This window comes from Triturus cristatus, chromosome 5_2, assembly GCF_964204655.1.
Source record: "Triturus cristatus chromosome 5_2, aTriCri1.1, whole genome shotgun sequence".
Taxonomy (NCBI): Eukaryota; Metazoa; Chordata; class Amphibia; order Caudata; family Salamandridae; genus Triturus; species Triturus cristatus.
The window spans coordinates 832,854,197-832,998,375 of NC_140588.1; positions in this window are offsets into that span (position 1 = coordinate 832,854,197).

Sequence of the window (144,179 nt, forward strand, 5' to 3'; positions counted from 1 at the left end):
TGGTGCCTTCTCCACTCAGGAGTAATGTGCCACATCACAGCCTTTCACACCTGTGCCCCACACATGTAGTACTGCCCAGACAATGCCTTGATGTCCATCCATGGACAAGTATGTCAGCCCTATTCCTTCCTGTGTGCTGCCTTTCACCACTGTGATGTGTGAAAGGCACCGTACATTCGCTCAGAGGGCCTGTGTACGTTCCCTATCACTATGGGAGTACTGCCGTATGTGTACCCATAGTGATAGTGAGCGTACACACGCGTGTACGGTCCATATCACTATGGGTACCCATACGGGAGAACACCCACAGTGATAGTGAGCGAACAGGCATGTGTACGGTCCGTATCACTATGGGTACGCATTCGCGAGAACACCCATAGTGATAGTGAGCGTAAGGCATGTGTACGGTCCGTATCACTATGGGTACGCATACGCGAGAACACCGATAGTGATACGGACCGTACACACGCCTGTACGCTCACTATCACTATGGGTGTTCTCGCGTATGCGTACCCATAGTGATACGGACCGTACACGCGTGCGTACGCTCACTATCACTATGGGTGTTCTCGCGTATGCGTACCCATAGTGATACGGACCGTACACACGCCTGTACGCTCACTATCACTATGGGTGTTCTCGCATATGCGTATCCATAGTGATACGGACTGTACACGCGTGTGTACGCTCACTATCACTATGGGTACGCATACGCGAGAACACCCATAGTGATACGGACTGTACACACGCCTGTACGGCCCGTTGCTATGCATTTGGGGTGTCCTAGGGCCCCGGTACGCACCGTACCTGTGTGTGAAAATCCAAATTACATAGGGGACACATGAGGGACAAGTATAAAGGCCTAGATGCATGCTGGTTTTCATGGAGACCAAGTTTAAAGTTTGAATTTTTTTCAGCAGGTGCACAGCAGTAGTCAGTTTGAATGAATCTACTTTGTTGCAATGTGGTTCTGGAGTTGACACCATGCTCAAGAAAAAAACACAATAAGAACCCACTGACTGTGCTAGGTTTGAAGGGATTGGAGGAAACATAGGATGCAAATGTGAGTGACCAATCACTCTGTACTCCTGTGCATGAAACAGGCCAGCAAGGCAGATATAAGGCAGCCAGGTCCCATGAGGGAGCACTTGCCTGCACATCTTTGGATTCTACGAGCCAGCTGCTGCTACTGATTCCCTGGAACCATGCCAAGGTCTGTGGAGAGGGCACAGCCTTTCACCCTGGAGGAGAACCTGGCTTTGCTGGATGTGATCCTCCCACAGTACCCCCTGCTGTATGGGCGACCAGGGTATCAGGTGAGTGCAGAGTCTACTAGCACAGACTGTGTCCCTTGTTTGTGACTGTGACTTCTGGCATTGTGTCCAGGTGTGACACACATGCTATGTACTGCAGGGGGGGTCCCAGGGGGGGAATGCCTGATGTCTCCCAGCCAGTGCATGCTGTGGTGCATGTCTGCCGTCCTCACTTGCATTGTGTTTACTGTGGCAATCACTGCATGGTGCATGCCACATTCTGCCTGTCTTGTCCTCCTGGGAATGTAGCCTCTACAGTCCTCATTTTATTATGTGGTCAGCCCAGTGTGACAGGTGACTGTACCCACAGATGTGTGTTAGTTCTGTGTACCTGTGCTGAGAGTGTCCACATGATGTGTTCGTACCCTGGACATCGGTGTGTGTGTAAGTCCCCTGTCATGTGGGTGGGTGCATATGTGGAGTGTGGCACCCGGGCTGCATGAGGGATGGATATACCCTGCCCATGTGATGTGAGCAGGGAGCAGTGCTGTGTGTCTGACGTGCAGAGCCAGCCCCACACCTGTGAGCCCCCCCGTCTAGTGGCACATGTGCAGAGTGAGGTTTGTCGCTGCATTTGGCAATGGCAGGTGAATGTCCTGTGCCTGTGTGTGTCTGTGTACTCTGCTGCGGTAGCGTCAGTGGCCTGTGGCATGTGACTGCTTAGAGGTGCTGCACATTATCCTGGTGTACCTTCTGATGCACAGTGTGAGCCTGGATCATTGATTGTGTCGTTGCCCTCATTCCACCTGTGTACTTTCAATGGCACGTACTGCTTTTGCCCTTCCCCAGAGGATCATGTCCCTATGACAAAGGTGCAATGCGTTGGATGCATACTATGCCTTGTTGTAAACAGCAAATTTGTTCTAATATGTGTCTCTGTGACATGTGCCAGGTGTATTGATGTAGTGTCACTTGTTCATCCTCACAGGTAGGTGCCTCTGCCAAGAAGCAGATATGGATGAACGCCGTCAGTGCCGTGAGGAGGACGGACAGTCGCAAGCGGCGCCTGGCCCAGGTGAGGAAACGCTGGCAGGATATCCGGTGCTGGACGCGGAGGATCGCACGGGTCCTGCTGGGGGACTCACCTGAGACCCATAAGAACCGCGGGCGCCACCGTCTGACCCACATCCACAAGAGTGTGCTGGCGGTGGTATTTCCAGACTTGGACAGGCGCTTAAAGGAGAAGCAGCAGCAGGAAGGGGGTAGGTACATGTGTGTATGTTGTGTGTCACCAGCATTTGTAAGTGCACAGTTGCATGGATACACTGCCAGGGTTTAAAGGTGCTGTGCAGATCCAGTTACCCACAGTATAGCGGTGCTCTCTTGCCTCCCTTCCCCTCCTTGCAATGTGTTCCCTGGTCTGTGTGTAGTCACTCCTTCACAAGGTTATGTAGGCTGGCACTATGCCTGTAGCATCATGTGTGGGGGTGGTGTGTAACAGGTTTTGGGACCTTGCCTGTGCCCTGTCCAGTTCAGTACTTGTGGGTTCCATGTCAGTTGGCACTGATGCTGAGTCCAGACATGGGAGTTAGTCTCTCAAGTGTCATGCCTTACAGCACGCATGTCCTATGTTGTGGCCTGTGACATGATGTGCATGAGTGTGCGATACGCATAGTGCAGGGATGGTGGCGTGTTTTGCAGTCATTCCCATTCAGGACCATGGAGTTGTGTGGCCACTACTGTCCCCTGGGGCATATTTTCCTAGGTGTCATGTGTGTCATCACAAAATGTGGACACTCTCAGTGTCTACAGCATAGGTTGTGCTCTGTGCCATTGTCCCCTGGCACCATGTATATTGACGTAAAATGTAGTACAAGTGTCCACTGTACAGCCTGACCTGATTTTCCTTGTTCATACTCACGGTGGCCAGTGCCTGTGTCTTGTTACAATCATCTGATGATGACCATTTGTACATGATTATTTGGACAGGCGCACCTTGGGTATTTGGTGTCCAATCTTGCATTCATCCAGCCCATGTGTATTTCACCCAGACTAAGAGATGTAAGTGCTTCCTGTGTCTCAACAAATTGTCTCATGTAGGGGGTGATTGGTGCGGGCAAAGCCTACATGTCAAAACCTGATATCTCCTTGCTAGGTCTGGCCAGTGTGTGATGTTTGTCTGCACATGCACTCAAGGTGCAGTGAGCCAGTCATGGTGGGCATGTTTTCTGTATTACCTATGCAGCATGTGCCTCAAGTTCATGGATATGGTCCCTGCTCATCCCTATTTTCGGCAACGCTGTGTGGTGCAGATGCAGTGCTGGATTGTCCCCAGGGCCTGGCTCCTCTGTCAAACTCCATTTCATGTCATTTGCTATTGTGTCATGCTCTCCATAGTTTTTCAGTGGCATGGTGGGTCAACCAACTGTGTGTTGCATGCCCTACATTTGTACCTTGTTTTGTAGATGTTACTGATCTTTCTTTTCAGGCTATGCACTGTAACCTATGTAGATTGGACTCATGTGACATATGTATACAGGTGTATGATTAATTGCTGTCTCTTCACCTTGCCCACAGCATCGTCGGGGGACACGGAGGGAGACATGAGCACAGACGGAGCGGAGGGACCGAGCACCAGTGCCAGCAGTGACATCGTGCCTGGCACATTGAGTGGAACTGAGGCGGAGGAGTGTGAGGCCGAGGAACTGTCCACTGGCACGACAGAATATGAAGCTGACGGGTCCGAGGATGATCTCTCTGAGTGGGCGAAGGCTGCACCAGCAGCTGACAGCAGCACAACATCTCTCCCCGCCCCCTCCATTGCCATCAGCCGCCTCCCACTTGCTCGTGTCCCTTCCCAGCGTGCCCAGTCACCACATGTCTCCTTCCTGCCAGGCACCGCACCCCCTGCCCCTGTCTCCACTGCTGCCGTCAATGCCGAGTCTGTGGACATCCAGCGGCAGTTGATGGTTGGTCAGGCTGCGATGCTTAATGTCCTCCATGGCCACAGCCAAGTGCTGCACAACATGGAGGCATACTTGGAGGGCATTTTCTCATCGCAGGCTGACCAACGCAACTTGCTGAGGTCCATTGACTCGACACTGACTGCAGCAGTGGGTCTCCTGCAGCGCTACGTCCAACCCCCTACCCCTGAACCATCCACACTTCCCACTCCCATGCCTGTCCCATGTACACCCAGACGTCAGCATGCACCCACCACAACAGACACAGGCACCACACCAGCAGGGAAGGTCAAACGCACACCTCCTGGCACGCACACACAGGGTGAAGTAGGCACACCCACTGGGTCGGGGGCAAACGTAAGACACGCAGCCAGAGTGGGAGTCCGCATTCCACCCAATCCACTCCCTCCAAATCCCCTCCCCTCAGCTCTCCTGGCCACATATCCGGCAAAGACTCCTTCATGGCCGCTCTGTCCCTGAGCCCCACAGTGACACCACCCCGCAAGCGATCAAGGGAGTCCCCGTCAGGGTGGTTGAGTCCCCCCCCCCTGTCCACACCCTCCCCCAGTGGCGCTGCGACTCATCCCTCCGCCCCCCCCCTCCTTGGGGCCTGTGGTTCCTTCGGGTGCAGGGGAGTCGCTGGAGGACCTTGCTAAGGTGTGCAGCGCCATCCTGGCCTCCGCCTTTGGCCCTGACCCACCCCCTGTGGTGGAGTCCTCCATCCCTGCAACCACGACGCCTACCCTTCGCCCTCATGTCCCTGCGGTGCCTGGTCCTTCCCCCCACATGATGCCCTCCCCGCTCTGCAAGACGAAGGACTCTGACTGTGCAGGCAAGCTAGGGGACACGCGTCCCACTGTGTCCCCCACCTGGATGTGAACTTTGGATTGCCCTATGGGCATTGTACATTTTGGACTTTCAAGGGACAAACACATTTTTTTGATGCTGAATAAAGCAATTTCTTTTTCGTTAGTACACTACTGTCTGTCTGGTATTGCTGTTGGTGGACCTGCCCCTTTATTTTGGGTGGTGATAATGTGTTGGGTGTGTGGGAATTGTAGTCTTGTGCTGGTCATAGGGTGGATCCTGGTATCTGTGTGCCATCACAAGCTGTTGGCTACATAACTTTGTTCATGTAAGCAGTTACTGCATGGTGTCATCGTCCCAAGGTGTGTTCCTTCCTCTGTGTAACCTGACATCTTCCCTGCAGGGTCTTTCCAATATGTGGTGCTGAGCTGTGTCTACATTGGCTGGGTGTGTGACGGACTCGTTAGACTTGGGCCATGCATGCTGAGCGATGTCTCCACCAGCATCATTCGTGGCGTCCTTGGTGGTCACTGTACTTGTGTATGTAGACTGTTGCCATGACTTCATGTGTACATGTTTTCTTTTTGGCGCTATGCATGTGTATACTCCCAGCCTCGCACACATGTGGTACATGTACTGCAGGATCTTTGTGCAACTGACTGACATTTGTGGGCATTGGATCTGTGGGTACTCCACCCTATTCTTTGCAGGGGCACTGCTGTGAGTGTTAGGCACCCACCCCTCCTATGTCTGGGCACTGCTGGGAGGACTCTGCACCCACCCCTCCTGTGTCTGGGCACTGCTGGGAGTGATAGGCACCCACCCCTCCTATGTCTGGGAACTGCTGGGAGGACTCAGCACCCACCCCTCCTGTGACTGGGCACTGCTGGGAGGACTCTGCACCCACCCCTCCTGTGTCTGGGCACTGCTGGGAGGACTCTGCACCCACCCCTCCTGTGTCTGGGCACTGCTGGGAGGACTCTGCACCCACCCCTCCTGTAACTAGGCACTGCTGGGAGGACTCTGCACCCACCCCTCCTGTGTCTGGGCACTGCTGGGAGTGATAGGCACCCACCCCTCCTATGTCTGGGCACTGCTGGGAGGACTCTGCACCCACCCCTCCTGTGTCTGGGCACTGCTGGGAGGACTCTGCACCCACCCCTCCTGTGTCTGGGCACTGCTGGGAGGACTCTGCACCCACCCCTCCTGTGTCTGGGCACTGCTGGGAGTGATAGGCACCCACCCCTCCTATTTCAGGATATGTGCGCTTAGAACATACACGGGTGTGGGTTCGCTCCATGCATACGAGGTGGGGGTACGGGTCGTACGTACACGGTTGGCATGGGGGGTACGCTCCATGCATACGCGGGTGAGGGTACGGGTCGTACTTACAATGTTGGGGTGGTGGGTACGCTCCATACGTACGCGGGTGAGGGTACGGGTCGTACTTACACTGTTGGAGTGGGACGTATACGTACGCGGGTGAGGGTACGGGTCGTACTTACACTGTTGGGGTGGGGGGTACACTCCATACGTACACGGGTGAGGGTACGGTCGTACTTACACTGTTGGGGGGTAAGTTCCATACGTACGCGGGTGAGGGTACGGGTCGTACATACACAGTTGGGGTGGGACGTATACGTACGCGGGTGAGGGTACGGGTTGTACTTACACTGTTGGGGTGGGGGGTACGCTCCATACATACGCGGGTGAGGGTACGGGTCGTACTTACACTGTTGGGGTGGGACGTATACGTACGCGGGTGAGGGTACGGGTCGTACTTACACTGTTGGGGTGGGGGGTACGCTCCATACGTACGCGGGTGAGGGTACGGGTCGTACTTACACTGTTGGGGTGGGGGGTACACTCCATACGTACGCGGGTGAGGGTACGGGTCGTACTTACACTGTTGGGGTGGGGGTACGCTCCATGCATACGCGGGTGAGGGTACCGGTTGTACTTACACTGTTGGGGTGGGGGGTACGCTCCATGCATATGCGGGTGAGGGTACGGGTCGTACTTACACTGTTGGGGTGGGACGTATACGTACGCGGGTGAAGGTACGGGTCGTACTTACACTGTTGGGGTGGGGGTACGCTCCATGCATACGCGGGTGAGGGTACGGGTCATACTTACACTGTTGGGGTGGGGGGTACGCTCCATGCATACGCGGTTGGGGTACAGTCCGTACATATCCGTACCCACGCTATGGAATGCTTGTGCGGGCTGTACCCAGGCCTTTGCCACGTGGGTACAGCCGTCCCGCCATTGTTGGGGTGACGTAGGTGTGGGCCTGGTACGACTCGTAACCACGCTCTTAAGGCGTGGGTACGGGACGTACCTGTATTGTTGTGTTGCCGGTTCGCGTCGTCAAGCACTTCCGTTGTGGCGGATGCTGGCTTTGCTGGACACGCCCCCACCCCCTCGTAGTGACCAGGGCCTGGGGGTCAGGTATGTCCAGGGCATGTGTGCTGGTTGACTTTGGTGGGGGTTTTGTGGCCTGCCCCTGCCCCCCCCCTTTCCCCCCTCTCTTTGTTGTTCTGACCTTCTGCGGCGTCTGTGTCGTAACCTGTAGAGGAGGTCGACTGCTATGAGGGCCGGGATGACACGTAGGTTCGGGTCCATGTCTGTCCGTCGCGTACAGGTACTCCTTGTTCGTGTCGTCCTGATTTCCCGGCAGTTTTTGGCTGCCGGAAAATATTGTCCGTGCAGGATGACGTCGGTGCGAATCGTACTTCCTGGTTCGTGAATGACAGGCTGTGTGCATCCCGACGTCACCTCGGCACTTTCCCGGATCACATTTGTATGTTTATTTTCGTCGGTCGGGGTTTTGTACGATTCGTACGGAAATTGTATTTCCGTGCGAATCGTACTTCCATGTTTGTAGATTGTTACGACCGGGTACGCGTCGGACGGAGAATATGCTCCGTCCGACGGTTCGTACCCGGTTTTTACAGGATCGTAATCGGCACCTATAGTTTGGTTTCTCTGAAGACTGTTTTACATTTTCTAATCTCTTCTTGAGAGTTATCAACAGTAACACGTGTCCTGTTTCAGTGCATGTACAGATGCAAAGGCTTCATTTTCCCTACACTCCTCTCAAGGGCCAAAGAAATGAAATTGAACATCATGACAAACTTTTTCAACCTCTGCAATTGTACCATGCAAAAGAGGTCTATTCATTTCCCATAAATGTAGGGCAGGGGTTTTGACATAGTAAAGCCTCCTAATTGACATTCACATTTGAGAGGGGTGTACAGCTAACATTCTGAAATAAAGAAAGGTTCTTTGGCACACTTTCTTTGATAGACATGCTTGTGAATGCCCCCAGTAAATTTGCATCCTTTTTTAGACTACTGCTTGGAAACGTATGAAAGAAAGACCTCAATATATCAATAGATTCCTGCCTAACAGTACAAATACTGCTCCAGCCCCATTTATATACTGGGGCATGTCTGTGCCTTCCCTGTACCTCATCAGCTATGACTTCCTCTACATTTCTAGGTACTATCACCTATTTTGGAATAGGACTACGATCCTTTGTCTCTAACATTGTACAGGTTCTTCAATTGCATGTAATATTGTGTTCTCTTGGAAGTAGCTTTCTTCATTATAGAAAGGCCCAGTAGTAGAAATATGTCTGCATTCACAATACTAACTTTGGAAAAGTTACTTCTATTGACAAACCTTTTTTTGACTTCTTTTCCTCTTAGATAAGACTATTGTATCCAGTATCCTCATTCTGATTAGAATCAAAATAAATAGATTCCTCTTGAGAGCAAAGGCCCTACAAACTACAGCCTCAACACATTTTTGCTATTCTTCTTTCATATTTTTTCATAGTACTTCTAAAACTCTGAATTACTATATTGCACAACATTCTAATTCTGATTTCCTTAAACTGCTTCTGCCTACTGTTTAAACTTTCCTTTTTCGTTAGTTTTTTAACTCTTCTTATCATTAACTTTTTCTCCTTTCTTAGTTGATTTCAAACTTTGTTTTTTATTTACTTGATTTAGTCATCTTTCCAGATATCCTCAAAATATTTTAAGAAATGTCTTTGTTCTCTTATTAGCAAGTATTTTCTCTTTGACTACTTTGTCTGTATTTTACCCTTTTTGTTTATCATTTGAGCGAAGATAGTATCCTTGCTTCTGACTTTTTCTTAAGTAGGAATTGATGCCTGAAAATAAATAACTACATTCATCTTTTCATTACGTACTATAAGATTATACATTTTGAGTATTCATCTACTAATATGAACAGTAGTACTATTATAATATAGCTCTTCGAAATGTATGTGTGTGTGGCTTGATGAATACCTCAGTGCCTGTGTTAGGGACTAGAGCAATATGTTTTAAAAAAAATATATTGAGCAGAACAAATGAGACATAGCAAGAACAATTGATAACAGGGAAATAAAGATAGCATTCTCCATTCAAAACCTGCATGTTATCCCTAAAACCAACATGGAATAGTTACAAAAAGAAAAGAAAAAAACTGCAGAAAATATTAAAATAGTCTGGCAGCATCCTCAGTTTTCTAAAGTACTTTGGTCAAGGTCCCTACTTTTAATGGATGCGCAAATCTAGCCTATTGAAGTGCCAAGCATACTGAAGTGCTAAAGTGCTAAAGTAGTAAAGTGCTATACATATTAAAGTGCTAACGTGCTGAAGTACTAACGTATAGTATCCGGAAAGACCCGGAATGAGTTGTCCTATACCCGAAATACACCCAGCACAGATTCAGTATAGTGTAGCAAAAAATGTTGCAACAATAGTCTAACAACATCCTCGATTTTTCAAAAGTACTTTGGTCAGAGTCCCTATTTTTTACTGAGTTGCAAATCTAGCATAATAAAGTGCAAACCGTTCTAAAGTGCTGTAATACTTGAAACGACCAAAAACAGGATATCTCCACAGCTTAAACTATCATGGTTTCAAGGTTTGCTAAATATTTCCAAACCGCGGTGAACTTTTTTGTAGTGCGTACTCTCCTAGCGTAAACTTCTTCAAACCTCAAAGTTTGTGTTTTATTTTATTTAACCACTACGAATATGAAGGTATTTCTGCCAACCTCCAGTTCTGGAGAGTTAAAGAGCGAGCAACGAGGGAACAAATCGCTCTAAAGGTCACCTCTGCTTTTGTCAAATCTTTCGTAACTCTAATAATGCCAAAAAAGGCTACCTCAGCCTCTGGATCTAGCCTCTTTTGGAATGCCTGGTTTATGTCCGAAAAAATCTCAACCCAGAATGGCTCAAGTTTTCGACACATGAAGAATATATGTAGCCAAGACCCTTCCTCTTCTGCCAAGCAGCGAGAGTATTTGTTGAGTATTTTAGGAATGTAGTATGCCACCCATCATGACAAGAAGGCCATTCTTTTAAAATTGTCAGCGCTTAAAGCTTTACTCCCTAACTGGGATATTAACTACCACTCCTAACTTGACAGTGCAATTAGTTTTCTGGGTTACTCTTTCTAAAAATTTCTCAACCAAAGGAAATTCATTTTAATTGCACAACTGAGAGTACCAATTACCCACACCTCTTAGTTTGGCTTGAAATAGAGCGGTCACCAACTTGGTTGGGGCGTCACTAGACGAAAGATTATATCTGTTTAAAAAATGTATAATCTGAAGATATTCAAAAGAGCCAGGCTTATTCCGTTCACTGCATCTATTCTGAACCTCTTGTCAGGTGATTAGTTTATTCTGCATAAAGAAGCACCCCCCTCTTCTAAACCACAATCCTTCCAATTCGTAAGGTGACTAGATTGGATTTGAAGACCCAAACATTTGCATTCCCCTAATTTTAAAAAGAAGAGCCGACTTGTTTATAAAAGGGCTGTAGTCTAGAGGCATAATCCCATAGAGTCTTATATATAGTCCTCTTTGGGAGTTTAGATGTTTTTAAAAATATCAGAATTCGTGAACCAGACACCTGCACCATTTTGTCCCCAAATTTTTTTCTAATAATCCATTTGGTTTCAGTAAATAAGCTGTTAGATCTAAGATATCCGCCTCATAATATGTTCGGATTTTCGGTAATGCTAGCCCACCCTGATTAATACTTAGTTGTAGTGCTGGAAGTTTGACCCTGGAAGCCTTCTTGCTCCAGACAAACTATCTAAACATAGATTCCAGCTCTTTAAAGTAACTAGTGTCAATCTTTAAGGGTACATTTGTAAAAAGAACAGAGTAGAGGGAGTATAGACATTTTAATGAGGGCTACACTATCAAAGTTAGGGGTAGAAGTGACCAGTTATCCAATAAAAGTTGAATTTTGTATCCCACATTGCTTGATAGTTCAATTTAAATAACTGCCCATATTGATTGGAAACAAATACCTCCAAATAGCGTATTGGTTTTAGTTTTAAAGCTTGGAGTTTAAGAATTGAGGGAAGCGATATCACAGTCAGTATTTAAAGTTAAAATCTCTGTTTTATTTTGATTTATTTTGTAGTCCCTGATCAATAAAAATTTACTGAATTCTGTTAATACCTGATTTAGATTCAGGTTCTCAGTACTCAAATAGAAAATAATGTCGTCCGCGAACAACTTCAATTTCGCCATACAAGGTATCGGCATTCTGATTTCCCAATTGTCACAGATTTTTATAACCAGGGGTTTAATAAAAAAGGTGAACAATAGGGGGGGACATCGGACACCCTTGTCTGGTCCCGCGATTGATATTTACTATTCCTGCCTGATTAGCATTTATCACCACTTGAGCTTGGGCACCCTGGTAAATACTCCTAAGCATTTCTATGACCTTGAAAGGGACACCAAACCTACTCAGCCCATAAAAAAGTGCCTCCCAATTAACCAGGTCGAACACTTTCTCGGCGTCTACCATCATAATGAGCGCTGGAATAGAATTATTGTTAAAAAAGTCAAGACCCTGAAATAAAAACCCAGTATCAGGGGACATCGACCTTCCAGCGACAAACCCGGACTGATCTCTATGAATCTATGATCCTGTGCTAAGGGAGTGAAACGTTGGGCCCAAATTTTCATAGGAATTTTGTAGCCGGCATTTAAAAGGCTAATCAGTCTGTAGGAATTCACATCCTTGGAACTTTTACCCTTTTTCACAAAGCTTACAATTATTGCCTCTTTGAAGCTTGAGGGAACGGTACTAAAATGATTAAAGATCTTCGCCAGGAAGGGAATAAATCCCTTAACAAATGTCTTATAAAATTCTATAGGCAGCCCATCATTTCCAGAGGCTTTCCCTCCCACAATAGAGTTCAGGGCTGTCAAAGTTTCCACGTCTGCTATATCAAATTGAATCTGTCCTATAAGGGAATTAGATAGACTCAGAAGATTTACTCTCTCAAAATATTCCTAACTTAAGTCCTGTCTGACAGCGTACTTGGTAGCGTAGAGCTGTTGATAATGCTCCATGAAAATGTGGGCAATTCTATCCCTATCTGTTACCGCAGCTCTAGTCTTGGGATCTATGACCTCGGTAATTAAGGCCGCTTCCTGTCTGGTCATGGTTAACCTGGCTAGCACTTTCCCAACCATTTGGCTTTCCTCATACACCCGTTGTTGGAAAGTATGGGAGCTATTCTCTTCCATGCTACCCCGTTTCCCTGTGAGAAGGCATTTCTCTGATTCAAGGCACTGTTGACAGTCTGCTGGAGTTCAACAATTTTGGTACACCGAATTTTGGACAGAGCGGCCGAAAAGGCAATCATTTACCCCTGGATAACAGCCTTGAAATCCCCAGACTGAAAAAGGTTCCGCCGTTCCTTCATTGATCTTAAAATAATCCATAATCCTCTCTCTCAAATTAGTTACCCATTGAAGATCTTTCACTCTTCAATTTCCAAATCTAGTTTCATAGGAGTGATCAGAAAAAGAGTTGTCCCCAATTTCTGCATCTACATAATTCAAACCAGTAGGATGTTAAAAAAAAGTCGATGCGAGAAGCTGTTTGTAATTGACGGGAGTGGCACGTATATTCCTATTTTGTTCACGCCAGGAAACTATCAACTGATACTCCTTTTTTATTGCATCTAAGACTTTTTTAGTCTTTGGTTTCAATTGCTTCTTATTTTTGTTGGAGGTGTCTTTTCTCAAATCTTGGCTAAAATTAAAATCCCCACAAAAATAATCTGCTCGGATGCCCCCCCTAATTTGCTCGCTAAGCTAAGGGATCGTCTATAAGTGGGCCATAGTAATTCACAAAATTAAAAATCGTCCACTTAATTTCAGCATGAACCATAGCCATCTCCCATAAGGGTCTCTCCTGACTTGAACAAACTCCCATGCCATACTTCCACAAAAGTAAATCTCTACTCCTCTCTTTGCCAGCCCGGCAGATGCAAAAAAGACATTTGAAAAGACTCTGGGGAGAAAAACCTTAGGAGCGTTTGTTTTAAGATGGGTCTCTTGAAGAAACAAAACCTGCAGCATAAAAGAGGCCAGCCACCTTATAAGCCCTCCATATTTTTGTTTGTTTAACATACCATTAACATTTACCAAAATAATATGACATTTACTAACCATTTCTAAAAATTTAAGATGCAACTAATCCTTTAAACCCACTTGTTACTGCTTTTTTTCCTTCTGTACACCCCCCATTACCACCCATCCCCCCAAAGAACCCCCCTCAGAAATGTGGAAAACCCAACTGGCCATGCTAGCCACCTCTCACCCGCCCCTACTTCCCTGATGGGTGTCATGGTGCTACACCCAGAGTGACCCTCCTCCCCCTGGCAATACAAAGCTTTTACATCGCACTGTCCCTAATTTCTATTTTAAGAAGAGATCTCTTTCAGCAAACCCTGAGTGTCCTCTGTATTTGAAAACATCTGACATTTTCCCCTCACAAGGTCACGGAGCTTGGATTGCTGAGCTATTGAAGCCTGCGCCCCCTGAGCTTTGAAGGGATGTAAAAGCTTAACAAACTCCTTGCGCCTGCGTGAGGCTACAGCTGACATATCAGAAAATATATGGAAGTTTGTAACTTCATTAATAGAAAATTGTCTTTGCTGTATTGCCTTGGCCAGAATCCTCTCCTTAATACTAAAGTCAGCAAAGGTAATCAAAATGGTGCGTGGTATTTTTGTGTTGGGCAGCAGGTGTGAGGGGACCCAATGTGCCCTTCAGGAGAGGGCTGCGCTGACTGGGTCTGTACCATTGATGGTATTGGGGTCAAAGATATAACCTAGCCCTCTGAGGGTTTACTGGACTCTTGTACTGCCAGAGCAACCGTGGAGGGAGCCTGCCTTATCGTCCGAGCTCTTGTTGATAATGATGAGGTCTGTAGAAAGCTAATTGGCGCATCTTCTGGCCCTACCTCAGTTAATAGATGAGGTTTTGTTGTGATTTTGGGGGGAGCCGATTGAGATGCTTTTTTAGAAAAGAAAGGAAAGTCCTTAAAGCTTTTCATCTCATTCTTGTTATTAACCCTTGTGGTAGACTCATCTACTTGTTCCTTCACCATGCAAGTTGGCCCATCTATTTGCTTCTGTTTAGCAAGCTCCCGCCCTTCCGAGTGCAGCTGCAACTCGGGCTGTTCTTCTTTAGAGCTCTCAAAACTAGAATTAAGGCCAGGTCAATTTGACGTATATTCAGCTCTTGCCGCTGATGATATTGCCTTTGCCTGGGCTAAGCGGGTTTGGCTTTCAGCCCGGCCGCGGAGTCAACCTTTGCGATAGCATTCGCCTGTTTTAAATGTTTTCCTATTTATTTTCTTCCCTTCCCTTTTTTTTACTTTTTCCTCTTTCCACTTTAAAACCTGGATCCTAATCTTAGTCATGTTAGTCCGATATTCGATGCCCCCAGTTAGTAGATGAATAACGAGCAGAAAAGTCAGCCCCTTTAATCTTATACTGAAAACTTCTAACACTTCTAATACAAAAGCCTTCATGCTGAGGAAATGAAAAGGAAAGTTCGAACCCCAGGCAGACAATGCGTGTTTCCCCACAGTTTGTTCTAATTACACCAAACAGCTGAAACATCTCCAGGCATCTCTAGGCATGCTCACCTCTTCGAAACAGCGCCTTCCCAGCCCGTCACCCGTTTTTGTTTCCCCAAGCTTAGCTCTATTTAGAAGCTCCGTTTTTATCCAGTCAATTAAACGTTTGAATGCTTACGAGGCTGTGCTACCTCAGTCTGGCTCCTGCCTCTGTCATTATCTCTGCATGAGCTCCAGACACCAACCACGTTGAGTATGCCAGAAACGCCAAAGATGCCAGCCAACGAGACCTCAGTCGCGCAAGAACCACACTCCACGCTGTTACTTGAAGTGTAAAAGGCCATTTTATTAGGACATGGTTGCAATCATTTAGACTTTATTTGACAGTACATAAATGCAATAAATATACTTTCCCCAACCCATAACGACTCATTCTCCTTTCATCCATTCTCAAAACCATCTCACCTGTTAGACTCTTCCCCCATTCACTCGGTGACCTCCTTCCTCTCCCCATCACTTGCCCTCCAAGCATCCTCAGTGTAATTTCCTTCATTGGTCATTGCTTCCCGCGCCCGCTATCAGTCACCTGTGTACCGTTCTCCCCCCCCGAGGAGTGGATCCGCCCGTATGTGACTACCCACCCCTCCAAAGTACCGTGACGCCTCTACTCTGCAACCTGCCCTAAACTGGCACGCTCAGCCCAAAATCTATCCCAACCCTTCGCTTAATGTCTGTAGGGTGGGCAAACTTTTTTCTCCCCCCGGTGGTGCTCAGGTGCCAGGAAGAGGCCGGATACTCCTCTCCTGACACCTATATACCCTCCCAACTCCCGCCCCTCTCCTTCCTACGACCCCACCCCCACCATGTCCTTCCGGTCGCTGCGCGAATTCCCCGGGGGAAGACTGGTCTGCGACCCTCACTTCCCCCGGGGCCCGCATCGCGCAAGAACCACACTCCACGCTGTTACTTGAAGTGTAAAAGGCAATTTTATTAGGACATGGTTGCAATCATTTAGACTTTATTTGACAGTACATAAATGCAATAAATATACTTTCCCCAACCCATAACGACTCATTCTCCTTTCATCCATTCTCAAAATCATCTCACCTGTTAGACTCTTCCCCCATTCACTCGGTGACCTCCTTCCTCTCCCCATCACTTGCCCTCCAAGCATCCTCAGTGTAATTTCCTTCATTGGTCATTGTTTCCCGCGCCCGCTATCAGTCACCTGTGTACCGTTCTCCCCCCCCGAGGAGTGGATCCGCCCGTATGTGACTACCCACCCCTCCAAAGTACTGCCAACCAGGGAAACCCCCGGAGGGCGGTTCCCTGCCCCACCCCCAGTTCTAGTGCACCTTTCGCCTCCATCCAGTCTACTGTGTGGCACCCTGTGGATGACCCCCCATCCCCTAAACCTGCGTCCCGTATAAAGTTCTATCTTGCCGGGACACCCCAGACTGCGAAAGGTGCACCTATTCTAAGTAGGACTACCTGTCCCCCCCATGTTGCCATCCGAACTCCTCCCCCACCTCTCCAAGCACCAGGTGGATGACCATCCACCCTTGAAACTATGTCCTGTGGCAATAAGCAGTTCTTACCAACCAAACCCCGTCCGTGACACAAATGTACCATCGCAAACAACCACCTGTCTGCCTTCCCTCTGTCTCCTTAACGTCAGACCGTCCCCCTGCAATCCTGGTCCCTCGCCCCCAAACTCCCTTCTTGGCAAGGCCCTGTCGGTGGATGACCATCCACCTGTACAGCCAGTATCCGTTGTCATCCAGTAACCTTCCAGGCCACTACCCCATCCCTGAAGAGCGTCCCAGCCCCAAACAAGACCACCTGTGCCTCTTCCAACAGTCCCATTACCTGCGGGCCATTCCCCTGTAAGCATGTCCGACAGCCCTCAAGGTCCATCCTCTGCAAGGCACCATCGGTGGACGACCATCCACCCATAAAGCCAATGTCCTTTTCCAACAAGGTACATTTCCAGGGCAATCACCCTCCATGAAAAGTGCTCCATCCCCAAACCAACCGTCCCCTCAAACAGTCCCCATTACCTGTGGGCTATTAGCTGTAAAGCACGCTCACCAGCCCCCAAAAATGTCCTCCTCTGCCAGGCACCATCGGTGGATGACCATCCACCCTTACTCCAGTGTCCCTTGTAAACCAAGAAACATGTAGAAACATGTCCAGGATCCTCCCCATCCATGAAAGCGCCCCATCCCCAACCAGGCCACCAGTCTCCCCCAAACCGTCTCATTCACTGCAGCCCGTCCCCTGTAAGCATGCTAGACGTCCCCCAGAGACCATTCATTGCAATGCGCAGCGCTGCCCCCTAACCCGCTGCCCAAGTTCCTCGTCATTGAAACCTATCCTTTGCCACGCCTCCTGGAGTAAACCAGACCTGCCCTGTTCCGGAGTACCTTCTCTCCAGCCCGTCCCCTGTAAGCATGCTAGACGTCCCCCAGAGACCATTCATTGCAATGCGCAGCGCTTCCCCCTAACCCGCTGCCCAAGTTCCTCGTCATTGAAACCTATCCTTTGCGGCGCCTCCTGGAGTAAACCAGACCTGCCCTGTTCCGGAGTACCTTCTCTCCAACGCCTTTGCTTGTAGTGGAGCCAGTTCCCATATCGTATGACACAGTCACTCCCACTGGCCGCAACGCTCACACTGAGTCAATGCTACTGTTCCCCCTTCAATCATCAAACATCCCAAATGACTGGGTTCCCCGCCTGATGACATCCGTACACCCGCTATGTCGCCTCAGTTGCTGCCCAACGTTCGGGAGAATGTCCGCCTGTCCAGGCGAAAACACTGGATCCCAGGCCACTCCCCCTACCTGCAGTAGAAAAAGAATGATTAGTCCCGTAAGTATTACGTCCCTTTCCTGTCCATCCCCAGTCTCTCCAAACCCCCCCCAAAACCCCTTCTGTTACCTATAACGGCACCACACACCCTCCTATACTGGCATCTCCCTAATCTCCGACTTGAGCCCCCCCACCCCCGAACAGCCCTCCTGGTGTCACCTCTGTGCCAGCCCTCAGACGCAAGAATCGTGCCTCTCCTTAAGGGAGCCACTTCCCGTCGGCCCCAGCCCTCGAACGAAACCTAAATAGTCTGTAGCGCCGTTAAACTACCTTCCCCATGCGGCAACCCCCATTCTCCAGCCATAGGCCTCCCTGCTCTTACCACCAATCACTGGCGCCTCATTCCCCCTCCCTGCTTTCCCCCGTCACCACCGCCACTGCGCCCATGTCTGCTGCCCCACCGGATACCATGTCATCACGTCTCCTGTGTCCTGCACTACCATACTCCCAGATGCCCCCGACGAAATCGCCACATTGTCAGTGGTGTTACGACAAGACCACCGTGTGCTGGCTCCTTGCCCCCGACACGCCACACATCTCCCCGATGTTTTAAAGAAGAGTGTGAAAATTTACCACCTTACGACACTGACAGCGTGTGCGGAACTCGAACCCTTGTCCTGTGAGATCCATCACAATTGGCACAAGACTTACCATTGAGCCATAGGTCCTGGCCCCTATAACTAAAACCGCGCACCGGAAGCCAGACTCCCAGTTTCCAAATTATTGCCAGCTACAACCCCGGTGACCATCCCCAAATGCATCGTGCAGTGCCCGAACGCCCCTAACCCTGTCCGGTTCCCCCACGCAGCGGCCCAAGCCTTCTCCGTCTCCTCCGCCACCCCTCCGGCGCACCCCCTCAGCCCCCTTTACTGCGATGCCTACCGAGAGGTGAATATCTTATCAAGTGGTCAACAAACTACCTCTACCAGTCCCACTCCCCAGGCAAGCCCCCACCTGCAGAACACTGCCCCCGTCACGCCTCGCGACGCCCGCGCTCCAGATACTGAGGCCGTGATGGCCAGCCACGACTCCCAGTGCGCCTGCTCGCCGCAGTCACTGCTTCCTCTTGTGAGTCAACTAGTGCCATGGACCCATGGCCTCCAGCTGACCGAGAAGGACCCCGAGGCCCCCGCCTACCCTACATGAATCACCACGAACTCCCCCACTGCCCAGCTGCGCGTCATTTGGGCCCTGGGTTCCCCAGGCCCCCAGCAGTGTCCCAACCTTACTGAAGGAATACCATTGCATACACCGAGAAATGAGCACCCGGTGACAACCAGGGCGTGAAAAGCTAGTCTTCAACGTACAACTCCCAAGACTTTAACCCCCCATTCATTTACCTGAGCGTCCGTCCAGGCCCTCCTCTTCCAGACCGGAGTTGTTATTCCCCGTGGAGCTCCTTGCCCCCCGCTCCGACTGAGGCCGCACTCGCCTGAAACAGACAACAAAATGGACTGGTTACCTGCACACCCCCGCCCCCCTCCAGGGCAATCCCCAACTCCAAGGCCCCATCGGAGATGTACGCCGCTCCTTGCATGTATCACCACCGAACTTCCCCGCTGACCAGCTGTGCGTCATTCGGGCCCTGGCTTCCCCAGGCCCCCAGCATTGTTCCAACCTTATTGAAGGAAATACCATTGCATACACTTAGAATTGAGCACCCGGTGACAACCAGGGCGTGGACACTTCATCGTCAAAATACGACACCAAGACTCAAACCCCCCCAATCATTTACCTGAGCGTCCGTCCAGGACCTCCTCTTCCAGACCGGAGCTCCTTGCCCCTGCTCCGTCTGAGGCCGTACTCGCCTGAAACAAACAACAAAATGGACTGGTTACCTGCACTCCCCCCCCCGCCCCTGGCAAACCCCCACTCCAAGGCCCCATCGGAGACGTACGCCGCTCCTTGCATGTAACACCACCGAACTCCCCCCGCTGACCAGCTGTGCGTCATTTGGGCCCTGGGTTCCCCAGGCCCCCAGCATTGTCCCAACCTTATTGGAGGAAATACTATTGCATACACTTAGAATTGAGCACCCGGTGCCAACCAGGGCGTGGACACTTTATCGTCAAAATACGACACCAAGACTCAAACCCCTCCAGTCATTTACCTGAGCGTCCGTCCAGGACCTCCTCTTCCAGACCGGAGCTCCTTGCCCCTGCTCCGTCTGAGGCCGCATTCGCCTGAAACAAACAACAAAATGGACTAGTTACCCACACTCCCCCCCCCCCGCCCCTAGCAATCCCCCACTCCAAGGCCCCATCGGAGACGCACGCCGCTCTTTGCGTGTATCACCACCTAACTTTCCCGCTGACCAGCTGTGCGTCATGTGGGCCCTGGGTTCCCCAGGCCCCCCCAGCATTGTCCCAACCTTACTAACGGAAATACCAGTGCATACACCTAGGAATGAGCACCCGGTGACAACCAGGGCGTGAACACCTAATCTCCAAAGTACGACGCCAAGACTTTAACCGCCCATTCAGTTACCTGAGCGTCCGTCCAGGACCTCCTCTTCCCGCCCGGAGCTCCTTGCCCCCGCTCCGTCTGAGGCCGCATTCGCCTGAAACAACAACAAAGTGGACTGGTTACCTACACCCCCCACCCCCCCGGCAACCCCCCATCGGACAGCCATCCTGCCTATCGCACTGTATCCGGCACGCCAACTTCTCCTCTGTCGCACACCGTCACAGTCTTCCATCACCATCCATACCACCCATCACACAGCCCATACTCGGAACTTGGTAGGATTTACAAGGTTGTACTGCTCAATGCGCGAATCCCTCGAAGGAGGGCAGGCCGCCGCGGACCCCCCTACTGCTTCTGGCCAGCGTCTCGGGGCCGTTGTGCGCCCCGCTGGCATCACCCCATATCTGCCGGCCTTCTCCGCCGGTCCTGGATCCCCCCCAACCCACTCGGTCGCGAAACTAAGTGGGTCCCCAGCACCACCGGGTCTCGTGCCGTGCTGGCAGTCCCTCACCCGACCTCCAATGACCTCAGCCACTACTGCCTGCAGCTCCCCGCCTCCCCCTAGGCCCACCCACTACACCTCCTTCCCGAGCAGCAGCACCTACGCCAAGCCCTGCCTCGCTGCTCCTACACTGCCACCTGCTCCAGTCCCCCCCCCAGAACCTATGCCGGCCCTGCCGAGCTGTGGGTAAAGCCGCTGAGGTGGGCCCTCTGTCCCCTACCAGGAGTAGGCTCCACAAATGCAGGGATAAGCCGAAATCAACCACCCGAGCCGCCCCCCACCCCAAACCTCGTCCCTCTGAACCCACGGGGGCAATGTGCAGAGCCCATTTCGCATATTTATATATCGCAGCTTGCCCTAAGGTAGTGGAGCGCTTTCCCTGGCCCCTATCCGCACGACACATTCCGGCACGGGGGGATGAAGCGATTTGCTCAGAATCACAGGGTGGGGGCGCGACCGCGAGGCACGAACCCAAGAGTACTGCACCCGAGTCGGCAGCGCAGCAGACCGTCGACAAAGCAGCTCCCCCTTCCGGGGGGCAGAAAGAGGAGGGGTCCCGCCTCTGCCCCCCCAGACCCCGATGTATACCCCGCGGGAAGAAACCAGGGCGCTCCCACCACGCCGAGCAACACTCGCATACCCCGCCTTCCCCCACCTCAGTCCCGCACTTGGCCGCCTGACAAGCTCGCGCCGCCATGAGTGCCGTCCCTGAGCCCGCCCCCCTCCCACATGACCCATGCCAGCACGCTCACGCCAACGACAGCCGTGCCCGCATCCAGTGACCCCCCCAGCCCCTGCGCAACCCGGACAACCGTGCTAGGGCAGCCCTCCGCCCCCTACCTGAAGCGGACGGTCGACTCCGCCATCCAGCGCAAGCGAGGCCATCCCGGCCCCCACGCCCGATGAGACCGCCCCAGGCCGTAGAATATCAACCCGGCCGGCCCCATCCAAGACCTCATGCCACTCCAACGTCCGCCGCATCGCCGGCACCATGCCTTCCAGCCAGTCGTGGCAAAATCACGTTCCTTGCCCTACCAACCAGTGCCAGACCCCCGCCGATCGACAGATCGGCAGATGGCCTAACCCTGTACAGCCTATCTACAAACTTTTTTCTCCCCCGGTGGTGCTCAGGTGTCAGGAAGAGGCCGGATACTCCTCTCCTGACACCTATATACCCTCCCAACTCCCGCCCCTCTCCTTCCTACGACCCCACCCCCACCATGTCCTTCCGGTCGTTGCGCGAAGTCCCTGGGGGAAGACTGGTCTGCGACCCTCACTTCCCCCGGGGCCCGCATTCCGCACTACTGCTCAGGTATGCCGATCCGCAAACTTCATTGCCGGGAGAGGAGCAGTGGTCACCTGTTGCTACGTGGGGAATTGGTTCTCTGCAGCCATTCCTCAAGCTGTGTCGAATAGAGCAATATGTTGCCACATACATAAGCAGCTTCTGCGTATGTGAGTAAATGTAGAAGTCCCTCTGTTGCTAAAAGTGGATGAGGGAGAGACTGTATGCTTTAGAAATATTGTATCAGTTGTACTATGGGAGGGACACTCTATGCGGTGCTTGTCATAGTAGCCTGCAAGTGCATGACTAACTTAATAAAACTCAAAAGTACATCTCAATCTTTTAAGCACACAGCACCGTACTTTAAAGCATACGTACAGTGTATGCAAGAGGTGAGTTATGTGTACTTAAGCATAGATTTAGGACTTGACAAATGGGTTTTACATGCCAAGTGAAATTGGCAGTGAGAGTGCACAGACAAGGTCTTCACTAGTAGGCCTCCCAGGTGTTTAAAGAACTATTTGTCTAGACTGATGACAAGGCTGTGTCACTATTTGCCTAGAAATCTGAGTGAGTGTACGAGTGTACCAGTACACGTGCTATCACATGTTTAAGTATGTGTGCCAGTATATGCCTCTATGTCTCAAAATAAGTATGTAAGTGGCTGAATGAATATCTTAATGCCTGTGATAGCAATTCGAGAGGTGTGTACTTGTGTGTGCAACTGCCTTTGACAGTACTGCATACATAAGCAGTTACTGTGTATGTAAGTGAATGTATAAATCCCTCTATCACTCTGTGACTGGGAGAGAGAGAGACTTTGTGCTTTCTACATGTATGTCAGTTGCATTACCTCTGGTATACTGTATGTAGTCCTTGTTAGAGTGGCCTGCAAGTGCCTAAATACCTTACTAAAACAAAAAAGTATATCATGCTTTATGGCCTACCTACAGCGTATCTCAGAGGTGAGTTATGTGTACAAAAACTTGGAATTAAGACTTGCTAAATGGATTTTATCGTCCCACTGGTCCTACTGACACCTTTCTCAAATCCTGTGGGACGCTATGGCTGAGCGAGCATTGCGTTTTTCCCGTTACCTGGTTTTGGGTGACGTGAATCTTCATCTTGATCAATCTGAGGCCGGTGACCCAGCTGATTTCCTTGACTCCCTCCAATTGGCCCATCTCTCCCAATGGGTCACCCACCCCACTCATCAAGGGGGCAATAAAGTGGTTCCCAAACTTTTTACTCCTGAGGATCCCCACTGAATCACTACTGGAGACCAGGGACCCCCAAGCAATTTTTACATTTTAAATTTCAAAAAATTAAAACGCTAATTTGCAAAATATACACAAACAAGGTCACCAAACAAATACTTGCATTACTAAAGCTTTTATTATTTTATATTGAAAAATTTGCAAAAATAAAAACATTTTAATGGGAAGGATGGTGCTGCATCTCAGCGACTAACTTTTCAATGTTTGTTTTTATTTCGGAAAGTTGAATCCTTAGGTCAGATTCTACATTTTGCAAGCAATTTCGGTTCTTATTTTTAAGGTACATAAGATTTGAGAAAGCCTTCTCACATAAATATGTCGTGGGGAAAGGAAGTAAAACCTTGAGTGCCTTGTACGATAATTCAGGATAATCTGTTCGTACTTGCAGCCAAAAAATTGTGATACTCAGAGACTTTTCCTTGAATTGAAGTTTAAGTGCACTATCTGTAGAGATTTCAATCAACCCGTTTTCTTCAGATGCTGTCAGCCACATTAAATTGTCTATATCTACATTAAAATTAGCTTTAATCCAGTGTTTGCTTTCATCCGGAAGTGGAAAGTACTGACAAACTACACCGCATACCTTGGAGATGCTGGATAAAAATTTCTAAGACTTTGTTTGATAATTCGTCATCAGCAAATTCCAAGAATGTCTTCAGGTTCTGAAAAGAATCAAAATTTCTTTGCGTTAAGTGACGAGCCCATTAGTCTAACTTTTTTATCATTGCCTCAATCTTGTCTTCAACATTAAAAATTGTGATACCTACTCCTTGCATACTCAAATTGAGTGCATTTAAATGGGTGAAGATGTCTGCCTTATATGCCAGCATAGCTAACCAAGTATAGTCATGTAAGCGCTCACCAAGTGCAAAAGGAGTTTCCAGTTCAATGACAAAAACTCTGATTTCATCACTTATTTCAAAAAGCCGAGACAAAACTCTACCACGTGACAGCCATCGGACTTCTGTATGCAGCAAAAGCTGATGATGATCACTATCCATGGACTGACAAAGCTGTTCAAAAAGCCTTGAATTTAGTGACCTAGCTTCGATAAAATGTTCCATTCTGACTGACTCATTCAAGACTGGTATCTTCTAAGTGGCTAATGCTTCTCGATGAATGCAACAATGATGCCATACAACTGAAGGGTTAATTTCCCTTATTCGTGCTACAAGTCCAGTTAGTCTCCCAGACATGGCACGTGCCCCATCTGTGCTGATTCCTATGCATTTGGACCACTGAATTCCATTTGATGTCAGAAAGTCATTGAAACTGCTGAAGACCTCTTCAGCAGTGGTATGTATTAATTAGCGGCAGAACAGTAAATCTTCACAAATGTGCCCCTCAAAATCATATCTAACGTAACACAGGAGATGAGATTTATTTGCTATGTCCGTGCTTTCATCTACTTGTAGGCTATAATGCAGACTTTTACAAATTCCATCGATCAACTGTTCCTTCATGTTGTCTGAAATTTTGTCAATTCTCTTTTTTACAGTGTTGTTAGAAAATGGCACCAAATTTAAATCTTTTGCTGCTTTTTCTCCACCCATTGCTGTCACCATGGCTTTAGCAGTAGGTACTATTAGTTCTTCAGCAATTGTATGCGGTTTTCCAGCTTTTGCTATGAGCATGGACACTTCATATGAAGCTTTCAGAGCATTTTCATTAACAGATCCTGTTGCAGTTTTTTAAATTATTTTTTTACTTTTTAGGAGCTCTTGCTCTTTATTCTTGAAGAATTCTATGGATTTACTCGCATGTTCTTTATGCTTAGATTCCAAGTGTCTTTGTAATTTTGAAGGTTTCAAGGCCTCATTTGACAAAATTTCATAGCATAGCACGCATTGTGGTTGCTGTTCATTTTCTGAACATGAACATGTGAAACCCAATGATAAATATTCACCATCGTATTTGCGAAACTTTCTTTTCTTTTCACTTAACTCCCTTTGTTTTGAGCATGATTGCCCATCATTGATGTCTTCAGTGGATTTTCGCTTAAGGTTAAGCCAGCGATCCATCATCGTTATGTTTTTTAGGATACCCACAGCTGACAAGTCTTTTGAATCACATTCAGTTGTGGAATAATTTTCTAGCAAAGCTATTTGGTAAAGCACGTATTTAGACCTTCACTACTTTACCTACTACAGGCTGCCCTAGTCAGATGTTTCCAGACTACATATGCTTTGATGTTGAGAGATGAAGCAGTGCCTGTAAGAAGATTTTAACACTGTATGAGCCCTGCTTTCGAGGAAAAGACAGAGGACACTAGAAAATCATATGCATGGATATGGCAATTATAAGTATTGTGGCTTCAAGATAATTCCATTTGCTCAGTTTAATTAAACATAGCTCATTCATTGTGGATGCAGTCCATTATTGATTGCACAGAGAGGTTCGCACGATAGTATGGGAAAATATGAGCAGGGATTGTAGTTAAGCGAGAACACTTCAGAAAGTCATTTTGTCTGCTACACACTGGCCGTAACTGTGTTGAGGTTGAGATTAAATTCAAACCAGGATGTCACAGACGTTTCCTACGTGGCTTGCTGGCAGCCATGGCACATGGCATGAGCAGCTGATGTGGCACCGAGAATAGTTAAATTAAATGCATACAAATACATGCCAACATTTTAGAAGAGGAAAGTGGGTTATTTAAAAAATATAATTGGGAGAAAGCATTTCCTCCATTTATATCTATTGAAGAAAAGGCAATTTCAGGCGGGAGACAGCCTGAATCAGATCTTTTGGAATGTATGGATACAGTGGTGTATTTAGCAGTACAAGGAGATGATGGACGTAGTGCTGAAACTTTTCAGACACTCCCCCCCCCAGTCAGAGATCTGGGTTCAATCCATCATCGTTCTTTTTAGCTCACTTTGCCATCCCAGTTTGGACCCATTTACATATGACTGGGTCCGAACTGGAATGGCATGGTGAGCAAAAAAACTATGGATTTAGGCCCAGATCTCTGTACTGGGGTGAATGTATGACATTGTTCTGCATTCTGTCCATCGATTGTTGTTTTGCGGCATTGCGTTGTTCTCTTTCATTTCCATGAGGCTGATAACATAAATAAAAAGATAACACTTTTTAAATGCGTGCACGTGCTTTTAAAGTATGCATAGTTCATCAAGGCAGGGTTGTGTGTCCTGGGGGGGGGGGGGGAAGTACTCAGTTTATGATGTGATATTGTGATGACAATCACGCTGCACCTGCTTCGGGTAAATACAGTTTTCAGAATGAGGATTACATCATTACACGTATTGAATGCATAATATGCCATGAATAAACCATTTTAAAATAAACCATTTTAAAATAAATTCAATAAATTGGACTACACTTGCAGCCACACTTTTCATGAAACCAACCCTGACGGTGGGAATAAACCATAATGTCACTGCCACTGCCATCAGCACACAAGCTGATCACTCGTTACACACAAGAAGAATCATAAAAAGGCTGCTGCTAATTCATAGCTGCCAAGGTTTCAGATTGCTATGTGTGACATTGTCCTAAATGCAGTGTAATTATGAGTGACATTTCAGCGACTATGAGTGACACTTGCTCACGAGCAAAATAAAGCAATGAAGAGGAGGGAAACATAAATTTCAGAAATTACACCAATTTGAGCAACAAGACAGGCTAAGTTAACTGCTTCAAAGCATAAGAAACAATTGTTAAACAACTCCTTTATCAGACTGTAGGCAAAATTGCGGAAAATAGATGAAGCAGTATGGAAGACGTTCATAATTTATTATAATCAGATGAGTGACTCGCAGACTCACTCGGTTGACACTGACCACATGAGCTGTAAGTAGGGCTGCATTAGAAAGCGGAGCGTGGGAGGCACTCTTTCACAGCTAGAGGCAATTACAGCAGCATCATTCTTACAATCAAACATCTTGCTCTCCATGTCTGAAACTTGCCAGAGCATAATACCATAGTTACCCAAAATGGTGGTTACCAGCTATCCTTCTCCACCATGCCAAACCCTTTTTCTAATCTTACCAGTGTAATCTGTATCGCTTTTAACCTCCCTTGAACCCGCCCCCAATCAAGAGTGGCGATGACATTCACTTATTTTTCAGGCCTCCTAAAATTCAGTTTTTTCACCTGAAAGTAAATTTACTCTTGAATGTTCAGCTCTCCACTAGCGTACAAAAACTCACCAAAACAACTGCCTCACCTCACTACTGTGCCTCCCCCAGAACACACACATCTCCTTTAAGCTCTTTCATCTCTTACAAAGACACACATCTCAAGGGAAGTGTGAAATATAGCGTCATGTGGGACGAGAGAGTTGCAGAATAATACAACAAACAACAAGGTGAAGGTGTGTGGCATTCTATAACCAGAAGTACGGAACTCCGCCCCAAAATAAAACTCCAGTATATCATAGTCACCATACAACTGCACTGCGGGTACATGGATTATTTCCAAGATACTTTCACATACACGTTCGGCACTAGCTAGAATAAAGACTTCACAGGAAAAAAACGTGTTTTCTATCAACACCTTTCGAAAGGCACTCAATGAACGATTGATTTAAATGCACATTTTTGCTACTACTAATACTCGCATCTACAAGCAAAATATTGTTTTAAACACATAAAAGCACTGTTAAAATCTACACCTGCATATTATTAAATTTTAAAGTACTCCCGTGCTAATCAGTTGAAGTGCCCTCCTTCTGGCCCGAGGTGCCGGAATGCTGCTTAGCCTTGAAACGAGAGGCACAGCAGTAGTGGTGACAGGACATTGGGCGGCAAAATACTCCGGGGCTGGACGTAAACACAAGGGAAAACGCACTGCCGTACGAGCGCGCGCACGACTATGAAATAAGCCAATCACGCTTCAGCTTGCACCTAAAGCTGAAATGGTGATTGGCCTGATTTTGTTGTGGTTCTGCCAACCCTGTGCTGTCATTCACAGGGCTTGTAGCACCTTGGCGCTTCAGTGGTTATGTCAGAAGTCACTCCAGTCTGGCGGACCCCCTGGGAATGTGTCGTGGACCCCTCGGGGTCCGCGGACCACAGTTTGGGAAATGCTGTTCTAGATCCTATTTGCTCCAATTTCCCTATTCAGGTGGATAAGCTTTCTCCGTTCCCTTGGTCGGACCATTTCCTCATATGCTTTTCCTGGGAACTCACTCAACCTGTTAGACGGGTCGGCAGTCATTGCCCCCCTACTTTTAACAAAACTGACCCTCACCAGTTCATCAGCTCTCTAAATGCTTCCCGGCCTTCGCCCCATCATAATCTGGAGGAAAAGGTGGCCAGCTTCACAAACTGGATTTCCGACTCAGTAGCTGCTCTCTCTGCACCGGCTCGGCCCAAGCTAGCAAGAGAGTCCCCCTCCAAACCATGCTTTTCTTCGGAGCTGAGATCATAGCAGTTATTCCTCAATGACTAAACATACACTTAGATTAAAACAAAAAAGCTATTATACATCTATTGCAGCAACAATAAGTTGCTATTATTCCTCCCACATTGATCAAGCCAACAACAATTCTAAAGAAATGTTCACGATTGTGCAAAGTTTTATGTCTGCCAGTGCCCAGACACGTGCTGCCCCAGTTTCGGAGCACTGGTGCAATACTCTTGCCATTTCTTTCAGGAAAACATCTGCACCATACAAGCCTCTTTTTCTGCTTGCACTATGGTGGACATAGCTCCCTTGTCTGTAGCTGATCCTGCTAATACGTTGTCAGCCTTTGCTCCCATAAATCTGCTGAGCACTGAGAGCCTTGAAGTTGGGATCTCCTACGGATACCTGTGCTGCCAGATTACTGGCCGCTGCAGCGGATACCATTAACCCTGAAGTGAACCAAATTGACAACATCTCACTGCAGGAAGCCACTGTCCCGGCTTCTTGGAAACTGGCACAAATTCTTTCTCTCCTTAAGAAACAGTACCTTGACCCGCTGATGCCAGGTAACTATCGTCCAATCCCACTTTTGCCAAGTCTAGCTAAGGTTTGTGAGAAGGTCGTTACTATTCAACTGACCAACTTTGTAGAGGCCTCGGGCTTGTTTCACCTGGCCCAGTCCGGATTCCGGGCCTCATATAGTACGGAAACAGCTCTGCTGGAGGTATCAGAGGCTGTTCACGGCTGTCTGGATGCCGGCGGGAGAGCTGCATTGGTTATGCTAGATCTCTCGGCGGCATTCAACACGGTGCCCCAATCTCTGCTCCTGAACCGCGTTTCAGAGATTGGTATAACAGGCTCTGTCTTGGACTGGATTGGGCCCTTCCTGGAAGGCCGCTCGCAGCAGATCTGGCTTCCATGTGCCTCTTTGCCCCAGCGGGTGACTACTGGGGTCCCTCAGGGGTCTTCCCTTAGTCCCCTTCTCTTTAACATCTATGTCACTCCGCTGATTTATCTAGCGGAGTCTTTAGGGGCTAAGGTGATGGCATACGCTGACAACACCCAGCTTTTATTCTCATGGAGTAGGGATGATGACTCTGTTCTATCGGCTCAACACTGTTTGTCCTCGGTCTTTTGTTGGCTCGCTCAGGCGCAGCTAAAATGCAACGAAGAGAAATCTGAATTCCTCTTATACGGCACTTTCCATGACAACTTTAGAGAGAGGTTATGGCCCCCCAGCTTCCCTTTGCCTAGTGCAATAGGTAATGCGGTAAAAAATCTGGGGGTCTGGTTCAATGAGAACCTGTCCTTTTCAACTCACGTCAAGAAGCTGGCCGGGACCTGCTTTGGCACTTTGAAAGCCTTGAGGAAATTTCTTCCTCTCCTTCCGAAACCTGCCAAAGAGACAGTTGTACGTGCCTTGATTCTGTCCCGCTTGGGCTATACCAACGCCCTTTATGTAGGCCTAACAGGCTACCTCCTGAACAAACTTCAGGTTGTCCAAAACTCGGCGGCCAGATTGTTGTTCGGCTTGTCTACCAAGTGTAGCGTGCAAGCTCATTTATGCTCCTTACACTGGCTCCCAGTGGAAACACGAAAAAAAAAAATTCTGGCCATCGCTCATAGGGCACTCTATGGCTCGGGTCCAGCCTATCTGCAGAAGAGGATTGTTTTTTATAACCCAATGAGACAGTTGTGGTCCTCTTCTCAACTTCTGGTACGGACCCCTAGGTTTAAACGTCAAAGGCTTGGTGGGAGTTCCTTTGTGCGAAAAGCCTCCCTAGCCTGGAATGCTTTGCCCTTAGTGCTGCGCAGCATCCAAGATCCTGCAACTTTTGAAAAAAAGCTCAAGACCTTCCTCTTTTAGCATTTCTGGTTTCTATCTGCTTCCTCCGAGCATGCGCCGGGACACTCTTGAGTATCCGTGCGTGGTATAAATTCATCTAACATAACATAACAAGTGAAGCACGCAGTTACAGTGCATAGACAAGGTGTGCAGTAGTAGGCCTGACCCATGTTTATAGGACTATTTGTATGGATGAATGACTAACTGTCAGTATTTACCTACATATCTTAGTGAGTGTAGCAGTTCACCTACGGCAGTGCCATGAGATGTTTGACAAAATGTACCGGTGTGTGACTGTCTATTTTAGTACTTTTAGTATGGCTTTCTAAATCTGTATGTACATACTGTACGAATATCTCCGTGCATGTGTTAGAGATTAGAGGGGTATGTAGTTGTGTATGCAACTGCCTTTCATACTCCTGCACACATAAGTAGTTTCTGTATATGAGAGTGAATGTAAAGTCTCTTTGTCGTTCTGTGAGTCGATGAGAGACAGGCTCAATGCTTTGGAAACATGTATGCCAGTTGCATTATGAGTGGCATACTCTATGTACTGCTTGACATAAGGTCTTCAAGAGAACAAGTAACTTGCTGAAACTCAATAGGACATCTCTCGGTCTAGGATGTATGTCGTTACAACGCACACTTTTACAACGCATGCACTTACAACGCATTTTTTACAACGCAACATCCACTACAACGCATTCCATTACATCGCAGGACACTACAACGCATTTTTAAAAACTACCTTTACAACGCATTCCATTACATCACATACTACCTTTACAACGCATACCATTACAACGCATAATATTACATTGCATTTAAGGTAAGTATTGGATAGTATAGGGGTAAAAATTACTAATCTTACTCCAGGGGGTGCAACGGTAGAGTAATTGTTGGATAATATAGGGGTAAAAATTACTATTCTTACACCAGGGGGTGCAACAGTAGGGTAAGTGTTGGATAGTATAGGGGTAAAAATTACTATTCTTACTCCAGGGGGTGCAACAGTAGGGTAAGTGTTGGATAGTATAGGGGTAAAAATTACTATTCTTACTCCAGGGGGTGCAACAGTAGGGTAAGTGTTGGATAGTATAGGGGTAAAAATTACTATTCTAACTCCAGGGGGTGCAACAGTAGGGCAAGTGTTGGATAGCATAGGGGTAAAAATTACTATTCTAACTCCAGGGGGTGCAACAGTAGGGTAAGTGTTGGATAGTATAGGGGTAAAAATTACTATTCTAACTCCAGGGGGTGCAACAGTAGGGTAAGTGTTGGATAGTGTAGGTGTATTAATGTAATATTATGCGTTGTAATGGTATGCGTTGTAAAGGTAGTATGCGATGTAATGGAATGCGTTGTAAAGGTAGTTTTTAAAAATGTGTTGTAGTGTCCTGCGATGTAATGGAATGCGTTGTAGTGGATGTTGCGTTGTAAAAAATGCGTTGTAAATGTAGTGCTTTGTAAAAGTTGTGTTGTAAAGGTTGTTCTCCCTCGGTCTATAAAGCACAACGCACTGTGCTTTATGTTGTACATACAGCATATCTCAGGAGTGAGTTATGTCTTCTAAAATGTGGATTTGACAAACAACTTTTATTATGACAAGTTCAGCTGTTAGTGAGAGTGCGGGGACAGGGTCTGCACTAGTAGGCCTGACCCATGTTTAAAGGACTATTTGTCTTGATGGATGACAATGCATACTTCAGTGAGTGTAGGAGTCCAACTAAAGTTCCAAGAGAAGTTTAAGTGAATGTTCCCAGAGGTCACAAGTTCACAGCACATTCTAGAAGGACCATTCTAGTTACAACATGAGCTGCAGCAAGTGTGGTTTACTGTACATAATTAAAAGCATATCCAAGTCTGTATTACACTTTTAATTTTTTACAAGAGCCAATAAGAGATCTACTTACATACCGTCTAAAGACACTACCTAATTTTATTAACCTGCATATTTACAGCGACCAATCAATTCTAATTTTTTTTAAATTAGCACCGTACATCAGTTTTAAATGCATTTCATTTTGAAACCTGCCTCATTCATCTCCAGCTTCTACTGTCTGCTATTGCTGCTTCAAAATAGTTAGAGTGTGGATTGTGGGCCACAGCTATGTTTTGGAGCCAAAGAGCCCGGCAGACAACTAGTAGTTGTATTTGTGGTCAGCGTACTATGGGTAATAAGTAACCCTGGGCGTAGTTCGCGTAGTCGCGCTTCGCGAAGCTTCGCGAAGATGTCATTGCACTACGCGACCTTCGCGAAGCTTCGCGAGCTTGCGTAGTTGCTTGTGGCAACCTGTTCGCGATGGCTTTTTCTTGTTCGCGAGCACGGTAAGCATGTTCGGGGAACTGTTTGCATGCTCGGGGGATATATCTCGCGATCTTACCCATGCGGTCGCCAATGGGCGCGGCCATCTTGTTTTTCTATAGTCCCGCCCGCTCGCGATGCCTTATTTCCTGTTCCGGGTCGCGGATAGCGTGTTCGCGATGTGCATTCACGTGTTCGGGAGCGCATTTTACTTGTTCGCGATAAATTGTACATGTTCGCGAGAAATATCGCGCGAACTTACCCACGCGGTCGCGAATGGGCGCGGCCATCTTGTTTTTCACTCTATGCCATGTTTCTGGGCCTACTTTTGTATCCTCCCTTTATCACAGCAATCCTTTGTCTTTAAAGCCTTTTTCCTGACTTTTTTTAGTTATTATCTATCTCTCTGTTTGCCTCAGTTTATATTTTGCATTTTATTTCTAATTTTACTGTGTTTTTGTTACTTTTATAAAGTTGTTTCTATCTTCTTCCCCCTAACTTTTTTTCCCCTTCGGACTTTTCTTTTCCGCCTCCCACCCACCTCAGAACCATGGCCAAGGGCACACCAAGTCCCAAGGGCAAGGGACCTGCAGGCGCAGAGAAGCGCCGCCTGCCTTGCGGCAGAATGCATCCTGCAGGGGTGCAGGCCCGGCAACTGTTTGGGGAGGAGGAGGTGGCGGCTCTTGTTTTTTTCATCCAGCGCCCCCTCCCCTTGACCTTGGCAGCAGGCGGCAGGCCCGGCTCCGGGTACGCTACCCAGGAGCGGCACCGTCGGTGGGCGAAGGTGCGCCGGGCCGTGTTCCGGTGCACTGGGATCCGGCGCACCCACAACCAGCTAGCTCACCGGTGGTCCGACATCCTGGACCGGGAGCAGGACCTGTTGGACCTGCTAGGTGTCGAGGTCACCGGGCTTGGTGAGTAACTGATTGTGTATATTAAATTAGATGAACAACAAGATTACTGCTGCGTGCCAAGCGTTGCTGGTATTACGTTCCAAAAAGCAAAATGTTCTTTGATTTAAGGACCCAGGTGCACGGTGGTATTCTTACTTGTTTGCAACGTAGTTTGCGCTAGCTTGTGCTGATGCTGATTATGTAAGAGTTTACTTTACAGAACTGAAGTTAGGTAATGCGATTTGCTAGAGAGACTCTAGTCCTTCCATTGTCCTACTGTGAAATAGTGGTGGATGGATATTGGATACTATGTTTAGTTTGTTAGTAGTAGTTACTAATTGTTTTATGCGGTCTGCGTGACGCATCCTCTGTCACTGAGTGCTGCTTACCCCAGTCCTCCGTCGAACCTTTTGTACTTTGTTTAGTGAGTGGTAGGCTTAGCATGGTCAGTCAGTAGCAGAACTAGATCAGCATTATGCAACCAACCCACAATTTGTTGTATGTATGCACTAATGTATGCAACTATGCATGTGTCCTCCATCTCATCATCTATGCATTTGATGGCTGAAAAAAATTGAAGTGCAGACTTAGTGAACAATTGGCCCGTCTGGAATAGGTGGTGTAGGTCAGGTGGTACTTACTAGGCTTTGTTAGTATTTGGAATCAGAATGATCAAGGAACACTGGAGTGTTCATAAATAAGTAGACGATCCGTAAATGCACTAGGAAGCAGCCAGTAGTCGATCCATCTGATTAGATAGGTCAATTTTATTGCACTTGTTGTTTCCTAAAATGTTCTTTGACTTATTGTTTTTCCAAATGATTTATTATTTTTCTCACAGCACTCCTTAATGTTGGTCTCTTTCTTTATTATATTTTACATGATCATCAGCACCACCCAGGGGCAAGAAGACGGGGTCGGAGTCGGCGGGGGAACCCCAGGACCTCTCCTCTACTGAGGCTCCTGCAGCTGGCCCCAGTAAGTCCTCCATTGGTTAGATTGACATTTATATTTCCCTAAATGTTATGTTACTGCATCTTTTTTTTCCCAAACTCTAAATTATGGTTCCACTTTCTGAATCTCTTTTTTACAAAAGCTTACTTCTTTGACCTTGACTATCTGTTTACTAATTCTGTTTATCCCTGCCTCGAAGTTGCTTCTAACTCCCTCTGCTATGACTCTCTGTGCTACTAATACTACTACTACTATTACTATTATTACTCTGTGTGTAGCGAAGCTTGCACAGTCGCCCACTCTTTAATAGAATGTTTTCTTTGCAACAATAAAACTCTGATTGACCAATAGCTCTAGCCACTGGGTCCTGTCCTTTGGGTTGTCCACTTCAAGTCTTCTCAATGTTGAGGCTTTGACAATTACCACAAACAAAATGCCCAACCAGATATTTGACTAGTATTTTTGATCGGATAGTACATGATACTACTATTGTCTAGGATTCTGCAGAGCCACATACAGAACTATGCACAACAAAATAGGATGGTGCTGATGGGAGGTCGGATCTTACTGATCACACCTCAGTCCGAAGAACCCAGGATCCCCTAACAGACTAGCTATAGTGTCTCACATTAGGGTCCCACTCCCGACCCCCCCACGAAGACGATACACAATGTTGATGATGACAGAGACAATCCAGAACATAATAACAAACACCATTTTGCTCACACACTTGTGTAAGTCCACTCCACCACACCAAATACCACAGAGTCTATGTGTAAGTTCAAAAGGTTTATTTGAAACAAGTATCAAACTCTGTACATCGTTAATATGAAATTTAATTTACGACAGCCATAGTCAATAAGCCAGCAAAAAGCCTAACATTAAAACAGTAAACATTTACAAGTGCATGATTGACAACAAGAACAAGAGCCAAGATCTTTATAATTCTGGAAGATCCCTCACCGTAGAACGTAGAAATACTGGTTACATCATCTTGCATCCACTATGCTCTGTAAATCTCTGGTTTGTAGAAGGGAATCTTCCGCCTATGATATATGAGAAAAACGCTGCGAGTTAGCCGTTAGATAGTATACTGGTGAATGATGCTAGCATTTTGCAGTCATGCCAAAAAGTGTAACATGTATGTGTGATGGCTAAGCAATATAAACTAAACAAAGTCAATATGTTGTTTTTTTTTCGACCTCTTCACTTGTACGCAACAGTCAAGCGGCCTTAAAGGCATCTACTGCACATGTCAATACGCTGGCAGGTATAATATGCACCAAAAGAGTAGTAGTCGACATGATGAATCTAACAGGGTTACTCATGGCTCAGGCTAACTTTCAAAAGAGTAGAGTAGGACTAGATGACCCTAGGAAGTGGAACCATATCCTACTAGTGTCTGTCTACTGACTGTACTTACTGTCTAGTGCTGATGTATGTTGCATCGCATTAACTTTTTGTTCAATGTTCCAAGTGAACACTTAAAATAGGGGGAGGTTTACAGGCATCTAAAACATTTTTGATGCTTTTTTCTAGGCACACTACCATCCACCAGTGCCGTCGGGGCCAGCGATGCGGCCATTCCGGAGGGGGCAGGCGAACTGGCGGCACCTGCAGGAGACACAGGGCCCAGGGGGGATCCAGCAGCAGTGGCCGGCGGCGGTAAGTTATATTCATTACTTCTTGACATTACAGCTAGATGGAACTGTGTTCACTATTTCACTGTACTGTGCGACATTATACAACGGTTGAAGAAGACACCCTTTACGTAGCATTACCAGCGTGAGTAGAGTAACCAATGGCCTCTTCTATTTGACTCCAAAATCAGCTGTGAATGTTTTATGGAGAAGACAAACTCAGATCAGATGACCTTCATGGATGTGTTGAACATAGAGGGAAAGCACTAAGGGTGGAAGGACGGGCGAGATAAACAATATGACTGACCGGCAGAGAAGGATATGTTGTTGGAAGCATGTATAGGAGTCTGATAGTAATAAGATCAGATGCATGGGTTGTTGAAGGATGGGTGGAAGGTGAAAGAATGCCTGCACGGTGGGCGACACAGTATGGGTGGATAGTACTAGATAGCAAGAGTCAGCGGTGTTTTTGGTTCAAACTCAAAGCCAAGGCAAGGAAGGAAGGAGCAGAAGCATGGGTGTTTGTTGGTGAAACCAACTAAGGTTTGTTAAGAGATATATACAAAAGGATAGACGTTTACTTTAATGGATGTATGCCTGGATGTACTATCACCAAGAGACAGTATAGGTGGAAAGTGTCACTGGAGATTCTTACTTTGAAGAAAATGTAACAGAAACTTCGCGACAGTAGCAAAGCCTAGAGGAATCAAGGTAGTATTATGAGCATACAGTACACTTGCAGTAGTTTGCAAGCACGTCATATATTATCAAGCGGAAACCCCTTCCTCCCACTCTGGGGACCACTCCCTACCTATTATTATTAATGTATTTTCGATTGGGGCAGCCAGCCTGCAAAGGGTGGCCTATCTGTTGTTTAATGTTTATGTATATTGGTTACACAAGCAATGAAAGCAAAGTACCCTCTGCAGTAGCGGTTGGTGGTGGGATTGTTGGCGGGCGGCGACATGGGGAGGGGACGGGTGGGTGGCACTGGCGAGTAAACTGTGTATTACTGTTACGGCCAAATACAGGTAATCAACATAAAAATAAATAAAACTATTTTCAAGGTGCGCACTGCACCGCCGAATGCGATGCAGTGTGTGCTACTGTGTGCAGCAATGTTTTTTTTTTTATGTATTCTTTAATTACCTGTGAATGTCCTTAATCCATCGTTTACTATCCCCACCCTGCACCTTCCCACGTCACCGACCGGCAGCACTCCCACCACCGACCGCTACCGACCTGATGTCGTATATCATATTAGCACTAGCAGCATCTATAATATGAATATAAGCAATGATCGTTGGATCCGATAAATAAATAATCAGCCTTTTTGTAGTACCCATGGCAGGGTGTAAGTGAAATTGTGCATGCCATTTGCCCTCATGTAACAGAGTATGACCAGTGCCAACGGCCGTAAGGCGTCAGACAAAAAGATGAGCTTCCCCACCTGCAGACAGTAGTAGTAAATAAAAGTAACGTGAGTCTGCATCATCATGTGGCTCATATCTGTTTCTCTTGGGTGCAAGCTTAGCTGATGGACCTGGCATGCCGCCTACAACAAGGTTATGTAATTGGGCTAAACTACAGATAAGAACAGCACGACTGGTGTACCGCAGTACATACATAGTACGATTATATTTATAAATAATGTCTGAAACGGTCACAAATGTTAGAGTCCAAGGAAGTAGGATTAGAGATACTTACCCCAGCACCAAATCCCAAATGTTATGAACTGTGCTTGCTAGTGATACTGTGACACTATGTGTTGAATGATTTTAGTGTTCCTGTTTTGCTAAGAGTATTGGCTCCAACATGTTCTTTTTCTTTTTTGATATAGATGATACTCCTTCCAATAAACCATCAAGGAAGGAGTTGGCCGCTAGGGCCCAGCGCCGGAAACTGGAGGCCATCTGCGAGCATTATCGCCGGCTGGTGGCTCAGGAGGAGGAGGAGGAGGAGGCGGCTGAAGCTGCAGCCTCCTCCAATGCCCCGGGCCCCAGTCAGGCCCAGCCTCCACTTTCACGGCGCCGTGGTCCGGCATTCGCCCGCCGCCGCGCCTCGATTTCCAGCACTGCTGCCCCCCACCCTGGAAGCAACTTTAGGGCATTTCGCCGCCAGCTGCTCCGCCGGATGGCCCGCTGGGAGGAGAACATGGAGGAGCGGGTCAAGATCCTGGTGGACAAACACCTTAAGGCCCGCCGACAATAGAGGACCTTGTCGTTTGCCCCTTTTTTAATTCCTTTTGTTGGTGGGTGGGTTTGTGGGCGTTGGGGATTTCAACGGACATTGGGACTTTGGACTTTCGTTTCGTTGGGGTTAGGGAGGGGGGTGGGTTAGGTCAGAGCGGGATAGTTTTTTTTGTTAGGGGATATTAAAAATATACTTACTATTTAGTTATATGATGTTAATGTTTTTTGTGGTGGGTTACAGTTTTCCGAATTCAATGTAAGTTACATGGTTGTTTACTTTGTTTCCGTGCTGCTGCATGCCCACAGCCAGTGTTTGATTTAAAAGATCTGCCGATTTTGTAACACACAAACCGATAGATGCAGTACCCCTCACTGAGTTATTTTTAATTGTCATAGTACTGTCAGTCTCTCCTCCTAGTCCATACCTCCCACCAAACTTATCTTACCTGTGATTGATGATGAAGTTCGGCACACTGATGGCTGCATGGTTGGTTTCCCAAATTGACGGAGTAGATGCCATTATAGTGGTGGTAGTAGTAGACACTGGCAATAGCGTTTGAAAAAAGAAAGAGAAAGTCACTTGACTGAGACTCAGGGAGGAGGAGTGGAACAGAACACAAAGTAAACTACAGCATGGGTGGTCAAGCAGAAGAAGATCCTTGCCCTGCCTTAGTTGAAATTCAATTAGTGTTGCTTTCACCACATCTGCCCCAGCAAGCGTGTGATCAATTGGTGTACATAGTCATCACATCACACCTCAATATAAATCACACAGCCCGGGGGAAGAGGGTTAGGGATTGATGATTGGATGGGAAGTGGGGTTTTGGGAAAGGTTTGAGAAAGAAAAACAGACAATATGCATGGACACAACAAAAGTAAAACACAATCTTGTAAGACGACTATGATCCATTATCAAAGAAATCAAAGTATGAAGTGAGAGAAAGCAAATGCATGCATGCTGAGGAGGATAACTTGATGGTTAATGAGATAATGAGTTGTACTATAACTACTATGACCCAATGAGACAGTACAGTCAGGGACGAAATTGAAATTTGCCTTGCCTGTCTGACGCCCTCAGAGCTCAGACCGAACCCAATTACATGCTCTACCGGGCTTACTTTCATTTTTCAAGCTAGCTAAGGAAACTAAAAAAAAGTTGGATCAATTAACAAACAAACCACAACACACAGTCGTAATGATTAAAGAGAAAAAAGCAAGCAAATAAATGTAAAGACGAATGATGATACTAAAGTTACTGTATTATCCTGGTCCAAATGAGGAGTTGCATCATTCTCGTCATTCTTCTTGGTCCTCCCTTCCATGGACACTCCGCACATCAATCTTGGGTATCACTGCCTGCCTGATGCGTATTGGTAAGGTACGTGTGAGTCGTTTCTCCCACTGTAGCACAGGGTAAAGGGCCGGCCAGCCTGTAAGTGTAGATGGAAAAACAAACTGGGTATTGAAAAATTACAGCCTTTACAACAATAAACTCAATTACAGTGGAGTGCAAGACAACACTCTGGAGAGAACACTTTCAGACTGAGGCAGCTTGGATAGGCTACATAGTGTGTCTACTCTACAGCAAGCATTAAGGTACAACAACAACGGGACAGGATTCAGGAGCCAGCACAGCCACAGAACAGGAGAACCGCGGCACAGGCCAGGCACTCTACCCCTTACTTACATTTTGACCGAGCCAGAGAAATGTCAAATGCACTGCAGCAACCTAGAATTTTCCCAATGAAGTGACTAAATCAATGCGCCACTGTCCGTCATACCACTACACTCTACTCCAGTCCACACCACTACACGGACATCTAGCCTAGGTCTGCTGTGGTTCTTGTTCAAACTTTTTACCTTTTATGTCAGCCCATGAAAAGCCTGATGCGTATTGGTAAGGTACGTGTGAGTCGTTTCTCCCACTGTAGCACAGGGTAAAGGCCGGCCTGTAAGTGTAGATGGAAAAACAAACGGGGTATTGAAAAATTACAGCCTTTACAACAATAAACTCAATTATAGTGGAGTGCAAGACAACACTCTGGAGAGAACACTTTCAGACTGAGGCAGCTTGGATAGGCTACATAGTGTGTCTACTCTACAGCAAGCATTAAGGTACAACAACAACGGGACAGGATTCAGGAGCCAGCACAGCCACAGAACAGGAGAACCGCGGCACAGGCCAGGCACCCTACCCCTTACCTACATTTTGACCGAGCCAGAGAAATGTCAAATGCACTGCAGCAACCTATAATTTTCCCAATGAAGTGACTAAATCAATGCGCCACTGTCCGTCATACCACTACACTCTACTCCAGTCCACACCACTACACGGACATCTAGCCTAGGTCTGCTGTGGTTCTTGTTCAAACTTTTTACCTTTTATGTCAGCCCATGAAACGCCGTTATTCCATAAATTTTCTCCAATCCAACTGACTGTGTGCAAAGATAGTATGCTCAGCATCCTCAATGATGGTGACCGTGTGGTACGTATTCTCCAACACCAACTCAGTCTGTAGTGACTGATTAAGTTTATAATATATTCCATATTACCAAATTGCAACGGATATTGGCCGGCACCTGCAGTGGTAGGAGTACAATGTGGTCATTATTAAACAACAAGGAAACATTAACTGTCACCACACCTGAGTCACTTGTACTTTGTCGATAAACTAGTATAGTTCTACTTCATGGCATGCACAATTCTTCGTAGTCAGCCAGCATCCAATGCAATGCATGCCACCATCATTCACAATAATCACTCATTACCTGTCTTGGTGTTCTCTTTGGCTGTCTGATCTGATGCCTGCCTAGCCTTCTGCCAGTCAGTGATGAGTTTCTTTCGGATTGGAAACAAAATGGAATATAGGTGGAGTCACGTTTCACTTCTTATGGAGGGACTGTTAGAGGCAACATGTATTGTACTATTCTCCATCTCCATCCAATGTCTGACTTGCTTGAAATGTACTTAGGGAGAGTAAGGAACATGGAGCAGGACCCTGAGGAGTGGAGTGGACAGTTATGCACAGACGTGCAACTCCAATAGGGAAATAAAAAAAGGAGACTGTTGATGGCTTTGTTGTGAATGTAGATTTTGAACCAGAAAAACAGATACACACAGTCACACACAAATAAAGGAAGGGAGAACAATTTGAAAGCCTAGTTGTCAGGGAAGAGGAGCTCGTCCTCAAACTCTGGTGGTTCGGACAGCAGTACGTCTAACAATCCACTACTTATGTCATCAAAGTCACTCTCCTCTTCCTCCTGTGATTCACGTATTTTGTACTCCGGTGGTATAAAGTGTTGATTCATTTTGATCATGGTTAACCTCTCAACACTTTTGGGCGATAGACTGGTCCTTTTGACAGTAACAATGGCACCAGCAGCACTGAAAACACGCTCTGAAGAGACACTTGCAACAGGGCAAGCCACATACTTTATCGCCAGCCTGCTGAGCACTGGCCATTGGCTTCTTTTCCCATACCAATACACCAATGGGCTTTGCTCCATGTAGACCTCTGTTGTGTCATCTAGATAGGCCTGAACCATCCGCTCAATGTTCAGGGGTGCTCTGATTTCCTGGGCCTCTTTTGCCTTTGCATCAGTCATTGATGTGCAATACCCTTTCTGTAGAAACCAATCACCTGCCGTTTTTGTAAATGTGCCTGATGATCCTGTTGGTGCTGTTGATGTTATTGCTGCTGGCAGTGTTGACTGCTGGGAGGCAAACGCACTGCTCTTGGCTTCTGAAGTAGAACTTCGTTCTGGGTGCCCTGCAGTACTTTTTCTGCCCTGGAGGGGCGGGCCTTTAATGAAGATCCTTTCGTTTTCAAACTCAGTGGCTTCCTCAGCTATCAAAGTTTTGTACTGGGCAACATTCACTTCTGAAAAAGGAATGACTTCATTACTGCGCAGCAATAATTTGTAACGTGGATCCAAAATTGAGGCAGTAATGTAATGTGGATCTGACAGAATGTTATTTTGAATCCTTGTATTGTGAGATAAGCGAGCGGATAAGGTGTCTGCCAAAGAATGTGCTTCTACTTTGTCATCCACATCTGCATACATTTCTGCCACCTCCTTCAGCTGTTGCTCTAGCATGTACAACAATGGGATAGCTTGGCCCATAGTACAGTCCTCCCGGCTCACTTCACGGGTGAAGACCTCAAAAGGAAGTAGCATCTCTGTCAGGCTTTTGACAAGGTCCCATTGGGTCATCTCAACTCTCATGCCTTTCACTGTAGGATCCCCTGACCTTTTCATGACATAAGCATTAAGTGGTATGTACTGCTCAAACAGACGCTCAAGCATGTAATACGTTGAGTTCCAACGTGTTGGCACCTCTTGGATGAGTGCTTTGACTGGCATTTTATGCTCACGTTGAATCACCCTCAGCTCCTTCCGGGCTTTAAAAGAATGGTTGAAATGTGTGCATATTCTTCTGCAGGTGGTCAGTAAGCTGCTGACTTTGCTTTCATTTTTCAGAAAGTCTTGCACAACAATGTTAATGCAGTGTGCCAAACATGGCACCCTGAAATACCCACCATCTTTCATGGCCCGAACTACATTACTGCCATTGTCCGTGGCAACAAAACCAATGGTAAGACCTCTTGGTCGCAGCCACTCAAACACCTTGCTGTTAAACTCATCCAAAATGTTAGCAGCAGTATGAGATTTCTCCATTGCAAACATGGCTACAGTTGCATGTTTGCGAGTGTCTTTAAAAATCTCAGCGGTGTCAACAACGCCGTCAGATATCTTATCTTTAACACCCGAAAAAGAGACCCAGTGTGCAGTGATGCACATGTAATCAGTGGCTTGGCAACTGGTCCACATGTCTGTTGTCAGGTGTATACTCTGAACAGCACTCTGTTTTAAGGCTTTTCCAAGCAATTCAAGCACGTCGTGATGTAGTGCTGGAACAGCAACTCTTGCAAAATAGTAGCGGCTGGGAACTTTCCATTTTGGGCAGATGGTGGTCACAAACTCAAGAAAACCCACCCCTTCAACAAAAGAAAAAGGGAGAAGGTCCAGTGCTAACATTTTTGCCAGCTTAGCATTGTACAAACGTGCTATTGGGTGATTGCGTTCGTACTGCCCCTCCGGCCTACTAAACATGCTAAGAATGGTAGGCTGCATGGTATTCCTTCCTGTGGTCGACGTCGCACTTTTTGGCCCAGCAGTACTCCTTGGTGTCTCAGGCTGGCTCTTACTCTTGTGCCAATGAGATGTGGCTGAGGATGTGGGCGTTACCACTGCAGTGCTGGGGACAGGGCTACTTTGTGTACCACTAGCACAGAGAATGTCTCCCTCTTCTTCCTGTTCCACCGTGAGCGGACTTTCTACTCGTTTATGCCCAACAGCAATGGTTCCAGTTTTGATGAGCCTAAGGTGCTCCTCCCACTGGATTGCGTGGTGTTTTTTCAGATGGGTCATTTGGCCTCCGGTACCATAGTTTGTACCAAGCTTTCCACGGCTAACAGAGGAATGACAAACAGAGCATACAGCAATGTTCTCCTCCTTTGGGCTAACCGTAAAGTAGTCCCACACTGGGGAGCTTAACTTTTGTCTCCTGCTGGAGGTGCCACTCCCACTTCCAATGCCGGATGAACTGGAGGGTGTGTGTTGAATTTGACTCTGTGCAGGACCACTACCTACTTCTGCTGAGGTGGTGCTTGTTGTGCTGGATGTAGGACGCTGCCGGCCCTTTGCTAATGTAAATATGGAAGCTGGAGGTCGTGTTGGTGTTACCTGTGTTGGAGGTATGCGTGCTACATCCCTCGCATCCATTTTGGATAATGTAAAAATGTTGCTCTCCATCTCCTCAGGCCCGGGAGTGATGTTTGTGATGACTGGCTCATCATCATCATCATCATCAACCTGCTCTTCTACATCAACATCCATAAGTGTAAGGCTTTCTGGAACCTTCCTTTTGCCATGCCTGCTCTTGTGATGTGTTTCCCTCTCAGACTCAGTTTGTGGCTTCCAAGTGACATCTAGATCATCAGAAGGGGGGCTTGGTGAAGAACTTGATGTACTAACCCTCCTTTTCCTTGCTGGGGATTTAAAAGCCAATGCAACTTCTAAAGGAGTGGCTTCCTCTTCTTCCTCTGCATGAGGCTCAATTTCCTGAACTGCCCCTACTTCAGGAGGAACAGCTACTATTGCGGGCGGTAGCTGCGGCTGTTGACCACTTATCTGCTGTGTTGATGATGTTCCCTCCTGCGTTGATTGTGTACTACTTTGAGATAGCGATAAGTTTAGTTCAGGCTCAGCATCACTGCTTTCTACCATAAGGCTGGCTACCTCTTCCACACTCATCTGCTTGGGCATGGGTTGGTGGGTTGGGCCCACTGATGTGGAGGTGCTGCCCCCAGCTTGCCCCCCCCGACACCGCTGCTGCAGGCCTCATTTTTAGTGAACCAAAAAAGGTTTTGGGAGGCACACCAGACTTAAGTGACATGTCCTTCTTCTTCTGTTCCTTCTTCTCCATGGCAACTTTCTTGGTACCGGAGGACCTGCTACCTGCTTTCTTTGGGGGCATCTTCAACAGATGTCAAAACAGCACTCAGTTGCACAAGTTGCAGAGATGCCTGGTCAGGTCACTGACACGTCACGTTGTGTACACTACAGCAGCAGGACGTCGGTCTGGCACCACAACAGTGGATGATGATGACACACCTCTGTCTTTTGTGCACCTAAAAGCAAAAAAGCCAGAAGAACATCAGTCAAAAGATCCATAATATAATATATAACTTATTAGTGTCTCGTGGGTGGTCATCACAATTATTAAATTTCATGAAGTCAGTGAACAACATCAACAGTATAGCCAGCCATTAAGAGACTGACAAGGCCAGGGATCCTGTTGTATTTGTACTGTGTAGTGTACACTTAGGAAGAAGAATAGCAAGGAAAAAAAACCCGCCGTGATTGCTGAGTTGTACCCCTGGGCCTACTGTACGACTAGGCCACAAGTTTGGACGCCTATGGCAAAGGCCCAATGCATGCCTTCCTAAAATAGCCGCCACACACATGCCCAGCCCACCCACCACAATAACACACAAAAAGTGATTGGAAAGGACAGGAAGAGGAAGTTGTAGTGTCTGTGGAACTTAATCCCTCTCATAAAAATGTTTTCCAGACAAATAACAGCTTCTCCCTGCTCCAAACCTACAGCTCAATGACAGCCTGAGGAGTTTTTTGTGCAGAAATGCCCAAAAAAGCGTTTTCGAGAAGGGTCTATGTTGCTCGCGAGATATTGTTTGCCAGATTGCAAAAGCTGCGTGTTCGGGATCGCGAACTGTACAAAAAGGCTTTCTCGCGTGCGCGAACACGCATATTGCGAGCGCAAAAATGACGAAAACTGTAAGTCCGCGTTGTCGCGCTGTGCAGAGTTACCTAAAGTTCGCGAGCTGAATCCCTTGCCTTACATGCAGGCCAAAATAGCCCAATTTGTTTAGCACACACCCAAAAAATGCTATTGCACCCCAAACACACCTTTTGCAATAAAATCCAAAGCCATCCATGGAGTAAAGGAAAATCACCAGACAACACCAACTGTACATGTAAAATCACGCACCACAGCTTGGAGGCTGACTACCTCTGGGCCTAGTGGAAGACTACTAGGCCACAAGCACACACATCCAACAAAGGCAAATCACACACACACACCAACAGTGAAATACACCACAGCCACGTTTAGCATTTCAATCCTATGCCATCCATGCCCTACATGATGTAGAAATTCTACAGACACCACAAAACATGGACCCATGGGTACCCTACTGGCTGAAATTGCAGAGAAAAACAACTAGGCCCATATTGAAAGTAGTACAGGCCACCCACCACAACAATAATTTTTAAAAACAATAAAAATCCCAGAAAAATGTAGGTACAAACAAGCCCCAATGAAACAAACACACCAATTCTCCAACTTACTTGTCATAAATTAAATCTCAAATCAAAAATTCCTCAAATAAATCCAAAAAAATGGTATGATGCAGCAGACAGACACAAAAAGTGATCCTTCCAGCTCCAAATCCAAATGAAAGTGAACAACACATGCACAAAGCACGTGGGAGGAGCCTGCTGGACAGGAACAGGAAGTTGTAGTGTCAGGGGCACTTCCTTCCTCTTGAAAAAAAAGTGTTAAAAAAATTAAAGGACTCTTTCTTACACAAAGACTACAGCAAGATCACAATCTGAGGAGTTTTCTGAGCAAAATGATCATTTTAGAGAAGGTTTTATGAAGCTCGCGAGATTCTTTGCCAGATTGCAGTTTTTCCATGTTCGGGATCGCGATCTTACCAAAACAGCCGCCGGAAGTCAGCTCGCGCGCACCAATGACGTGTTCGGGGTCACACACTCTCGCGGGCTTGGGCAGCCATAGTACAAATCTCGTGGCGCTCGCAAACAGACAGAAAAGCAAGTTGGCGATCGCAGAATCAAGGTAAGACGTTACCGCGCGCGCGAGAATGAATATTGAGCGCGCGAGGAAGCAAATTTACTACGCTACGCGCTAGATTGCGTAGCAATCTGCAACTTCGCGCTCTACGCGAAGCGCGAAGTTACCAAAACTTCGCAAGCTCCGCGAACGGAGCGTAGTTTAACGCCCAGGCTTAGTAATAAGGAAAACAGATGCATGCGGGTAGGAATATCATGGCTCACATACTCCTCCCTCCTGATATTACTCTGCACTCATGAGTTTTATGTTGGATATTATGATTTTGCCGACATGGGCGGGAGTAAAGCAGAATTCCAAAACTACAACTACTAGGGATGTAGCAGGCTGTGTTTACTGACAAACTTGACAGATAGATGAGAGGAGTGGTAAATTACAGAGTAATTGCTTATGGATAATTCTATATGTATGTTGGGGTGGATTAGCTATTTGTGTATGCTAGATTATTCTAAATATTGTATAGATGTTTAACAAGGGGGTTCCCGATGTCTGATGACCACGTACACACAGAACCACAGAGACATTGAAACGTATGACCTTGATGCATTTTACCTAAATTATATGACTGATGATTTTTGAAACTTGGCACTTTTGAATTATAATCATCTGAATAGTTCACGGACTATTACTTGCCATTACATTTTGACAAATACAAACAGAATACATTACATATGATTTAGGATGTACACATATGCGATAACAAACAATTGTAAATACCAAATGATGTACATTTCAAGATGGCTGCCACTCTTCTGTGTAACTGTTTCACTTTGCACAAAGCAGTCCTACCTTTATGACATGTGTTCGCCGGTAGGTAGTTGTAGCTATTCACTAGTTTCCATAGGAAAAGCATTTTTTGAATTGCCTATAACTTTGGTGTCATTTGACCAATCTTCATTAAATATTCCAAAAAAAAGTGTCAAAGTAGGATCTGTGTGTCATGGAAAGGTTGGGGTTGATCTGATCAGTGGGGACCGAGAAATAGGGGCATGAAAAAAGTGTGCGTTTGTTATGTTAATTCCTGTAGGAAAAATAAGTTGAACCTACAGCCCGAACTGTTGGATGGAATTGCACCAAATTTGGTGGAAAGGTAGATGTTATGCAGATTGCACTTCTTGTTATTTGGTGCAAATCCATCCAGTAGTTTTTGAGAAATGTAAGCTGAAAATTATAGATATATCTCTGGCTGACAATATTTAGCGACAAATTTGTGATTAATCGCGACAGCGGCGCCAACAGGAATGCTCTGATTGGCTGGATGCAACCTGAGCAGAAAGTTGCGGCCTCCATTTTATCGTCCTGGAACAGTTGCTATGGCTTAAAATGTGTGTGCAAGCTAACGTGAGGGGTCAGGGTGGAGTACTCTGACCCCGTGTTTGAGAAATGGTTGTGTTTGTGAAACACACCCGCATAAGAGACACCAAAACGGACCTTCATTAGAGACAAAGTCCAGACCAACGCGACCAATGCCAAGGAACTGTTCAACGTCATACAGCAGTTCACTAAACCCCCATCAAAACCACAGATGTCACACTTTCCCAGGAACTCTGCGACAAGCTCAGCTCATACTTCCATCTGAAGATCAAGACCCCAATTTCAGCGAACAGACTCCAGACACCACCGCTCCAACGCCGCCGATAAGCCGACCATCATGACCTGGAATCTCGCCACCTTCGAAGACATCACCGCTACCATGAAGAAAACCCACTCAGGAGCCCCAATGGACCTCCGGTCACCGCACCTTTTCCACAGGACCACAGCCGCCATCGCACCCGAACTAGGACTGACCATCAATCCCTCCTACAGGTCCGGCATCTTCCCAGACAACTGGAAGCGGGCGAAACCCCTCCTCAAGAAACCCACGGCCGACCCTACGGACCAGAAAAACTACCAGCCTATCTCTCTCCTTTCTTTCGCAGGCAATGTCACCGAGAGACTCGTGAACGCCCAGCTGACCACACTCATCGAAGAGAACTGCATTCTAGACACCTCCCAGTCGGGGTTCCGCAGCAACCACAGCACCGAGACCGCCCTGCTCGCCACCACTGACGACATCCGCATGCTACTTGACCAGGGATACACCGCGGCCCTCATCCTTCTAGACCTCTCTGCAGCCTTCAACACCGTCTCTCACTGCACGCTTGCAGCCAGACTTCACAATGCGGGGATACAGGGAACTGCCCTCGACTGGATCCAATCCTTTCTCTCCGGCAGAAACCAGAGGATCAACTCAGAGAAGACCAAGGTCCTCATCCTCGGACCCTGCACCTCTGCCTGGAATGACACCTGGTAGCCCTCTGCCCTTGAGAATCCACCCACTCTGACTGACCATGCACGAAAGCTCGGCATCATCCTCGACTCCTCCCTCTCCATGAACCGCCAGATGAATGCCGTCCCCTCCACCAGTTTCAACTGCCTGCGCATCCTCCACAAGACCTTCAAATGGATCTCCCCGACTTCAGAAAGACAGTCACCCACGCGCTCATAACCAACAGACTGGACTACGGCAATGGCCTTTCTCGCCAAAATCAACAGAGCTATACTTCACAAACTCTAAACCATCCAGAACGCTGCTGCCAGACTCGTCCTTGGGACTCCGCATCACGAACACATGACCCAAAACCTACGAGACCTCCACTGGCTCCCAGTCTAGAAGAGGGTCACCTTCAAACTCCTCACCCACACCTACAAATCCCTCAACAATATTAGACCCAAATACTTCAATGAGAGAGTATCCTTCCACGTACCCAAAAGGAACCTCTGCTCCACCGACCTCACCCTGGCAAAGGTCCCCCGCATCCACAGAAACAGAACAGGCAGGAGAGCCTTCTCCTACATCGCAGTCAAGACCTGGAACGAGCTCCTTGTGAACATAAGGTGCTTCCTGACCCTGCACACATTCAGGAAGAACCTCAAGACCTGGCTTTTCGTTTGATCCGGAACTGCCCCCCCACCAACGCCTTGAGACCCTCACGGATGAGTAGCGTGCTTTACAAACCCCCTGATTGTTTGATTGATTGTGTCAAATATTGATTTTTTAATCATGCATGATGTTTGCGATGACAATGCAACCACCTGCATGGCCCCCTATCTGCCATCGCAAGGTCATTGTGACTAACATGCAACACCCCGAATATTGGTGGAAATATCAAAAAATATATCAGTGAATCATTCATACGCATTGGTATAGAGATATTGAGATTCTGATAAATGTTTTTATAAAGTGATTTAAATAGTGAGTTATCTAGTGTGATGGTTAGAACCTGTTATGTCGTTATCATTTTTTTTTATGTGGTGGTGGCTGTTGGATCTCTGCTTTTGCTTTCTGCTTTTGCACCATATCTGCAAGGATCGCAAATACCGATGTCATCATGATCACTGGCCTCACCGCGAAAACTAAAAATAGTTTTTAGAGATTGTTGTTCTAGAAATACACCAGAAAAACATTAGTTTGAAGTGTACAGTAATAAACCCCTAGTGTATAAAATACTGTAATATGTATGCATATATGTATTTTTCGCTTCATGGAAAAGGCGCGATTGTTGAGGTTAACAGTGCCATCACAACTTCCAGAATAACCGTAAAAATGGAAAACAGGTCTTACCGATGGATTTTAAAGAAACTTAGCACCAAAACATGAGTTTAATCATGTTTTTAAAGAAGCATGTAAATAGTAATATTGTAGCGCAGTGTTTATGATGGATTTTTTTACTTATTATTTTTGATGTGCTGGTGGCCATTGAACGTCTGCTTTTGTTTTCCATATCTGCACCCATTGTGACGTCATCATGAAGATTTCCAAAAAGTAAAAAAAAAGAACTTTTTAAACAAAGTTAACAATATTTCAGGGTCTAGGGTGGCCGAACAAGCGCCTTTGTGTTGATTGAGTGCATAGGACCGCTACACTTAAGACTGGATGCAGAGTTTCAGGTTACTTAGAAACACCCTGTTGCCTTCATCTGTAAAGTGCACTCCATCGGTTTGTATAAATTCCATGCATGACAAAACGCAGATTGTTGTTATAGATACAGCCCATGCGCTGGTCTCTGAGGAATGCAGAAACAGTTTTATTAACATGATATGTGGCTATGTCAATTTGTGGACAGAATCGATTTGACCACTTCCATTTCTGTCTTTTTGGTATATATTAGAGTGCACCAAGACAGTGTGTGGGAAAAGCAACATCAGTTCTGCAAGGGTACCTTCTATTAGGATTTCCAGACCTACCCCAGTCAAGGTGCATATGTCATTGCCACCACAGTGCACAATCCTGAGAGAAGGAGCTCAGAAATCTCCAATGGATTTAACAAAAGCCGGCAACTGATGAAACTTTAACCCTCTCTGGCCAAACCATGTAATCTTCACATTTTGCAAACCCAAGTTCCTGTGAATACCTCTGTTGTTTGCAGTCTCTTTATCCCAATAGGCATTGCTGTGGCCCACAATCCTCACTCTAAGCATTTTGAAGTGAAGGAGCAATGGCAGTCAGGAGAAGGCTGGAGCTGAATAAGGTAGTTTTTCCAAATGAAATGCAGTTAAAATAGAGGTGCTTTTTAAAAACAAAATATTTAATTGGATAGTGTCAGCATGAAAGTGAAAAAAAATAGGTAGTAAGGTGGATGCCTTAGCAAGTCCTATCATTAACATTTAACAAAATAAGGAAAGTAATACAGATATGGATATGCTTTTGATTCTGTGGAGTAAACCACACCTGCTGCATCTCATTTGGAAGAGGCATGTTCCTTCTAGAATATGCTGTTTACTTGTGACCTACTGGTTTCACTGGGTTAATAGGTACACTAAACTATGAGTGCACACGGGGGAAGGATGTTAAAGAGACACAACATTTCTGTAAATGATGTGGAGTTATGACACAATTTAACTAATGGCAAACTTACATTTCCAAAACAGGACTTTGTAAAAAATAGTTGTACAGCATTTAAATAAAAAAAAACTGAAGCTAAATATCAGTTTGGACTCCCGTTTGTTTGGCAAATATTCTGCAATGATCACAAAAACATCATGAATATGTGGTGTTGAAAATTAAAACAGCGATATGATTAAGCATTCACGAAAGACATGAATTCTTCTCTCCCTAGAACATGTTTCTTGTCTTATGTTGACTAATGTCTGGACTCCATCTTGTATTGTCATGTCTCCACATGCTGTGCACGAGAAGAGTCCTACCTTTTCGCTAGTGGCTCTTGTAATCTGCCTAGTAACAGTCTATAAATAGCTCCTTTGTCCGTCTGGCGCATGCCCAGACTTGACCACATCTGTTATCAGTTAGTCCTTGTTTGACCATGTTTTCGCGGGCTCAGTAAAATGTTAACCCCGCCCATATATTGATCTTGTATCGAAAAATGCCCATAAATGGTAATGAATCTTGCTCTATGTTGTATCCGCCCACTTATGAGCCCCACTGTTGTGTATAAAAGGGGACCGTGTACGCAAGTTCTTTGTGCTACTCTATGCAATACTGAAGAGTGTTGTATAGGTTGTAGGACCACCCTTAAGGGTTAATAAACTTTGTCTTTGTATTTGCAGCTTCCGTGCCAACTTCCTTCTAGCTTTTGTTACAGGAGAGCGAACCCTTGTATTCTGTGGGCCTAGCTGGGGCCTGTATTCTTCAATTGGCGCCCGTCACGTAGGGCTCATCGGCGACTCGGATGCTCGAAGGACTGGTCGTGACGAAGGTGAGGAATTTGGCCGGGGATGTGATCACTGCCAGCGGCGGTTTTAGCCCTGGCATCCGGGGTTTCTTCCTTCCCTTCCGAACTGACCTTCTGGGTGGCGCCGGTCCTCGACTGAGACCTTTTCTGTCGGTTTGCCGCGACAGCCGTTTGGGCGAATTTTGGAACTTGGCAGTTGGAATCTGGACACTCTTGATTGGTAAGAACCGTTGTACGGTACTTGCTCCGAGTTTTGAAGCCTGGGTTGGCTATTTGAGTTTGATTTGTGATGACCGGTCATATTTTGCATTTGATTACTGTGAGAATATATGCGTTGCAACACATATAGGCAGGTAATGTGGAGATATTTCTCCGGAGTTGTGTAAATCTGAACGGCGCAAAGTTTAAGTGCCATTTGTTTGAAAATACTGCATATTTTGCATTATTTTTGAGCATGCCTGCTTTCAGCGCACTCCGTAAGTGGTGCTGCTGTTTTTGAAACCGGTTAGATCTTGAGGAAGCTGCTCCAGCCCCCCCAGAGGGGACTCCTAATAGGGATATGTATGTGAAGCATGGTCTTTCCTCTATATTGTACAGCACAGTGTGGAGGAAATACACTAAAAAGGATCCTGAGTTGCGATGGCCTTTGTATGGATCGTTTGATATGCGTAAGATTGAGTATGTGGAACAGTGTATGTGTAAACGACGTGCTCGACAAGATATGTTTGAATGTGTACGGTTATGGGTGAAGGAAGTGCGTGAGCGAGAGAAACGTGAGAAAGCGCTGTTTGATAAAGAGCAACGGAAAAATGATCATGTGAGAGCACAGGAAGCGAAGCGTCGGGAGGAAAGAGAGCTGGCGGAGAGACAAGAGAAAGAGCGTAGGTTGCAAGTCTCGGGTCAATATGCCGTCCGCCAGCCACTTTATCCTGTCCTTACTAATCTTGACGATGATTTTTATTTATTAGATCGTTCTCCGCCTCCGAGATCACAGGATTCTGGATCAGTTTCGGATAAGGTAGACACGCGGTCCATGTTATCAACTGAGCGTATGGGTGAGCTTCGGAAAATTTCTCTTCGTGCGCTTAAGGACAAGCTATCTCTTTCTGAATTATTGGAATCTTTGGAACATTGGCGGGATAAAGAGCAGCTGTATTTTCTTGAAACCTTTTCTCATGACGTGATTGCTGCCTTTCGGAAATATTCTGATGTTTTCGAGCCTGATGATGTAGTATCGGATTCTAAAGCATTACGTAACGGTGTTTTTTCTCCCTCTGAGGTACCCGATGCGGTCCGACGACTGTTTGCATTACGGGATGCGGCGAGTGAACTTAAAGAGAGAGCGCGCCTACAGGCAGCGGAGAAGGAGCAATCGGATTCACATATTGGCGGCGACCAATCATCTACCTCCCATTCAGATAAGAGTGAACCAGTGCATGCTAAACCGATGCGAGAGGCGGCACCTTTGTATGTTCCTCCTAAAGAAGCAGGAAATAGTTCAGATATATCTTCCCCCGATGCTAGGGGATATTTTGTGTATAATTGGGTTTATACTCCCTGGCATAGGGCTGATGTTATGGCATTAAAGAATGCATTGCCTGACCCCCGCAAGAATCCAGCGGCCTTTTACGAAGAGGTCGAAGGGGCCTTGAATTCTTGTACGATGACTTTAGCAGATATAGATTTGTTCTTTGGGCTTATCTTACCACCGGATATGTGGCGATCTGTGCAGAAGGTGGATGATCAAGCCGCTTTCACGGCCAAATGGTCTGAGATTGGGGATGTGGATAGGGAGAGAAAACCCGCGCAAAAACCACCCCAGCTTATTTTAGATCTTCCTGCTGCTATCTTGACTAAATTGAAAACAATTATCCCCCCTAAAAAGATTGATTGGAACATGTTAGCCTCGTGTAAACAGAAGGTTGACGAATCAGTTTCAGACTTCTTTACACGCTTTGAGGAGACATTTCATGATTTCAGTGGTCAGTCACTTACGGATGATACGGGTCGACATCTTTTTGTCGATAAATATGTGGCAAATTTATTACCGGGAATAGCAGCTCGATTGAAAGCGAGTGAAAGTTCTTGGTCCACTTCGTCTCCGGCATCCCTCCTGACTATGGCTCAGTATTATGAGCGTCAGGAACAAGAAGCGAAGGGGCATGAGGAGAAGAAATCGAAAGATCTGAAAACTAAGGTGACGTTAGCACAAGTGTATGGTCCGCCTCGTCGGGGTGTCGAAAGAGGTAGAGGAGGATTTTATGGTCCCCCTTCGGGTCGGTCAGATGTTAATAGAAATCAATGTGCGTATTGTAAACAGTCGGGCCATTGGGCTAGGGATTGTCCGGTATTATATGCATCTCGTCAGGGACGTGGTCAGGGACCACCGAGAGGTAGAGGGGGCATTTCGAATTTCAGAGGGAATTCCAATGATCGTGCTCGATTTGACTCTAATGTGCAGCAGCGAGATAGACATAATGTGTTTGATCTGCAACACCAGTATCAGATGTCTGGGAATGACCGCCCTGGGTACCATGATTCGCAGCATGCATAGGATTGCGTTGGATGGGGATTGGAATCAGTTGAAGTACCGGTTGATCAGAAGGGTCCTTATGTTGCAGCAAATGTTTTGGGTTCTACTGATCGGTTCCTAGTTGATACAGGAGGTACTCGCAGTGCGCTGTCCAAACAATTGGTTCCGAGGGCTCCCCCATCTGGCTTAATGGTTACATTGGTAGGGTTTGATGGTACACTCTCTCGAAGCCCTCTATCCCGACCCCTTGCATTTCATGTTGATCACTTTTCTGCACCCTGTCTGTTTTTGCTTGCTCCGAACACGCCCGACAACATTATGGGTCTTGACATGCTTAAGCACTTCAGAGCTACGATCCGCTGCTCCCCTACTGGAGTACCTGTGATCTTAAACGATAATCACCCCCTGACAGACCGGATGTGTGTGGTTGCGGAGGATACTGCATTAGCTTCCCTCCCTCATTCTTTGTGGGCCACTTCGGATACTGATGTGGGACAGATGGTGATTCCGCCGGTCCACATTAGTGTCCAGGAGGGTGCGGTGTTACCGCGCCTCCCTCAGTATCGTATTTCCCAGGAGGGGGAGGAGGCACTCATACAGATTGTGCAGGATTTGATTAAGGTGGGAGTAGTGGAGGAAGTTCCTTACAATGTTTTACCCATTTTGAAAAAAGATACCGATACCAGGGTTTATCGTTTTATCATCGACTTAAGGGAAGTGAATAAGATAGTGATACCTCAGTATCCAGTGGTTTCTGATATCACGACATTACTCACTCTGGTCCCGCCCACGGCGACTATGTTTTCAGTTATTGATTTGAAAAATGCTTTCTTTTCGATTCCTATCCATCCTGATAGCCGATACCTTTTCGGTTTTACTTTCAATAATAGGTCTTATAGATTTTGTAGAGTCCCTCAGGGTTATACAGAGAGCCCTAGTATTTATAGTCAAGCATTGAAAAGACAATTGGATTCCTTTGTTCTGCCTAATGGTGTCGCCCTTATACAATATGTCGATGACATCTTGTTGGCGGCCGACACTCCTGAGCTGTGTGAGAAGTGTACGTTATCCTTGCTTTCTTTTTTGGCATCTCACAATCACAAAGTGTCGAGGAAGAAATTGCAATTCTGTAGACCAAAGGTGACTTATTTGGGTCACCTTTTGTCTAAGGAGGGGCGTGCACTTACACCAGATCGTATTCAAGCAATTTTGGACACGCCAGTACCATCCACACAGAAGGATGTGCATGCATTTTTGGGTCTTGCTTCTTTCTGTAGGCAATGGATATTGGGGTTTTCACACATAGCTAAGCCATTGTTAGCACTTTTGACAAAAGACACTCCGATTCCTCTTCCCTGGTCAAATGAGTGTGAAATTGCTTTCCAGCAATTACGACAAGCCCTTTGTTCAGCACCAGTGTTAGGTACCCCTGATTATACGAAGCCCTTTTCACTGTATGTGCATGAGAAAGATGGATGTGCATTATCAGTTTTAGTGCAGATGCACGGCGACAAGCAGCGCCCTTGTGCATATTTTTCGGCTGTACTTGATCCTGTTGCCCGAGCATTACCAGGGTGTTTTCGCTCGGTTGCGGCGACAGCTGTGTCAATACGCCAAAGCGAGGGAATCGTGTTATCTCACAAACTGTTGGTATTAGTTCCCCATGCTGTGGATGCCCTGCTTAATCAGACAAAGACGCAGCATTAGACCAGTGCTCGTTTAACGGGATATGAGTTGACGCTTTTGGCTCCTCATATTACGTTAAAGAGGTGTGCAACGTTAAATCCAGCCACATTGTTTCCGTTTCCGGAAACTCAGTCTGAAGCACGAAAAACACATGACTGTATTCTTGTGACTGAGGAACAGACAAAGGGTCGTATTGATCTCCAGGATACGCCCTTTACAGATGTAGATGGAGAACTGTGGGTGGACGGATCATGCCTGAAGCTACCAGATGGTACGACTTCAGCAGCGTATGCAATTACCACATTACAAACAATAGTGGAGACAGCACGCATACCGCAGAAATCAGCTCAGGCAGCGGAACTGATAGCATTAACACGAGCATGTGAGCTCAGTACAGGATTGTGTGTGAATGTTTATACAGATAGCCGCTATGCCTTCGGAGTAGCGCACGATTTCGGCCTACTCTGGAGGGAGAGAGGGTTTCTAACGTCACATGGAGCACAGATAATGTATGGAGAGTTAGTTCACAACCTTTTGACTGCATTAACATATCCTAAGAAGATTGCTATAATTAAATGTAGTGCCCATAAAAAGGTGGTTGATAAAGTTGGAGAAGGGAATGCTTTGGCAGACCGGGTGGCACGAGAGACTGCGATGCAGCCTGGTGCTACTGCAATGTATGTTGTGAAGTCGCAGGCAGAAAGATGGCACGATGCTAGGAGAGAAGTGCTGGAGATACAGAGAACCGCTTCCGATAAGGAACGGGAACAGTGGTCCAATGATGGAGAATTAGATGATGAAGGGTGTTGGAGAAATAAGCAGATGGATAAATGGAAGTTACCCACAGCTTTCGTACAACCTATGGTTCAGATGGCACATGGACTAGCGCATGTCGGAGCTTCCGCAATTGTCAAATTACTCACACAAGTTTGGGAGCATACGGAGATCGCTAGTACGGCAAAGAGGGTAGTGCAGACCTGCATGATTTGAAGAGGTATAACCCAGGAAAGGGTACACAAACTCCAGCAGGAGGATTTGCGACACCCACTGCACCCTTTGAGGTTTTGCAGATGGATTACATCCAGCTTGAGCGCTGTAACAATCTGAAGTATGTTCTAGTAGTGGTTTGTGCCTTCAGTAAATGCGTTGAGGCGTACCCTACGAAAGACAATACTGCAATGACTACAGCCAAGATGCTATTGAAGGAGTTTTTCCCTCGATATGGTGTTTGTAGACTGTTGTGGAGTGATAACGGACCTCATTTTATAGCAGACGTTATCAAGTATGTCCTGAAAGGCCTGGGAATTACCCAAAAATTTCATGCAGTGTTTCACCCTCAGTCTGCGGGATTGGTTGAGAAGTATAACGGTACTTTGAAGCTTAAGATCGCGAAGATCCAAGCTTCAACTTCTTTGACTTGGCCAGATGCTTTACCGCTGGCATTATTGTCAATTAGATCTATACCGCATTCTCCGACCGGTCTCACACCCTACGAGATCGTATTTGGACGCCCAATGAATATTTGGGGTCCACCAAAACCGCAGTTAGTGTATGATGTACCTTGTGTAATGATGAGTGATTATCTGGCACAGTTAACGGATAATTTGGTTTCTATTCATCAACAGGTTCGAGAGGCGCTCCCTGATCGGTCCACCGGTGAAGGCCATAATCTCCAACCTGGCAATCAGGTTATGATAAAGGTGTTCGAAAGGACGAACAGTCTGGAGCCGAGATGGGTTGGTCCTGAGCAAGTTTTGCTCGCAACGAGGACAGCTGTGCGGGTTTCCAATCGGAAGAACTGGATCCACTCCTTGCACTGTCATCAAGAAATCCTGACTGTAGAGAGAGGCCGTGCTGTGGAACCGAACGACACTGAGGAGCTCTTTCCGGACCAAGCGATTCCTGGAGGAAGAAGATATCACCTCAGACCAAGGAAGTGATTGTTGTATCTAAAGTTGTCAGAACGGCCCTTAGGTTAGTGAAACGGAGAGCCAATGAGGCAAGGGGGGGGATCAGCCCTGCATTAGTGTAGTGACACCCGTCTTGGCCCGCTGGTGAAGAAATCAACGGCTGCCTAAGGGGAAGAGTTCTTACAACATTTTAGTTTCAGGAAGATATTGACTTTTTATTACAGGATGGAAAAGAAGAAGATTCTTTGTGCGACAAGCTTTATTTTCATTGTGGCTATTGTTGGTATAACCACATGGTTTGTTGAGGATGTGACTCCTGCCCGTGAGTTGCTTGTTTTGACCACTCCAGTGCCTGAGGAGCACTACTTTTATACCCTTCCGTATCAAGAATTGAAGCATCGTCAGTCTTATTTGAATAATACTTTCATCCAGATGTTGCATCATACCCATGTTGCTACAAATGCCACGAACTGTTGGATATGTGGTATGATGCCAGCTCATCAGAAGAAAGGAGGAACGCCATTCATACCTCTTCCTTTCTCTCATAATGGCTCTTGTAGAGCATGGTACACTTTGCTTTTTGCCACACGGAAACCCACAGTGGGACGATTACTTTTCAGACTTAATAGGGAATGTCATCAAGATAAAGATGGCTATCCACAAGCGAATGGGACAATATGGGAATGGGAAGAATATCGACCAGACAATGAATCGATCCCCTACATCTTCACAAACACCAGAGACACTATTGGGAATGAACAATTCGTGATTCAAGTGGCACAAGCGCAAGGGACCTGTGTGGCCAGAGTGTGGGTTATATTCCTGTTGGTGTTAGCGATTGCATTATTGTATTGAATATAGATGGGCTAAATAATAGTACTTTCTTAGCCTCCCATAATACATACTTCGTATGTGGGAATAAGGGTTATTATCGTTTACCAGCCGGCTGGTCTGGAGTATGTTATGTAGCGTTTTTATTACCTCCTGTATTCTTAGCACCTGCATCTTACCATAAAGATTTGAAGTTGTTGAATAATGTGACTGTAAATAGGTACAAACTTACTCTATCTATTGATGATGTTGATCAAACTGATACTAGCTTACAGCAGTATGTTGATTTTAATTTAGGATTGTTTTTCTTTGTTGGAGCTGCCCTCAATAGTAGGAAGGTTCGAAGGTTAACGAGAGTTGTAGAGGCTGTGACGAATCAAACCGCTGCTGCTCTTGGGAATCTTACGGAAGAATTACAAATTACTAGAATCGTTGCATTACAGAATCGTATGGTATTAGATGTTATGTTAGCTGATAGAGGCGGAGCATGTAAAATTATCGGAAGTAGTTGCTGTGTGTTTATTCCTGACCATACGCCATCAGTTTATAACGCTATTAATAAATTACATAAAATCGCAGCTGAGATTCATACAGAAAATGGCACTTGGACCTTTTCTGGATGGTTTTGGGCATTGATCACTACATGGGATGGAAGGTTTTAACTGGTCTCTGCATTATTGTAGCAGTTCTGTTTTCCTGTTGCATCTGTGTTCAGTGTGGTCCTTTACTCTGTTCTCTATGTGTGTCATTCTGTATTTCTGATAAGAAAGCTATTGCCAAAGTCACCCATCAGAAACATTTGAACAAGGAGGTGGAAGAGATGATGAAAATTGACATATATGATGATTATCCTAATAAGCCGAATGTCTTCAGTGAATGCTGAAAGGGTCGTCTGTTGAAAATTAAAACAGCGATATGATTAAGCATTCACTAAAGACATGAATTCTTCTCTCCCTAGAACATGTTTCTTGTCTTATGTTGATTAATGTCTGGACTCCATCTTGTATTGTCATGTCTCCACGTGCTGTGCACGAGAAGAGTCCTACCTTTTCGCCAGTTGCTCTTGTAATCTGCCTAGTAACAGTCTATAAATAGCTCCTTTGTCCGTCTGGCGCATGCCCAGACTTGACCACATCTGTTATCAGTTAGTCCTTGTTTGACCATGTTTTCGCGGGCTCAGTAAAATGTTAACCCCGCCCATATATTGATCTTGTATCAAAAAATGCCCATAAATGGTAATGAATCTTGCTCTATGTTGTATCCACCCACTTATGAGCCCCACTGTTGTGTATAAAAGGGGACCGTGTACGCAAGTTTTGTGCTACTCTATGCAATACTGAAGAGTGTTGTATAGGTTGTAGGACCACCCTTAATGGTTAATAAACGTTGTCTTTGTATTTGCAGCTTCCGTGCCAACTTCCTTCTAGCTTTTGTTACAGGAGAGCAAACCCTTGTATTCTGAGGGCCTAGCTGGGGCCTGTATTCTTCAGTGGAGACAGGATCCTTGTTTTGAAACAGAGGAAAAGGGTTAACAGATGCTAACCATGGAGATGCAGTAATCTAAAATGAAAGACATGATTTCATTTGCTCCCTTTCTCATGATCTTAGAGTGGAAATTTGAAGAGGTTGCCATTTTATAATTGCTTTCTATGAGAGTGGTGTACCATTCTTGTGCTTGGTTTTTACAAATCTTAACAGTGTTAAAACAATCTAGGAAGAGCTAAAACAGCAATATAATCTACAAACTCAATTCAGTGGTATGGATATAACTTTTTAATTAGTTAAAAAAATGCACATTAGAAATGAATATGTATATGGGAGTTTGTTTAAAAGAGTATCACAGAAAAAAAAATATCAGATGAAATGTATCTGGCAGCATGTATGGGTGTAAGATGGTAGTACTGTTGAAAATTACCATGAGCAATGCCTTTAAAATGACATTTAAAATGTCTAAGCATTATGTGCAGAATAGGTACATCTATATTTGCATTCTGGAAGTTGTGGTAGTTTAGTTACATTATTAAGCATGAGTAGTGTTGTCAGAAATAAAAGATAAGAAAATATGTTGCATCTTTATATGAATTATAAAATAGTAATACATTTTAAGTATGTATTAGGAAGTGTTTGTCAATGTGGTTTGAAATTATATGACTGGTTTGCATGTACCTAGATGGTGAGATGTGTTTTTTTTAGATGCAGATAGTTATATGTAAGATGAGACTCTTGAGTTTACGTAAAGATGCAGAGAACTATATATTTTTGGAAAGATGAGCTGAAGGTATATATATATATCTATTATGAAATCACATATATGTTTACATGGTGATCTATGTTCCTTAAGTCTGTTGAAAATGTCATGTATGTGGTTAAGGGTGGTGTATTTCTTTAAATATGCTTTGTTTAAAATTGAGGAGGGTTAATAGTGCAGCATATCTCTTGAGAGTTCTTGTGCTAGCTTCACTTGGCATATAACTTTTCTTTGAGAAATGCTGAATATGTGATTTAAAGACACAAACAACATGTATGTATTATGTAGTATGCCATTAAGAAAAGTTTTGTGCTTTGAGAAAAGTGAGATTTGTTTTCAGTTTTAGAAACTTACTGATGCATCTGCACTTTGAGCAGTAGAGCAATGTATGCTCTAGAGAGCTATGGATGCAAGTATATATCAAGTGTGATATCTAGACTTATTCAATCACCCAGGCACAACACATGCACTAAACATGCACTCTTTTAATCATGCAGGCAGTAATTACATACTCTTTGAACTCGCAGGCAACACCCATGCGTTCATCCAATCTCCCGGATAGTGGGAATCTTCAAGTCACTATCTAAGCACACTTCCAATCATCCAGGAAGTATTGTTGTCCTCAACCAGAAACACATGTATTTACAAGTTTTAGTGAAAAATATGTACTCTTTTAGAACCCTTTCATAAATTATATATTTAATCTGTCACACACTGGTTTCATGTACTCGAAGAATTAGTGAGCTATATGCTGTGAAAAAGATTAATGTGCAGATTTTTATAAGCAGTGTTTCTCAAAATTTTAATCTGACACATCTAAGTAGAAAAGCATTGAAGCACTAAATGTGCCAGTGACACAGTGGTACAGAAGCACATACAGCTCTTATGCTGTGTTTTTGGATTTACAGAATGGAGGCACTGTATGTACGTTTACACTTTCGTTGGTGTTTATTTTAAAATTGAGTATAAAAGGGATACAGTGGTCTTTTAGTGTATATAAGTGAGAACTGAGATATTGTGCAGCTGTGTTGCAGGGGAGGGTGCTATAACATTAAAAGGTCAGTAATACATTACGTTTTGTGTTTTGGTTTGGGTTTGGTACATTGAAGTAAGTGCTTGTAGTTATGTAGGTAGGCTGATTTGTACATTTGAAACTGCAACATAACATAAAAACTATTTTTGTATTATGTGTGTTAGAACTGGGGGTCTCTAATTGGCATAGGTAGGTACCTTTGTCCAGGTAGTGACTCTTGCTTCTAGTCAGGGTAAGGGGGATACACACTTTAGATAACCGCTGCTCATTCCCTTGATAGCCTAGCATGAGCAGAAAGCGTAAAGGCAATGAGTATTTGTTCTCACAAAACACAGTAATATGGTGAAAACACCACAGATGGACAACACACAGTAAAAGACAATTAAAGTGTCTTTGTCTAAACTCAACAAGACCAAAATGACAAAAATCCAACAAACATGTAGTAAAATATCACTTAAAAACAGTTATTTCCAAAATAAAGTTTGTAGAAAACAAATAGCTCCACCTGGGGCTCTTATGATGTTGTGACAGCAATTACGCCAATGTACAGTGCTGACCACCAGGTTTGGCGCATTAGGCACGGAGTCACAGGATACCCCAAACAAAACGAAGTCTATGACGATGCACGACATCATGGAGATGAGGCGTTGGGCCAAGGTTGAGGCCGGCTCTCTGCCAGCCATGGGGGAGGGGGGCGGGGGTGTGTCCGCAAGTAGGCATGGTGTCAAATGCAGGCAAGGGGAAGTCTGTTGTGTTCGCGGTGAAGCAGCTGTTCCAGTGAAAAGATGTGAAGTCGGCGAGTTTGTGGAGTTACCTGCGGTGGTTATCGACGCCACGTTAACTGGATGCAGGTACTGGCAGTGATGGAGTCGATGCGAACGCTGGCGTTTGAAAGGCCAATAACTGCAGGCAATGGCAGGCGTCAGAGCTGCAGTGCAGTCTGGGCGATACCTTGTCCAGTTCACTAGCGGTGCCCCTGGCCTTGGTGCAGGTCGCGGCATTATGGTGGTATTGCTGATTGCATCAGAGATCATTTTTCCTTGCTCCTTTTTGGTTTCTTCCAACTCCTAACAGCTGGAACAACCTCCAGAGGCCCAAAAATGGACCAGGGCCACCTGGCAGGACAAATACCCAGCAGTAGAGTTCAGGGGAGCTGGAAGTGAAGTATTTGTATCCCTGAGACCTCTGTACAGGAGGCCAGCACACACAGGCCCTTGGAGATTCTTCTTCAAGCGGGTTTCTGTGCAAAGTTCCAATCTTTGTCATTTCCTTGGCAGAAGCAGACTCTGCAGGCCAATCCCACACACCACACAACAAAGGAGCAGTACTCCTCCTAACAGCTCTGCAGCTCTTCTCCTTGGGAAAAGTTCCTCCTGAGTCCAGAAGTGATCTAAAGTTCTGGCGTTTAAGATCCACTACTTATGCTCCATCTTGTATCTGTTCTTCCTAGTGCAATTGTCTCTGAACTGGTGCACTATGACCACAGGGGATGGAGACAGCATTGTGAAAGGGGGGCAGGGACTATTCAGGTGCAAGGAAATCTCCTCCCATTACTCCAAATGCACCCAAGGCCTATTCAGCTCAGCTCTGAGTTATCCAGAAAGGACCAGGCACACCTCAACCCCGCCTGTCGTTGTCTACAGTGAATGCACATCCCCAGCCCCTGCCACTCCAAAACCAGACAGCCAATCCACAAACAGGCAGAGGCACACATAATGGCTAAACAAGAAAATACCTACTTTCTAAAAGTGGCATTTTAAAACACACAATTTAAAAACTATCTTTACTAAAAGATGTGTTATTAAATTCAGGGAGCCTAAACGTTATTCCTCGATTGTGTCCTAATGGGAAGTTATGCTTGTAGGATGTCACAAAGTATCTCTTATTTTAACCTAGGGGGCAGATAGCCTTTCAAAAGTAGAAAACAAAATTGACAGTATTTCGCTATCAGGACATGTCACACACACCAGTACATGTCCTACCTTTCACATATACTGCATCCTGTCCATGGAGTTACCTTAAGCCTACCTGAGGGATGTCTTATATGTCAAAAAAGGGAAGGTTAGGGCCTGATAAGTGGGTGCACTTGCCAGGTCGACATGGTAGTTTAAAACTGAGAACTTTTCATGGCTAGTCATTTCGGTGGCACAATCAGTGCTGTAGGCCCACTAGTAGCATTTGATTAACAGGCCCTAGCACACTCAGTGAGATTTACCAGAGGCTTACCAGTAAATTAAATATGCCAATCATGAATAACCAATTATGTTCACAATTTACACAGAGAGCATATGCACTTTAGCACTGATTAGCAGTGATAAAGTACCCAGAGTCCTAAAGCCGAAAAAACAGGTCAGGAAAAATAAGAGGAAGAAGTAAAAAGTTTGGGGATAACCCTGCAAAAAGGGCCATTTCCAACACAGTGTAAGCCAGTAGTAAAGTAGGTGGTGCATTGGCTAGAAGAAAATCAAATAGAATAGTTTTTTTACAGAACAATATCTGCATGCTTCCAGACAGATTGCATGCACAAGCTCGAAGGCAAAACGAACAAAAGGAAGTTCAGTATCAAATCTGAACTAGGACTCAAAAGGGGCAAAATGAAGAAAAAGTGGTGATCGAAAAAAGAGTTATTGGTAAAAGGACAAACTAATTTCCTAAAAATATATGTGGACATTATCAAAGATTATGAAATAATGAAAAAAAAAAATCAAACTATAAAAAAGAATAATAATGGACAAAATCTATGTAGCAAGAACAGGAAAGAATGTTATAAAGATGGGCACACCTTAACCAGGAGACAGAAGCAGTTTAAGGAAATCAGAGCTAGGCTGTTTCGAAGTACAGTAGTTATAAATATCCTGAGAAATATAAATAAGTATAAAAGAATGAGCCATGCACTGAAACAGAAAGAACGAGTTGAGAGAGTATTTCATTAGGCGTTTGCTTTGAAGGTGAAGGTTTTTAATTTGATTATAAACGGAATGACAACTCTTGACAAAATGGGGTTGTTCTTGAGACAAATCTAGAACAAAAGATTTGTGAATAGAAGTAACTTTTGTACAGTTTGTAGTGGAAAATGCATACATACCTCTGGGACAGAAACTTTCTTTAATGAAGAAAGCTATTTCCAGGAAAATATATTAGTTTATGCTATTTATTACAGAGGACAACATTACTATAGCGAAAGAGGTAATGGTACTGGAAAATGGTTATTGGGGAACAGTACGAAGAAAGCGGAGTCAAGCGCCTGTATATAAATGGAATTGTAGTAGTGTTTGAAGTATTTAACAGCAATTCATTGCTATATTATGGAAATTTCCACATATCTTTCCAAGGTGATGTTTCAAACCGAAAATAAGTAATTTACAAGGATTGGATCATTTCAGGATTAGAATGCATGCAAACTTGCAGGGACACTATCTAGCTTGTTTATCAAACAAAGTGTGCCAAAGCATTTTTCATTATTTCAGGATGTTAGTTGTACACCACTCAACAATGCAAATTTTAGTTAGGTGGCTGCACTATGTGAAAACTCCTGATTTATGTTTAAGAGAAATTAATAGGGCACATTTATATAGTACAGTAGCAGATGTAGAAAAGGTTTGTGATGATGTGCAGTTTTGTGTCTTTAGTCCTCCGCAGAGTGTGCATTGAACTAGTTTTAGAGCAGTTTTTAATTCCTTTTGAGTTTAGGTAAGAATAGGTAGTTTTATGGTGTTTTGTAGTTATGTTCTATTCATGAGTTTGGATGTTGAAAGTTATTTTTTTATTGTTTTTTTTCGAATGTGTTGTTAAAATAAAGTTAAATAATTATGATACCAAACAGATAGACTCAAACTTTGTGTAAAATATGTTTATTGCGACTCTCAGTGTTGCTGTGAAGAAGGAAAATGCTTGAGTAATCATCAAGGGCATCCTTTCACCACCACTCTACAGACATGCCTCTTGGAACAGTACTAGTTGGGGGATGAAGTCCCCTTGGCTATTGAAGATTGTTGGGGGCCAACTACTTTTACCTCCAGCAAGTTCCACACAGTCAGTTTGCTAAGAAGTTTTCGGAGGCCACACACCCTTTCTGCCCCACTATGCAAATGAATCTTCTGGCACACTACTGGTAGGGGAAATGAAGTTCTCTTGGATGCTAAAGGACTTTGGGGATCAAGAAGCACTCCTGGTACTTTCTGTAAGTCCTACACAGCAGGATTCCTGAGAGCTGGTCAGAGGCCCGCCCCCTATATCCACCACTCAGCAAACACCATCGCTACTTAAAAAAAACATAGAAATTCACTGAAAAAAACAAAGTTTACAAGGCCGTTCAAGTTAGTAAATAAAAAAAAAAATTAAACTTAGAAATTCACTGAAATAACCTAAGGTTATAGGGGCAATATAGTTAGGATTAGATTTCACACTCACAAAACCAGAGAAATTCAGCAGTTAAAAGTTAGCTGATCTAACTTTGACTTGTGCCCCTGCAATGCACTGCTTATGACCTCACATATTACATCACTCATGACATGGTCAATGACATCACTCATGACATCTCAAATGACATCACTGATGACATCACTGATTACATCAGCCAGTGATTGTGAGTGTTTTTAAAATGCTTATGAGTATTAAATATATATACCAAGATGTATTGATGAAACAGTGGGTGTATGAGGGCCTGTATGGATTATTCAGTGGGTCAGTGACTGGAATGTTTTCTCAATATTTTGCCGGGGTTGCTTTCCAGTCTCCGTCTTCTGACTGCAGCTTTATCCCTGCCCTTCAAACTCTTTTAACAGAGTCTTCCACCATGGCCTATGTCATGCATATTTTACTGGTGCTGTTTCTCATTAAGCATTGGTACCTGGAACTTTATAACTCCAAATCCTGGGCGCACTTTTTGAAGAGTTGATGCTGCTGCCATTCACCAGTATTAGTTACCCAAGGGTTTTATTTGGCTTTACATTTATACTTCATCTAAAATGTATCAAAGTGCATGATCATATAAACCTCCTTTCTCCACATCAGGGTGGGTCCAGTGCTCATTGACTACCTCATATGTGATATGTCCATGCATTTCTAACCAATACCGTATCATCAGGAGCTGTCATATTGAACTATGTCCTATAACATGAATTGTGATGATTCACTTTTTCGTTTTTATGAAAGTTATCTTATACACAATAGTTGGGTGGATTTAGAGTTTGGCATAGAAGGTACACCATTGCAACGACCAAACGCAATGTCTGCCAGCTCAAATTATAGGCAGGCAGACCATAACTATGTCAACAATAAAGCCTACTCTGGCTCCATCTCCGACATACTTGTAAAAGTTTTCACAGGTGGCCTAGACATACATTTCACAACCACTACTTTAACCTAACTACTACACTCTATGGTACAGCAAGTGTAGTCTAAGTGGATGTGAGCGTATAAATATTCATCTTTCTACAGTGAAATACCTCTGTCTCTGGCAGGTGCCATTCCAAGTTCTGGTGTAGTCTAATGGGAGAAGTTGTGGACCATCAGTTAATTTCCTCTTCTTCGTAGGGATGAATGAGTTATAAAAATAGTGTGTGGGTCAAGATGGATTTACCAGGTGTGAGTAAAATATTGGCAAGTATCAGAGATATATACAGAAAATTAAAGCAATGTTTAAGTATTACAAGCAAATTGTTGTGGATGACGATGGGAAGGGAAAATGCCCTCTGGCCAACTTTAACTTACTTTTCGGTACATTTACAACCCCTAGGTTGTAGACTTCTTCTATGGTGTTGTGCCAGCTAGTTAAGGCTCAGCAATGGTTTGCTTTATATAAGTGGGTTTTTGCATTCACCTTCACTATAACCACGGTTATAATGGGATTTGCTTGAAATAACACATCACTATTTTTACACCGTTGATTGATAAAATACTTCTCCGTGTTAGGTGGCTTTTGGTGTAGGACAATATTCCCCACATCCAGAATGTGGTAACTGGTCTAGTGTGTCATAATAAAAGATGACACCAATATTGAAGCTGTCATAGGGAGCATTATTATTTAATATCAGGTTCAGTGACAGAAATTGATACCACAGTACATATGCTAAAGCAGGCTTGCTTCAAACACATTGCCCTGAAGATACAATTAAGTTCGATTTTTTTGCATTATTACCGATCAAACATTTAATGCCCCATGTCAGGTAGGAAGAATTGATGAGGGTGAGTAAATTTTGTGTGCTCATTAAACTGAGCTAAATACTTGGGCAGACCCACTGTACATGTGACAGCTTCACATAGATTTGTGAAAATGTGAACTTAATTGTATCTTCAGGGCAATGTGTTTGAAGCAAACCTGCTTTAGCATATGTACTGCAAGTTGAATTGGCAGTTTTAAAACTGCACACCTTGTCAGCGGGGGCAGGCCTGGAGATATACTTTGCACTGTCACCTTCATGGTGGCACGATATGGTCTGCAGTCCACTAATATTTAACTTACAGGTCCTAGGAAAACTTTTGTCCCATATACTATAGGTAAGTTAAATATGTCAATCAAGAGTGTAATCATCCCCTGGGGCACGGCCTCTAGTGTGGGTACTTGGTAATAAAGGCCCCAGTGGTCCCTACCGGCTCCCCACCTCCTGCAGGATCCCGCATTGCTTTGACAGAGAAGGAGCTGCTAACATTCTTTCTTTGCCTGTGGATCAAACAGGAAATACATTTAGTATATACATACAAATACATATCTATCTATATATATATATATATATTCTGCTCCAAAGGTTGTCCACCAGGTGAGTAGCACTCGGTCAGCAGCTTTGTTTATGATAGGCAGGGACGAGGATCCACTTGTAGAAGCCGCTCCGTAATGGAATTGCCGGACGCGTTTCGAAGCTCCATATGCTTCTCTTCAGCGGCTTTAACGGAGACGGTGTGTGCAAACGCTGAACCACCTTCGCCATTTTCAAATTGCACACCCACCAATGGGAAGCTCGAATGAGACTATGCATTGTGGGAAATATGGTCCGGATAGCACACAAATTTTGTCCTGTATGGACCCTGCAAGTGGACTCGTCCTCAATCCTGTTTGCTGCTGCTGGCCCACATTGCTGACATGATAGTTACCATGTCAGGTGGCCCCCATAACATTATGGGGTGGTGCTCACTCCGCGACAGGACGGCCGCGTATTACATTCTGCTCCAAAGGTTGTCCACCAGGTGAGTAGCACTCGGTCAGCAGCTTTGTTTATGATAGGCAGGGACGAGGATCCACTTGTAGAAGCCGCTCCGTAATGGAATTGCCGGACGCGTTTCGAAGCTCCATATGCTTCTCTTCAGCGGCTTTAACGGAGACGGTGTGTGCAAACGCTGAACCACCTTCGCCATTTTCAAATTGCACACCCACCAATGGGAAGCTCGAATGAGACTATGCATTGTGGGAAATATGGTCCGGATAGCACACAAATTTTGTCCTGTATGGACCCTGCAAGTGGACTCGTCCTCAATCCTGTTTGCTGCTGCTGGCCCACATTGCTGACATGATAGTTACCATGTCAGGTGGCCCCCATAACATTATGGGGTGGTGCTCACTCCGCGACAGGACGGCCGCGTATTACATTCTGCTCCAAAGGTTGTCCACCAGGTGAGTAGCACTCGGTCAGCAGCTTTGTTTATGATAGGCAGGGACGAGGATCCACTTGTAGAAGCCGCTCCGTAATGGAATTGCCGGACGCGTTTCGAAGCTCCATATGCTTCTCTTCAGCGGCTTTAACGGAGACGGTGTGTGCAAACGCTGAACCACCTTCGCCATTTTCAAATTGCACACCCACCAATGGGAAGCTCGAATGAGACTATGCATTGTGGGAAATATGGTCCGGATAGCACACAAATTTTGTCCTGTATGGACCCTGCAAGTGGACTCGTCCTCAATCCTGTTTGCTGCTGCTGGCCCACATTGCTGACATGATAGTTACCATGTCAGGTGGCCCCCATAACATTATGGGGTGGTGCTCACTCCGCGACAGGACGGCCGCGTATTACATTCTGCTCCAAAGGTTGTCCACCAGGTGAGTAGCACTCGGTCAGCAGCTTTGTTTATGATAGGCAGGGACGAGGATCCACTTGTAGAAGCCGCTCCGTAATGGAATTGCCGGACGCGTTTCGAAGCTCCATATGCTTCTCTTCAGCGGCTTTAACGGAGACGGTGTGTGCAAACGCTGAACCACCTTCGCCATTTTCAAATTGCACACCCACCAATGGGAAGCTCGAATGAGACTATGCATTGTGGGAAATATGGTCCGGATAGCACACAAATTTTGTCCTGTATGGACCCTGCAAGTGGACTCGTCCTCAATCCTGTTTGCTGCTGCTGGCCCACATTGCTGACATGATAGTTACCATGTCAGGTGGCCCCCATAACATTATGGGGTGGTGCTCACTCCGCGACAGGACGGCCGCGTATTACATTCTGCTCCAAAGGTTGTCCACCAGGTGAGTAGCACTCGGTCAGCAGCTTTGTTTATGATAGGCAGGGACGAGGATCCACTTGTAGAAGCCGCTCCGTAATGGAATTGCCGGACGCGTTTCGAAGCTCCATATGCTTCTCTTCAGCGGCTTTAACGGAGACGGTGTGTGCAAACGCTGAACCACCTTCGCCATTTTCAAATTGCACACCCACCAATGGGAAGCTCGAATGAGACTATGCATTGTGGGAAATATGGTCCGGATAGCACACAAATTTTGTCCTGTATGGACCCTGCAAGTGGACTCGTCCTCAATCCTGTTTGCTGCTGCTGGCCCACATTGCTGACATGATAGTTACCATGTCAGGTGGCCCCCATAACATTATGGGGTGGTGCTCACTCCGCGACAGGACGGCCGCGTATTACATTCTGCTCCAAAGGTTGTCCACCAGGTGAGTAGCACTCGGTCAGCAGCTTTGTTTATGATAGGCAGGGACGAGGATCCACTTGTAGAAGCCGCTCCGTAATGGAATTGCCGGACGCGTTTCGAAGCTCCATATGCTTCTCTTCAGCGGCTTTAACGGAGACGGTGTGTGCAAACGCTGAACCACCTTCGCCATTTTCAAATTGCACACCCACCAATGGGAAGCTCGAATGAGACTATGCATTGTGGGAAATATGGTCCGGATAGCACACAAATTTTGTCCTGTATGGACCCTGCAAGTGGACTCGTCCTCAATCCTGTTTGCTGCTGCTGGCCCACATTGCTGACATGATAGTTACCATGTCAGGTGGCCCCCATAACATTATGGGGTGGTGCTCACTCCGCGACAGGACGGCCGCGTATTACATTCTGCTCCAAAGGTTGTCCACCAGGTGAGTAGCACTCGGTCAGCAGCTTTGTTTATGATAGGCAGGGACGAGGATCCACTTGTAGAAGCCGCTCCGTAATGGAATTGCCGGACGCGTTTCGAAGCTCCATATGCTTCTCTTCAGCGGCTTTAACGGAGACGGTGTGTGCAAACGCTGAACCACCTTCGCCATTTTCAAATTGCACACCCACCAATGGGAAGCTCGAATGAGACTATGCATTGTGGGAAATATGGTCCGGATAGCACACAAATTTTGTCCTGTATGGACCCTGCAAGTGGACTCGTCCTCAATCCTGTTTGCTGCTGCTGGCCCACATTGCTGACATGATAGTTACCATGTCAGGTGGCCCCCATAACATTATGGGGTGGTGCTCACTCCGCGACAGGACGGCCGCGTATTACATTCTGCTCCAAAGGTTGTCCACCAGGTGAGTAGCACTCGGTCAGCAGCTTTGTTTATGATAGGCAGGGACGAGGATCCACTTGTAGAAGCCGCTCCGTAATGGAATTGCCGGACGCGTTTCGAAGCTCCATATGCTTCTCTTCAGCGGCTTTAACGGAGACGGTGTGTGCAAACGCTGAACCACCTTCGCCATTTTCAAATTGCACACCCACCAATGGGAAGCTCGAATGAGACTATGCATTGTGGGAAATATGGTCCGGATAGCACACAAATTTTGTCCTGTGGGGGCCACGAAAGTGGAACAGCAGCCGTACATAGGATCGAGGACGGGCCCACTTGCAGGGTCCATACAGGACTTGATTATGTGCTTTCCGCACTACACTTCCCATAATGCACAGTCTCATTTGAGCCTCCCATTGGTGGGTGTGTCATATGTTAAATGGCGAAGTGGGTTAGCGGTTGTGCACACCGTTTCCGTTAAAGCCTCTGAAGAGAAGCATATGGAGCTTCGAAACGCGTCAGGCAAATCCACTACGGAGCGGCTCCTACAAGCGGATCCCCGTCCCTACCTACACATAAATCAAGCTGCTGGTCGAGTGCTACTTACAGGTGGACAACTTTGGAGCAGAATATATATATATATATATATATATATTACAGGGAATTCCTGAGACTTCACAGAATATGTATCAATGAGAGTTTGTTTGAGAACTGTGTACTAGAAAGCAGCAAAAGATTCAGAGAAAGAGGGTGTAGTTACAAAATCATTAGCCAAGCGTTAGCTAAAGTAAAGACTCAATCAAGTGATGATATGTTGAGTGATAAAAAGATTCCATTCAAAGTAACTAATTCCATTTCCAATGTATACTTGGTACCAACAGAAATGAGATTTATAACCACATATAAAAGTCAACATAAAAAGATCAGGGCCATAATTAATAAACACTTGCCAATCATACAAACACAGTATTGAATCAACTCTTTCCTAATTCAACACTTATAACATTCAGGAAATTAAAATCTATGCACAATGCATTAGTTAGGTCCAGCCCTGAGGTGGCCACTAACAAACCGAAAATGAGCCCCATGTGGTTAGCCCCAAGCAATGGATTCACTATGTGCAAAACATGTCGAGTATGTAAATTCGGGATCAACACATCTCAATACACTACTGTGTTTGGTCCCGATAAAAATAAGCTTCAGGATAGATATGACTGTCACACTGAGTTTGCTGTCTACGTGTTGAGCTGCACCTGCAGATTACAATATGTAGGCAACACCAAGCTGCAAGTACACATGCGTATCTTACAGCACCTAAGAGCAATAGTTATTTCAGATATGAATTATCCAGAGGCTAAACACTTCAAAACAACCCATCAAAACAACTTGAATGATTGAAATATTACTTCATTGCTGCTGTGCCCCCTATGAGAAGAGGTGGTAATAGGGAGAAACTTTTAAGACAATTGGAGGCGAAATACATACTAGAACTCTATACGAGAACCTCCAATGGATTGAACAACGGGGAAGAACTGTATATTTATTTATAATTTTTTATTTACATATGAATGTATATCTGATCATTTATTACTGTTCTTAAAGGATTATATCCATTTATGAGATTTTAGCCTTTTTCTAAGTTTTTAATTTTTAACCAGGAGTGAAATAACCTCTAAATTTTGAATTTATTCATCTGTATTATATTAACCTCCAAGTCGGAACATCCACACCATAACCATTATCGAGCTCTTACACACGCTGAATACTATGGATTTCAGCGCGCTGTATACCTACATATAATTTTAAAAATACCAGAAACCGTTTCAAGCTTGTTTTTAAATACACTTTATTAAACCATTTTTCACTTTCACTAGAAGCACCAGCACTTATTTAATGCTTTATTGCACTTTAAAATATGATATCCACTGTGACACATATCATATAGGCAGTCTATATAAAGGTCAGATTGCTTTAAGAAACAATAGCTTCAATATTTGGAAGTTGTGTATACTGGACCATACTAGAATCTGGGCCGCTAATGTTCCATTCAAAGTATGCATAATCCCGTGGGCACACATTGCCAACTAATAGAAACATTTAAGAATCCTTATTATAGGTTAAGACGAATATTCTGAAAGGACACTATTGGGATTATGTTAAATATTTTCGTATTTGAACTAGGAAGTGTTAGAGCAACTGCTTTATGTTTAAGATAAGCATAACTTTACATTACGTATTAGTTATCATACAGCACATAGCACTGTACATAGCACTTTATTTACCATGTCTAACAAATGTTCTCCCTAACAGAAAAATATTGTGCCAATTTGCACATGGAGCTGTGTATTTGTACAGCAATGTGAATTTAATATTACATTTATCCAATAACATTCTGATTGCACAATATATTTTAAACGTATATATGAACTTGTTTACGTTTTCAAAAACATCTATTTATTAGCAATTTTTACCTTGTAAAGGACCATGATGCCTGTTGCATTTTGAATCCCAGTGGAGTATTTTTTCCATTTTCACTTAGTGTCATGTGATGGTGTAATGTGTATAAAAACAATGACAAACTTTATGTTCGTCATGTGGTCAAGCCAAGCCATTGGGCGAAATGTGTCATCAGCCATGTCTGCACCAGCAAAACAAAATAAAATAAGGAAATAGCACCAAACTGGAGTCCATGTTCCGTCTGTTTGCGAGCAGCTGTGGGAGCCTTGGTGTTATATATATATATATATGTATATATATATATATTACCTACTAGCGGTCACCAGTAGGTAGTTATGGTTAGGACCAAGTTTCCATAGGAAGAGCATTTTTTGTTTTGCTTATGACTTTGGCGTCGTTTGAATCTTCATGAAATTTTCCAAACTAGTTCTTTGTTTATATCAGCTCCTATGTTGAAAGTTTGGGGAGTGATTCATCAAGGGGGGGCCAAGAAAAAAGGGGGTCCCAAAACATGTTTTCTTCATGCAATTTCCATAGGAAGCTTTAGACAAAGCTACAGGTTGAATGGGTGAACGGAATTACCCCAAATTTGGCAGGGAGAAGGGTCTTGGTCTACAAAGCACACTTTTTTTTATTTGGTGTAAATTTGTTCAGTAGTTTTAGAAAGAAATTGAAATTTACAGATATCGATATTTGGGAATTCTGCCATCTGATTGGCTGAGGCGTTACGAGCATGAGCTTGGTGCTTATTGGCTGCGAGCGGTGCGAGCGGTTGCAACTAGGAAGCGTTTTTGTTGAAGCGGGTAAGGGGAAAAAAGGGCAAATGATGCTGCTAAGATGAGCTGCTGCAGGACTCTGGGATTAAAGCGTGAGCCCAAACTGTGTGTCTTATGCTGTGAAGTCATGTGCCCTCTCCATTGCACCACACCCATGGAAGTAGTGTCAGCATGTGTTTATACCTACTCAGAGGAACTTTTGTTTCGAACATTGTAACTTGTGTATGGTGCTTAGGGGGTGTTATACAGGGAGTGTGAAGGTAAATTTGCGCATATCAAATCAATTTGGTATTTGGAAAGTGCAAACTACTCACTTGTACGGGTCTAATGGCACTGGAGGTGTAAGATGAGCTGCTGCCGAACTCAGGGATAAAGTCACTGAACTACTGACCCCTACCGGTCTGAAAGTGCCGGGTACAGAAATTAAGTGAGGTATTGCCTACAGTGTCATGCTGCTAAATTGAGCTGCTGCTGGACTCGGGGATGAAACCGTGAGCCCAAACTGTGTGTCCTATGGTGTGAAGTCATGTGCTCTGGGCACTGTGCCACACCTGTCCAAGTAGTGTCAGCAATATTTTATACGTAGTAGGAGGAAGTTTTGTTTGGAACACGGTAACTTGTATATGGTGCTGGTAAGTGATCCGCAGCACTGCCAAAGGCAGTGCACCCAGGACATGCAGCAGACGTGCAAGGTATAGGTGGACGTGAATGGAGTCGACCATGTGTTCGGGCTGCCCTGCTATGCGTCAGTGGCTCTGCTTGTAGGTGCACTGGCTTGTCATGTGAATGAAATGGCACAGCTTGGTGCAATGAGCTGCGTCTGTGTGCAATGGGTGCAGGGCAGGGTTGTGGTGGGAGTACGTGTGAAGGCCATTTCACACACGCTAACTACGACAAAGGACTTTTGAGTGTGGGATGTCCACTCGTTGTTCTCAAATCGGGCAGTGTATAGTGTGTGAGATGGATGCAAATATTATGGTATCAGCCAGGGGGGCTGGCCACTTGCAAGTTCCTTCTCAGAGCGGCAGATGTGTTAGCACAAGATAGCTCAGACAAAGAACCTTTCATCCTTACAGTAACTTCTCCAGATGCATTCATACAGGATGTGTAGAAAGGCCGATCGTGGGTGTTGTGGGATGTCTGCGACCCTGGTCATAATGGATGAGATGCCCAGCACGTGGCACATGGGTGGGTTCACTGTGTATTACATTGCCAAACAGCTGCTCCTCCCTCCCACGAGCCCCCACACTTTTGTGCGCTGCGCTGTTGTATCCTGTGCACTCCTATGGCACACCTTTGTAATGGCTATTCGCGCATGTCCTGCGGCATTCCAATCACACCGTGACACTGCCTTTTGGAGGTGGTGCATGCCACTTTACAACATGGACTGCTGCAGCCCTTGTGGCAGCCACACCAGAACACACAGACACACTTACCGCACTTCTTGCACAGGGACATGTGTGAGACACCCCGTTCCCTTTGCCGCTTGTGCATGCAGGAGGATGCGTGCGTAGCTACATCTCCAGGCTCACTGCCAACACTGAGGTGACATGGTAACGTCCGCTGAAGACAGCACACTGATGTTGCAGGGCCCGTGCCTATCATGCTAACACAATGACCACACGGACATACTTGCTCAGATGCGGGTTCGGGGGCATTGGCGGTCCTGGGGTTGTTGCGATGAGTGTTGTGGCCCTCATGGGTATCCGTGTATCATGCTCATTGCCTCTATGGCACCTGTGGGTGTTCAGGTGTGGCTCTTGGCTGTGTTCCCTTTCATGCTGCAGGTAGTGGTCCTGCTTAACATCAGCAGAAAGCAGGTGTAAAATCTCTGGTGCTAACGTGGCTTATCGCCGGAATTTGTTTCTCATCGCAGTTTTTGCCTTTTGTTGTGAATGTTGTGATGTGGTTTTTTCGTGTACAGAAAAATAAATGAACTGGGCAGTGTATCCCATCAAGATCCAGCACCTGACCCACTATTCCCAATCAATATAAATACAATGAGATTTCTTCATTGATTTTGTGTGTACACTGTAAATGCACCCACTACCACAGTGCAATTCAATAGAGGATTTTAGTATTTAGAATAAATAGCAAAGGTGCACCTTGTGTGTTTTTGCATGGGAACGCCTACTCTGCATCTCATTATCAGCACTTTAATGCAACTACAGTTGAGATACATCTAACACACTATTCAGAAGCTGGTGCAAACTGCAGACATCACCAGTATTCTCGCTATAACTGCCCCAAAATGTAACACCATGGTGGACACGACCAAATAACAGTAATAAGAATGTGAAAGAGTCACACAGCACTTAAGTAACAACCAAAAACTTTATTGATTTTTTTTTTTCTTCCAACTTTATTTTTTCGTAAAATATATATATAAAGTAAATTTAACAAAATGAACACAAAACAACAATGCGGAAGAATCCTGTCGGGACCATGAATGTCGACGATGCAGCCTGGAAAATAAAGCACAAAATAAGGATGTGTGTAATGCGCATATCAAAGGAGCGAGACACAGAGAAGGAAAAAAAAGCCAGAGAGAAAGAGAGAGGGAAGGAAAGAAAGGGAGTGAGAAAGGGAGAAGCGAGATAGAGAAAGAGAAAGAGGAGGAAAGGAAGGAAGAGAGTGAGAGAGAGTGAAGAGAGGGAAGTGAGAGAGAGAGAGAGAGAGAGAGAGAGAGAGAGAGAGAGAGAGAGCGAGCGAGATACTGCCGCCCCTGCGCATCCTTGACCAAATAATTACCTGCTGCCAGCGGAGTGTCTACCATTGGGCACTCCATGTGCCCCTCAAAGCTCCGCGGCCCAGCAGATGTCACAGATGTCGCTGAGTCCTTAGTCATGAATGGCAGAGACCACATCAGCTTCTCCGTGGCCCAGCAGATCCCACACATGTCGCTGAGTCCTGAGTCATCAATGGTGGAGACCACATAAGCTTTGGGTGCCGCTAACCCTGTGCAATGCAAGTCAGCGCCATGTGGTGGTAGTCCACTCACGGTCATACAACTTAGGGTGCGACTAACCCTGTGTAACTCAAGTCCATGCCACGGGGTGGTAGGCCCCTGATGGCCACATCAGCTTTGGGTGGCATTAACCCTGTGCAAGTCAGGTCTGTGTCACGTGGTAGTAGGCCTCTGACGGCCACACAGCTCAAGATGCGACTAACCCTCTGCGCAACTTTTCATTGACTCTTTATGATGGAGACCCGTTGAGTGTCCGCCATCCAGTCACCACCGGCAATAAAGGATGTGACATTGTTGATGTGGTCACATGGACTGTTATGCATGTGCCGGATGGGTGTGGTGTGTGTGCAAACCTGCCCTCAGGGAGTGGACGTGACATGTTGACAACTAGAGCACTGACCTGCACACCAACAGCGAGTACGCCTGCATCAGGTAGCTATGTGGGGGTGTGAAAACATTTTTTCTCAATGGATTTTCCATAGGAATATTTAGACAAGGCTACAGGTCAAACTGCTGAACGAAATTACGCCAAGTGTGGTAGGGAGAAAGCTAATGGTCAAGAAAGCGCGCTTTCTTGCATCGAGTTAAAATATTAAAGAAAGGTACCAGGGGCAATTTAATATACCGGAGCTCTGTCTGTGCGAGATAAGCCTTTCACGCTCCCTCTTCCCAACATCACCACTTCGCAGCATTAGCGTTAGAAGCCAGTCCGTCGGCTCGCAGCTCTCTACCTTTGTGAGCTAGTACGCTGCTGTGCCTGTACCTCTGCGAGCTACTACCCTGCTGATCCTTTGGGAGCAGATGGCTCGTAGTACTGCGTCTGTGAGTTGACCGGAAGGGCCGCAGTTGTCCCTCTGAAAGCCTGGGTGCGAACTGTTCATAAGTCACACTACATAAGCATTGAAAAGCCATTTTGTGATTCAGTCCGTCAGCTGGCATCTGTCCGAGGCATTTCTGGAAACATACCAGAGTTCTTTCTGTGAGAGATATCCCTTTCACGCTGCCTCTCCCCACATCAGCAGGTAACGCACCCATCCCCCACATTACCAACATAACCCCAACAACCTTCTTGGGCTCAGAATTATCCCTGTGCAGTTGGACAAACAAGAATCTTAGTCATGTATAGACTCACATATATTTTTTTTATTTAAACAAAACAACAACAAATAAAACTGAAGGGAGTCTGGTGCTGTGGTCGCTGTCACGAAGTTGGGTTTACTGTCATTCAGGACTCAGGACACAGTTCCACATGTGGGATCGGCTTGTATTGAACAGGGTTAGTGGCTCCATGTGTTGCGCCTTGTGTTGTACAGGGTTAGTGGCACCACATGTCACCGGCCGTGCATATGGAAATATGCCTGATTGATCAAAGGGAGTCTGGTGCTGTGGTCCCTGCCACGAAGTTGGGGTCACTGCCATTCAGGACTCAAGACACAGTTCCACATGTGGGATCGGCTTGTGTTGAACAGGGTTAGTGGCACCACGTGTCGTGGCTTGTGTTGAACAGGGTTAGTGGCACCGCATGTCAAAAATTAGATTTGCGACCTCTGTTGCCCGTAGTGTAGACTGTTATTGAGTGTTTGATGAATTTGTTGATTGTACTAAAGCTATAACTGAAAAAAGTTCTTGAAGCAAGGATTCTAAAAGGATATTATGTAGGTTTTAGGCCTGTGATAGTTACTTGCCTAGTGGACGCTGTAATTAATTAATCAAGATTTAATTTTAGTGAGCCCTACTGTCCGCAGTGTAGGCGTATCATGAAAAGATGAAATATGTATAGAATACACTGTCGAAGTGTATGGGCCTGTGATGCTGCTTGGTGCAGATAGGCCGCAGTGGGAGCTATGTCTTGACTACTGTATCATCTGCAATCGCAACTGTATCTGAATTGTGAGCCCTGCTGACCGCAGTGTTGGCCAGAGGTAGCGGTGAGCAAGGGCCACAGCCACATGCATAGGTTGGTGGCCCCAGCGGCCTGCGTAGCTTAGGTTCAGTGGCACCACGTGTCGCCGGCCTTCCATATGCAAATATGCATCACTAACCGAAGGGAGTCTGGTGCTGTGGTCGCTGCCAGGAAGTTGGGGTCACTGCCATTCAGGACCCAGGACACAGTTCCACATGTGGGATTGGCTTGTGTTGAACAGGGTTAGTGGCACGACGTGTCGCTGGCCTTGCATATAGAAATATGCCTAACTGATCAAAGGGAGTATGCTGCTGTCATCACTGCCACGGGCTTGTGGTCACTGCCATTCAGGACACAGTTCCACAAGTGGGATCGGCTTGTCCTGAACAGGGTTAGTAGCACCACATGCCGCCGGCCTTGCATATGGAAATATGCCTAACTGATCAAAGGGAGTATGCTGCTGTGGTCGCTGCCACGGAACAGGACTCAGGACACAGTTCCACATGTGGGATCGGATTGTGTTGAATAGGGTTAGTGGCACCACGTGTCGTGCCTTGTGTTTTGCAGGGTTAGTGGCAACACGTGTCGCTGGCCTTGCCTAAGGAAATATGCCTAACTGATCAAAGGGAGTCTGGTGCTGTGGTCGCTACCACGGACTTGGGGTCACTGCCATTCAAGACTTAGGACACAGTTCCACATGTGGGATCAGCTTGTGTTGAACAGGGCTAGTGGCACCGTGTCGCCAGCCTTGCATATTGAAATATGCCTAACTGATCAAAGGGAGTATGCTGCTGTGGTCACTGCCACAGACTTGGGGTCACTGCCAATCAGGACTCAGGACACAGTTCCACATGTGGGATCAGCTTGTGTTGAACAGGGTTAGTGGCACCACGTGTCGCCGGCCTTGCATATGGAAATATGCCTAACTGATCAAAGGGAGTATGCTGCTGTGGTCGCTGCCACGGACTTGGGGTCACTGCCATTCAGGACTTAGGACACAGTTCCACATGTGGGATCGGCTTGTGTTGAACAGGGTTAGTGGCACCATGTGTCGCGCCTTGTGTTGTACAGGGTTAGTGGCACCACGTGTCGCCGGCCTTGCATATGGAAATATGCCTAACTGATCAAAGAGAGTCTGGTGCTGTGGTCACTGCCATGGACTTGGGGTCACTGCCATTCAGGACTCAGAACACAGTTCCACATGTGGGATAATTCGGCTTGTGTTGAACAGGGTTAGTGGCACCATGTGTTGTAGCTTGCGTTGAATTCTGCCTCAATAATTCCATGTGGCGATGACTTGTGGTGCAGTGAGTTAGTGGCACCTGAAGCACTCAGTGTGTGCTCACCCTGCGATGATGCGTGGTCCAGGCGGACCTCATTGGTAGCAATGTCTTTACATGCTTTGAAAGAATCTTCATAGCAGTCAACATCTCCAAGTAATTCCATTTCAGTCCTCCAAGGATTGAAGAGTTGCAGAAGAGCTAAATAGAAAACCTCTCTCTTATCTGGAGTATCACAACTTAATTTCCTGTGATTAATCAAACTTCCTTTGGCATTCTTTAAGAAATATCCATCAGATCCAATTACAGCATATTTCCCTTCATTTATTTTTTCAGTAACATTTTTTCTAAAACTATAATGTTGCAGTATTTCATTTAGACATATGTTTTCCAGGTATGGACTTCTATTTGGATAGTATGCGAGGAACAGTAATTGAGTTATCTGCAACTTATTGTATGTCCATATTTGCATTCCACATCTTCAAAATTACTGGATTGTAATCATTAATGTACTTCGATTCTTCTGTTCTTTTTATATTATAAGTATTTTTGGGTGATTTTTGAGTGATCGTATGCCTCACTGCTGACATAAGACTGTTCACTCTTCCTTGCGATGATTTATGGTGCACTGAGTTAGTAGTACCTTTGGCACTCAGCGTGTACGTACCCTGCGATGATGCGTGGTCCAGGAGGGCCACACTCGAATCAATGTCTTTTGTCTATTGAATTCTGCCTCAGTAAGGCCACATGGCGATGACTTATGGTGCACTGAGTTGGTAGTACCTTTGGCGCTCAGCGTGTACGTACTCTGCGATGATGCATAGTCCGGGAGGCCGCACTCGGAGCAATGTCTATTGGATTCTGCCTCAATAAGGCCACGCGGCGATGACTTATGTTGCACTGAGTTAGTAGTACCTTTGGCGCTCAGTGTGTACGCATCTGCGATGATGCGTGGTCCGGGGGGCTGCACTCAGAGCAATGTCTTTTGTCTATTGAATTCTACCTCAGTAAGGCCACGTGTCAATGACTTGTGGTGCACTGAGTTAGTGGTACCTTTGGCGCACAGCATGTGTGCACCCTGGCATGATGCGTAGTCCGAGAGGGCCGCACTGGGAGGCATGTATCTTGTGTACTGGACTTCATCATCTGCAATCGCTACTCCATCTGAATTGTGATGCCTGCTGTCTGCAGTGTAAATCGAAGGCAGAAGTCTGTACAGACATAAGTCTGCGGTGCTGTGCCGCTGGATACGCAGGGGGCCTGTGTTGAGGAGACCCGCGGTCATGGCGGCAGCCTCGTGGCAGGGTGAGGCCTGCTGCTCTGGCACAGTCGTTGGTCTTCACAGTTCACAAGTGAGCCACGCCCAGAGCCCTGGCCTATTTATTCACACTGATACGCTGAAGTGGCATACGCCGGAACAGCCCACTCCGGTTATGCTTACAGGGGGAAACGATACAGCTACATGACTGAGATCGTCCTTAGTGTTTGACGTAACATGGTTGGGTCCACTGTCCACAACTCTACAAGCACCAGTAGTATTTGTGCACATGGAGAGGTGTGTGTTCTACATAATGAGTTGTTTCCAGCACATCATCGCTACACTTTGCATTGTGTGCATTGTTATTCATGGGTGAATTGCTTCCTTCACATATAGTTTGTTCGGCTGTCCCAATATTCAGCTATTGTGTAGCTGAGGGGCCATGCCGTTTTCAGAAAGATCGCTGTCTTGTTCTGCGCTGCCTCGGTGGTAGAGGGGGGTCATGGGGGTGGTGGTGGGTGTTGTGGCGTTCTTGGGTGTCGGAGCTGCTTGATCAGTAGGTCTAGGACATGTGTTGGTCTTCAGATGTGGCTCTGGGCTGGGCTCCCTTTCATACTGTATGTAGTTGTTTAAAATTTAAAAAACAAGAAGACATTAAATAATAAATAAAATATACAAAAACAATTTTTAGGATATTAAAGTTACAAAATATTTTAAAAAAATCAAAATGACTGAGAAAAACATAGTTTTTATGAACATTATAATTAGAAATTAGTATTTAAATAACCTTTGAAATTCACACAAGAAATAGGTCTCAGGAAGATTAAAGTTAGAAATTAGTATTTTTAAAAAAATTAAAATTTACTGAAAAAACGATTGCTACATTTCCCAACATTGAGCTAATATATGGCTAAGGGACCATGCTGTTTTAGGAGGTTTCACTGTCCTGTTCTGCATTGCCTTGGTGGTAGTAGGGAGAGGGGTTGTACGGGGGGAGTTCCTGAGGGTTTTGGCAGTGGGTGTTGTGTCCTTCTTGGGTGTCGGAAAAAAATATAGGTTAAATGAACATTATAATTAGAAGATACCATTAAAAAAACATTGAAATTCAGTGAAAAAAAATAGGTTTCAGGCACGTTATAGATAGAAATTAGCATTTAAAAAACCTTTGAAATTCACTGAAAAAAACATAGGTTTTACAGACGTTATAATTAGGAATTAGCATTTAAAAAGCCTTTGAAATTCACAAAAAAACCATAGGTTTCAGTGACGTTATAGTTAGTTGGACATTTGACTCCATAAAACCAGAGAAATTCGCCCGTTTTAGTTAGTTGAGCTAACTATAACTCGCGCGCTCGCAATGCACTGGTGATAACGTCACATATTACATCACTCATGACATCACTTTGACATCCCAAATGACATCACTGATGACATCACTGATGACATCATCCACGTGATTGTCTGACACCCCTCCTCACACTCTAATACAACCTTTGATACACGTACTCTAAAATACAGACTACCATTTTCGAAACCATAGACACACCAATACCAGATACTAGATACCATTCACTGATTCCTTTCTATATATTGTGAGCTAAACATACACTCATACAGTCACTCATACATGCTGTCACTCATCATTACATCAGTATAATATCCACTCATACACCTATACATATATTCACACAGTGCTACTGATCCATAGTTACTCACACATCTACTCAGTCATGCAAAAAATCAACCACACCCATGTACTCACCTATAGAGATATATACACACCACCTGACTTATTTATACACACACTACCTCCCATATTTATATAGATACTAACACATACCTACTCTCTTATACAATCACGAATACAAGTACACATTCATGTGTGTAGACACTCTTGCAATCACTGTCTCTCACATATAGTCAATTATACACCCCAACACTCACATATACTGTCTAAAAACATATCTAGTCACTCACATATATACCATTGAGACATCAATTCACTAATCAACACACCAGTACACACAGTCAGCTACCCATACAGCCCTTCCGAGATGCACTTTTGAATCTATAAAACCATTAAATCAGCCATTCAGACATGTATGCACAGAGTCAGACACCCCCCACCCACCCACATAGACATTCAGACACCCATACAGATACTCATACAACCAATCAATAACCCATATAGACACTGATGTAGCTACTCACCAACCCATGCACCTGCCTACACACCAACTGAGAGCCTAATATAGACATTTACACGGTTTAGTCACTAACCCATGCATTCAGTAACATACGTTCAATCAGTGACTTATACAGTCAGTCATGCATCTACTAAAGAATCCATTCAGGCACTTCTACATGCACTCATTCTTTAATAGACCATGGCATAGATATATATAAAAATATTTAAACTTTGCAGAAACACACATTCACTGGATGATGTCATCAGTGATGTCATCTCTGATGTCATTTGAGATGTCATGAGTGATGTCACTGACCATGTCATGAGTGATGTAATATGTGATGTCATCACCAGTGCATTGCGGGCGCGCGAGTTGTAGTTAGCTCAACTAACTATAACGGGTGAATTTCTCTGGTTTTATATGAACCAAATCGCCAACTAACTATAACGTCCCTGAAACCTATGGTTTTTTAGTGAATTTCAAATGTTTTTTACATTTTATTCCTAAATATAACATCTGTAAAACCTATGGTTTTTTCAGTGTATATATATATATATATATATATATATATATGTTTTCAATAATTACCCCTTCAGGTGAAGGGCACACTCGGGATCGCTCCTCATTACAGGTAGGTTTTTCAGCCACAACCTCTTAACTTTGGCCAACGCGTTTCGGGCAGATACGCCCTTCTTCATGGGCCGTAGGTGAAGATGATGACAAGAAAGCACTGCCAGTGAAATCCCTCTTTTATTTTACCAATCAGCATGTTAGATATCACCCAATGCATTCTGGGACTGGTAGTGCGAAAAATAGCTACCCATGTGGGCGTCGTCAAAGTCACTCCTTAAAATAATCAAAATGGGATAACAATGTGCTGTCCGCCTCACTGTAAAATATATTTGGCATCTCCCGCTCCACTCAAAATGTGCAATCCAAACAGCAAGCAGACCCACGTCGTCTCGGGGGTGGAACTCCGATGTAGCAGCGGCCACACAGGAATTGCTTCTTCCGTGTAGCTGATCAATCCAACAGCACACGGACCCACGAGGCACAGGCGGTGGTGCTCCTCTGTGACCAAGGGCTGGTCACTAATTTGTTTTCAATAGTTACCCCTTCAGGTGAAGGGCACACTCGGGATCGCTCCTCATTACAGGTAGGTTTTTCAGCCACAACCTCTTAACTTTGGCCAACGCGTTTCGGGCAGATACGCCCTTCTTCATAGGCCGTAGGTGAAGATGACGACAAGAAAGCACTGCCAGTGAAATCCCTCTTTTATTTTACCAATCAGCATGTTAGATATCACCCAATGCATTCTGGGACTGGTAGTGCGAAAAATAGCTACCCATGTGGGCGTCGTCAAAGTCACTCCTTAAAATAATAAAAGTGGGATAACAATGTGCTGTCCGCCTCACTGTAAAATATATTTGGCATCTCCCGCTCCACTCAAAATGTGCAATCCAAACAGCAAGCAGACCCGCGTCGTCTCGGGGGTGGAACTCCGATGTAGCGGCGGCCACACAGGAATTGCCTCTTCCGTGTAGCTGATCAATCCAACAGCACACGGACCCACGAGGCACAGGCGGTGGTGCTCCTCCGTGACCAAGGGCTGGTCACTAATTTGTGTTCAATAGTTACCCCTTCAGGTGAAGGGCACACTCGGGATCGCTCCTCATTACAGGTAGGTTTTTCAGCCACAACCTCTTAACTTTGGCCAACGCGTTTCGGGCAGATACGCCCTTCTTCATGGGCCGTAGGTGAAGATGACGACAAGAAAGCACTGCATTCTGGGACTGGTAGTGCGAAAAATAGCTACCCATGTGGGCATCGTCAGAGATTGTGGCTGAAAAACCTACCTGTAATGAGGAGCGATCCCGAGTGTGCCCTTCACCTGAAGGGGTAACTATTGAAAACAAATTAGTGACCAGCCCTTGGTCACGGAGAAGCACCACCGCCTATGCCTCGTGGGTCCGTGTGCTGTTGGATTGATCAGCTACACGGAAGAGGCAATTCCTATGTGGCCGCTGCTACATCGGAGTTCCACCCCCGAGACCACGCGGGTCTGCTTGCTGTTTGGATTGCACAGTTTGAGTGGAGCGGGAGATGCCAAATATATTTTACAGTGAGGCGGACAGCACATTGTTATCCCACTTTGATTGTTGTAAGGAGTGACTTTGACGACGCCCACATGGGTAGCTATTTTTCGCACTACCAGTCCCAGAATGCATTGGGTGATATCTAACATGCTGATTGGTAAAATAAAAGAGGGATTTCACTGGCAGTGCTTTCTTGTCGTCCTCTTCACCTATGGCCCATGAAGAAGGGCGTATCTGCCCGAAACGCATTGGCCAAAGTTAAGAGGTTGTGGCTGAAAAACCTACCTGTAATGAGGAGCGATCCCGAGTGTGCCCTTCACCTGAAGGGGTAACTATTGAAAACAAATTAGTGACCAGCCCTTGGTCACGGAGGAGCACCACCGCCTGTGCCTCGTGGGTCCGTGTGCTGTTGGATTGATCAGCTACACGGAAGAGGCAATTCCTATGTGGCCGCTGCTACATCGGAGTTCCACCCCCGAGACCACGCGGGTCTGCTTGCTGTTTGGATTGCACAGTTTGAGTGGAGCGGGAGATGCCAAATATATTTTACAGTGAGGCGGACAGCACATTGTTATCCCACTTTGATTGTTGTAAGGAGTGACTTTGACGACGCCCACATGGGTAGCTATTTTTCGCACTACCAGTCCCAGAATGCATTGGGTGATATCTAACATGCTGATTGGTAAAATAAAAGAGGGATTTCACTGGCAGTGCTTTCTTGTCGTCCTCTTCACCTACGGCCCATGAAGAAGGGCGTATATGCCCGAAACGCGTTGGCCAAAGTTAAGAGGTTGTGGCTGAAAAACCTACCTGTAATGAGGAGCGATCCCGAGTGTGCCCTTCACCTGAAGGGGTAACTATTGAAAACATATATATATGCCAAATTTCTAGTAATTCTGTTCAGCCGTTCGGGCTGTAGCCCTGTCTAAAGGTCCTATGGAAAAATGCATGGGAAAAATGCGTTTTGGGACCCCCCTTTTATCTCAGCCCCCGCTTGACGAATCCCCCCGAGACTTTCAGGGAAGGAGCGGAGCGTAGCGCCCCACCTAGTTTGAAAAATTCGCGAGGATTCGTCGACCGGCGCCAAAGTTATTCAAAATAGAATGTTGCGGATTTCCTATGGAAACGTGGTCCTAACTATAACTACCTACTGGCGACCGCCAGTAGGTAATATATATATATATATATATATATATATATATATATATATACATACCCATAGGTTTCAGGGATGTTATAGTTAGAAAGTAGCTTTTAAAAAACCTTAAAAATTGACTGAAAAAACCCACAGGTTTCGGCGACGTTATAGTCAGTTGGAAATTACACTCGTACAAAACCAGAAAAATTTGGCCGTAATAGTTAGTTGAGCTAACTATAACTCACGCCCCTGCAATGCACTGCTGATGAGGTCACATATTACATCACTCATGACATGGTCAGTGACATCTCAAATAACATCACTGATGACATCACTCATGACATCGTCCAGAGACTGGGTGATTTTTAAAAGTGTAAGAATGTTAATTATATATACGCAAAGGTGTATTGAATAATGAGTAGGTGTATCAATCAATCAATCAGCAGTTTATGAGCGCGCTACTCACCCGTGAGGGTCTCAAGGCGCTGGGGTGGGGCAGATCTGGGTCAGTCGAAGAGCCAGGTCTTGAAGTCCTTTCTGAAAGTATGAAGGGTTGAGGAGGGTCTGATGTTGACCGGGAGCTTGTTCCAGGTTTTGGCTGCGATGTAGAAGAAAGCTCTCCCGCCTTTTCTGTTTCTGCTGATGCGGGGTACCTCTGCCAGGGCGTGGTCGGCGGAGCAGAGGTTTCTCCACCAGGTGCTGTCCCAGGCGGAGCAGCAGGGTCCAAGGATGAGGAATTCAGTCTTCTCAGAGTTGAGCTTTAGGCAGCTGTCCTTCATCCAGGCTGCTACGTTTCTCATTCCTTCCTGGAAGCAGAGCCTGGTGCCTTCTGGGTTCCCGGTGAGGGAGAGGATGAGATGGGTGTCGTCGGCATAGGATACGATGTTAAGCCTGTGCTGTCTGACGATGGCGGCGATGGGGGCCCTGTATATGTTGAAGAGCATCGGGCTTAGTGATGATCCTTGGGGTTCTCCGCAGATGATATCGGTGGGATCGGAGAGGAAGCGGGGAGCCTGATCCTCTGGGTTCTGCCAGAGAGGAAGGATTGGATCCAGTTTAGGACACGTCCCCGTATTCCTGAGTAGTGGAGTCTGGCGGCTAGCGTGGGATGTGAGATGGTGTTGAACGCTGCGGCGAGGTCTAGGAGGATGAGGGTTGCGGTGTGTCCCTGGTCTAGCAGCATGCGGATGTCGTCGGTGGCGGCGAGGAGGGCAGTCTCGGTGCTGTGGTTGCTGCAGAATGCAGACTGGGATACGTCTAGGATGGAGTTTCCTTCGATGAAGGTGGTCAGCTGGGTGTTCACGAGTCTTTCGGTGACTTTGGCTGTGAAGGGGAGGAGAGAGATGGGCCTGTAGTTCTTTAGGTCATTTGGGTCGGCGGTGGGCTTCTTCAGGGGATTCACCTCTGCCCGCTCCCAGTCATCTGGGCAGATGCCGGATGTGAGGGAACAGTTAATTGTCCGTCCTAGTTAGGGTACGATGACATGGAAGATATGGGGGGCAGGGGTCCGTAGGGGCTCCTGAGTATGTCTTCTTCATGGTTGAGGAGATGCGCTCAACAGACGCGGGGCTCCAGGAGGTGATGGTCGGCTTTTTGGCTGTAGTGGGAGGTGCGGTGCTGTCTTCTGCTGGTTTGCTGAAGTTGTCGTAGAGGGCCATGATCTTAAGGTGGAAGTAGGAGCTGAGTTTGTCGCGGAGTTCCTGGGAGGGTGTGATGTCCAAGGCTTTGCAGGTGGGTTTTGCAAACTGCTGAATGACGTTGAACAGTTCCTTGACGTTGGCTGCATTGGTCTTGACTGTATCTCTGATGAAGGTTCTTTTGGTGTCCCTTATATGCTGGCGGTAGTCCTTCAGGGCGCTTTTGTGGTTGTTCTGTGATTCTGTGGTCTTCTGGTTCCGCCAGGTTTTCTCCAAGCGTCTGCAGGTGTGTCTGGCTTTTTGGAGTTCGGAGGTGAACCAGGCAGCCATCAGAGGGCGTTCATTGGCAGTGCGGCAGAGAGGTGCCAGCTTGTCAGTGCAGCAGGATACCCAGTGGTGGAATTCCCTGGCTGTGGAGTTGGTGTCAGTCGTGGCATTGGGGAGGTCTTGGATGAGGGTGTTCCTCGGTGATCTTACTCCTGTTCCATTGCGGCAGGCGCGGGGCGGGCTTGGATGCGGTGGTGGTGTTGAAGGTGAAATGGATGCAGGGGTGGTCCATCCAGAAGGGCTGGGTGGTGTGGATGAAGTGGATGTTTGATCCTCCCGCGAATATGGTGTCGAGGCTGTGACCCGCTCTGTGGGTGGGAGTGCTGACAAGCTGTTTCAGTCCTAGGTTGGCGAGGTTCTCGAGGAGTGTGGTGGAGTCGGGGTCCTGGCTGTTTTCTAGGTGGAAATTCAGGTCCCCGAGCAGAATGTAGTTTGTGGAGGTGATGGCGTGGGGTATGACGAGCTCAGCGATGGTGGTTGAAGGCTGGGTGCGGGGTCCTGGCAGTCTGTAGATGAGGGTGCCGTGTAGTGTGGTCCTGGGGCTGGTCTGGATCAGGAAATGGAGGTGTTCCGTGTTGGAGTGGGGGTCCTTTGTGCTGGCTGTGGAGGGTCAGAGGGGTTTTTTTGTTGCGAAGGCATCCTCCCGGGTGGTGTGGGCGGTCCTTTCTCTGGATTTTGTAGCTATCGGGGATTGCTGTGGCGACGTCGGGGCCTGAGGTGGCCTTGGTCCAAGTTTCCCTGAAGAAAGCGACATCGGGTGAGAGGGTGTCAATCAGGTCCCAGATCTCTACGGCGTGACGATGTAGAGAGCACACGCTGAGAAGGATGCAAGTCAGGGTTTCAATTGGTCGTTCGGTAGGTGGTCCTTTGGCGGTTGCGGGCGCCATGTCAATGGTGAAAGATCTTCAGCAGTGTCTGCACTAGAATGCATGGGTCGTGGTGGGCGAGGATCTTACGCAGTCGGCGTGGCCTCTGGTGTTGAGAGCATGGAGGGTGGCTGCATCGTAGCGGTGGGGCCCGGAAGAACCAGCGTTCCTGGTGCTGGTCGTGGTCGTGTTGCAGACGGGCTTGCCTTAGGCGCGTGCGGTTGCCATTAGTAGGGGAGGGGGTGGGAGCAGAGGAGTGGGAGGCAGGAGTGGGGCTGAAGCCAGAGCGGGGCCACTGGGGCAGCAGCGGCGGTAAAAAATGTGCGGAGGGGATGCGAGTGTAAAGGGACTGCAATACAGTGATAGTCACAATAAAACACAAATAACAATGAGCAACAGTCAGGCACAAATAACGAAGAGCAGGGGAACAATACCACAGAGCACAATGGAGCAGCCTCGAACCCTGGAGAGAGAGGCTCAGACTCGGGCAATCTGGCTGATGTGCGGAGCTGCTGGGGAGAGTGCTACCTTGGAACGAAGGTCAAGGAATCACGCGTGCTCCCCGCAGTGGTCGCCATTAGTAGGGGAGGGGGACGGGAGCAGAGGAGTGGGAGGCGGGAGCAGGGCTGAAGCAGTGGGCGGGGCCGCAGGGGCAGTAGCGGTAGGACAAAATACACACAGCGGACGCGGGTGTAAAGGGACTGCAATACAGTGATAGTATGAGTGTCTGGATGGATGATTTAGTAGGTGAGTGACTGACTATATAAGGGAGTGATTAAACATGTCTTAGTGAATGCATGGGTGAATTACTAATCTGTGTGAATGTCTATATCAGTCTGTTAGTTGGTGTGTAAGTGGTTACATGGGTTGGTGAGTAGCTACATGAATGTCTATATGAGTTAATTATTGGTTGTCTGATTACCTGTATTGGTGCCTGTGTATCTGTGTGGGTGGGTGGGGGGTGTGTGACTTCCTCGACGGTTATGTGAGTGGGTGATTCAGTGGGTGTATGGCTTCATGAGTGTGTCTGCGAGGGGCATTACGGGTGAGTGCGTGTGTGTATGGCTGTGTTGGTGAGTGAATGGATGTCTCCGTGGCATATGTGTGAGTAACTACATATGTGAAAGGTAGTATATGTGAATGTTGGAGTATATAAGTGACTATATGTGAGAGTGAGTGATTGTGAGAGTGGCAGTGTGGATGAGTGTGTACTTGTGTCAGTGATTGTATAAGAGAGTAAGTATGTGTTAGTATCTGTATGAATAAGTGAGGTGGTATGTGTATAGACTGTATTGGTGCGTAAATGGCAGTGTGATTGAGTCTTTGGGTGACTGACTAGGTGTGTAAATACCTCTGAGGATGAGTGGCAGTATGTGAGTGTCTGTGTGGGTGTATGAGTGCATGTATCAGAGGCTATATTGATGAGTGACTGTGTGTATGAGTGACTGTATCGGTGAGTGAGTGGATGTGTGTAGACTTATGAATCAGTGAGTGGGTATGTACTAACTGGGATTGGTGTGTCTATGGTTTCAAGAATGGTAGTCTATTTTAGAGTGGCTGTATCAAAGGTTATATTAGGGTGTGAGGAGGTGCGTCAGATATTAAGTGGATGATGTCATCAGTGAGGTCATCAATGATGTCATTTGAGATGTCAGCGGTGATGCCATCAGTGATGTCACTGACCTGTCATGAGTGATGTAATATGTGACATCATCAGCAGTGCATTGTGGGGTTGTGAGATGTAGTTAGCTCAACTAACTATAATGGCTGAATTTCACAGGTTTTGTACGAGTGAAATATCCAACTAACTATAATGTCCTTGAAACCTATGGTTTTTTCAGTGAATTGCTAAGATTCTTTAATTGCTATTGCCTTGCTATACCGTCCCTGAAACCTCTGTTTTCTACAGTGAATTTCTAAGGTTTTTTAAATGCTAATTTCAAAATATGCCTACATAGGTAAGACGTGCAGAAAGATGAAGAAAGGCGCACAAAGACACAAGAGAAGTGCAGAAAGAGGCAACAGAAGTCCATAAAGAGAAGGAAAGGTGCAGAAAGAAGCAAGAGAAGGGCAGGGAGAACCAACAAAGGTGCAATAAGAGGCCTACTTTGACTGTACCTTACAACAGACTCATACAAATGAGCCTAATCACTAATCCTTCTCCCAAAATGTCCTAAACCTCACTTTACTCTGAAGGTTCACTATTAATCGACTGTTCAGAATGTTAGGCCTATCTACCAAATATAAAACAGCATTCCTAAGCATATCACTGTTGTAAGTCTGACCAAGTTTGTGAAGGTATGCATGACAGAGCAAAACTGTGCATAGTCCAGCTCAATCCATTCCAGGGGCTTCCAGCCCCTGCTCTGGTGTGATACTGGACAAAGGAAATGGGTGTAGCCCCCCTCTTTCCAAACCCTCCCATAGGTGGGTCCCCAGAGCTAGTCCAACACCTTCCTTAGGTATAAGTAAGGAACCTCTGTAACCAGAACTTTAGATATCCCTGGACAAAACTCTGAAGCTGAATCCTGGAACTTCGACGCTCTAGTCAAGACTAGAGGACTGAGGAAATCTCCCTTGGGGTCAAGGAGTGACTCCCCTGCTTGGCAGGCACCAACAAAGCAATTTGCCGGTCTGCATTATCAAAGATCCCGCCAGATTCCAAAGTATTTGCAGCCCAGGATGAGCATTTCCATACATCTCAGAGGCTGACCCAAGTCCCCAGCAAAGCTGAGACCTGCAGCCCTCGTGAGTAGTGTGGAACTGGAACTCCTGGTCACTATGCATTTCTGCAAGTGCATTGACTTCTCAACGTCTATTGAACTCGTGCTAATTTGTAGCCCCCACATCGTGCACTGAATCCACTGAAGATTGTCGGTCTAGTCACCCCGAGTGACCCGTAGGCCGCCATTTTGTGTTTCATCTCGAGGTCCCTTAGCGATCCCTGGTTTGTTGACTGGTGGGTCCCTGAAGGGTAACTTTGTATTTCCTTGGGCTTTACCTGGTTGCTCCAGATGTGCCCTGACTCCCAACCAAGTGGTGAGTCCCTCAGACCTTGCTGGTCTGCACCGAAGCATCTTTCTCATTTCTGCGTGGGTTGCTGTTGCCAAGACTTGTTGTGTCCAATCCGGGCACCGACACTGCGGCACTCGACATCCTTTGTGGGACAGCTCGAATCCAGTTCCTGGTTGTCCTCGACACCTACTGGTCCTCGTGGTTGAAGAGTCAAGCTTCACCTTCTTCACCTGAAATCACCCGACATCGGTGGGCATCTGCCTATCTCCTTCCTGGTCACTGGCTAGTGACCCAGATTCTGTTCCCTACGCTTTCAGGTTCTTCTCATCTTTGATCCAAGCTTGGATCTCTCTGGACACTTCGCATCTTCCCGGCAGCAGCACTTCATCACCAGCTCCCATTGAAATCGACGACGCAACCTGACACCAAAAGACACCTATGCACCTGGCTTCCCTGGGTGAGGTAACCCGAGTACTCCAGTGCTCTCGTGGGTGCTAAGTCCAAAAGTGTTTGGTCCTGACTCAATTCTAAGTGTCCCTAATCTTTAAAAATCTAACCATGACTTTTCTCATAGAAGCTAACGGGAGCTCGCAGCTGTGTTCTCACACTGAACATGGCCCCCGTGGGTCCCCTGTGTCCCTACCTTGAGTGGTTCCTTGGGGTCCCAGCGATTCTACAGGCTCTAGGCCATGTGTCTAGTTAAGTCGTGGTTCTTATACCACTATTTTAGTATATGGTTTGGCTCGCCCCTAGGACCTGACGTGTATTTGTGCTATTTTACTGTAATATATGAAGTGTAACTTATGCGTTTTGACCTCTAGTCTCATAAAGAGACTAGGAGGGTGTGTTTAGTAATAAATACATATATTTTATATATATACCTGGTGTGAATATCTTTCATTTAGGAATTCATGAGATTATAGACTGGTAAAACAAGCTGCTTTACATTCCTTCAAGACTTAGCCTGAAGGCTGCTCTCCGTAGCTACCACTAGGATAGCTTTCAATAAAGGTTGTCTTTAACCTATAACCAATAAGTGGTTGTTTGGACTGGTAAATGGTGCCCACTATAACTTGTGGACAGCATATACCAGGCCAACTTCTCAAAGGGAGCATGAAGCCTAGACAAAGTTTCCTTTTAGATAACATCAGTAAGAGTGAGACAGACCAGAAATTCAGACTCATTACCAGTTTTTCAAAAGATGCAGGTATACTGACCAAAATATTCCGCCAAAACTGCCATATTTTAAAAACTGATCTAAAATTGGGACAGAGATACAGTATCACTGCAGTATAACGTACAGAAAAGGCAGATTTATCAGAGATAAAATAGTACATGGTCATCTGACAATTTAAAATTTAGATGTCTCAGTCATTTTTGGATGTCATTGAAGATAAAGGAGTTAGAACATGAACTATTCATCATAAAATGAATTGAGCACATAAAGTACTATGGATTTTTAATTCAATTTATATTTAAAATAGGTCCCACTGGTCATGACTGGAAATCAAGTGAAAATCAAATTGTGATATGTAGTTAAACAGTTATGAATTGTGTCTCTTCATTTTAAGATGGCAGCCACATCAAATGAGATTTGTATTTATGTTTTGTTTGTTCCTCCTCTGTTTCTATCAAAATGCAATGATATATGATGATTATCCAATCAGATGGGCTTTATAATGCATAGTATGGCACACGTTAGCCAAACATTAAGAATGTTGTTTACCAGAATGTGTTCGCTTCACTAGTGCTAAATAAACAAAAGTTTGTCCCCACTCCTGTGAATGCTGACCCTTCTTGGAAGTTGTGGAGCAGAATATATATATATATATTTAATCAGGGCCAAAGTTTCTAAAGGAAAAATGTTTTCTGTTCTGCCAATAACCGCGAGGCTCCCCTGCATATAATTAACTTACTGCCCCAGGGAGGTGGCGGTACCCGGGGCTTTGAATAGCCATAGGAGGGTGGCCCTGGGACCAACTCCTATTTTTACCATATGCCCCCAGGACCTGGCCCACTCAGGGGGTATCATAATGCAAGCCCAGGAGCCCGTGATTGCTTTTTAAAAATGATGAGGCGGATTTGCATATCAACCCACGAGTCCGCATCAAAATCTTTAAAAAAAATAGTTTTAACTCCCAGTGGGGTCCCTAAGGGACCTCCACCATATCTGGGGGGTCAGAGTATTCCTACCCTGCCCCCATTACTTTATTTTTACTTTTATTCTGGGGCTCAGCTTAAAACCAAGCCCACAACAAATTTTTGTGGGATTTGTGAGTCCACTCCAAGGACTTTCATCCCAGATATCTGTATTTTTTTAACTTAGATATCTGAAAAACTCCTGAATGGATTTACACCAAATCCCAAGGAGCACACTTTGTAGACCAACATCTAGCTTTCCTGCTAAATTTGGTGTAATTCTGTTCAGCAGTTCGGCTGTAGTCGTGTTCAAAAAATGGAAAATCCCCAAAGATATAAGATGGGGGAAAAACATTTTGGGACTCCTCTTTTCTCTTGGCCCCAGCTTGAAAGATCACCCTGAAACTTTCAACACACGCAGCTGAACTGAAATGGGGAAGTTTTTTGAAAATATTGTGGAAATTCGTCAAGCAGCACTAAAGGTATTGGGAAAAAGAAAAAACTTTTTTCCTATGGAAACTTTGGTCCTAACGATAACTACCTACTGGCTACTGCCAGGAAAACTTGTCGTTGAATTCGGGGATTCAGGTAAGGCGATCGCGTGCGCACGAGAATGTATTATTTTACAGCGCGAGCAAGAAACAAATTATCGCTAAGCTGCGGAATGCGGAAATTTTGACATTTTCGCGCTCTCCGCGGAACGCGAAAACGTCAAATTATCGCAATTTCCGCGAGTGGAACAGAAATTTAGCCCAGGCCTAGTGCTAACATTCAGAATTTATGGCAAATGTGTGACATATCTGAATACCTTCTTGGTGGAATCAAAGTAAAAAACTGAAAGCATTTCCTACTGAGGAGACTGCAGTAAATGAGGAAATTAGGAAACTTCATAACAAATAAATCTCCCAAGATGGCCACCAGACACAAAAGAGCCTAAATGCAGCACAAATATCACCCAGATGTAGCCCACATGTAGCCCAATGACAGAAGTGTGCAAAACACTTATTTTTTGTGTATTTGCAGTTTTATATAGTGCAGACTTGTCAGGTATTGGAATGCTTTACATGAGCATTGGTTACATCACACAAGATCAAATTCATTTTGGTTGTAGACATGGGGAGATTAAGTGATTTTACCACAATCACAGAATGTTGAGCTGAAGCAGAAACTCCAACCTGGTTCCCCAGTTGCAAAGTCTGCAGCTCTGGAAGTAACACCACATCCTCTCGCCAAGGTGCAACATTTAATCAAGTGGTCAACTGGATAAAAAAACAAAGATTACAAATAATTTAAAAGTTCTTTGTCGCTATTTGAAAACTCAGAAAATATGTCCTCATTTTAGTTTTTTAGAGCACTAACTATAATTTTGATGCAAATAAGACCCTCTCATATTTGTAATTTCTAAAGGAAATACTCTAGGTATTACAGTTTTGATTACATCAAGATGACGTCAGGCGTTCCACACTTTTGTAATAAATATAGAATGTTAGCAATCTAGTTGTTCATTGGGATACTGTTGAGAGGCAGAGGCCAGGGGCACGGACTCTGAAAATTGAAGGCAGGTAGGAGAGTGCAGAGGCAACAATTTGACCATCCAGGGCAGTGGCAGCACAACAGACTATGGAGGGCAGTGGAAAGGGGGGCAGGGGCAACAAACCTACAATACAGGACTGGCAAGAGAGGCTGTGGCAATATAATAGACCATTGTGGGCAGAAGGAAGAGGCAGTGGTAGTACAACCATACATGCCAACAGACCCGTTTCAGCCAGGAAACGTCCAATGTTTTTAAGCTCAAATGGGCTTTATTTGATCTGTCTCCTGTCTACAATCTCCTCTTTTTCAATGTAACTCAAAGGGGAAAATCAATACCCCAGTTTTTTTTCAAAATCTCCCTCTTACCAAGTTCAAAATGTTCACAAGTATGGTACATTGAATCATGGTAGGCAGGAGGAATTGGGGTAGGGACATGGACTCGGATAACAGAGGACAGGAGGGACATGGAGAGGTGCACCAAACTGACCCTACAGGGCAGGCATCAGGGTTTGCAGCAGCACAATACACCACACAGCGCATGCGGGACGGGAGTGCAGCACAACAATCCATAGAAAGCAATAGGGAAGGGACAGGACCATGCACATGGACAACAGAGAACAGATGGGAAAGAGGCAATGGTAACTAGCTGACCATAATGGACAGACAGGAGAGAAAGCTGCAGCATAACAGACCATAAATGGCAGGAGGGACGGATCAGGGGCATTACAATGGAACAGACAAGCCAGGAGGGAGGGAATAGGGGGTCTGCACATGGAAACAGAGGGCTGGGGGCAAGGTGGCAGGGCAGGAGCAGCAAGATGACCATGGAGGTCAGGCAGGATGGGCACTAGAAACAATACACACCATGGAGAGCAACAATGAGACTATGGTGGCATACACACAGACCATGGAGGGAAGGTGGGAGTGGGTCAGGGGCAGCTAGATGACCACACAGGGAAGGTGGTAGGGGCCATGACAGCACAGAAGACCATGCATGGCAAGCGTTAGGGTTAGTGGCAGCACAATGGCTATGATGGGCAAGAAGGAGGGTGCAGGGGCATGCACAAAGGACCATGGAGGATAGAAGGGAGGGTCAGGACCTGGGCACAGACAAGAGAGTTCAGGGGATTGGGACTCACAACAGACCGCGCGGGGCAGGCAGGAGGAGCAGTTGCAGCACAACAGATCAGGGAGGGCAGAAGGGTGTGGCAGTAAAATGGACCATGGAGGACAGGAGGAAGGGGATAGGGGCATGGCATGTGGACAGGCAGGGTGGAGGTGGCAGGGACAGGTTACAGTCATTTGACAATGCTAGGCAGGTGGGAGGGGAGCGGCAGCTCAACAGAACACTCAGAGTAGATAGGAGTGGCAGGTCCATGGAACATAGTGGGAAAAAAGGATGGAGCAGGGACATGCACAAAGATATCGGAGGGCAGGGGGAAGGAGAATAGGGGCAGCAAGCTAAGCACAGAGGCTAAGCAGGAGGTCAATGATGGGCCACAGAATTGGCCAAAGGAGGGCAGGAGAAGTGGACTGGTACATCATGCTAAATGGAGGGCAGTGGCAGCACATCAGACCATGCATGGCAGGAGGGAGGAGACTAGTCCATGGATTCAGACAACAGAGGATAGGGAGGAGGTGGATGGGGCAGCAAGCTAACTGTTCAAAGAAGGTGGGTATTAGGAACGTTATTGTTTTTAAAATGTGTGTCTGTGCGAACAAGTATGCAGCATAATCTCACTTTTATTCAGGAAGAAGAGGACGTTTGTGACTGTCACTCCGGGCTCACTTGGCAGAAACACCCCCTGACCCTCCACCGCATCGCAAAATGTAATACCAGTGAAAAGGGTAGGTGGACACAGTGTTATATAGAACATAGTCCTGAGAGCACGAATGAAAATGAAAACTAGATGTAGTATATGGTATATACTAAGCACCAAAAGTGTGATATAAGTTGAACCGGGGCATGAAATATAATATGCAATACATTGTGCGCAATGACAGATTCATTGGAGAGCACGAGATAGCACAGGCACTAGCGCGTGCTATGCGATATGCACCTTGGAGTGTAATATGCACAGGGCATTGTTGTGTAACATAACTAGTCTCTAAAGTTGTAATATAAAATGTGCTGGGGAGTGTAACGTTGCATATGCACTGTGACAAAGATATGGATCCCAGATTGTAATATGTATGGCATAGCGCTGTGTGTTATAACATACACAACTAGGAAGGCACGTTAGATGGGGCAATATAACCCGTGCGAAGGCAAGTGTGGCATGACATATTCACGGGATGGTGTTACAGTGTACATGGGCTAGAGAGTGTCATAGCATACGCACTAGCTGGTTTAATACAACACAGAGGTGTCGGCGGGCACTGGTGGGTGTAACACAGCATTGGGCTCAGCCAGGAGCACGCTGTGACTCTCAAGTGAGGTTCGTCTCCTTTCCAGAGAGTAAAATAAAAAGTATTACACATCCGGCGGTGGATGTGTTTTTTATTAACCGTGAGGGGGGTTTCTTGCATAGTTTGGTCGAATTTTTATCGAATCCCCTTTGAATGGCTTGGTGTGCGTGTATATTAAATGTGCCAGTCAATAGCTACCCATGTTTGCATAAATAAACGACAAGGGTGTCTACTTGGAGAGTACCCACTGGCGGGGGCGCCGGGATTAGGCACGGTAGGGCGTCAGAAACGTCAGAGCTTCACTAGCGGTGTAAATACATTCCATGTGGATTCATTCTATGCATAGTTGCCTTTTAATGAATATCATGCAAATCGTCATGGTGATAGGTACATACGGTTTGTCCAGCATGTCCTAGGTGTTTCTATAAATAGGTATATTTTTAAAATAATAAAAAACAAAGGCCGGCCCCGGGAGATGGGGTCCCCAGAGCCATAAGTGGCCTGTGGAGGGGGGCAACGCAGCCCCCTCCTAAAGAATTTAAATAAAAAAAAGAAGGCCATGACCCAGGGGTTGGGATCCCCGGGGTCAATTAAGGCCTTGGGAGGGCCAAATTTTTTTTTTTCAACAAAAAAAATGAGGGTGCAGGCCCTGGGGGATGGGGTCCCCAGGGCCAGTAAATTAGAAAAAGAAGGGGGGCCACACAGCCCTCCTTCTTAAAAAAATAAAATAAATAAAAGACCGGCATCGCACTGGAGGCCACGCCCCCTCCTTGCAGCACTCTGCAAACGCGTCCCCTGGCCAGTTGTAAGTTGGGGAATTAATTCCCCTTCAATACTGAGGGTCCCTGAGGGCCAACTAGCCCAACAGGTATCTCCAGTGTGCGCCAGGGAGCTGCGTTGTAGACAGGTGTTCTGAGGCCACTCCCCTTTTTACACCTCTATGCAATGCAGCTCTGTGGCGCTTACTGGAGGTACCTAGTGGGCTAGTTTGACCCTAGGGACCCTTAGGATTCAAGGAGACTTAATCTCTCAACTTAGAACGGCCACAGGGCGCGTTTACACAGTGGTGAAGGGAGGGGACGGGGCCTGAGGTGACGTGTGCAAACACGCCCTGTGGCGCGTTTTAAGTTGGGGAAATAATTCCCTTTCAATCCTGAGGGACCCTGGGGGCCAACTAGCCCACCAGTTGCTTCCAGTAAGTGCCACTGCTCTGCGTTGCAGAGTGGTGGTGCAGGCCGTGCCCTTTTTTACACCTCTATGCAATGGCACTTACTGGACATACCTAGTGGGCTATTTTGCCCCAGGGATCCTCAGGATTCAAGGAGACTTAATCTCCCAACTTAAAAAACGGCCACAGGGCATGTTTACACAGTGGGGAAGGAAGGGGACGGGGCCTGAGGTGACGTGTGCAAACACGCCCTATGGCGTGTTTTAAGTTGGGGAAATAATTCCCCTTCAATCCTGAGGGCCCCTGTGGGCTAAATAGCCCACCAGGTGCTTCCAGTAAGCGCCACTGATCTGCGTTGCAGAGAGGTGGTCCAGGCCGTGCCACTTTTCACACCTCTCTGCAACGCAGCTCTGTGGCGCTTACTGGAGGTACCTAGTGGTCTAGTTGGACCCTAGGGACCCTCAGGATTCAAATGAACGTAATCTCCCAACTAAAAACTGCCACAGGGCGTGTTTACACAGTGGTGAAGGGAGGGGACGGGGCCTGAGGTGACGTGTGCAAACAAGCCCTGTGGCGCGTTTAAAGAGGTAGTTTTAATCCCCTGCCCTATTATATACTAGGGGCTTACAGAGGAGGTCATGCTGATCACAGTGGGACCCCAACCCATAGTGTTCCCTAGTGTGTGTAGGTGTTTTCACTGTATTCTGAGTGTCTTTTAACATAGCACTGGCTCTAGGACTGGTTAGTCAGACTCAGTTACCACCAGTATCCGTCTGAAAAAGTTGAGGCTACAGGATGATTTTGCAACAAGGCTTCTTTCTGCTCTTCTGTTTGTTCTTTCTGCACGTTATCCTTCTTCCTGCACTTTTCTTCGTCTTTGAGGACTTCTGTTGCTTCTTTCTGCATTTCTTTTTTTTCTTTTTGTGCGTTTTTTCTTCTTTCTTCACATGTCCTATCTCTGCAGGCATATTTAGAAATTAGCATTTAAAAAACCTTTGAAATTCACTGAAAAAAACCATAGGTTTCAGGCATGTTATAGTTAGGAATTAGCATTTAAAAAACCTTAGAAATTCACTGAAAACCATAGGTTTCAGTGGCGTTATAGTTAGCTGGACTTTTCACTCGTACAAAACCATTGAAATTCCCCCGTTATAGTTAGTTCAGCTAACTATAACTTGCGCGCCCGCAATGCACTGCTGATGACGTCACATATTACATCACTCATGACATGGTCACTGACATCACTCATGACATCACTGATGACATCTCAAATGACATCTCTAATGACATCACTGATGACATCACTGATGACATCATCCTTGTGATAGAGTGTCAGACCTCCTCTTCCCCTAATATAACCTTTGATACACACATTCAAAAATAGAAACTACAATGTTCAAAACAATGGACATACCAATACCAGTTACAACAACCTATTCAGTAATTCTAAGATCCATATACACATCCACTCATTCACCAACAGTCCTATACAGTCACTCATACATGTACTCACTCATCATATGTACTCACACACCTATATATCCTGTTACACAACGCCACTCATCCATAGAGTTACTCACACACATAGTCACTCATGCTAATAAAGAATCAAACATCCATTTACTTGCATACAGTTATACACACACCACCACACTTACTTCTACAGAAACTTCCACATACTTAGTCTTTTAAACAATCACTTATAGAAACACATACTTCTTCATACAGGAAGTCTTTCAATCTCTCACTCTCACATATACTCACTTATATACACCAATAGTCACATATACTAGTTTAAAACATATGTAGTTACTCCTAAAGACACTATTGAGACAGTCTATCACTCACTAACACACCCATGCACACACTCATCCACCCATTCATTCCTGCACACATGCTGTCTTCAACACATACAAACAGTGAGTCACTCATTCATTCACCTATGCACTACGTAATACCCCCCACCGAACCATACAGACACTCAGACACTCATACTGATACTCAAAAAACCAACTAATAACCTATATAGACACTCATGTAGCTACTCACCAACCCATGCAGCCACTTATAATAGTAGAGCTTTTTCTCTGGCAACTACACTATTCATCAACTGCTAAGAATGTTGGGCCTTGCCAAACATAAATCAGCAACCCTTCCAATGTCTCTGTTGTCAGTCTCACCATGTTTCCAAAGGCTTCAATGCATGTGTCCGTGCCTTTTCCTAGTGACATGATACATAACAAAATCTAGAAATAGTAAACTAATTGTGTTTCAGACCGCATGCTCCCTAAGTTTCTAGAAGAAGGTGTATATATTACTTTCTGCTCATAATACATTGAACATGTGTATTCAACAGTCTATTCGAGACATTCTCCCTCTGTGACTGAATGATGAAGCAAAACTAAGATGATTTGTACACCTGTATGAGAAGCTACAAGGTTTTTAAGCTAGCATCTTTAGAAGCACAGCACATGTTCGAATTCATGTACAAGTAGACACATACCTGAGTCACGAGAGCATGCAGGCCTTTAAACTTGACAGAGGCACTTCCCATTGCAATCAGACACCTAAATGTATATCGCCTACTTCAAGTGTACCTTTCCAGAGACTCATATGAAGTAGCCTAATCCCTAATCCCTCTGTCAGCATAGTTTAAACCTCACTTTTCTCTGGCTGCTTCATAATTCACTGACTGCTCAGAATATTGAGCCAAGCAAAATATAAAACAGCAACTTTTCCCATGTCACTGTTGTAAGTAGTACCATGTTTCTGCACCTCTCTTGCTTCTTTCTGCACCTATCTTGCTTTTTTCTGCACCTTTCTTGCCTCTTCCTTCAACTCTGTATTCCTATCTCTGTATCTCTCTTACTTTTTCTGCACCTCTCTTGCTCCTTATTGCACCTCTCCTGCCTCTATCTACAACTCTCTTGCTTCTGTTAGCACCTCCCTTGCTTCTTTTTATACTTCTCTCGCCTCTTTCTACACCTCTCTTCCTCTTTATGCAACTGTCTTCCTCTTTCTGTACCTCTCTTTTGCTTTTTTCTGTACCTCTCTTGCTTCTTTTTGCACCTTTCTTTTTTTTCTGCACTTGTCTTGCCTCTTTCTGTACTTGTGCTGCTGCTTACTGTACCTTTCTTTCTCATTCTGCACTTCTCTTACCTCTTTCTGCACCTCTCTTGCCACTTGCTGCATATCTCTTGCCTCTTTCTGCACGATATCTTGCCTTTCGCTGTACCTCACTTGCTTCTTTCTGCACCTCTCTTGCATCTTTCTGCACCTTGCTTGCTTCTTTCTGTACCTCTCTTGTCTTTTTCTGCACCTCGCTTGCCTCTTTCTGCAGCTCTCTTGCTTCTTTCGGCCCTTTTCTTGCTTCTTTCTGCACCTTTCTTTCTCTTTCAGCACCTTTCTTCTTCTTTTTGCACTTCTCTTGCTTCTTTCTTCACCACTCTTGCCTCTTTCTTCACTTCTCTTGCATCTTTCTGCACCTCTCTTGCTTCTTTCTGCACCTCTCTTCCATCTATCTATACCTCTCTTGCTTCTTTCTGCAGCTCTCGTGCCTCTTTCTTTACTTCTCTTGCTTCCTTCTGTACCTATCTTGCTTCTTTCTGCACCTTTCTTTCTCTTTCAGCACCTTTCTTCCTCTTTTTGCACTTCTCTTGCTTCTTTCTTCACCACTCTTGCCTCTTTCTTCACTTCTCTTGCATTTTTCTGCACCTCTCTTGCTTCTTTCTGCACCTCTCTTGCCTCTTTCTTTACCTCTCTTGCTTCTTTCTGTACCTCTCTTGCTTCTTTCTGCTTCTCTCTTGCTAGTTTATGTACCTCTCTTGCCTCTCTTTCACAACTGAGCCCAGTCCTTGTTCACACCGTTATGTGCACATCTGCCATCTGAGAAAGAGGTCTCAGCAGAAAGGCCAGTCTCTCCATTCACACCCTTCTATGCACACCCATCATCTGAGTGAGAGGTCTGACAGGAGAGGACAGTCCTTGTACACACCCTAATATGCACATCTGTTATCTGAGAGAGAGGTCTCTAATGAGAGGCCAGTTCATTTACACAACCTGCTACGCACACCCATCATCTGAGAGAGGCCTCAAAGGAGAGGGTAGTCTATGTATACATCCTGGTACACACACTTGTCATCTGCGAGAGGTCTGTCAGTAGAGGCCAATTCATATACACACCTTAATATGCACATTGCACACCCGTCATCTTAGAGAGAGGTCTGACAGGAGATGGCAGTTCTTCTTCACTCACTACTACGCACACTGGTCATCTGAGAAAGAGGTGTGAAATTAGAGGTCTGTCATGCTCCAAACCTTACTACAGTAATCTGTTATCTGAGAGAGAGGTTTAATAGGAGATGCCAGTGCATCTCCATACCCTACTATTCACACCTGTCACCTAAGGGAGAGGTCTGACAGGAAAGGACAGTCCCTCTCCACTCATTATTATGCATAACCGTCATTGGAAAGAGGTCTCAGTGAGAGGCCAGTCTGCACACACCCTCCTACGCACACCCTTCATCTGAGAGAGAGGTCTAGAAGGAGAGGTCTGTTATTCCCCACACCTTACTACGGTATTCATCATCTGAGAAAGAGGTCTGACAGGAGAGGCAAGTCCATCTACACACCCTACAACACACAGCAGCCTTCCTTCCTGGAAGGAGATAGCAGCCCCTCCCCATACAGTACAACACATACTCAATATATGAGATAGAGATCTGAACATAAAGGCCAGACTATCCCATACATTCTACTGCGCATACCCATCATTTGAGGGAGGGGTCTGACAGGAGAACGCATACCTCCCCACACATTACTGTACATACTTGTAATTCAAAGAGAGCTGTGAAATGATAGGGTAATCCCACTTCACTCCCTAGTATGCAAAACACATATCCAAGGAAGGGTTCTCAGTGGAGTACCTAGTCCCTCACTTATACTACTATTGTCCTTCAATTGTGTTGCTATCCCGTGACAGACTCGCAAGAGCAGCGTGCAAGGTTCAAGGAATAAAACTTACTCCATGGAGTTCATTCGATCTCACAAGCATCTCGGAGACTCACATGGAAAATGATTGTGCCTGCCACAAGGTGTTTTGCAATATCCTATGGGGAGAAGTAAAATAAAATGGGCCAAGGCTCAACCAAGAGTTACCATTCTTATGACATGGTTGATGAAATGCTGTGTTGTAATTAGTTGCAGACCCAGAGATAACTCAATAAATACTTGACCCTTTAGAGGAGAATAAAGTCTGTTTGAGTTGTGCTTAGCAGAAATGAATTTATTTGGAGCTGAAAGAGACTGGTGCCTTCATCTGATTTTAAGAAAGAACTCCAAGTTGAAGTTATTAATACTATATTTTATTAGCTTTGTTGTGAATTATCAGTAAGAGTGCTAATGTTGGTAAACCTATTCTATAGCCTGTTGACAGAGTGCAAAGCTGTTTGAAAGGGGATAGATCTCTCAACATAGCTTTTAATTGGTAGACATTAGAATATAGAGAGATTTCAGAAAGTATTGCGGATTATGGTGAAAAATGTGTTCCAACTGTATGTACTTGTAAGTTAAGTACGCAGATGTTTTTTAAGTTATAACACAACGAATGTGGAATGTGTTAATACAATCCCTAGTGTTTTTAGGAACCTCACTGTACATATACTTCAGCAATATGAGACGTTTGAGTGGTGATATTGCTATTTCTAGAGTGAAGCTCCATACTCAGTGTTACCAAAGTTGTCTCAAGAGGAATGTGTTACTTTCTAAAGTTTTATGAAGTCAGGTTTGTTGGCACATTATAATCTATTTTTGAAAAAATACACTAGTTGAGGGTGTGGAATTTTTGGGGAGAAAGGAATAACAAGATAGTGGTACACAAGATATAAATATGTGATTGTGGGTGAAAGATGTAGAAAACTTCACAAAATGTATTGAAGAATGACTGTTATTAATTATTGACTAGTATGTCTAGTGTGACTTAACCTACATCGGGAGCACAAAATTGCAGCTTAAGACCAGAATCTTACAGCACATGCGAGCAGTCACTGATCTTGATTTTATCTATCCCGTGGCTTGGCATTTTAACGAAAAACACCAGAATAAGTCCAAACTGATTCAATTCTTTGGGATTGATAGGATCAAGCCTCATCCTAGGGGTGGAGACAGAGAAAGACAGCTACAAATAGCAGAATCAAAATATATAATTGAGCTCAATATGAAAATCCCACATGGGCTCAATAGCGGGGAGGAACTGGCAACACACATCGGCCCATATTAACTGTATCCATCATTCATGACTTCTGAATTGCTTTGATGAGCAGTTTTTTATTCAAGAAAAAAACCTTCGGACCTTGTCCGTTCTTCTTCCCTCTCTGATGCATGTACGTTTTTTCACTAACAGCTATGACTGTTAGATTATTCACTATTTTTAAATTGGGGACATGTAGTTGGCCTATAATAGGGATCACACCAGTTTATAATTGTAATGCTATTTGCTTGAAGACGTTTTGTCTACAGTAAGGTGCATATCGTATCTCGATATCGATCCTGGGTGGGTAGCTTATCCATACCTTCCCATTCGGGCCTAGAGTGGGTTGTAATCATCCCTCTACCTTGTGTACATGTATTTTTTCACTTGTCTGGGATGGGACGCACACTCACACTGGAACTGCCCACTCCTTTTCTTGCCTCACCATTAGCCTATTGATGGTCCTTTCAATTGGATATGGCTGCTCTCTTTGTTAGGTACATGAACTTATATTGTCTCGAGCTGGAAAACAGAACAAATCAGGGTACATTACCCTGCAACAATACTGGCTTTGTTCTGTGAAATATGAAATATTAGGTACATTACCTTATATTGTTTCGAGCTGAAACACAGAACAAATCAGGGTACCCTACCCTGCAATAACATTGGATTTGTTCTGTAAAATATGGACTATTGGGATCATGTCAATATATATAAATTGTTTATTACATGGAACTACAGTTATATTAGAAAATATCCCATGCTCTCATTATGCCACTAATTTCAGTGGATGCAGGAATTGATTTCCGTATACAAATTGATAATGAACGTTGTATTACTTTCAAACTGTTCCTGACTGTGCTGCCTAATTATGATTGCCTTTCATGTATTCTGCAATTTAAATTTTTAGACTATCAAATTTAAATTCAGCAATGGCTTCAGCACGTCTAGGTACTTTAGAGTATTTCTTCTATGTTGATCATTGGCCGATGGAATTATCGCACTGGCGATTTGTATTTATTTTCATCGCTTAATTGTTCCGTATTTCATTGTGTTTTATTCTACATACATGAAGGGCTTAACATGTCTTATTTGCAATTTCACAGTTTGTTGTGGTAATGGCTTTGACATGACAGTATTATGTTCACCAATCATGAGTTGTATTCCTATAGGAGCTTGAGCACAATTCCTCAACTTGAGAAAGGCATCGCCGAAATGCGTTGTTGTTTGTGTGCACAATAAATCTGTGTACTGTCCTCTGGTGTGCCGCTGGACTTCTTGGTGGGATTTCCTGCTGTGTTCCTGCATTCTAATATATATATATATATATTCACTGCAAAAACAAAAGTTAAATTACCTACTGGCGGTCGCCAGTAGGTAGTTATAGTTAGGACCGCGTTTCCATAGGAAAACCTCAACATTCTATTTTGAATAACTTTGGCGCCGGTCGACGAATCCTCGCGAATTTCTCAAAATAGGTGGGGCGCTCCGCTCCGCTCCTACCCTGAAAGTCTCGGGGGGATTCGTCAAGCGGGGGCTGAGATAAAAGGGGGGTCCCAAAACGCGTTTTTCCCATGCATTTTTCCATAGGACCTTTAGAACGAGCTACAGCCCGAACGGCTGAACAGAATTACTAGAAATTTGGCAGAGAGGTAGTCCCTAGGTCAAGGAAGTGCCTTTTGTAGGTTTGGTGTAAATCTGTTCAGTAGATTCTGAGAAAATAGCCTTTAAATCAATATATATATCTGAGCCCGCTTACGGTACGCTTACCGTAGGCTTACCGTACGCTTACCGTAAGCTTACGGTGGCGTGCGCGAGCGCGATTCTGATTGGCTCTTAGATCTTAGTAAACATTCGAATCGGCCGAAACCAGGAAGCGGCGTCCGCCATTTTGTCTCTCGCACTGAGTGTTGTTTATCAAACATGATGGCCAAAAACATGTTACGGGGCTGTTTGGACAACTCCCTCCCACATAGTCATGTTGAGGGAGTCCCCAAACATCCCCCAAGAGCAAAAACGGTTTTATTTTTTTTTCGGCAATTTCGCGGGGTACGCTTACCGTACGCTTACCGTACGCTTACCGTAAGCTTACCGTACGCTTACGGTAAAAAAATAAAAATAAAAAAAACACTATCCACACTTACCCCACCCCCTGTGCTTTTGGTGGCCGCAGGCCACCAAATGTGCAGGGCTTATTAATAGAGAAAAAAAACGTAATTTTGGCAACATGAAATTATAAAATCGAAATAAAAAAAACACTATCCACATTGACCTCACCCCCTGTTCGGCCACCAAATGTACAGGGCTTATTAAAGTTGATAAAAACCGTGCACGGAACGAACTGCGTTAAGTGGGCGCGCACGCCACAAATGGCGTAAAGTAACTTAGCATTTAAAAAACCGTACAAATTCACTGAAAAAACCATAGGTTTCACACACGTTATAGTTAGGAAATAGCATTTAAAAAACCTTGCTAATTCACTGAAAAAACCATAGGTTTCACACATGTTATAGTTAGCTGGACATTTTACTGATAAAAAACCAATGAAATTCCCCCGTTATAGTTACTGTAGGCAACTATAACTCACGCGACCGTAATCCTCTGCTGATGACATATGTGTCTTTATGAAAAAAAAATATTTGTAATATATGTATAGCTAAAATTTAATGGAAGAAGATATGGGCAAATAAGTGTCTAAATACAGTATTAGCATCAGCAGAGGATTGCGGTCGCGTGAGTTATAGTTGCCTACAGTAACTATAACGGGGGAATTTCATTGGTTTTTTATCAGTAAAATGTCCAGCTAACTATAACATGTGTGAAACCTATGGTTTTTTCAGTGAATATATATATATATTATATTTTCGGTCTGCTCCCAGACCTTGAGCATCCCTGGTCAAGGCCTGGGAGCAGACATTAAATGCGTTGGGTGGTTGAACTCATGACAATTTGCCAGCGTGGCCCCAGCACCAGAAAAACGGGACCACACTCACTACAAGATTCACCTGCTTGAAATTGCTATTTGTGAATGCAAAACCCAACACATTTCAGTCTCTAAACAGACCTTGATCACGGATAGCTCTCCAATAACCCTGTGTAACATTTATTTCCCTTTGTTAGGTGACATCATTTCCCATTTCACAATGCATCATAGTTCCTGTAGTTTTGTGACCATCAGGGAAATTAATGTTAAAGTGACTGTCTGCTTTGGTGCAAATTATGCAACAAATAGCAAGTTGAAGTTTGTACAAATACGCTATAGTGAATTATAAAATAAACAGGATTAAAAAAAGGAAGGGAAAGTTGTTGTCATTTTTCAGAGGCATTAGTGCAATTCTCATTATTAAACAAGTCCCATTGTTTTTTTTGTAAGCAGCAATCCCAAAGGATATAGAACAAGTCACATTATTAGTGTCCACTTTATGACTTTATGTCCCTCTTTCTGTTTGAACCATCTCTTCTGCCCTCCAGTGGGGTATGTTCTTGTGGTATTTTGCTGTCTCTCTACCCAGCTTCTGGAATATTATTCTTCCTAATTCAATGAACTTTCTTAATTTTCATTTTTCATTTCTTGTTTTTTTTTATTTATTTGAGTTATCCATCCTTTAGTGGATATTCACATTTAATTTTAACTTGCTTCTCTACATTCAAGTATATGGTGGTTTGTCAGTCAAAGCACTTTATTCGATTAATTAAAAATCATAAAAGCAGAGGACAAACACACAAAAAGAAAACCTAACAATTTACAATCCTGAGTATACAACTTATAAAAAAGGTTCAATAAAACATATATGGTGGTTATTTCCTCTATGCATCAGTTAAGGATGTTATATCTTTATCTCCATTTCAATTATATCCAACATCCAATAATCTGATTCATCTCTTCCTTTAGTTGTTATTTTTTCTCTCTTCATTGGACCATATGGTGATTGTTCTCTCCCTGTTGGTTCACCAAACTTTAATTGAATTTTTTCAGTTGAGGCTGTTTTTTTATCCTAATTTCAATATCATTTTCAGTTGAACAAAACAGTATCCAAGTATTCTGATTTGTCTCTCATATTCGATCTCCTTAAGTTGTTATTCCTGAGTTTATTAAATATGTAAATACAGTTCCTCATTTTGATTGAGGCCTTTCATATTCAAGGTCTGCAGCGATAAAATATATATTGATCCTTTTTGTCTTAAAATGTTTTCATTGTTACCTCCCCTTTCTGACACTGAAATTTGTTTGACTGCATAATATTTAAGTTTGCTGTAATGATTTTCTTCCATATGTTTTGCAACTGCATTGCTGTGGTCCTTATTTGATGTGGCTCTAATGTGTTCCAGAATTCTTTTTTCAATTCACATGTAGTACTTCCCGCATATTTCTTTTCACACGAACATTCTAATATGTGTACTACAATCTTACTCTTAGTATTAATATGTTGTTTTATGTTCCATATCGTACCATTATCCATCCTAATTGGTTTCTTGTTTACTGTAGTTTTGCACACTTCACTTTTATTACAGGAAAAAAAGCCTTCAGATTTTAGCCATATTTTTTTGTGAGTAATTGTTTCTGAGTACATTGTTCATATTTCATGCTAATTTTGAGGTAAGTAGATTGAAAAAAACAGTTTTCATCAAGGTACATCTAGCAAGAGCCACTGTTTGAGATCAGTATTTGAATGTTCAAATTTTGTTTAATTTTCCTGAATAATTTGGGAATTAAAAAGGAAAAGGATGATGACTTGTTTATGCAATTCTGTGAATGTAGATTTCATTGCATATCTATGAATTTACTGAATGTGTTACATAGTTTGTCACATAATTAGCATACTTTTACATTTATAACACATTGTTTCTAGCTCAGATGGATTAAAATAATCCTGTCTGAGAATGTGTTACACAGTTTAAAGTTTTGTGCTGCATAACTTTGATAAACTTGCTGGGCAATTAGATTTTTGATGTTAAAGGTCAATATAAGGGATTGGGCGGTGTCATGATGAAGAAACCCATATTTCACAGAGGATCATGCCATATTTTCCATATTACATGGTTCCTGTGAAATATGGACTTAATAATCAATCAATCAATCAATCAATCAATCAATCAATCAGGGGTTTAAAAGTGCCCTACTCACCCATGAGGGTCTCAAGGCACTGGGGGGTGAGGGCAGCTCCGGTTCAGTCAGAGAGCCAGGTATTGAGGATCTTCCTGAAGGTGTGCAAAGTAGGGGAGCATCTTATGTTGACTGGGAGCTCGTTCAAGGCTTTGGCCACAATGTAGGACACTGCCCTTCCACTTGCTCTGGTTCTGCAGGAAGCGCAGGGTTTCTGCCAGGGCAAGGTCGGCGGAGCGGAGGTTCCTTTTGGGTACATGGAAGGACACGTTTTCGTTGAGGTATTTGGGTCCGATGGTGTGGAGGGATTTGTAGGCATTGGTGAGTAGCTTGAAGGTTACTCTCTTCTCGACAGGGAGCCAGTGTAAGTCTCACAGGTGTTGGGTGATGTGTTAATGTCGTGGGGTGCCGAGGACGAGTTTGGCCACGGTGTTCTGGATGGTCTGGAGTTTGTGTAGCAGGGATTTGTTGATTCCAGCTTAGAGGGCATTTCCATAGTCCCCAGTCTGCTAGTTATGAGTGCATGGGTGATGGTATTTCTGGCTTCAGTGGGATATACTTGAAGGTCCTACAGAGGATGCTGAGGGTGTTGAAGCAGGTGGAGGTGACAGCGTAGGGCTGTCGGGGCATGGTGAGGGAGGAGTCGAGTATGATGCTGAAGTTCCGGACACCGTCTTTGGGAGTGGGTGGGGTGCAGAGAGTGAAAGGTCACCAGTAGTTGTTCTATGCAGAGGGGGAGGGTCCGAGTACTAGGACTTCTGTCTTCTCCAAGTTGAGTTTCAGACAGCTGCTGCTCATGCAACGTCTTTAATTCCTTCTTGGAAGCTGAGTCTGGTGGTTTTGGGGTCCTTGGTGAGGGTGAGGATGAGCTGGGTGTCGTCAGCATAGGGTACAATGCTCAGTCCATGTTGTCTGGCAATTGCGGCGAGGGGGGCCATGTAGATGTTGAAGAGCGTGGGACTGAGCGATGATCCTTGTGGTACTCCGCAGTTCATCTCTGTGGGTTCGGAGAGGAAAGGCGGGAGTCTGATCCTTTGGGGTCTGCCAGGGAGAAAGGAGCTAGTCGAGGGAAGTTCCCTGTATTCTGGCGTCATGGAGTCTGGCTGCGAGGGTGTAGTGGGAGACGGTGTCGAAGGCTGCAGAGAGGTTGGGTAGGATGAGGGCTGTGGTGTGGCTTTGGTCGAGGAGCATGCAGATTTCGTCTGTGGTGGCATGGAGGGTGGTCTCGGTACTGTGGTCGCTGCAAAATCCAGATTAGGAGGGGTCTAGGATGGAGTTCTGTTCGATGAAGTTTGTCAGCTGGGTGATGATGATCTTTTTTGTGACTTTGGCTGTGAATTGAAGGAGAGAGATGGGTCTTTAGTTTTTCAGGTCCGTCTGGTCTGCGGAGGGATTCTTGAGGAGGGGCTTGACTTCCGCGCATTTCCTGTCATCGGGGAAAGTGCTGGATTCGAAGGTGGCATTGATTGTGCATTGTAGCTGGGGTGCTATGGTGGTGGCGGCTCTGTGAAAGATATGCAGAGGGCAGGGGTCCATGGTGGCTCCTTAGTGAGTGCTCTTCATGGCCATGGTGGCATGTTCGGTGGTAACTGGGGTCCAGGCGGTGATGGCGGGCCGGCTGTCGTCGCTGGAGGGAAAGGTGGGTTCTGGAGTCTGCTAGCTGAAGTTGTCATAGAGGGCCTTGATTTTCAGGTGGAAGTAGGAGCTGAGCTTGTTGCAGAGGTCTTGGGAGGGAGTGACATCCGTGGCTTTGCTGAGGGGGTTTGGTGAGTTTCTGGATGATGTTGAAGAGTTCCTTCGAGTTTCTGCAGTTGGTGAGGATTTTGTTCCGGATGAAGGTCTTCCATGGTTTTGCTGTTTCTCAATTTATACCACTGCATTTTGTGCAATTAAAGCACCTAAACATGCGTGCACTTAGGAGAATGGTCGGTAGATGCCTGTACCAGTGAAGTCTTGTGATATATTTTAACCTTGTTTCCCACTCACATTATTTATATTGTACACTACGGACTTTGATGCAAGCTCTCCTTTGCTCTCCCTTGAATGTTAGTTTAGTTTGTGTTCTTGTGATGCGTTTGTTATTTTGCTTTGTATGAGCTATTTGATTCGTTTCTTTAGATAATCCTAGCAGCCTCTACATAGATTGGTTCCGAAGGTAGCTGGCTACCTATTTAAGTCATTCTCTGCTTGCTTTGTAGCTCCCTGTACGGCACAGGACATGCCTGAAAAACCTAAGAGGGAATAAATGTATGCAAATTGTAAAAAGTAAGGAACAGACCCAGCTGCTGTTAAAAGTATAAAAGCAACAGCAATGCTCTAGGATGCATCTGACAGCTCCATGCAGTATTTTGCCCCTGAGGCCTGTGTGTCTGAAGTAGTTATTTCCCCATCCTACCATGAAGGTGCACGTGTATTTGTCATTTCCCAAACATCAATAGGTCGTGCGCAATCAGCTCAAGTGCATGCAGCTATCATTTACCAAGGTAAACATGAACAACACTTTCTTGAAAAGCAAGGTTGAATGACTGATGTGTTATGTCTTATTGATGGTGGCACAAAATCAATAAAACAATGATTGACTTGCACTGCATCAGCATGAAGGTGATTCACTAATTCCCAGCGTTCTTCTGCAATGGCATCGAACATTTTAGTGATCTCTCCTAAGTGCAAACTTGGCCATTGTCCCCCTAGTAAATTATTATGAAGAAATGACAAGGAATGGATTGGATGACTAGCTGCAGCAACTTAATCCAAACCTATCGCATCCTGTACTAGGAAATGACATTCACAAATCACAAGCCAACCTTGGAAAGGGGATGTGGCTTTCTGGCCAGTGCTGCCGACTTTGAAACAAGAGGATCAGGTTCGAGCCCTGGGTTTTGGGCAAATAGCTTCATCTCCCGGTGCCTACGATGAGAATGAGTCTGACCTTGTATATTTGTAATTGGTTCTCATGTTAAGTGCTCCAGTGATATTTGGGACACGTTCACGCAATGAAAAACTGCAAAAAAAATAAACGAAATACCTTAATTAATAATCTATTGCTTTGCAGCAACCCAGAGAAGCCTGGCTGTTTTAAGTCATTGCATTCCTGAAACGCTGCGCAGGTCTGCATATTATCTCATTATGAAATAGTGAGAAAAACATTATTGTGTAATAAAGAGCGAGGCTGGTTCACAACACGGGTAAACGAGGATGTGGAATTGTTGAAGATTTTAGGTTTCTTCTTCATTTCGCATAGATTCGTGCGTTTTATGAGTTCACTCACAAATCTAGGCATGTTAGAATTTTCCAGGCATGCTTACTCATGTCTATTATGTTTTAATATCAGAAAACTGTGAAATCATGATTGATTCTGCTGTTTGGAATGTTGACTGCAAATCGATTGCTGTTGCTTATAGGTGAAGGAATGTTATCAGTCTGGCTCTGAATGCCAATTTTGCACAAACATTTAGAAGAAGGTTTTGGTTTCATGGATGGGCTTGTAAATTATCTCACATGCCATTTTTGGCCCATCCTGGGCCTTGCCGGCATGTCAAATGAAATTATTTCCATTGAGGTACCCAAAATTAAAATTACTTTTTCATCGTGCTATAAGAAAATTAGGCACCAAAAATGCATAGTTTAGTTAGCACTTTGATAACATTTTCCCTCCTAGTTTCTTTGTGTGAATGATGTACATCCAGCAAACATATCATTAAATCCTTTGGAAAATATTAGAGCATATACCAAGATATGGGAGAATGCTCAGCTCTCTATCGATGATAAACAGTACAGCTCACAACTAACACAACATTAATGTACGGTGACAGTGATTCAAAAAACCGTGTACTTAGCACCCCAAACTTATTGGCTCTGACACATATGTGGACTGTGCAAGATTTAAACCTTAGGTCCCTATCTGTAGAAAGTCATCCTTAATGGAAGAGAAACCTCACACACTTTTTAGTGTCATGCTTCTTCATAGGAGTCCTCTCCCCACCCTGGTAGGACAATACCACCAGGGCGGACTGAACCTCCTCGATGACGATAGGAGGGAAGGCTTTCATAAATCTTACTAGACAACACCATATAACAGGGAATCCTGCTGAATATTTAAAAATACCTTATTGTGCATGGGGAAATATACCTTTATTTAGTGGATCATTAGTTATGGTTAAAAATCAAAATAGATTTGGTAATAGAGTACAATGACTCACACCCAACTACTTGCCAACATGTTTCTGCCCATCATTAATAGTCTGTAAGGTCTGGGGCATTCGTCAGGGCGTGTGGATCTCGATGTGTGAAATATTCCTACATACTCTTCTGTTCAGATTAGTTAGGTTCAGCCGCGGTCGGTAGTAGGAGTAACTGCAGGGCGGTAATGTGGGGAGGGGGAGGGGCAGGGTGGGGGGTAGTAAACTATGGATTACGGAGGTTTACAAGTAAGTTAACATATAAATTAATAAAACAAATTTCGTTGCGTGCACTGCATCCCCAAATGCGATGCAGTGCACGCAACAAAATTCATTTTATTAATTTATATGTTAATTTACCTGTAAACCTCCGTAATCCATAGTTTACTACCCCCCACCCTGCCCCTCCCCCTCCCCACGTCGCCGTCCTGCAGTTACTCCTACTACCGACCACGGCTGATTAGGTTAAGGAGGATTCCTAACTTTGGTCCTACCACACTATCCTACCTGTTAGTGATTAAGTTGAAATTAGCAACCTATATTAGAAAAATAGAAAAAGTAGAGAAAACAAAACAGGATACAAGGATTACCGAGGTTACCCCATAATAAATATAGATAATAATATGGTCATTAAATAACTAGGGACATCTAGGGTTGTGCTTGTACAAGAACTCTTTAAAAATGTTCTTATAAAAACAAAGGAAAATCGTATGTGGTCTATAGGGCTAAGGCAAACAGCCCATGTTGACCTATTTCCTTAATTTTTAGCATGGTGGGCATTGCATAAGATTATTAGTGTATGTCTCTTACCCTAGATGATAGGGGATACCAGCATCATGGTCACAGAGGAGGTGGGTGTAGAGAAGTATCTTGTTATCCACTCAAATGCATAAGTAACACAGGGCAACTTGATTGTAGGAGCAGCGAGGTTTATTCCATGTCATCACTCTCCAAGCTCATAACATTAATAATCCCCCAACGATTCTAACGTTCACACTTCCAACCCTCATACTTGAAACAACACAGACCGCGTGATCTTCACGAGCGTGAATGAACCGCTCGTGAAGGTCACGCTACACTTACAATGTAATTCATATATATACAACAGTGGGGTCCTTTATAGTCACACACTAATAGAAAGGAAACCATAAAAAAGAACACATCTAAATCAATAAGGCGACGTGGAGGAGTATCAACAATCTCACTCATAAGATCGTGATTTATTTTGTGATTCTGAATTGTGTATGCAATTTCTCGACATTATTATTTTTACGGAAAACAAAATTTGAATTGCCATCGGTATTCAGAAACACTTGACACAATTTATGTTGTTAGCTCCGGTTTTCTAATTTGTTCAAGTGGAGATAAAGCTAGGTTAATTGATAGTGGACCGTTAGTTTGTCAGTTTCGACCGTCTTTACCAGTTATATGTATACGAATGGCTCTGGTCTCTCTTAACTGGCTGGTGAAGTTGACTAACCTTCATCAAAGGTTTTAAACATAACACAGAACATCAAGTCATTGTGTAAACCTCTTAGATAATGCAAAATGAGACAAGCCAATGCTGTTCATTAACCCTCTGATGGTAGCAGATACGCTTCCAGTTTAAATGTGTGTGTACCGCTATGCTACTGTCTATCAAAAACACACGCAGGAGAAACACGGTATAGTTCTTAAGTATTTGAAAGGACTACAGATTTATCTCTAACCCTGTTATAAACGGGTAAAGGGATTGGCAAAGAGAAGTCCCCCCACACATTATCTCCGACCCACATACTTTGTGAAAAGGAGCGCCCGTCCTCTTTGCCTACTCCGGTCCCCGCCCGGTGATATGGTACGAGCGCCAGCAGGCAGGATGAGGTATTACTAATAATGGGCGCTTCGGTGTCCGCGCATCGTTCCATCGGCGTGGGGATGGAAATGCAATGTTCGTGGGACCCGGAAGTAGTCCCTGGTCCCGTATGCTTATAGGAGTAGTAGTCCTAACATTGGGATTGTGTCTGTTTGTCAGTTACCAAGATGAGCAAGTGTGGCAATCTCAGAAAGGGCTGTAATGGACACTTTTATTGAATTTAGGAGAAAAAAAATGAGAGCGTGTTCCCTCTTGATTATGTGATGTAAAAATATCTAGTCAAAGATCACGTAAGTGAAAGCAAAGGCGGGGTATTATTTTACACTCATTACCCCCATGATCTCATTGTTACCTTTAACAATCAATGTAGACGAAATATGAATAACTGGTATTTTATATTGGTCATTCCTGAGGGTACCCACTATTGTCTGCTATATACACATACTCACATCATCTAAAACTGCACCAACAGCTCTCGTCGTTTACCCCAAGTGAATCTGTGCTTAGTCTATAGACCCATCTTTGTTCAAATAGGAAAAGGGGGGCACTCATGTCGGGGCGCAGTTGTGTACACATACCATTCCATCTCTTTGTTGTTATGCCCTTTTCTATGTAATGTTGTGTTAGTCTAGTGGCTACTTTTTGCACCAAATAGTGCTGCGGTGTTCTGTTATTCTGGTACGAATTTGTCTCGTCATGCCCACATTGAAAAGGTTGCATGGACACCTGATTAGGTAAACCACATATTTTTGAATTGCAGTTTGCAAGACTATTTAACTTCCATGGTGTCCTAGAGCCAATGTTCAGCTCCTTTAGCTTCTTTGTCAGGGGGCATGCACTACACCTGCCACATGGTAAATTCCCAGATGAGGGTGGGAGGTTCCATAGTGTGGATTGCATGCTTTTTTCTGGGATAGTCTTGCGGTGTGTGTGTACTAACTGAACTTTTATGCTTATCCCTTTTCTAAATAAGAACATTGTTTTTTCAATTCTGAGACCACCTGTTGACAGTATACTCCAATTCCTCTTTATTATTTTCTGAAAGGAGTTTGATAGTGTGTTGAAAGTAGAGACACAGATGAGACAGTGTTTTCCATGTCTCTTCCTTGGTTTCTAAGAGCTGATCTCTGTTGTTATTCAGGGTTATTGTTTAAGCCGCTTTTATTATTATTTTTGGATGATTTTTCTCAAGGAGTTTATGACGCAATTTACTCACGTGTATTTTGTACTTTTCTTTTCCCACGCAGTTTCGTCGTAGGCAGATAAACTGACCTGCCTGAAGGTTCTCTCGCCGGCTACGAGGGTGAAAGCTGTCAATGCGTAACAAATTGTTACGGTCAGTAGGTTTATAATATACCTCTGTAGTCTGTTTTCCATTATCTGCTTGTATCATAAGGTCTAGAAATGGTAATTAATTCCCCCCTATTGACATTGTGAATCGCAGATGAGGGTCTAGGGCATTCAGCCAGGCCGGAAAGCTTTTGGCTTCTGCTGGCTTCCCCTCCATATTACCAGCACATCATCAATATAACATCTCCAGACCTATATTTTGTTGTTAAATGGGTTAAATTCATTTTGAATTCATTCTTCTTCAAAAGCATGGCATACAGGCATGCCAGGCTAGGAGCAGAGGCACTCCCCATGGAAGTACCATGGACCTGTAGGTAGTATTTTTCTTCAAATTCATAAACGTTTCGGGTGAGTGCTAGGTTTGCTAGTCCATCACAGATCCAACAGTTCAGCTCACCACATTTTCCCCTCTGCAGGGTCAGAGATCTCAGGCTTACCAGGTCCAGGCATGAGGAGGGAATTAGGCAGTTCTGAGCTTTTCCTCGTATTCTGGAACTTGCAGTTCCTCATTCATATTAGGCTAAAGAGGAGAACAAAATGCAAAGCAAAACCAAGACTGCCCGAGCTATTCATGCATGGAACGGAGAAACCAAAGAACTCAGCATCCTAAATAACTAAACTAGTCTTTCAGACCCATAAATCATTACCAAAGGAGAGATGGGATAATGTTTCCTACATATATGGTTTTGATATTGATGCTAATGAATTACCCCATACACTTTAAGACATTTATTTAATGTCTTCATCGTATTTGACAGAGAACAACCCAGAGGCTTAAGATGTGCATTTCATCCACAAGACTCGGATAAAGGGTACAAAACATATTTTTGAGAGGCTACCTTTGACAATAGGATAGTCACATAATACATTTTAATGTAGCCATTTTCTTTGTTTCTGTGAACCCATCTGTTTCACATTTATTAGAGATCTAACAGGCTCAAAAGCCAGCTGTCAAAATCACTCATGAAAATATCAAACAGACATCCGTGGAGGTCCGCCCACCGTATTACAGTGGCGGGCAGATGGTGGGCTGTCGGAGAGACCACCTTTGATCCGACTGTCGGAGGGACTTCAATCCCTACAATTGTGGCGGTACCTGCTCATGCACCGCCGCAGGGATTACAATGTACCTTTCTGTCAGCTGTTTCATGCTGATGAACCCGCCATGAAAAAGCAGGCCGGAAGTGACTTGTGGGCCACTAGCAGAGCCCCCTTCCCCCCTGGTGGTCCGCTATGGACTCTGGGGGGGCCACCTATGGTGTGTTATAAACCCCAATGTACCACAATATAGGCCTAGGTAGTTACATGACCTTTTAGATATGTTTCCCTATCATTGTTCTACGTAACGGGTCCAGTGCTGACCTTTTACTTAGCTAGGTGCTGCATAAATGTCGGATGGTTTTCTCTGAAAACTAGGTTCATTTATTATGCATAAGGATTCTCAGTATCACAGCAGGATAACCATTTTCTACAAATAACTCTTTATAAGGGTCACCACTGTCGTCATCTTTGGCTGACATGCCCATAGTACACATCTAGGTAGAACTCCTGAGGGTACTCTTGGATATATAAGCAACACATCTTCGCTGGGCAAACAAGAGGAAAAGGAAACTTCCATGCCAACACGCTGACATGAGACACTGAAGTCCCTGCACGTAGACACGACAGCATGCAGTGTTCTGACATCCGTTGGGGGGTGTCCAGCTGGAGACCAAGATGTGGTCCTTCATTCTCTCACATCAGGTAATGGGGTTGGCTCTAGCCTAGGGGGATAGCAAACACAAGGAGATGATGGACAGAGTGCTGAAACTTTTCAGACACTCACCCTCAGTCACAGATCTGGGTTGAATCCATCATTGTTCTTTAGCTCACTTCACGGCCTCAGTTCAGACCCAGCTATATGCAAATATGTCTTGACCCTGTGCCTCATGGGAACAGTCCAGCCCGAACTGCCAAGCCTAGTCTTCCCTGAACCGGAAACAAGCATCCTGGGACAGGTTTTGGGGTAACACCCCTCATCAGCCAGGCTAGCTTAAATCCAGTGGCAAAGTGAGCAAGAGACCCACGCCTGGACATACCCTGCCAACTTAGGGTGAACAAAGCAAACAAAAGGAGATGATGGACAGAGCGCTGAAACTTTTCAGATACTCACCCCCAGTCACAGATCTGGGTTGAATCCATCATCATTCTTTAGCTCACTTCGCCACCTCAGTTCAGACCCAGCTATATGCAAATCACTCTTGATCCTGTGCCTCATGGGAACAGTCCAGCCCAAACTGCCAATCCAGGTCTTCTCTGAACCGGAAACAAGCATCATGGGACCGGTTTTGGGGTAACACACCCTCATCAGCCAGGCCAGTCACAGATCTAGGTTGAATCCATCATCATTCTTTAGCTCACTTCGCCACCTCAGTTCATACCCAGCTAAATGCATATCAGTTTTCCCTGAACCAGAAATAAGCATCCTGGGACAGGTTTCAGGGGGATTCTTGGTTAAACACCTACATACATACTAGGTACACTTAGGTACATCTAGTTAAGTTTGCATTGTAGGAGTATGCATTTATTATTGTCATGGATTTATGTGCGTGCCTATATATTCATTGGTTTAGCACCTATTATTTACTCTGTTGGTGCTCATAACGATATATATATCGGTTTCTGTCTAATGGTTGTTGCAGCATACGTGTTTTATTCTAGAATGGCGTTGGTTCAATAAATGTTTATTGAAAATGTCGCCATAGTTTTTTCTGTATATCTCAGTGCAGAACAAATGAGCATGAGTAAACGAAAAGTACAGTGCTGTTTTCACGATCCCTGAGGGGTCAGGGTTGTCATGTTTGATAGTTGCCAGAAACTTTCACTCCTTGGTAAGGTTGTGGGGCTTATAGTGGCACTGTGACCTGGCTAGTCTATAGACTGACATATACTTTGGGGGCGTCTGGATTCAGTCTGGATACCAATCCCTTAGTTTATGTTGTTTAAATTCACAGATCCTATATAGCTTTATAGAAACTACACAACATGGCGCTGCCAACATTGGTTGGGTTCCTATTTAACAATCAAATCTGAGTAGTTCAGTCGTGCTTTCTCAGAGAACCCAACTCACATATACCCAGAGACATCTGGAGTGGGAAGGGAAAAATCTGCCACAGCTGAGTAGGCATACCTGATGTATTGGATGTAGGTATAGTCAAGCTTGAAGGATTATAGTTCCCTACATTGTGCATAAAACCTTATCTAAATTTCCTCGAAACTCCTTGAACAATGTCTATCAAGATAACGATGCGGCCGCATTGAATGCAAATGCAGTAGAGGGCGGAGAACAGGAAGGTGCAATAAACATTTCAGAAAATGTCAGAAATGCACTTATTTTAAAATTAGCTGATTTTGGAGTCCCAGCATTAGATGACACTGTTACCTTCATGATTGAGGAGCACAACGCATACAGGACGGAGGTGTTCTATTATTGGGCCAAATTCCCACCTGCAAATGCACATACACATACATTTCGTGACTGCCCTGATTTTATTTGTGTATAATATGTTCTTAAATTGATTTCTTAAAAACTCTCTGTTTTACTGTGGGGAGTCTGTTTTTAACTGGTTTTAAAAACCACCTGGGAATCTAAGGATTACTGATGCACTTCTTGTTGCAGTCTGCCCTCGCGCTTGATTACTCACGCTGGGAACGGTTCGGCCCCGTGGGACTGAGCGGAGCCGCCATCTTGGTGGGATTGTAGGTTAGCAGGCCAGCTCCTCGCCCTGCCTAACTACAAATGCACGTGCTGACCCGTCCACGCTCGGATCGCGCTCAGCGCCAATCCCCCTGTGCTTTTTAAACCAGGAGTTGCCTCCATCCTAAGTTATACAAAAGCACAGCTACTAGATATGAGGCCAATTAATAAATCCTCTGGGTGCATATGACTCACATGGGATACGTGTCCTCCGGCTCCCCTGATCACTTACACCAACTGCAATTACACATTGCCCAGACTTATGTACCAAAATGCTAACCTCATAACCGCAAAAAACAAAAAGATATAGGGCCGGAAAATACAGCGATTAAGTACATGATGCTTAATGCCAGATATCTAGTGAAGCACAGCATTGAGTACGCGGACTTAATTCAGGAAAGAGATATTAAAATGGCGTTTATTACAGAAATGTGGACTGATGAAGCCTCAGGTCCTGACATTGTTAAGGCAACACCTCCTGGGTTTCTATGTCACACCTTAAACAGACCAGTCAGCAAAGGAGGGGGCGTAGCCATCATTTATCACAACTCACTGTAGGTGGGTTTCTGTACAGCTTCTAAATTAGCCTGTGAAGCGCTCTCCTTCAGCCTCTTTCTGTCTGATCACCATACATTTAAGGGTATTTTACTATACAGACCCCCTAGGCCCAGAAACAACTTCCTTGCGTCTATTGGGAATCTGCTAGAAGTAGGTCTGTGTTCTGACTCCTTCACGATCCTGGGTGACATCAACTACCATCTGGAAGCACTCTAGGATCCGGACACATTGGCTCTCATAGACATGATGAAGAGTGGGGAACTCATTCAACAGGTGACAGGATCCACGCACATAGCAGGGCACACTTTGGATGGGATCGTGTCAAACCATCTACACCTCACATGTACGGGCGTATTACCCCTTACATGGACCGATCATGCAGCTGTACTATTCAAACTGACCTGTCCTGTTCACGGTGTTGGCAAGGGGGGCACTAACAGTCAAACTGAGAGCAGGGCATGGAATAGAATTGAGGACAAAGACCTAGAAGTGGCGCTTAGAGCAACGGCTGGTTCATTACCTACAAGAATAGATGAGGCAACCACCTTTTACACAGACTGGGTGGGAACAGTATGTAATAAACTAGCCCCTATAAAACTCTGATTTCCCAAAAGATCTCACCCAACGGCATCCAGGTATACAGGGGAGCTGAGGAAACAGAAACTCTTGTGTAAAACCCTCGAGTGGAATTGGAGAAAAAAATATGAGAAGTCAGATAGAAAGATATGTGAACAAAGTCTTGTCTCTTACAAGCTACTGATTTTCAATGCTAAGAAAAGCTTTTTCGCAAATCAAATCAGTTTAGCAAAAAATGCGGCAAAAGAAATCTTCAAAACGGTATCAAATCTGGTCTCCTCCCCATCCAGAAAAAATCAAGTCTAAGCAGGATCTATGCGAGGACTTCGCGAGGTTCTTCCCGAATAAGGTGGAGGTCATTTTTTCAGCATTTAACCTCTCAAGTTCCGCAGAGCCTGAGGTTCTGCCGGGACGAATAAGGCTAATTAAGGACCCCCCCCACTGTCTTTGACAAATTTGCCGATATATCATTAACGGATACTAAGAAACTCCTCATGTCAGCAAGATCAGTTTCCCCATTTGATACTTGCCTGGTCTCGGTGTTTAAACTTGCCCCGACTCCTGTAGCCCTTGCACTCACATCCCTTTTTAATGCAATTTTTGAAACAGGGCTTTTCCCAAAACTGTGGAAATTCGCTTCATTATTACCCCTGCTAAAGAAGCTGAGTCTTGATCCCAAGAATCCAAATAACTTTCGACCGATATCCCGCCTTCCGCTACCAGCGAAAATGATTGAGAAGGCAATGAATTTCCAACTCAGTGCCTTCCTACGTGATAACCAAGTGTTGGACCCTACGTAATACGGTTTTAGAGAAGGTCACAGTACCAAGTCGGCACTAATTAAATCCACGGAAGAGATTAAGGAAGCCCTGAATAAGTGAGGTAAGACCGCTTTGGTTCTGCTTGACGGTCTAGCATGACTTAATGATGGACCATTTGTTGGCATGCAGGTTTCAAGGTAAAGCTTGGAAGCTCCTAAAATCATTTTTATCTGGGCATTCACAAATAGTCGCACTGGATAAATTTCACTCTAAACCTTTTACCCTGCCTTGCGGAGTGCCACAGGGGTCTTTGCTCAGCCCCCTACTTTTTAATGTGTACGTCTCATCACTTGCCTCCCTGATCAGCTCCTTTGGTTTTAATCTGACATCCTACACCGATGACACACAGATCATCGTGTCACTGCGGCCCGGTCAGGGAACTGAACTAGATTATCAGTTCCACGACTGTATGGAAGCTGTGGGGAGGTGGATGACACAAAACTGCCTAAAAGTTAAATTCTGGCAAGACAGAGGTCATCCTTTTTGGGAATGATGCCAACTTTTGGACCCCTAACATGTGGCCAATAACACTGGGCACTCTTCCTACAACTCAAAGGAAGGTAAAAAACTTAGGCATCATGGTTGATGACAAGCTTAATTTTGGTGATCAGATCAATACAATGTCATCTGCCACCTTCCATGCGCTGCGGATGATCAAAAAAATTCTCCCCTTTCTACCGGCTGACAGCCAGCGGACAGTGGTCACGGCGCTTGTCCTGTCTAGGCTCGATCATTGTAATGGCCTCTATCTGAGCCTACAGGAACGCTTCACGAACAAGCTCCAACTGCTACAAAACGCGGCAGCGAGGTTGCTGTCGGGCACACCTAAATTTGCATCCATCTCCAAGGAAATTAGTAAACTTCACTGGCTGCCGGTCAGGAAACGGGTGTGCTTTAAAGCCCTGTGTACAGTTTTCAAGGCTCTTCAAGGCATATGTACTGAGTATCTGAAACAGAATGTTCAATGGTACTGGCCTAAAAGAACCCAGCGTTCCATTGAAGCCAAGTAGGTGAGAGTGCCACTCACAAAAAACCCTCTTGGGGTGGAAGAAGCTTTGTTGTGCGCACTGCAAAAGCTTGGAATGACCTTCCTTTTTACCTGAGAAACAGAACAGATCTCCTGACATTTAGGAAGAATCTAAAGACCTGGCTTGTTAACCTGTAATAGCAGTTTACAGTTTATTTGCCCAAGGTAAAATAACTAGCGCCAGGACACCTCTGGGTAATCATTGCGCTTTATCAGTTCCTATAACATTCCATAACATAACGTTTATTTCTTATAGTGAGGATGAAATAACAAATTAATACAATCCATATGAGGACATAGAGGTCCCGTTAATGTACCAGGAACATATAAAGTGGTTTAAAGGTGCCCTCCCACACACCACAGAAAAAGTATGACAGAGAAACTTGGCCTGTACTACCTGTGTACAAACCGCATCCAGAAATTGACACATTGACAATAGCAGATTCACATCCACTTCACAAATAAATAATACAACTTTTCAGAAATCTAACACAGTTTGTTATGAGAACACTCACACTGCAACCTACAAGGGTTGCTCCAGCAGGTCAACTGCAAGGAACCGCTATTAAAATTATTCCACAAACACTAAACGCGGTTATGGGAAGAATGCCCACTAAATGTGAGCAAATGCCATTCTTGATTGCACAGAAAATAGCACATCTAGAAGAAGTGTTTCCACACACAGGCCCACAAGAAAAACACAGAATATTAGCGATCTGCTTGCCAATAGAAATAGCTCCACAGATAGAGGACTGTACCACTGTTAGCATAGCAGTGGTGCGCGTTCTAGGGCCCATCCCAGGTACTCATAGTGGCTTACAACAACCTCTATGGGAAGTCCCATGTGCACGTGGTGCAAGAACATCGCAGTGTGGAAAGTAACATTTTGTTAGTGCTGCAAGATGGTGGCTGCAATGTCCTACATTGATACATTAGTGTCTGCAGCAAGAATTTCATGATATGGCATAGTAGTTATATGCTGATTTTGTTTTATTTCAGAGCTTCCTACATTGGGGACTGCAAGTCCCAGAAATCTTGCAAGGCAGGCATCTTGGGTGTGGCTATCCTAAAGATGGAGCCCCGCCCCTTTGGACGTTGCTTACTATTCAGGCAGTCCTCCTTTATGGAGACGATGTTCTCTCCTTGAAACCTCAAACTCCCTTCAGGTAGGCCTCTTCTGGCTCACGCTTGGCAGCAGATCCGCGCACATTTCGGTGTGCAGTATCATTTTGAGACTCGTGGTTCGAGACGTATCTCTCCGGCCTTCGCTTCCTCACAGCTGTTGTTGAAAGCATGCCGGCTCCCGCATTCTAACAGATTAAAGCAGGCCGTGCTCTTCCAGGTATGATTCTTTCCTTTTTACACAAACGTGTTTATTGAGCTGGATATCATATTATAGTTACGAGGCATTACCAAAATTTTCCACATTAGAATCATGTCCTCTTATTTATGAATATATGTGTTTACAGATTGTGGAATGCTTGAAAAGCATTATGAACATTTTTGTATTTGGGATCATTTCCTGTTCTCTACAACCATATGTGAATTAAGTCAAAAGGCATTACGAATACTTTTTTACCCATCTATTCAAAAGAACTAAGAATTGTTCAAAGTGCTTTATTTAACGCTTTTTAGTGCATCAAAATATTTAAATCTCACATCACGGGCTCGTGGTTATTCTAGTGTGAGTTTTATGAGTGGGAAGAAAGGTAGATCTATAAGACAGCAATTGAATTGAACGAATAACTCAGTGTTATTTCTTTTTAGCTGTCGTCTTTATTTCACAAGCAAATCCATTATAACTTTGCCAATAAGAGATATATTATAATTGTGTTTGTTGGTGTATAATCTTTTATTTTACAGGTCTCCTTCCCCACTGTTCCCTTCCCCAAACCCTTCCCCCCATTTGGCCACTCTAATCTTCAGTGCTATAACAGCATACTGAATTAGAGGTACCAAGAGGTGGGTCAATAGAGCAACATACAGATCCTGAGGAAGTGGTGCTCTGACAATCACTTGGGGCACAGTTTTCACTGCTATCTACACCAGGACACATGGCACCCCTTCAATAGCAGTGATACCAGTTTTATTTTACAAATACAGAATGAGTTCGGGCAGAACCTGCCCTGAACTTAGGGATGAAATTAATACGCAATTTTTCCCAGGTATCTATGATTATGTTGGCAAACATAAAAGGAGAGGCAGAAGTGGTGGCTTTACCCCAACATCTGAGGGAATGCACTCCTGCACAACAGGAGAGAGAATTACCTAAAATTATCAAAGACACCTATGCTTCATTGGATAGAAATAATTTGGGAGCTAGATCTGCGAAACCAAAGTACTGGGTAATCCTGAAAAGGATAACTCCAAGCAAGCACTTGATTCTTCTAAAAAGAAATGGGATAATAACCAACATCAAAATTAGGCAGAATAGATCACAATTACAGGGTAGGTCTCCTCAACAGGAGTCCTCTGACAGGAGGTATAACCTTGAAAATCATGACAACATTAAAAAACCTGACAGGTATCAGGATACTGATACACGTTCCTCTCGTTCCTTACAGGGTTCTTTAAAACACTCCGATAGGGAAGGACGATCAGAGCACAGATCAGGAGAGCGAGCAAAGTAAAGAGATATACATCGCACTTCAGACTATAATATCTAAGAAAAAGATTAACCAAAATCCAAACCTCAATTTAAAAGAAGAAAGTATCTGGCCTTAAAGTAAGAAATGGCCAGACTACTGAGGACTCAACTTCTGAATAAGGAATGGGCTCTGACAATGCTAGACAGCTCATCAGAAGTTACAATAGCTCGCCAGACCCTGATGGAATTTCTGGTGACAGCAGGGTTGAATGAGCATATCATGGTGGAACCACCTAATGCTAGGGTAAGTGTCCCACGCCAGTTACTTGAAATAACACTCAATATGAAGGGGGTATACCCAGGAAAGTGAAAGGTCTCTTTTGGGTGAACCTGACTTTTGGATAGGATATCCTTTTGGCTAAAAAAGATTGGCAACCTGGGTTCATTATGGACTTCCAAAAGGGAGAAAAAGTAATTTTACCAGCTTTCCCCGACCTTGTTCCAGAATCACTAAAACATTCAAATGCGCAGGAGTGGGTGGTAGCACTAGCGCCTGCATTATACCGAAATCATGTAGAGTGGGATGCTGAGTCACCTCACCATGTAATCCCAATAAAAACTACTCCAACTCCACAGAGACAGTACCCAATCAAACATGACACAAAAAAGCACGTCTGGGAGATCTGCGATCAACCTGAATGCCAAGGTATAATAGAAAATAGCACCTCTTTCATGAATAATCCTTTGTTTCCCATAAGGAAACCAGAAAATTCATACCATCTACTTTTAGACGATAGGCATTTTATCTCATGCATGAAGACATTTGCAGTAAAATATTTACTCAGTGCCGCATTAATGAATAACATTGTGAGGAAGAAATACAAAACAACAATACATATCTCAAATTGTTTTTCAGTCAAAATATAGCACCTTAAACAAATATTTAACAGCATTTTTGGCCCTAGGCTCTCAGCGTCATATATGTAGACTGCCCCAAGAGTATAAGAATAGCCCATGGTTGTTCTCAGCAAGAGTATCAGAGTCACTTCAAAATATTGATGAGGAGTCATAGTCCTATGTAGATAATATTTATCTGATAGATGATGAACTATTGGATCATTTGGACAGGGTCAACAACATAATTCTGAGGTTTGCCTCCGAGGACTCTGGATATGAGCTCTCGAGCGAAGAAAAAAGGGTGGCAGAATTTTTTGGGGAAAAATGCATGCTTCTTCAACCTTTGAAGAATCAGAAAAACTTACAATCCGTCATAGGATTTCCAAATGTTGGCAGAACATACATTTAGGATTACGCAGAAAAAGGTAAAACCTTTCTCAGTTCGACATTAGACACAGGAACATACAGAAATTCTAAGTTCCCTGCAAGCTGATATGATAGTATCCAAACACTTAAACACACGTGTAAAATCACAAATTTTGTGATCCGCGTAGTGATGGGGCAATTAGTGTACACTTACCTCACCTTAAATGAAGGCGAAACTGTACCGATTGCATACAAATCACATTTGTACATGAACACTGAGATGCGTTTTGCACCCAAAGAAATTTTTTGGACAGCAGTTCAGACTGCTGTAGTGAGGGAAAGAGCACTGGCTCTGGGGAAATGAATAATTGCAGTAACTCTGGTACCAACCTTAGAGGCTGTTACTAAAGCAATCGCTCCTAATGCTAAAGCATTGCATCCACAATGGATACAATGGGCTTATTCTCTCACTGCAACAGATGTAGACTACAAATTTTACTCTACATTAAAAAAACATGCATTTTTGCAGTACGAACAAAAATGTCCTCTTCCAAATGAAATAATGCCTCTAGATCACTATGAATACATAATTTACACAGACAGCTCCGCTTAGCCGGCAGAAGAAAGTAAACAGCAATACAGCACAGCTTGTTCAATTGTAAAGGGACGTATACGGGATGGTAAGTTCCATCCTGGTAATACGCAGACGCAGTCTCTAGGAGATTGCATGCCACAGTTGGCAGAGCTGAAAGCCCTGATACTGACAATGAAAAATATAGATTGAGAATTCCCCACACTAGTTATGTGAGATTCACTTTTTGTGTTCAGTCTTACAATGAATATCTTCTCTACTGGGGCCAGAATGCATTTAAAGATTCAAAAGGTTGCACAATAAAGCATAAATTACTTTGGGAACAAGTGGCAGAGCTGAAAAAAGGCTTGCCACAGGCTCATTTGATTCATACGCTGAGTCATCAACATGTTAGTGTGCACACTGAAGGGAATTCATTGGTTGATGAAGCCACTAAGGCATCAGTGTGAACTGCTGCCATTGCTGCAATCACTCATTCCAGCACGTGGATAGATGGACCGATAATAGTTGCTGTCATTGCTTCATGTAAAAACAGCACAGCATTTGCAAAAGGTTTTCCACTCAAGTACTCCTACATGTTAGATGCACAAAATATTCCTTATGCTCAAATTACAGGAGTGGGGGATAGAGTAATACCAAATAGGGATCGCAGTTTAAGTTTAATACTAGCTGCAAATGAAGGTCTGGTTTTTCGCACACGCAGGTATTACTGCAACATTTTAATTAGTGAAACAACGTATTGGTGGCCAGGTCTTACAAAACAGACCAAGGGTTTTGGCCTTAGGTGTGACATCTGTCAACTAATGAAGGGTTCCAACGTAGCACGTCTACCACAGACACCTTTATTTATATCAGACAGACCTCTCGCATGTGCCTTTTTGGACCACTGCGGCCCCCTACAATCTAACGGTGCTTACAAGTACATCTTGGTGGCAGTCGATTGATGCTCTAGATTCCTGTGAGTTTGGCCTCAGTGCTAGGGTGACGCCCAAACTGTTATAAAGGATTTGCGAGGTCCTCATAGGGACATACGCAATTTGCACATTACATTCTGACCATGGCCCTGCATTTAGCTCTTGGGCTTACAAAGAAGCTATGGAAAGTTTGGGTGTCGCATTGCGGTACTCCTCTCCTTATCATCCCCAGGAAAATTTGATTGTGGAGAGGAAAAACCAGGACTTGAAGCAATCCTTAACAGCAAGGCTATTAGGTTTGGGTGGTAGTTGGGTCAATCACCTATATGGGATCCATAGGGCACTTAATAACATGCCAAGAAGTTCTGTAGGAGGCCGCACTCAATACGAGGTCCTGTATGGGACAAGAATGTGGATACCAGACCTCGATTGTGGCACCACAGTGGCGGATGATAAAGCATTTGATATTGATGGTTAGAGAAAAGATGAGTCAACAAAAAAGAATTTGAGCCATCTTACAGAGCGCCTGTACCTGTCCAGACTGTTGAAGGAACAAGAACACTACTTCTACCACCTCTTGCTGGAAAGAAAGAAAGAAGATTTGTCTCCATTGATCTTATCAAACCACACATGTGGCAGATACTGAATAGCAGGCTGTGTGGGCTCCTGGGTAGTCATTGATCTCCTCTCGTTACTATACGGAAAGTTCAGACAGAAAGACCTACAAAGTTTGAAGATTCTACTCTACGAAGTATTGGAGTTGCCAACAATGTAATGGAACTCATACCAGTCAAAATTGAACAACAACAAAATACAAATGAAACACAGACCTAATACTGACATCTATGTCAATATGTCTCTCAATGAGTCATCTGCCAGTTCAACAAAACCACCGCGAGCTACTGTTTCCCAAAAAGAAAAAATATGTAATATCTACCTTTGGCTGAAAAATACTTACTTTGTTTCCCCCTGGCTACTGCTATGGATGGCAATTGGCCTACTTTTCCTAGTCCTTTGGATAGGTATAGTGACTGTATTTTTCCTGATCCCGAATGGGCATTCTCTTCCAGAACTCTGTGAAGTACAACAAGGGAACTTGGTTCTGAAACCACATACATCATCTCATCATGAACAAAGAGACCTGTCCTTTGTGAATATTACAGCAGTTCCGATTTTTGAAGGGATAGTTTGGGATAGGGTTTGAGATGATGTATTTGGTCCCACTGAACTTTTAAAAATACTGCATGTATTTAGAATTTCTTTGAATGATATAATCTCCTCCAGTACAATCTCCGATGATTGGGACTTTGAAACTGTGAATAGTATGCTGTCTGATTTAGAACAATCTGCTACATTCCCTAAAGATGAATTATATGATGATTTATCTGATTTTGATACCATGTATTGTTACCAACACTATGGCCATCATTTCTTGCACAAAGCAGGTATCACATGTAATGTTTTTTATTATCATCAATGGTAACATTGCCCAACACCACCGAAAAGTAGTTCACAAACATTTGCACAAAAGTATGCCTATTTTTCTGGGTTTAATACTTCTGACCCGACCTCATACTATTATACGATTGCACCTACACCTGCAAGAAAAATATGCACACCAACACAAAAAATATATGCTCTGCTTCCTTTATTTCCCAGCTGTTTTCACAGGGTTTTGACTTTTGGAGGGACACCATAGACACAAAATCTTTCTGGGGGACTAAAGGTTAGCAAGTTCAGGGAACTGGGGCATTATTTAGAACGTGTCTCATACCACAGCAGATTATCTTCCTGAACAAGACAGTGCAACAGACTCCTTGTCTTGGACTAGCCAAGATCAAGGACTTGAACTCACCTCAGATTCCCCTGCTTTCACACTTTGAGGGATGGCAAAATTATACACAACATAGTGAGGATACGCTAGATGACATCATACGGGGGTTCATACAATTCTTCAGACCCCAATTGGAAGGAATGGTTAGTTTGACCTATTGACACAAATGGGTGCCAATCAAGATTCAAGGGTACCACAGAATGGTTTAGTATACAAAGGCCAGACCAACGCTATGTACAACGAGAACCTCCGGGCTGGTGACATTCCACAGTGTTGGGAAAATAGGCCTATATTTGCTGAGAACCTCAACACTGTCCGAGGTGAAACAACACTTGTCTTACTTTCAGGCAACATGGATCTAAGGGATTTTTGCTATGTCCCTGGAAACCATGTTGCAAATACTTTTTATACGCTATTTACAGAGAAGTATGGAAAATCTCTCAACAGGAAGCTGCTGAGAGATTGTGTGAAATTGACAGGGTTAACATAGAAAAGGCTTTGACAGTGGTCGACAATGGCATGACCACACTAACATCCAGGGGTTATTCACTGAGCAACATTGTGTCTACTGCAATTGATATAATGGAACAGGATCTGTCCAGTCTTCAACATGGGCAATTGCAGTTATGATCCATTCTATTATTAAGCTGGACGCTAGAATCATTGCACTCTGGTTACATGCCCTGGAGATATATCAACAGTACGTCTCTGTTTTCTGCAAATAATCTAACAGAAAGGCTGACAACAATGGCACAAAGAGATACAAAGTATACAATTCTTCACATTGAAAAATTGGACCAATTACCTTTCACCGTGGTTGAGTCACCTTTCACAGAATAGTTAATCCATGGCCATATAACATTGCCAGTGACAACATTCCAACTTCAATGTTGTCTACAGTACCATCAAGTAGGCAGGTATGAAGCGTTGGGTAGGGAATACATCCATGAATCTTGGGAATTACCTTACAGATTTAGATGCAGGAATGGGGACACTGAAGTCTTTCTCAGTGGTTCAGATTGTAAGAATTTGCTAAGTGGGTCTCTAATTTGTCAGGATATTATGCTTCATAGAGCTTGCAACGCTTCGGTTGCAACCCTATCTTGTCACTTAAAAGGATTCCCAGCTGCTGTGATTCACCCGGTGTTCAAACTACTCTCAAATAGAAGTTTTTAATGTTGAATAATTAAGGTTGTTGTTGGATGCTGCCAGGAATCGCATATCTGGTCACAGTGAGTCCCAGGGTTACTTGTTGAATTAAAGTATTTTTTCCACTGACCCACACAGTCAGGGAGGCACTGCTATGGCCTTCATTAAATGGTTCCCTTATTTGATTTGATTCTCGGAGCAGACTGAAAGTCATACCTTTACAAAAGAAGGTGCACTTAACCTCAGTTCAAGAGACTTTTGATCTCCAGGTTACAAGGTCTTCAGCTGAGATACAGGCTCTAGTCCGAACTAACTTGCCGGTCCATTTTGAGGAAAGGGTACATCGTATCTTTAACATGTCTGATACGAGTGGGATAGTACACATATTCAGTAACATAGATTCTGGGCTATTAAGCACCTTTCAGGCTGTCTTTGGAGTTATTCCATCATATCTCCATATTGGGAAGTGTTTTTGGAGAGCTTCCGCTGGTCCTACTACTTGTAGTGGGTATCCTGATTTTAATTTTTCTGCTACACAATAGACATTCCAAATTCTAAAGAGATGGAAAAAGCACGCTTGGAGCGACGTTGCCATGAATGCATGATACTCCATCTGGGCACACCTGGGCTTTGGGAGATAATTGAGCATTGGTTTCTATCATTAAGATCTGTCTGGGTCGAATGTGTCTTGCCTGTACTCCGCTGCATATTCTGCAGACAAGAATGTGTATTGGACATCTGTTTAACAATTCCATTGGTTTCGCCTCTGGATGTGGATGTATTGCTGGACCCATTAAAGGTCCATGCAGTGCAGTGTCCTCAGCATATTCCAATTCTGATGTCAGCATTCTTGGAGCCACCAGGGAATGCTTCAGCTCCTGGTGGAATGGACATCAGCTATCTATCAGGCTTACAGGCATCAAGTGCTTCCTCAGCAATGACTGGGGGAACCGGAGAAGATCACCTTTGCTCTAATGACCTGATCCAAGAGGTGCTACAGGGACCGTTGTCTGTGAAGGCAAGCAGCAGTGATGTTACATCTCCCACACAGGACACATAAACATTTGGCTCTCCATGTGCTGGGAACAATTTGGCCTTTCTCGAAAAACAACCTACATTGCATTTCGAAAACATAATTTTTGGTTTATTTTTCCTCTTTTGCTCTCACTGAGCAAAGTGGCTTTTGGCATACTCAGTTGGTCTAACAGTATATTGACTATTTAGAGAAATTATAAAGTTTTTTTTTCACTTTACATCATTTTTTAACACATATCATGTATTTAGATGTTTTTAATACTCATATTTTGGCCATTGTTTTTTCATGCTTTTTAAGCAGGCTTATTCTAGCATTTGTTACTTTGTCGTCCAGTCGAATGAGGAGTGGGTGTTATGAACCCCCAATGTAACCCAATATAGGCCTAGGTAGTTGCACGACCTTCTACCTACATTTGTCCTATCATTGTTCTACATAACTGGTCTGGTGCTGATCTTTTACCAATTTAGGTGCTGCATAAATCTTGTGTGGTTTTCTCCAAAAACTAGCCTCATTTACTATGCATGAGGATTCTCAGTATCATAGCAGGATTACCATCTTCTGCATAATAAGTCTGTATAAATGTCACCACTATCTTCATCCTTGGCTGACATGCCCATAGTACACATCTAGGTAGAATCCCTGTGGGTACCTTTCAGTTATAAGCACGAGTGACTGAGCAAAAAGCATGGTACTGTTTACACGATCCCTGAGGGCTCAGGGATGTCATGTTTGATAGTTGCCAGAAACTATTCAACCCTTGGTAAGGTTGGGGTGCCTTTTATTGGCACTGTGTGCTGGATAGTCTACAGACTAACATATCGTTTTGGGGTGTCTGGAATCAGTCTGGACACCGATCCCTTTGTTTATGTTTTCTAAATGCCCAGATCCTCTATAGCTTTATAGGAACTACATGACAGGTGCTCCCCTACATATGCCTGCACAATGGGCATGGTGCCTGTCACATAGTGCAGGGATATGTGAGATGTGTTAATTGTGTACTGCGCCGTGTGCTGCAGCCTGCACTATACACGTTGTAATGGCTTCCAACGCTGTTGCATCCTAATAACAATGGTGGGACTGCTGACAGGTAGCCCGGCTGTCCCTTTCTGGACAGGGTGCCATCATAATGAGCCCCTCAGTTTCTAAGTAGAGCACTCAAATGATGATAAAGATCTCAGCAGGAAAGTCAAATCCAGTCAATTGTCTCCAAAACAAACCCCTCAAATAATACTGAATACGTTTCATAGGTCTTCATATAGATTTCCCTGGAAAATAGTGCAACAGATATTTATGAAATAGAGCAAAACAATCACCAGATCACAAAAGCAGTGCTTTTTCTTAAGCCTGACTGGAAGTTGTGTTACATCACAAGTTGTTAACATTTTAATTCTGTGAATCGCCACTAAGGGTCTGATTTGAATGTTGGCGGATGGGTTACTGTGTCACAATAGTGATGGATATTCTGTCAGCAGAAATATATATCCCATTATATCCTATGGGATTTATTTCAGCGAAAGGGAAATCTGTCACTGTTGTGATGGAGAAATCATCCCCCAAGATCTAAATCAGGCCCTACGTTGTTACTAGAAGTCAGGACCCCAGCCTAAGGAATTAAATTGTATTTGCACCTCAAAACAATAAATACATTTACAAATAATAGGACACATTAAACAAACAGACACATTATAAAATATTTAATTTAGTTCACGAGAAATATGCAAAACAAATTATTAACTTTAATGAGAAGATTGTTACATTAAAATTCAGTTTTATTTCTAAAAGAGGAAATGAAATGCTTGACTCTAGCATAATGGTTTTTTTTTTGTGGTTGTTATGCATTTTATTTTAGGAAGCATACCAGTTCTTTAATTGTGGATACAGTTTGTCCACTCTAGATTCTGTTTCCTATTCTTGACCTACCTTCACAAATTAAGCTAAAAGTGCCATCCTAATGTATAGCCTCCAATTTGAAATTCCCTCCATTTAAACATCATAACAAATTATTAGGCTTTCATTAAAATCCTTCTGAAAACAGTACAAATTCATTAACTGGGGCATATATTTTGTCAGAAAGTAGATTTTATAACTTGAAACAGGGCTAGGATGCACCAGTATCCTTCGTCTGTGAGTTTCAAGTGAACCCCAATTCATCTAGCCCTCCCAGAGCATTCTAATCATTTTTTTATCTATACAAACCTGCAGTTCTTGCATTGAGACAAAGATTGAGCTTTGATTTGATCTTAGCTCCAGATATACAAATGGTGCATTCTGGGAAATGTAGTGAAAATATATTTTTTTAGAAAAACAATGATTATATTTATGAAACGACCCAATCCCTAACATCAGTGTGTAAGTTCAATTACATATTTCATTTTTTCAATTTTGACTGTCCCCCCAGTTGTCTCACAGTCATTGCATATTTCTAACCAGTTGCAACATATTCACAGATTGTTTGACGCATTTCTTTTAATCTACAGATGCTCTTTGTCAACATTTTTGCAATACTTGTGATTTCGCTTCATTCAGTGATTTGTAGAGTGCACTACTCACCCATGAGGGTCTCAAGTTGCTGCTTGATTGTTACTGTTTTTCTGTCCTTTTCTTTGACTTATTTATGTTCTTTCCAATAGGGAAGGCTTTGCACGGTCTACATTTTGTAAAACTGTTTTGTGAGTCTCCCAACCAGTTCTGTTCTCCTGTGTTGGTAAATAGATTCTTAATTAGTTAGCACTTTAAATAAGTGTTTTTCTGAATGTTATTGTGGGAAGGTGGGTTGTTGGTCAAGCTGCAACCTGTCTGTGTGAGGCACAAGCCAAACCTAAATTTACCTGTGCTCAACGATTTGCTATCTTGGCACAGAGCAGTCCTTCTTAACTTAGATGCAATGTGTAAAGTATTTGAACAACACTTCAAACAGTAGTAAAGTGAAAAAAAAACACAAAAAGAATTTCATACCAATTTAGAAAACATAGAACCTATTATAATAAATAAAACAAGGCCACAATAACAAAAATCTAATTAGTAGAACCAGAGGTATTCAAATTTGAAGTTTTCAATGAAAAAAGAGCACCAAGAGGGACAAAGAACCACCTGCGACTATCTGGTTGTGCTGGACTGGGACAAACTCACACTTTCATGCCAACCACAATGGAGTGCAAGTCAACTACAATCACCAGGTTAGGACTGTAGAAGTTGACCTTCATAAATCCATGCCATATGTACAGTTTAACGATGGATGGAGCCGCAAGGAGAAGGGACAGTGTTGAGGGAGGCTGCTGGAGTAGCATGAAGAGCAGACCACGCGCTACAGGCGGATCTCTGTGTTGCAGGTGGAGCGCCGCATTGGCGGTCCCCTACTGGCGGTTGATTCTGCAGCATGAAGAAGCATCTGCCAAATCTTTGCATTGAATCGCAAAGCGAGCAGTGAAGTCTTGGTGCGAACGGGCCTCTTTCAGATTTCAAAGAGCCCAAAAGCTTGAATACAGATCTCTAGAGTCACATCAAGGGTCCAGGACCTGAGGGGCACCACTAGGGGAGAAGGAACTCACTTCACCTAGGTCCAGGGGCTGTTGCAGGAAGTAGCCTTTTATGTCCCTAGTGCTCAGATTATTAGGCCATCAGACTAGCTCTTGGAGTCACACTGGTGTCCTGAGTTCAAGGTTGGAGTTGCAGGTTCAGTCATGAGTGTAGCAGGCAGCAGGTCAGCACAGCAAGCCAGCAGTTCCTTCAGGGCAGCAGTCCAGCAGAGTGGCATTCCTTTCAGCAGGCCAGCAGTCCTTCTTCCTTTAGAGTTTATCCACAGGTCCAGAAGTGTACGGAAGAGTTGGTATGTGAGGTCCAGTATTTATACCCGGTTGTGCCTTTGAAGTGGAGATAAGCTTCTAGAAGCATACCTTTAAAGTGCACAGGTGCCCTGCCCTCCAAGGCTTGGCTCCAGACTAACCACGTCTGGTATGCAGTCCTTTGTGTGTAGACAGGACACAGCCTATTTATGTGTAAGTGGGGCTGGGCCCTGTTCTTCCCTCCCATCCTAAAAGTGATGGCCTATCCAGTCACGCCAAAGCTCCCCTTTGTGTGTGGATGTCTAAGAGGAATACACAAAGCTAAACTGTCAACTACACCCAGTCATGTGACCCAGAGACAGGCTGCAGGCACCAAATGGCTAAGGTAAGAACATGCTAACATTCTAAAAGTGGTCTTTTCAAAATTGTAATTAAAAAACCAGCTTCACCATGAGTTTGGGTTTTTCATTACAATTCCAGATACACCAAACATGATATGGCCACCATTTCCCACTTTGAAATCACATATAAATTGTGATAAGGTACCTCCAATGTTATCCCATGGGAGAGGTATGCCTTGGAGTAGTGAAAAATGTTTTCAACTTCCAGTACATGTCCAAATTTTCAAATGCACTGTACCATGTGAGTTGGGCTCTCCAGGGCCTTCTTTATTTGTGACATATATACTAAAAAGGAACATTTCGACCTGGCAAAAGGTTTATTTTTCCAGGTTGACATGGTAGCTACAAATGAACACACAGGCTGCACTGGCTGGCCTGAGACCTGTTAAAGTGCTTCTTGAGATGGTGGCACAATCAGTGCTGTAGGCCCAAAGCAATATCTTCTCTGGGGGAGAATGAAAACACCCATGGCATTCCCACAGTTTGGTTTGTATATATCATGTTTGAACATGAATATATTTTTGTTAAACACAGTTCAGCCATCTCCATGAGCATTGTTGTATGTTCAAGATCTTCCACACTAAGTTGTTCAAGAAAATATCTACATGCTCTTCATCCAATCTCACGTTTTCTTGATGTGTATAGAGGCACTACATCAAATGAAGGGGTGAGTGGGACTCGCAGTATTTCCCTCCATGGAATTCCACAGAGTTACCTAAAAATTCAGCGAGATTCCCCAGACTTCCGTGAATGGTGAGGTTTGGTATGTCGCACTGCTCATAGTTATTTTTAGCGCCGGGAGTTTGTCCCACTCCAGAGGGCACTGCTTACTTCCGCCAATTTAGTAGATTTTCTACTCGAGTGGCAGCTTTCTCAATGCAAGAGGCAGCTTTCCCAATACAAGCGGAGTGACTTGCCTCGACCACCTGCATTGAGCAATCTCTCCGGGCGGCAGTCTCGCTCTGGATCTTCTCACTCACGCTCACCAGCTTAATGTTGGAAAGCTGTGCGCAAGAAAAAAACTCTGCCATGTGTTATTGTCAGAGTTTTTACAAAACTCTGCACTCCAAGCAGATCACCGAGTGGGCAAAACTTTGTGAACTTCCTTGGAGGAGCAGAGTGTACCACCCACCCCTAATCAATTGTTACTAGCAGGTAGTCTTCTTAATGTCTTATATTATTTAAAATCTGTACTAGATCTCATGTATCTCTTATATAAGAACTTTGCTTTTTTACTATTGGAGTCAGAGAGCAATCCACATACTTTCAAATATTTTCATACAATGGCTCAAATCGCAATACAAAAAGAATACCAGGAGGATTTGTCAATGTTTAATGAATTTTCAGCAAGAAGTATAAAGTCGGAATGAGTTGATCATTTGGTTTAAAAAACTTGTATTCATCCTCATTGATTAACTCTTTTTGCAACTATTCTTTCATTTTCATATCCAACTGTAGTTTGATTTGTACTATTGGATTGTTTAAATGTTTTTATATAGTTGGATGTGTCCTTTGTTTGATGTTCTGCCCCTTTAATGCAGTATATCATGTTCATGATGACTATATTATCGCTTTTATTGACTGCTTTGAAAACATTTACTTATTGTCCTGGAGCTTATTAATAGCTTGAATTTGGTAAGTTTTAAAACTGCATACCATTGTATTTCTATTTCTAATTCTCCAACTCATTAGATACCAGGTCATGGAACACAAAAAGTTAAATACCTGGAGATAGCATTAGGCACAATTTTGATATCTCCGTAATTCTTGTATGAGCGTGAGTGTTAGTGCTCTTGTAAGATCTGACTTTCCATAATTTGTTGTTCTTTCCCTGTTGAAATGTCATATAAATTAACTAAATTTAAAATTTGTTCAATGAACAATCCTAATTGCTACTTCTTTCTTGGTCTTTTGTGTTTAATCCCTTTATCCTTTCTTGTTCCATGGAATTTTGCCAATTGTACTTTTTTTGAATACCTTTACATGTGTAATTCTGGGTTTCCGCTTAATCAAAATTGGGCAGAAGGTGAAGCCTTTATTTAACCCCTTCCCTGCTAGGCCTCCCCCGTGCTAAGCCTTTTTTTGGCTACTTAGGGTAGTTACTTTTGTTCATATAAGGTATTCGAGCCAAATTTGTGTCCTTTTCTTCCAACATCTTGAGGATTCTAAAGGAACCCTGGCTTTGTGGATTCCCCTAGACAGGATCCAGAATTAGCCAAAATATAGTTATTATTTTTTTTAATTTTTAAATGGGAAACACGTGCTGCAGAAGAAAGTGTCTCTTTTTTCCTTCCAAATGGTATCAACAAAGAGTTTGTAGTGCTGAAATCATCATCTTTCAAGGACAGGCAGACTTTTGTCAGAAAACCAAACATTTTACACAGTTTCGGCATTGTGTTACTTGTTACTTGTACTACCCACACAATTGAGGTACCATTCTCATCGAGAGACTGGGGAATGCTGGATGGGTGGAAGGTCGTAGATCCACACAGACTCCAGAACTTTCCATCACAGAAATGTGAGGTGAGGAAAATGTGTTTTTTTACAAAGATTGAAGTTTGCAAGGGAGTCTGGGTAACAGTACCTGGTGAGAGCCACACAAGTCACCACATCCTGGATTTCCCTGGGTATCTAGTTTTCAAAAATGTATAGGTTTGCTAGGTTTCCTTAGGTGCCAGCTGGGCTATGGTCCAAAATCCACTGCTAGGCACATTGCCAAAAAACTGTCTGTTTTTACTGGAAAATGTGATGTGTACACATTGCGTATTGGGCCATTTCCTGTTGCTGGCACTAGGCCTACCCACACAAGTGAGGTACCATTTTTATCAGGGGACTTGGAGGAATGCTGGGTTGGTGGAAGTTTGTTGCTCCCCCTAGATTTCAGAACTATCTATCACAGAAATGTGAGGATTTTTTTTTTAAACTAAGTTTGAGGTTTGTAAGAGATTCTGGGTTAGAGAACCTGGTGCGAGGCACACGTGTCCACAGCTAGGCACATTGCAAGAAAAAAACAGTGCCTAGTGGGCTTTCTGCCTCCCTGGGGTGGGCGGAAAGACTGTGGTTATTTTTGGGGGGATGTGAGTATTGGCATGCCCATTCTGGGCAGCCCCCATCCCTGAACTCTAAAAAAAGAATCCCTGGTGCCTAGTGGGCTTTCTGCCCCCCGGGGGGCATATACAAGGGACTATTGCCCACATCTGCCTCCCGGACAATTTTATTGGGGTGGTGACATTGGCATGCCCATTCTGGGCAGCCCCCATCACTTACGTATTAAAAAATAATATTCCCTTGTGCCTAGTGGGCTTTCCATCCCCCATTGGGGTCAGCTCTAGGACTATTGCCCCCATCTACCTCCTGGGGGGCACAATGACCATAGTATTTTTTGG